The sequence below is a fragment of the Nycticebus coucang genome, chromosome 3 (genome assembly GCF_027406575.1).
Source record: "Nycticebus coucang isolate mNycCou1 chromosome 3, mNycCou1.pri, whole genome shotgun sequence".
In the NCBI taxonomy this organism is placed as follows: Eukaryota; Metazoa; Chordata; class Mammalia; order Primates; family Lorisidae; genus Nycticebus; species Nycticebus coucang.
In genome coordinates, this window is record NC_069782.1 from 71,104,565 (window position 1) to 71,220,687 (window position 116,123).

The window sequence follows — 116,123 nt, forward strand, 5'->3', positions numbered from 1 at the left end:
TGGAACTACAGGCTCCCACCACAATGCCCAGATATTTTTTGTTCAGTTGTCATTTGTTTTAGCTGGCCTGGGCCAGGTTCAAACCCGCCAGCCTTGGTGTATGTGGCTGCTGCCCTACCCAATGACCTATGTGTGCCACCCTCATTTCTGTGTTTCTTCGTCAAACATTCCTTAATTTATTTGTTTTCTCAATGACCTGGACTCCAAGTTCAGTATTCTTTCCCTTGATCCATTGCCTTCCAAGGTGGATGGCTTGGCTGAGAATTAAAGGTCCCCATACTGCCTTTTCAGGGCTGTTTTCAAAGGGCAAATGAGGCTCGGCACCTGTAGCTCAGCAGCTAGGGCCCTGGCCACATACACCAGGGCTGGTGGGTTCAAACCCTGTCCAGGCCTACCAAACAACAATGACAACAACAACAAAAAAAGCTGGGTATTGTGGCGGGCACCTGTAGTCCCAGCTACTTGGGAAGCTGAGGCAAGAGAATTGCTTAAGCCCAAGAGTTTGAGGTTGCTGTGAGCTATGATGCCACGGTACTCTACCAAGGGCGACATAGTAAGACTCTGTCTCAAAAAAAAAAAAAAAAAAGCCAATGAGTGGTGAGTGGCTGACATTAAAGTTAAAGCATCCCTCTTCACCCTTCTACTTCCTTGCAGATCATCTGCCTGGACCTGTCAGAGGAAATGTCATTAACAAAGCTTGAGTCATTCAACGGGTAAGAAAGACATTTTGGGTCATTTGGGTAAGGCCAGCCTCAAATATATGGGGCCTTCACTCTTAAGACTCACACCAGTGGCGGCGCCTGTGGCTCAGTGAGTAGGGCGCCGGCCCAATATGCCGAGGGTGGTGGGTTCAAACCCAGCCCCGGCCAAACTGCAACAAAAAAAAAAAAATAGCCGGGCATTGTGGCGGACGCCTGTAGTCCCAGCTTGCTCGGGAGGCTGAGGCAAGAGAATCACGTAAGCCCAAGAGTTAGAGGTTGCTGTGAGCCGTGTGACGCCACGGCACTCTACCCGAGGGCAGTACAGTGAGACTCTGTCTCTACAAAAAAAAAAAAACAAAACAAAAAGACTCACACCAGATTGGTATGGTAGTATCAGAGAATAGCAGGACAACTGGTAATGATATTGCTATGACCCATCACAGCTCTGTTCACTGCAGATGCTTGGATACTGTGAGAAGCAAAGTGACTCACGCATGGCCTTATAGCAATCAAGCAGAGCCAGCCTCAGGCCCATACCTGCAAGATCCTGAAACCCGTGCCTAGAATCATGTGCTCCCTTTCAAGAGAGGCTCTTGCTCTCTGGGTCTCTGTAGGGTCAAGTAACAGGACCTGGATGGGGCTTGAAGGGCTCTTGAGAGATGCTGAGGAGGAGACCTCTTTCCCCTCACTGATACCCATGACTGCACAAGGATGAGGGGAGTGCCTGCAGGGTCTCCAGAAGTACCCATTTGGAAAGGGCAAGAGCTCAGAGGTTTGTGGCTAGGCTCTGCCACTCTGCTGATGTGTGACCAGAGCCTCCAGAACCTTATTTTGGGGCTGGTAGAGCTCCTCAGGGTTGGATGGGTGAGGGGGCCTTAACTCCCCTTCTGTGCCTCCCCAGCTCTAAAACCAATGCTCTTAACGTATCCCAGAAGATGATCGAGATGTTCGTGCGGACAAAACATAAGATTGACAAGAGTCATGAGTTTGCACTGGTGGTGGTGAATGATGACACGGCCTGGGTGAGTCTGAGGCAATGTTGGCTGCAGTGGAGTCCCCTGGGGACTGTGGAGCCCTGCTGAGGCCTGTGCTTCTTTACAGCTCTCTGGCCTGACTTCTGACCCCCGTGAGCTCTGCAGCTGTCTCTATGATCTGGAGACGGCCTCCTGTTCTACCTTTAGTATCCTTCCTGGCAGGGGCACCCTGTGGTTTGGGGCTGGCCTGGAAAACCTAAGCCATGGAGAGGGTGGGCTTAGGTTTATGACAGATCTGAGCTCCACCATAATGGACAAGTCATTTCTCCAATCCTCAGTTTTTCCATCTATTCCATGGGAAGCATAAAACTGCCTTGCCTACCCCATAGAGTGTTATGAAAACAAAGTAATAATACAGAAGCAACAGCAGCTGAATTGGACTCAGCATGAGTAAAATGCACCTATGTGGGGAGCACATAACAGGGCCAGGTATATGGTCAGTGGTCAATAAATGGTAACGTGTGACTGAAGTCACAGTTGCTGCTGCAGCCCTTTGAACTTGGGCACACCTTGTTTTGTGCTAATTTGAATATTAAAGGCTCATGTGTAGCCCCAAACTTAATAGAATATGATTTCCTGTGAGTTAAAAAAAAAAATAAAGCAAACTCTGGTGAGTATCAGGGAAAGAGAGACAGGAACATTGTGGCCCCTTCATTGTGAAAAGAGTGGCCCCAGCTCTGAGGGAAAGGAGCTTTGAATCATTATCCAGTGCCAAGCTTGTTTTGTGATTTATGCTGAGAGAAAACAGGTTCGGAGAGGGCCAGCAACTTGGCCAGGGTCACACCATGTTTGCTGAGGTGCCTGGGCTCTCCTGGCATCTGGGTCCTGCTGCCTGTCCCACCTGTGCTGTGCCACTGGCCATCTCCTTAGCATCACCAACAGATCTGGAAGGTCTCTTCAGCCTCATGTAAGTCGCCTGTGGGGAAATTCTTGTTCACCTTTTAAGAGAAGGATCACTTCTGGGGAAGAGCTCCACACTGCTCAGAAATAATCCAGGGAGCCTGGCCAGGCACAATGGCTCTTGGCTCTTATCCTAGCACGTTCAGAGGCTGAGGAGGGAGGACTGCTTGAGTCCAGGAGCTTGGGATTGCAGTAAGCTATGATGATCATGCCAATGTATTCTAGGCTGAGCAACAGAGCAGAGACTCTGTCTCAAACAAAAACAATCTAGGGAGCTCTAAAGCTTCCTCGCTCCTACCCTATTCTTGAAACAATTGCTTATTTGTCTGTCTGGGAGCATTTTCTGCAAAAGACGTCCTTCCCAGAATCTCTCCCCAACATTATTCCTGTGACTATCCCATGGGCCTCTAGCCTCATTATTTTAACCCAGGGGTCAGTAAACAGTTTCTGTAAAGGGCCAGATAGTAAATATTTTTGGTTGTTTGGGCTACCAGGTCTCTGTTGCAGTGACTGAACTCAGCTGTTGAATGGGCATGGTTATGTGCCAATATAGTTTTGTTTATGGGCACTGAAATTTATATTTCTTAATTTCATGTGTCATGAAATATGATTCTTCTTTTGGTGTTTTTTAACCACTTCAAAATGTAAAAACTGGCTTGGCGCCCATAGCTCAGCGGTTAGGGTGCCAGCCATGTACACTGAGGCTGGCGGGTTCAACCCTGGCCCAGGCCTGCCAAACAACAGTGACAACTACGACAAAAAAATAGCTGGGCATTGTGGCGAGTGCCTGTAGTCCCAGCTACTTGGGAGGCTGAGGCAAGAGAATCACTTAAGCCAGTGGTTGTCAACGTTTCTAATGCTGTGGCCCTTTAATACAGTTCCTGTGGGTCACGACCTACAGGTTGAGAACCACTAGCTTAAGCTCAAGAGTTTGAGGTTGCTGTGAGCTGTGATGCTACGGCACTCTATTGAGGGCGACATAGTGAGACTCTTGTTTCAAAAAAAAGAAAAGAAAAGAAGGGTGGCGCTTGTGGCTCAACAGAGTAGGGCGCTGGCCCCATATGCCAGAGGTGGTGGGTTCAAACCCAGCCCTGGCCAAAAACTGCAAAAAAAAAAGAAAAGAAAAGTAAAAACTACTTTCTCACTTAATTGACCCTGTTTATTTCTCCTGGTACCAGGACTGATCATGCTACAGAAAGTTCCGCCCGTATAGGGGAAGAGGCCACACGTTCACTTGCTATGCTTTACTTTGAGCTCTTTTTTTTTTTTTTGTAGAGACAGAGTCTCACTGTACCACCCTCGGGTAGAGTGCTGTGGCATCACACGGCTCACAGCAATCTCTAACTCTTGGGCTTACACGATTCTCCTGCTTCAGCCTCCCGAGCAGCTGGGACTACAGCGCCCACCACAACGCCCGGCTATTTTTTTGTTGCAGTTTGGCCAGGGCTGGGTCAGAACCCGCCACCCTCGGCATATGGGGCCGGCGCCCTACTCACTGAGCCACAGGCGCCGCCCTACTTTGAGCTCTTTTTGTTTATTTTCAATCCATTTGACATTGTTCCAGTTATTTTTCTATTTGGGGCCTTTGGCTGTTTTTATGGGATATTGTTTTTTTTTTCTTTTTTTGAGACAAGTCTTATGGCAACCTCAAACTCCTGGGCTCAAGTGATCCTCCTTCCTCGGCTTCCCCATTGTGCCTGCCACAATGCCCAGATAATTTTTCTATTTTTTGTAGAGATAGGTTTATACTCTTTCTCAGGCTGGTCTCAAGGTCCTAGCCTCAAGCAATTCTCTTGTCTCATCCTCCCAGAGTGCTAGGACTACAGGTGTGAGCCACTGTAGCTGGCCGGGATATTGGCTTTTTTCTTGTTAATCAGATTTGAATTTTACTTATTAAAGGGCTGCCCAGTGCCCTTTGCCTGTGAGATCAGCTGTGGCCGATCAAGGAAGTGCATGCTAACATAGCACATAAGATTTGGAGCTCCCAGTCAGGTGGGGAGGGGTGTGCCTACTTGGCAGGTCCAACTCAGGTCTTGGAAGGTGGTCAGAGCAGGCTACAGCCCCAGGGTCAGTGAAGCCTCCTTGTTGGTGCGGAAGAGGCTGGTCAAAGGGGCGATGCTAGTGAGGTACTCAGGATAGAGGGAATAGCATATGAGAAGGCTCAGAGGCATTAGTGAATTCTGGAGGTGTTGGGTGGAGCCCACATATCAAGTGACAAGGTAGGCTTTTTCCAAGGATGACAAAAAGGGTGAGACTCCAAGAGCATGCTCTGACCCATCACCTCTCCCGGCTATGCAGCCAGCAGAAGACAGAGCTGCCTGTTACAGAGAATGTGCAGACAATTCCACCTCCATATGTGGTCCGCACCATCCTTGTCTACAGTCGTCCACCATGTCAGCCCCAGTTCTCCTTGACGGAGCCCATGAAGGTGGGTGAGGTCTGGGCAAGAGAGGGGTGCCTGCAGCCATCGGGATGGTCGTTAGATACCAGGAAGGACTTAACAACTACAAGGGCAGGAGTTTCTGAAGGCAGATTCTCAGGCTCTTAAGGCAAAACCTGGGGAATTGTGGAGCTTGGGGGTTACTCAAGCCCAAAGTTTGGTGTTCTTTTCTTCCTCTGTAGAAAATGTTCCAGTGCCCATATTTTTTCTTTGATGTTGTTTACATCCACAATGATGCTGATGAAAAGGAGGAGGAGATGAGTTGGAAGGTAAGAAGCTGTAGCAGGTGTGGGTAGCAGGTGGTTGTGGATGGGATGTCTTAGAACCAGTCTGTCCTGGGCTTTTGGATCTCTTCCTCCATTTGGGAGCCCTGGCCCAGCTGGGTCAGGGTCAAAGTCATTCATTTAACAACCATTTCCCACATGTCTGCTGTGAGCTAGTGACTTAAGAGGTGGGAGCCATTCGAGCAATGGCCCAGGGAGCATGTTGGGTCCTGCCTACCTCATCCTTAATATCCTCTGCTTCCCTTTCTTCCTGCCTTTACACTTGTTGTACCCTCTGCCTGAAGCACCATTCCTTCCCTGCCTCCTCAGGCTCTACTGGTCCTTCATATCCCAGCCCCAGACTTACTGTGAGGCCTGGTTTGGGCCCCAGACTTACTGTGAGGCCTTCTCTGAGCCTAAGTTTACCCAAGTGTGAACAGGGGAAGTTGAGACCAGCTTCTACTCATACTTCAGTGCCCAAATCAAACATCTCTCCTATGAGAAGCTTTCTCTGCTTCTCAGAAAAGATAAGTCATGTGGCAGGGGATGTATTTGTATTCGACTGTGTCTCTCCACATTGGAGGCTCTTAAAGGGAGGCTCTTAAAGGTCACCCAAAAAGAGACCTTTTGGGTGAATGGGTGGCAGGGAATGTGGGCTGAATGTGTGAATGTTTTCTGCCTAGCAAACTCTTCTTCACCATTTAGGACCCATTCCAAATAGTCACTCCCTCTGAGAAGCCCTCGAGGGCTAGGGAGGGTCTGTTGGGGATAAACCCCAGCCTGAACAGCTCCTCACTGGTCCCCCAGGACATGTTTGCCTTCATGGGCAGCCTGGATACCAAGGGTACCAGCTACAAGTATGAGGTTGCCCTGGCTGGGCCAGCACTGGAGTTGCACAATTGCATGGCGAAACTGTTGGCTCACCCACTGCAGCGGCCCTGCCAGAGCCATGCCTCCTATAGCCTGCTGGAGGAGGAGGATGAAACCACTGAGGTTGAGGCCACTGTCTGAACCATGAGAGTTCATCTCAACCTCTTGGTATCGTGAAACCCTTCGCCCAGAGTGCTGGTTCTCAGACTGGTCTCAGACTATGGGACCCCTGGGAGGAAACCCAGGATTCCAGGAGGCATCCCAGGAATTCTAGGCAGCAACCCCCACATCCCATGTTTTCCAGTCCACTCCCATTCCTCATTTGGAGCTGTAATTTTTGTTCGTTCTTGTTTGTTTTTTGTCATCAAAATAAACAGTATTGCTAACCCGTGTCCACAACAATCACTTTGTTAATTGGAATCATTTTAGTTCCAAGCAACTGCAGCCAAAAGTGCCTTTTCTTTTTTTTTTTTGTAGAGACAGAGTCTCACTTTATGGCTCTCAGTAGAGTGCGGTGGCCTCACACAGCTCACAGCAACCTCCAACTCCTGGGCTTAAGCGATTCTCTTGCCTCAGCCTCCCGAGCAGCTGGGACTACAGGCGCCCGCCACAACCTCCGGCTAAAATTTGGTTGCAGTTTGGCCGGGGCCGGGTTTGAACCCGCCACCCTCGGTATATGGGGCCAGCGCCCTACCGACTGAGCCACAGGCGCCACCGCAAAAGTGCTTTTTCTTGTGAAAACCTAAGGCTGCAGCTTCATGAGTGGCAGGATCTAGGTGCTATTCGACTAGCACCTAGTGAGGAAGGCTGTAATACCCTGCGTGGTTGGTGATTAGTGTGCCCTGCTTTCTTTCCAACGGATGGAAAGTGTTGAGATGGCTCTGACAACTCCCCAAGCCCCAATCCAGGTGAAGTGAAGGCTCTCTCACTGCAGTTATGTGATTGGACCTGTCTCAGTCATGTGACCTCTTGAGCCAATCACAGGCCAGGTTTCAGTGATCCCCACCCCCACCCCCCGCTCTTGGCCAGGCCTAGGTCATGTCTCCTTGCAGGGAAGACTAAAAGCTCCATCAGGAAATACTAGAAGGCCCCAATTCAGCCATCTTCCTGGATAATGAGCAATGGTGCAAAAAAGCTTACTAGCTAGGGCGGCTCCTGTGGCTCAAGGAGTAGGGTGCCGGCCCCATATACCGGGGGAGGCAGGTTCAAGCCTAGTCCCAGCCAAAACTGCAAAAAAAAAAAAAAAAAAAAGCTTACTAGCTAGACTTTTCTCAGTTTCATATAAAACGAAAATAGCTTTATTGAGCAACTCCTTTTCCTCCCTATGAGCATATTCTGGGAGCCTACTGGGTGTCAGGCCCCATGCTGAAACACCTGTTCAATCTTCACACATGCCTCCTTAGGAGCCTGCCATTTTGCAGGTGGGTAAACAATCTCTTAGAGGTCTGGCTCTCCAAAGTAATGGACTCCCAGTTCTGCTGGATTGAAAACGAGCGACGCAGAACAGGGGCCTCTCATGGTAACAGGGCTATGCACTCTACTGGATACTGCCTCAGCAGAGGGTTCTGGGGACTTAATGCCCTGTGGACACTCCCAGGTTCCCTAATCATAGTTACACCACCTCCATCTGTGTGCGTTCGCGTTTCCTCAGTTTTGAGATGAGATAATGGCACACCCGGAGGCCTCTCCTGGCCCTGGCACTTATCAGGTGTCCCAGGCCCTACCTGAAAACTCAGCGTAGGCCCAGACCGGGCACTGAAGCTACCGAACCTCGATGTGGAAGCTGACGCAACGCGGGTCATTCTGGCTGGGGACCCTATACAGCACACTGGAGCGGCTTCCCGTGCAAAGGGGCGGGGCGGCGCGTGCGCACAAAGTCGCCGCGGGAAATTGAAAATTGGCCGGGCTTAGAGCCCTTGGCACTGTCTGGACATGGGCGCGGCGGCGGGTCTGGCGCGACGGCTGCGGGCTGCTCTGCAGGAGGAGGAGCCGCGGTGAGGGCGGGGCCCCTGGGGCTAGGGGCGGGGCGGGGCGGTGGTCAGGGTCTACTCTGACCTTTGGTTCTCAGGGCGGTGGAAGAACTGCTGCGCCGCGGTGCGGACCCCAACATGGTGCTCGTGGACGGCGCGGCGGCCATACACTTGGCGGCCAGAGCCCGGTACCCTCGCGGCCTCTGCTGCCTCCGGGCCCTGCTGCACAGAGGCGGGGACCCCAATGCTCGGTGAGGCGGGTCCTGGGCCCGGGACTGGGGTCTCCCTGAGCCGATTTCCGGTAGTCCGGGAGCGGGCACCAGTGGTCCGGTGGCGGGGCTTCGGCCCGAGGCAGGGACTTGGGGAGGGAACCTGGAGGTGCAAGGGCAGGGTCTAAGGCTGTAGGGGTCGCTAGGGTTCCAGGCCAAGGGCGCAGTATGGGGTAGAGCCCGCTCCAAAGTGGGGATTAAGGATTCGAATCTTGAAGTTGGTGTGGAACCCAAACGTCAGAGGTTTGGGTCCCAGCCCGAGGACATAGGATCTATGTTCCCAGGGCAGTGTTCAGGCTTGAGGGCGGATATGGGCGTCTGGGGGGGGCGAGGGTCTATGCTCCGGGTTGGAGAGCGGCAATCGGGGTTCCTGGTCCGAAGCAGAGTCCTTAGTGACCCTTCCTACACTGCAGATCTGCAGAAGCGCTGACTCCGCTGCACGTGGCAGCTGCCTGGGGCTGTCTCGGTGGTCTCACACTGTTGCTGAGCCAAGGAGCAGACCCGGCGCTGCGTGATCAGGTAGGGGGCTCTGCACTGCGAAGACCTGGCGGACGCAGAGGGAAGGAGGGAAGGAGGCATAGAGGGCGAGGACCCCTGCCGACTGCGGTTCTGCAGGACGGATTCCGTCCGCTGGACCTGGCGGTGCAGCAGGGGCACATGGACTGCGCCCGTGTCCTTCGGCAACTAGACACGCAGACCAGATTCAGGACCTGGACAGAGGCAGAGACCCAAGAGCCGGAACCGGAGCCTGGCAGTGAGTAGGACCTGCGTAGCAGTGGGGGATTGACTTCTGGACCAGTCTCTGGCATCCACTGGTCTCTTGTTGGTTCTGTCTCTGGTTGTTGCTCTTGTTCCCAGGTGGGGCACCCACCATTGCCTGGCAGTTCTGACTGTCTCACGGCCACTGTCTGTGGCTGCCTGTCTGTGCCTCCAACACTCCCTTCTTGCAATTCCAATCTTCTCTTTCTGTCAGATTTGATTCCTGTCTCTGTGCTCTCTTTTTGCATCCTCTCTGACCACTTTGCTGATTTCCATACCCAGGACCCTCTGGACCTCCCCATGTGACACTGGATTCCACAGCACTCCAGACCCAGCTGGGCAGAGATGATGGCAATGACATGGGCCTGGAGGCTGGTTTGGGATCCCCCAACCTCCCTGCTGCTCTTGAGACTACAAACAAGGATAGGAGCTCAGTGTTCCCACTAGGAAGCCAGGACTGCAGCTCAGATGCCTCCTTCATCACTGCCATTGAAGTCTCTGGAGCCGAGGACCTAGCCCTGAATACTTCCCCCTGGACTGGGTCAGTGCCCCAGACCAGGCAGAGACTCCTGGTTGGTGTCTGTCCCACCCAGGGGGCACCAAAGTCTCCCGGTGCCCCACAGCTGGCACGTGGAGCCATAACTGCATGCAAGGAGGCAGAACTGAATGCCCATCTGCAGGCCCTGACTCTGATGTCATCAGATTCTGCTAGCTTCCCATCCTCTTCCACGTCCCTTCTTGATGGGAGCCTAGCTCATAGTCCCCAGCGGACACCACTCCCTAGACCCTGTGACCTCCACATCCAGACAGATGACCAAGCATCTCTTGATAGTGACGTGGCCACCCTCTGGCTGACAGAGGATGAGGCAAGCTTCACAGGCAACAGGGACCCTGTTCACTCCTACTGGCACCTGCCAGTCCCCACCCTATCTGACTTGGAGCTGCCGCAGGGAACTCGAGCTCTTCGTGAGAGTCCTGGCCTCATCATGCCCTTTGCCCTACGACAACTGGAAGACTCCCAGGAAGCTCCTGGTTAGTCTCTCCTGAGCATCTAGAGTCCAGGGAGCTCCAGAAGTCCCCACAGACCCCAGCTCTCAGTTCCACTTCTCATCTCTGAGTGTCATCTCATTCTTCATCTCCCTTGACTCAGTTTCTCTTCCCAGGCCCAGACTTCTCAGGGCACAGCCCAGAACTGGCTGAGGCCCTGAGGACGGGGAGGATCCCTCACGTCCAGGCAGACGAAGATGCACTTGTCCAGCAGTTTGAGCAGCTAGATCCCGCAAGGAAGTGGCGAGAGGGAGTCACAAAGTCTAGTTTTACATATCTGCTAATAGACCCTAGGTATGCAGGGCAGGAAAGACCCAGAAGTGTGAGCTAGAAAATTTGGGAGTTGATTCTTACTTGCTTTGTGTTCTTAGGAAAAGGGCTGGCCCTCTGTGATCATCAGCTTTATAAAAGGTGGTTGGACATAATTCAAGCTGCTAAGAGTCTCTAGGGAGCAGCCACCCACCTCCGGCCCCATAAAGTGGGTGTCACTGGACATGGATTCAAGTTCTGTGACTTTGAGACTGTCTCTGGGGCCACTCTTGTCACTTATCACTTTTTGATTTTTTTTAGACAGAGTCTCACTTGGTTGCTCTCGGTCGAATGCCATGGTGTCATACCTCATGGCAACCTCAGATTCCTGGGCTCAAGCTATTCTCTTGTTTCAAGCCTCCCAAGTAGCTCGGACTACAGGCACCCACCACAATACCTGGCTATTTTTTTTTTTTTTAATTGAGACAGTCTCACTTTGTCACCCTCCATAGAGTGTCATGGCATCACAGCCCACATCAACCACAAATTCTTGGGCTTAAGCACTTCTTTTGCTTCAGCCTCCCAAGTAGCTGGGACTACAGGTGCCCACCACAATGCCCCATTATTTTTTGGTTGCAATTGTCATTGTTTAGCAGGACCAGGCTGGGCTCTAACCTGCCAGCTTCGGGTGGCTGGCACCCTACTCACAGAGCTACAGGCATAGAGCTTGGCTATGTTTTTTTTTTTTTTTTTAGAGATCGGGTCTCGCTCTGGCTCAGGCTGGTCTTGAGCCTGTGACCTCAAACAAAATCCACCTGCCTCGGCCTCTCAGAGAGCTAGGATTACAGGTGTGAGCCACCATGCCCGGCCACTTATCCCTTTTTTTGTTGTTGTTGCAGTTTGGCTGGGGCTAGGTTTGAACCCGCCACCCTTGGTATATGGGGCTGGCGCCGCCTCACTTATCCCTTTTTGAATCACCCCCTTCATCCAGGGAGACTCAGGACCTGCCTGCCCGAGCCTTCTTGCTGACCCCAGCCCAGTGTCTTCAGACTTTTGTCCGTGCCATCTTCTATGTGGGCAAAGGGACACGGGCCCGGCCATATGTCCATTTCCGGGAGGCCCTTAGGCATCGTGGACGGTCAAGAAAACAGGTATGAGGACAAGGGTTGGAGTCCTGCAGGGGCAGTCAGGCCATGGACACGTACAAGAAGAAGAGGATTATGGGGCCAACTGCTGACTCTGCCCTGGGTCTCCCAGGACTGCCCCAAGGTATGCCGGATCTTGGACATCTGGGCCAGTGGTTGTGGTGTCATCTCCCTGCATTGCTTTCAGCATGTGGTTGCTGTGGAAGCTTATACACGGGAGGCGTGTCTTGTAGATGCCCTAGGTAGGTGCCTGGCGTGTGGGGTAGGGAAGGTCACATGAGGTGCATTTAATCTACCATTTCCCTTATCCCTTCCCTCTCAGGACTGTTCATATAGTCAGTGAGCAGTTATTGAGCACCAACTCCCTATCTGCATGTTCATATATTTTGCTCCATTAGTTTATCCCTGGGCAACACACAGTGGGTTCACTGTTGGATACTTCTGCTATGGGGAGGTAGCCCTAAGACTGTCCATTTGATACCACCTCCAATCTCTCCAGGAATCCAGATGCTGACCAACCAGAAACAAGGGCACTACTATGGAGTAGTGGCAAGCTGGCCACCCACTCGGCGTCGGCGTTTGGGGGTACATCTGTTGCACCGTGCCCTCCTTGTCTTCTTGGCTGAAGGCGAGCGAGAGCTGCGTCCTCAAGATATCCAGGGCCATGGCTGAGTTCTAGGGAATCAGCCATCTAGCCTGGGTAGAGATCAGGGTGTTTGAATGTGAAAATTATGAAAATTAATAACCCCCTTGCTGAGAGAAGCTTCCCATCTCTGGTTTCAGAAGGCATGGACATGTGTGTATATGTGTGTGTGTGTGTGTGTGTGTGTATAGGGAACACCAGGGTAGATCCCCCCGTTAGCTTGAAAGGGGACTTTATTACAGATGGTACTGCTGGAGAGGTGGGGAGCACCCCATTCTAAGAGTGAGCCAAGTGGGGAACCAGAAGGTTCTTTGAAATACTCCAGTGCTTTGGAGATTTTGTCCAGTCTTTGTGGACACAGACAAAGGTTGGACACTTCGGGTATCTGTCTAGTTCAAGAGCTGCTTGCCAACTGTAGGATCTCCAACCAGCAGTTTATCTTAGTGAGCATCAGTGTCCTCTGCTGTACAATGGGAGCAGGGAGAGATCCTATCTCAGGAGGTCATTGTAGGCATTAAATGAGGTCATGTGGGTAAAGTGTGTGGCTCAGAGACTACAACTGAGGCCCAGGTGGAAAATCTCCAGAGGGAAGGGGAGATGGGCAGGGATCTTCAGGGACCACAGTGTGGTGAGGCATAGGCAGGGCCAGGGAGGTTGAGGGAGTAAATGTAAGAGACCAGCTCTTTCTGGAATTGTGCAACTGTAGCCTTCTGGTGTTGCTTCTCTGAATCTGTTTCTTCCATTATAAAATGTGATTAACAGGCCAGGCATAGCTCACGCCTGTCACCCTAGTACTTTCAGAGGCCGAGGGAGGAGGATTGTTTGAGGCCAAAAGTTGGAGATCAGCTTGGGCAACATAGTAAGACCCTGTCTCTTCAAAAAATTAATAACCACATTTCCAAGTGATACTATGTGACTTCAGACTATTCCTATCATATGTTCAAAGAATGTCAGTAAAGGCCAAGCCACCATTCTGGTAAGATGTGGCTGCTGTGATTTATGGGCTAGTTTTGTGAGGGTGGTAGTAGTGGTGGTGGTGGGTGTCATTTAAGTTTCTTCTTTTTTTATTTTGGGACAGATTTTCTCATTGTTGCCCCCAGTAGAGTACTGTGGCATCACAGCTCACAGCAACCTCAAACTCCTGGGCTCAAGTGATCCTCTTGCCTCAGCTTCCCAAGTAGTTGGTACTACAGGCTTCCACCACAATGCCTGGCTATTTTTAGAGGCAGGGTCTCAGTCTTGCTCAGGCTGGTCTTGATCTCCTGAGCTCAGGTGATCCACCTGCCTCAGCCTCCCAGAGTGCTGGGATTACAGGGATGAGCCACTGCACCTGATTGCTTCAAAGGGCCCAGTGGGTTTAAACAATTGCAAACCAGTTGGGGAGGGGGCCATCAGAGACATGTCAAAACAAACTGTCCTTGACACTCCCCTACTTGTATGGGATTTTTTTTTTGTGTGTGTGTGTGTGAAATAACAGTATTGTGATTATGGTAAACACATTTTTAAGAGTCCTCATGGCTTAGAGCAGTTTATCTCCTGGGTTGTTTCTGGGGAGGGGTCATCCTGGGCCCTGTAGGGTATTTAGCAGTATCCCTAACCCTACTCACCCCATTCGAGGGGCACTCTCCTGGTGTGACAATCACAGATGTCCCTGGACATCACCCTGAGTCCCCTGGTGGTAGTGGTGGTGGGGCGTAGAACTGCCCTGTTTTTTTTGTTTTTATTTTTTTTGAGACAGTCTCACTTTGTCCCTCTTGGTACAGTGCCAGAGTGCTGTGGCGTCACAGCTCACAGCAACATCAAACTCTTGGGCTTAAGCAATTCTCTTGCCTGTCTCCCAAGTAGCTGGGACTTACAGGCACCCGCCACAATGCCTGGCTATTTTTTTGTTGCAGTTGTCATTGTTTAGCTGGCCTGGGGTGGGTTCGAACCTGTCAGCCTCAGTGTATGTGGTTGGTGCCATAACCACTGTACTACTGGTGCCCAGCCAGCTATGAGACTTTTTTTTCAGGTATGGGACTTTTTTTTTTTTTGTAGAGACAGAGTCTCACTTTATGGCCCTCAGTAGAGTGCCGTGGCCTCACACAGCTCACAGCAACCTCCAACTCCCGGGCTTAAGCGATTCTCTTGCCTCAGCCTCCCGAGTAGCTGGGACTACAGGCGCCCGCCACAACGCCCGGCTAGTTTTTGGTTGCAGTTTGGCCGGGGCCGGGCTTGAACCCACCACCCTCGGTATATGGGGCCGGCGCCTTACCAACTGAGCCACAGGCGCCACCCAGGTATGGGACTTTTTAAGGATTTAGGGAAATCCACTACTTCGTTGGCTTCATTATCTGCCTGTCTTTATGGCTCAGCCAACCAAGTCCCACAGAGGGCGGGCTGTGATTTCACATGCCTGGGGTTCCTCTGGGGAACTCCCAGGGGAAAGGCTAGTGTTGTAATTAGAGGCACCGTATCTGGAATGGGTTTAGGCTCTGCCACTTGTAAGAGCCGATAAAAAATCTCTCTGGGCTTCCGTTTCTTCTTTTTTTTTTTTTTAAGGGACAGAGTCTCGTTTTGTTGCCCTCAGTAGAGTGCTGTGTTGTCACAGCTCACAGCAACCTCCAGTTCTTGAGCTTAGGCAATTCTCTTGCCTCAGCCTCCCAAGTAGCTGGGACTATAGGTACCTGCCACAATACCTAGCTATTTTTTTTGTTGCAGTTTGGCTGGGACGGGGTTCGAACCCACCACCCTAGGTATATGGGGCCAGTGCCCTACTCACTAAGCCACAGGCACCACCGTGGACTTCCGTTTTTTGGTGTAAAACAAGAAGGCCGCCTAGCAGCCCATCTTTTTTTTTCTTTTCTTTTTGAGACAGAGTCACATGCTTTTGCCCTGGGTAAAGTGCTGTGGTGTCATCATACCTCACAGCAACCTCAAACTCTTGAGCGTAAGCAATTCTCTTGTCTCAGCCTCCTGAGTAGCTGGGACTACAGGTGCCTGCCACAATGCCCAGCTATTTTTTTTTAAAGGTCCAAAGTTTTATTGTTTTGAATACATTTTCCACACCCAGCTATTTTTTAGAGATGGGGTCTCACTCTTGCTCAGGCTGGTCTCGAACTTGTGAGCTCAGTCAATCCACCTGCCTTGGCCTCCCAGAGTGCTGGGATTACAGGCATGAGCCACCATGACTGGCCCCAATCTTTTGACAAAGTGACAGCAATTTACTTTATCAGAAGACTGGCCATATCATGCCATCACCCCTGAGATACATAGATAGGACATCGACAAAGAATCCAGAGTCCCCAAAAGATCCAAAGGAGATGAAATTTTAATCTTAGCACTCTGGGAGGCCGAGGCAGATGGATTGCTTGAGCTCAGGAATTTGATACAAGCCCGACCAAGGAGACACCCCCCAAGACTAGACAGGCATTGTGGTGGACGCTACTCCGGAGGCTGGGGCAAGAAGATTCCTTGAGCACAGGAGTTGGAGGTTGCGGGCGGTGCCTGTGGCTCAGTGAGCAGGGCGCCGGCCCCATATACCGAGGGTGCCATGTTCAAACCCGGCCGCGGCCAAACTGCAACAAAAAAATAGCCGGGCGTTGTGGTAGGCGCCTGTAGTTCCAGCTACTCAGGAGGCTGAGGCAAGGAGTTGGAGGTTGCTATAAGCCAGGCTGACGCCACTACATTTTACCCTGGGGCAACAGAGTGAGACTGTCTCTCCAAAAAAAAAAAAAAGAGGCTAGGTGCGCTGGCCACATACACCAAGGCTGGCAGGTTCAAACCCATCCCGGGCCAGGTAAACAATAATGACAACTGCAATAAAAATAGCCGGGCATTGCTACTTGGGAGACTGAGGCAAGAGAATTGCTTAAGCCCAAGAGTTTGATGTTGCTGTGAGCTGTGATGCTATTACACTCTATGGAGGGTGACAAAGTGAGACTCTGTCTCAAAATAAATAAATACATAAATAAAAGTCTGCAGAATTTGCCTATGGACACAATTGCCCCCAGTAAGAAACCCTGGTCTAAACTAACAGTGGGCTTGCAAACCAGTGGGGAAAGAATGGACGATTCAGAACTAAAGGAACAATTCCCTTTCTCGTATCATGCACACAAACCCAGATATGCAAGCATCAGAATAAAATTTAGAGGACAGGTTCACAACATCAGGTTCATTTTTTAAAAAAGGAATAAAAGTTAGAAGAGCAAATGCACAGCCTTGGGGCAGAAAAGTCCTTCAGCCAGACATAACAAGGAAAGACATTTTTTTTTTTTTGTAGAGACAGAGTCTCACTGTACCACCCTCTGGTAGAGTGCCATGATGTCACACAGCTCACAGCAACCTCTAACTCTTGGGCTTACGCGATTCTCTTGCCTCAGCCTCCCAAGCAGCTGGGACTACAGGCGCCTGCCACAACGCCCGGCTAAAAAGTAAAGACATTTGGTGGTTTCAAAAGAAAGACCATCTTCATGACAAAGATGACCCTAATGGGCCAGACACAGTGACTCCTATCTGTAATCCCAGCAATTTGGGATGCCAAGGTGGGAGGATGGCTTGAAAGTTCAAGACCAGCCTAGGCAGCATAGTAAGACATGGTCTCTACTAAATAAATAAATTAGGATAATAAGAGGCAGGAACTTGCTGGGTGGGGTTGGATGAGTGGGATTCAATGAACACATGGGCATCAGGCATTCAACAGTTTGCAATCAATAATGGCAGTTATAATCCATTGACCTTCACCTCAACCTCAGCTGCATTCCTCTTTCTCACCAGGGAAGGGCTCCTTAATAAGCTGCCTCCTTCCTGCCCTGGGAATACTGCCTCTATAGCCCCTGCATTCTGGGAGGGGGAATGAGGGACTCAGAAAGCAAGCCTGGACCCTGGACCCCAAACGTTCTTAAGGTCAGCTCTGAGGGGTAGGCACCAGTATTAACCCAGACTGCAGACAGGAAAACTGAAGCTCAGGGCAGTGTGCTCTGCAGTCACCAACCACAGGTCTGGACACTCCGATTGTCATTTTTTATTGAGTTACAAGTTGAGATGCGTAGATTCAGTGGCACCAGTCCCCCTTCCCTACCCTGGTAAGCAAGGATAGTTCCCAGAGCAGAGGAATGAGGGGACAGGGAGAGTCTTGGGCCCTGGGACAGGGCCCTGAGGGTTCCTAGGGGGCTTGGGAGTCCCAGGATAAAGCACGGCTGACACGGAAGACAGAGAGCAGGGTGGGGAGGGCCTGTCTTGGCCGTGTCTTTGGCCGGAGGGGTAAGAAAGAGGGACTTCTGTACAAGGTCATCTTCCGCGGGGGTCCTGGCTTTGGCCGGAAAACACGGGCCTTGCAGGACAGAAGCAGAGAACTGAGCGTCCAACTAGGCATCCCTCAGACGCCACACCACGCCCAACCAGCCTGGGGACGTCTTCCTGGTCTGACCCCGCCCATCAGAGCAAAAGGCCGACCCGGATGGTCCGCCCTGCGGACTTGGCGCCCGCTCCTGGCCTCATCTTCCTGCTGCTCTGCTCACCAAGCAATGCCGTGCTGGCTTGGCAGCTACTTCTTTTCCTCTGGAGGCGCCGGCAGGGGCGAGGGCAGAGCCTTGGACGAGGGCTCGGGTTCCCAGAGCAGGAACTCGTGGAGCAGTGTGTTGACCGTCTCAGGGCATTCTAGCATCACCATGTGGCTGCCTTCATCGATGAGCTTCAGGAAGGCCAGGAGCAAGATCTGCAGGGGATGTGGGACTCAGGATGGGTCAGGCTGAGATTCCCCTACCATTCATGCATGGTGGGCAGGGTGTGGTCTACCCTTCATCCTCCTAGTTCTATACAAGGGAGAGCTGGAGGATGGCCTATCATCCTGGTGGACCCCATCTAGGTATTCATTATTTATTAACTGCCTACAGGAGGATTTCCAAATGTTAGCACTATATTTAGAACTAGATCATTCTTTGGGGTTGGGGACTGTCCTGTGCACTGTAGGGTGTTCAGCAGCATCTCCTGCCTGGTCCCTTTGATGCCCAGTGGCAGTAACCCTCATGCACCCATAATATGACAACTTAAAACGTCTTCGGCTGGGTGTCCATAGCTCAGTGGTTAGGGCACTGGCCACATACAAGGGGGCTGCTAAACAACAATGACAACTGCAACAAAAAATAGCTGGGCATTGTGGCGGGCACCTGTAGTCCCAGCTACTTGAGAGGCTGAGGCAAGAGAATCGCTTAAGCCCAAGAGTTGGAGGTTGCTGTGAGCTGTGATGTCACAGTACTCTACTGAGGGCGACATAGTGAGACACTGTCTCAAAAAAAAAAAAAAGTCTTCAGATATTACCAAATGTCCCTGGGGGCAGAGTCACTCCTGGGTGAGAATCAACCAGATAGGTAATTAGAAAGATAGACAAACAAGGCCTTTCATGCCAAAGCAAGATTTCTCAACCTTGGCCCTAATGACATTGGGGCTTGATCATTCTTTGCCTAGGGAGCTGTCCTGTGCACTGTGGAATGTTCAGCAGCATCTCTGGCTTCCACCCGGCAGATACCCATAGATCTCTACACATCCTCAGTGTGACAACCTAAAATAACTCCAGACATTTCCAAATGTCCCTTGAGGGCAGAATTATCCCTGGTTAAGAACCACCACTTCAAAGGTCAGGCGCAATGATGCATGCCTGTAATCCTAGCACTCTAGGAGGGAGGCCACAGTGGGTGAATCATCTGAGCTGATGAGTTCGAGACCAGCCTGAGCCAGGGCGAGACCTCATCTCTAAACATAGCTGGGCGTTACAGCAGGCGCCTTTGTACTCCCAGCTACTTGGGAGGCTGAGGCAAGAAAATTAAGCCCAAGAGTTTGAGTTTGCTGTGAGCTATGATGCCACAGCCCTCCACCTAGGGTGACAAAGTAAGACTCTGTCTAAAAAAAAAAAAAACCCACCAGTTCAGAGCTATTCTAAGTACTGAGGATCCCATGACCTTTTCTAGGGAATTTTTATCTAAAGATCCTCTAGGGCGGCACCTGTGGCTCAATGGGTAGGGCGCCAGCCCCATATACTGAGGGTGGCGGGTTCACATCTAGCCCCGGCCAAACTGCAACAAAAAAATAGCTGGGTGTTGTGGGTGCCTGTAGTCCCAGCTACTCGGAGGCTGAGGCAAGAGAATCACTTAAGCCCAGGAGTTGGAGGTTGCTGTGAGCAGCTGTGTGATACCATGGCACTCTATGGAGGGCAGGGCGATAAAGTGAGACTCTGTCTCTACAAAAAAAAAAATCCTCTATTATCTTGGCTCGGTGCCTGTAGCTCAAGCAGCTAAGGCGCCAGCCACACACACCTGAGCTGGCGGCGTCAAATCTGATCCAGGCCTGCCAAACAAGGACAACTACAACCAAAAAATAGCCGGGCATTGTGGTGGGCACCTGTAGTCCCAGCTATTTGGGAGGCTGAGGCAAGAGAATCGCTTAAGCCCAGGAGTTGGAAGTTGCTGTGAGCTGTGATGCTACAGCCCTCTACCCAGGGTGACAGCTTGAGGCTCTGTCTCAAAAAAAAAAAAAAAAAAAGGATCCTCTTCATTTTTTTGTTTGTTTAATTTCAGATTAATGTGAGGGTACAAACAATTAGGTTACAATCTTTATGTTTATTAGGTAAGGTCCCTGTTGTAGTTGTGTCCTGCACCCAGAAGGTGTGCCATATACCCTTATATTGTGCCCATTAGGTAGGAGCACACCAATACCCCTTCCTTCTCCCTCCAACTTGAATTAAACTTGAGTTTTTCTCTCATGTGGGGATGTATTAGTTTGTCTACTGGCTTCATATTAGTATTGAGTACATTGGATACTTGCTTTTCCACTCTTGTGATAGTTTACAAAAGTGTTCTTCAACTCTATCCAAGTAAATTCAAAAGATGTAAACTCTCCATCTTTTTAATGGCTTAAGAGTATTCCATGGTATACATATATCACAGTTTATTAATCCATTCATGGATTGATGGGCACTTGGGTTTCCATAAATATGAAAAGCTTCATGAATTTGCATGTCATCCTTGTGCAGGAGCCATGCTCGTGCTACTCTTTTCTGTATCATTCCAATTTTAGTATATGTGCTTTAGTATGAGCACTGTTCATTTTGAGACAGTCTCAGTCTATTGCCCAGGTTAGACTGCAGTGGTGTCAGCCTAGATCACAGCAACCTTAAACTCCTGGATCCAAGCAATTATCCTGCCTCAGCCTCCCAGGTAGCTGGGACTACAGGTGCATGCCACCACCCCCAGCTAATTTTTCTATTTTTTGAAGAAACAGGGTCTCATTTTGCTCAGGCTGGTCTTGAACAGCTGAACTCAAGTGATCCTCCCACCTCAGCCTCCCAGAAAATTACAGGTGTGAGCCACTGTGCCTGGCCAGTCATTGGTTTCTTACCTACATTCCCAGCTGTGAAGAGGGACTTCTACCTGCGTTGAGGATGGTGCATACTTGTTAACACCTGTTCAGGGCAGCCCTGCTATATGAATTCTACCATTGATTCTAGATCTAATGCTCCCATTTGCCTGGGATAAAAACACAATGTAGTTCATATCTAAAGACCATGCCCATCTTAGAGGCCAACGTCCCTGGGCTCCAAGCAGGGAATTTGGGGGTGTGGCAGACCCTAGATGCCCATTCTTACCTCAGCCATGCGCTGGTCTTCCTCCACTGGCACAAACTTGTCATGCATGCCATGGACAAGCAGGACGGGCACGGTGAGCTCCGCGTGGTAGACTTCATCGCCTTCAGGCCAGTACTGGCCACTCATCATGGCCCGTAGCACGAAAGATGACACGTTGAAGGCATTGCCCTCCTTAAGCAGCTGCTTCTCCTTGGCCCCTTGGCGGGCAAAGCCAGCCCTGGTGGTTTGGAGGTATGTGCTTTAGTATAAGCACTGGAGCCACATGCTGGAGCCCCTCATGCCAACCCGGCTGCCAGGGGTACCCCCAATGTCAGTCCCGGCCCCAGCAGCACAGAATCCCCTCCCACCCAATTCAGGGGCACTCACTTGAGGAAGCTCCATGCCAGACAGGGTGACAAGCAGTGCAGGACACAGGTGGGCATATTGAAGATGGAGCAGAAGCTTGGCTCCAGCGCTGTGGGGCCCCCGCCATTGATCATGATCACCTTGTGCACCAAGTCTGGGTACTCATGTGCCAGGAATGTGCAGAAGGAGACACTGCCCAGAGTGGGAGGGTAGTGGGGCAGATCGAGGGGTGGCAGTCAGCATAATATAGGCAGTGAGGAAGTTAATGTTCTCCCTTCACTACAGAGGCAGGTTCTTAAAGATCAAGATTCTTCCCCTGTACTTTTACATCAGTATTAACAACAACAAAAAAAAGGTTCTTCCCCTGGGGTACATGGGTACCTGGTGGAGTGAGAGACGGGTGGGTATCTCAAATGGGCCAGAATCATGAGACTGAGTGTTGAGGATGAAATTTGCTTTAAAGAGAGGCTCTGGATTCAAAATTTTCATCAGATTCTTTTTTTTTTCTGAGACAGAGCCTCAAGCTGTCGTCCTGGGTAGAGTGCCGTGGCATCACAGCTCACAGCAACCTCCAACTCCTGGACTTAAGTGATTCTCTTGCCTCAGCCTCCCAAGTAGCTGGGACTACAGGTGCCCACCACAATGCCTGGCTATTTTTTGGTTGTAGTTGTCATTGTTGTTTGGCAGGCCCAGGCTGGACTCGAACCCACCAGCTCTGGTATATATGGCTGGCACCTTAACTGCTTGAGCCACAGGCACCGAGCCACTTTCATCAGATTCTTAAAGTCACCATTACCCCCAAAGGGGTAAAAATTACTTATCACCAAGTATTGAAAGCAATCTATCGCTCAGTGGTTAGGGCGTTGGCCACATACACTGGGGCTGGAAGGTTTGAACCCGGCCAGCCCTGCTAAACAATGACAACTACAACAAAAAAATAGATGGGCATTGTGGCAGGTGCCTGTAGTCCCAGCTACTGGGGAGACTGAGGCAAGAGAATCACTTAAGCCCAAGAGTTGGAGGTTGCTGTGAGCAGTGATGCTATGGCACTCTACCAAGGGTGATGTAGTGAGACTCTCTCTCTCAGAAAAAAAGCAATCTGATCAAACAAACCCTCTGACTGCCAAAGCAGGTCACTACTTCCTGTGTATTGTGTATCCCATCCCTTTAAGGATATTTTCCCACCTCCCTTTAGGTATGACATATCTGCTTGCCTTATGCAAGGTAGAAAGGCGGTGCAGCCTGAAGAGTTCCCCAGAGTCAAGTTCCTCATTCCCTCCAGGTCAGCAAAAATGATGGTCTGTGAATTAGTGCTTGTTTTATAAATAAAGTTTAGAAATTTGGAGATTTGAAACATGTTTTGTAAATACATGTCTGGCTGCTTTTGCACTACAACAGCAGAATTGTGAAATTTCAACAGAGATTGTATAGCCTGCAAACCTAAAATATTCACTATCTTACCCCTTAAGAAAAAGTTTGCAGGGCGGTGCCTGTGGCTCAAGGAGTAGGGCGCCGGTCCCATATGCCAGAGGTGGCGGTTCAAACCTAGCCCTGGCCAAAAATCCAAAAAAAAAAAAAAAAAAGAAAAAGTTTGCAGGCTGGGTGGCTGTGGTGGTTCATGCCTATAATCCTAGCACTCTGGGAGGCTGCCAAGAGCAAGACCCATCTCTACTAAAAATAGAAAAAATTAGCCAGGCATTGTGGTGGGTGCCTATCGTCCCAGCTATTCAGGAAGCCAAGGCATGAGGATAACTTGAGCCTAAGAGTTTGAGTTGCTGTAAACTAAGATGTTGGCACAGCACTCAACCCCAGAGTAAGAGTGAGATTCTATCTAAAAAAAAAAAAAAAAAAAGTTTGCAAACTTCTGCTTCAACCAGGGACAGAATCCAGGACTCTGACACACCCGTCTGTGCCAATGACTATATGCCCTTGGGCAGGTTGCTTAACCTCTCTAAGGTTCAGTTTTCAAATTTCCGAAGAGGTAAATATGTTGACCTCATGTCATTGTTATAGGGTCACGCAACTATGTAGATGGGTTTTCATCTAATTAAAGGAATCATTTATCATAAGCATCAACTTTTGGGGGTGTTATCATATAAATAAGAGCTATGTTACCTCTCAGCTTGGATTCCTTTCTTTCAGATACTTATGTAATTCCTTTTCTTGTGTTAATTGCATGGGCTACAATCTATAAAACAGTGGTTTGTAACCTGCCTGGCTGATCTAATCTTGCCTTTCTTCTTGAGTAAAAGTGCAAATGGGGCCAACTGGCAGTGGGGGCTTGTCCCCAAGGCCCAAAGCCTTCCACAGAGGAAGTTTTAGATGGTATTACTAGCTCTTTAAAGGCAAGTGAATTACAAAAATCTATGCTTTTGTAAATATGTAGAATTTACAGGAATACAAATAGTCCTTCCAGACTGTACAGGGATCTCTAGGGCAGCCAATTTTTGAATTTAGTCTAAGGCAGTGGTTCTCAGTAAGGGGTAATTCTGCCCACCAAGGGACATTTGAAAATGTCTGGAGATGTTTTTGATGATCATGATCAACACTAAATGATTGTGCTAGCGGCATTTAATACACAGTGGCCAAGGACACTGCTAAATATCCTACCATCCTTCACAGAAAAAAATTAGCTGGCCCCAAATGCCAGTAGTGCTGGCCAGGTGCAGTGGTTCATGCCTTTAATTCTAGCACTCTGGGAGGCCAAGACAGGTGGATTTTTGCTGGAGCTCAGGAGTTCCAGACCAGCCTGACCAAGAACGAGACCCCATCTCTACTAAAAATAGAGAAACTAGCCAGGTATTGTGGCGGGCACCTGTAGTCCAAGCTACATGGGAGGCTGAGGCAGGAGGATCGCTGGAGCCCAAGAGTGAGAGGTTGCTGTGAGCTATGATGCCAGGGCACTGTAGGTGGGGGCAGCAGAGTGAGCCTCTGTCTCAATAAATAAATAAAACAATGTGAAACAACAGCAGTGATGACAAGAATCCCTGTCTGGCTCCGTATGTTAATGGTACCTTTCTGGCCTCTCATCCTCCTTCACCATGTCAGGATTAACTTACCCATAGGAATGCCCAATGAGCACGTTTCGCTTTTTGGCGTAGCGCTTGAAGATGGCCCGCATGTCCTCAGCCAGTGCATAGAAGGTGTAGGCTGCAGCCACCTGGGGTGCAGAACTGGCCCCATGGCCTGCCAGGTCAGGTGCCACCACCTCATAGCCTAGGCGTACAAAGAAGTCCAGCTGCTCCTTCCAGATTGCCAGGGAGCCGCCAACACCGTGGATGAAAAACAGCACCACATCGGCCTGGGTGCCTTTGCAGCTAGTGATGCGCTTCTCACAGTCAATGTGGATGGTCCTCTTGGGGCGTCGGGCTCGCCGCCGCCGCCCACTACTACCATTGCCACTGCTGGCACTGCCCAAGCCTGAGCGGCCATCTCCGCCAGCTGGGTCAGTCAGCTCCACCTCCAGGGCAGCCGGCGGCTCTCCAGAACCGTTCTGCCCATGCAGAAGGTCAGCTCGAGGTGCCCGGCCCAAGTTTTCCACCAGTAACCGCCCATTGCGGTAGACAGTGATCCGGCGCTGGCAGTGGACCAAGCCAGATCTGTCCCCCTGGGCACAATTTTGTGGTGATGGTGGAGGTGGGGTGGGGGTTGGGGAGGGTCCAGCGTGCTTCACCCGCAGCACACGACCGGGTTTGACCTCCACAAAGGTGTACCCATCGCTGGACTCGACGCTCTCCAGCGGTGCTACGGAGTTGGGGGGTGCACCCAGCAGGCAGCAGAAGATACCGTCTGTCACCCCAGTCAACATGGTGTGTCCTGTGAGTGGGGGCAGCAGCCAGCTCAGGGGCTATCTAAATGGGACACCTCTACCCCTACAGAACCCACTCCCTGCACCTGGGTCTGGTGAGCCAGACTGGAAGGCCAGCCAAGGCACCAAGATGTTCTGTTAGGGCCCCATAGGTGTTCACAGAGAAAGTGGTGAAGTCCATGGGGGTTCCTGGAGGAGGGGACACATTGTAGCAAATGTGGCCCAGCCGTGAAGACACCTTCTCCCCACAAAGCTGAAGTTTTTTTTTTTTTTTTTTTTTTTGTAGAGACAGAGTCTCACTTTATGGCCCTCGGTAGAGTGCCGTGGCCTCACACAGCTCACAGCAACCTCCAACTCCTGGGCTTAAGCGATTCTCTTGCCTCAGCCTCCAGAGTAGCCGGGACTATGGGCGCCCGCCACAACGCCCAGCTATTTTTTGGTTGCAGTTTGGCCGGGGCAGGGTTTGAACCCGTCACCCTTGGTATATGGGGCCGGCGCCTTACCGACTGTGCCACAGGCGCCGCCCAAAGCTGAAGTTTTTATCAGTGTGCCCTTGTAAGCCCATTCATTCTAGCATATGCTTCCTCTTTCACTAACTCACATATCTTGAGGCATCTAGAATGCCTAAGGCATCTAGAATGTTGCAAATCTCAGTGAATCCCCATCCCAGGCTTCTGGCCTCCGAATCCAACCCACGAAAGATGAAGCCTTGTGGCAGGGGTTTTTGGGACAGAGCCTCAGAAGACTTTGCCCAGCTCCCCAAGACAGGGATGTGTTGGGCCTGTGTCACGGAGGAACAGGCTGAGGCCCAGACAGTTTGGGAGGAAGCTTCCCTGTATAGCCTGGGATCTGGTATCTGCAAAACAAGTTCCCAGCAATAGAAAGGAGGATGGATAAAACAAGGCCTTGGATGGGGGCCTCCGGGCCTCCATCCCACTCCCTGGCCCACCCTTGCCCCCGTGTCCATGGCAACCACAGGCTGTTACATAACTCAAGGGGGATACCCACTCAGTGCACCCCCATTGTCTAGGGCCCAGATATAGGATAAACCCCCGAGCCCCCCGCCTTGGCACAGCCAGGGTAAGGCACGCCAACGACTGGCCCCGCAGTGGCCTCAGACGTACTAGAGGGGAAGTAGGCCGTGCCTCCACCTTGAATGGGGCTCTAATCCCTGATTGCGAAGGGAAGCGCAAATGCACTGCGCCGGCCCCTCTTCCCAGAGCCTACTCCCCGCCTCCCAGGTGCCCGTCATCCTTGCGGCGGGGTCGGGGCCAGTGGGGCTCCGTGGCTTCCTAGGAGCCAGAAAGCGGGCTGTGCAGATAATCCCCTCACCCAGAAGAGGAGGCCCCGGAGGCCTCTATCTCCCCTCCTGGCGCCCGCTTCCCGCTCACCTCATCTAGGGCCACAGGCTTGGCTGGGTTGAGGCGGAGGGGTCTCGGGCGGAGAAACCAGCGTCCGCCTGCCAGCGCCGTTTACATGGTGGCGCGGGATCCGGAACGCAGCGTGTTAGCCGGCGGGCGCGGATCCCACACAGTGCAGGGGCATCCGACAGCCGCGAAGAGAGCCAGCCCTTTAAGTTCCTCCCCTTCGGGGGCGGGGACGCGCTCCGACAGGCGGGCACCTCGACCTACCGCAACTGCGGAATGATCTGGCCTAGTTAGATGCCCAGTCAGAGGCAGCAGTTCCAGAATGGAGGCGGGATCTTGGAGCAACAGCCCCTCCTCTTTTAGGGGCTCGCGGAGGTGGAGGGAGGGTTTGGGCCTAGCCCAAAGGAGATGGGGTTGCACCCTTAGGTCTGCGGGACTCCTGGGAGTGGACATCTGGGTTCCCTCGTTGCGAATGGGTTTTCCCAGCCAGTCCCTATCTCTGAACAATACGGTGGTCCTCTCCAAACGAAGCCCCCAGTCTTGTCTCTGTGTTGACCTTTCCACTCTAGAAGCAGAGATTGCCAGATCTTTTCAATTTCAGGTGGGGAAACAGGCTCATAAAGGGCCCAAGGGCTAAAAGCAGGCAAGGGGCAAAGCTGGGACTTGAACTCGCGGCATTGTGATTCCAAATCCTGGAAACTGTTATTTGCTAAACCTTTAGACAGAAGTCTTGGAGCTATGTATAATTAAGGAATTGGAATTTCACAATCAGCTACTTTAACTGTTGGCTCTGTGTTCCTGGCTGAGCTAAGGCAGGCCTCCGGGAAAGCCCAGAGTCAGAGGGCCCAGAGCTCAAATCCAGCCTCTGACCTTTGCTGTGTGACCTTGGGCAAGTCACTTCCCTGAGCCTCCGTTTATTTCTCTGTGAAATTAATTATCTCATAAATTTGCTCTACAGGTAAAGCACCCATCACGGTGTCTTGCATATAGTAAATGCTCAATACATTATTAGCATTGTTATTGTTGTGTTAGTGTTTCGCTAAATTAAGGCGCAGGTAAGAGGGGCTTCAGAGGATAAGGGGTTGCTTATTCTTGCTGCTCGCCTGCTCCCATCCTCTGGAATTTGCTGCCAGAGTTCCCTTAGGTCCAGCCAGCCACCCACTCTTGCCTACTCAAGGCACTCCAGGAAGACTACACAGTTTATTCATTCAGCAAACACTCCCCAACGACCCCCTCTGGGCCCGCTCCAAGCTGAGTAATATTCGGGCACTTGTACAGACTCAGTCCTAGGTCTAGCTCTAGAGAGAACCCTGCAACGTTGGGAGAGCCCCATCAAGTTAGCATTGTGCCAGAGGAAGGGACAAACAAGGATTGGAGAAGAGGATTTTAAAGGATGGATTGGGGAACATAGGCAGAGAGGAGAGTGTGGCTGAAATTTAGGATATCTGTGCGTAGAGGGTTTTGCATGTCTGCCGGCAGAGCTGGATATTTCCCCTGCAGCAATAAGGAGCAATGGAGAGTGTGTGAGCTGGGGGAGAGGGGAAGGCGCATGTTCTGTTTTGAGTATTAGAAAATTTTTCTAGGGCCCAGAAGGGGGTAAGATCGCTAAGGGCAAGCTTTCCATATTGACAAACTGAAGCCTGGGGAGGGGCAGGGACCATTCTAAGGACACCCAGCCAGCTTGAACTCAGGCCTCCTGGGCTTCCTGCCCAAGGGGCGGAGACTTGGTTTCGGCTGGGGAATAGCTGCCAGCCAGCTGTGTGCCATCTGCCCAGCTCCTGCTGGGGCTGGGAAGACTAACCAGTCGCTTCCTGCTGTTGCCACCAGCTGCGCCACGGCCACCCCACTCCGGTCCACAGAGGGAACTGTAACTCCAGCAGAGGACGGGACGTAATGTCCTGTACGCACGCGCATGATAAGGTGTCATTCGTCTGCTACCTACTGCTCAATGTGAAGAACTACACCACCTCGAGGGCACTGATGCTCATGTGCGCGCTTCTGTGGCGCGCAGGCGTAGAACTACAACTTTGGGCACTCCCGGTGGCTGGTTCTCCGAAGCAGGAGAAACTACATTTCCCAGTAGCCTTTGCTTCGCGGCTCGGGAACTGTAGGCTGTCGGAATCACGGGACCTGCGGCTGAACATGGCTTTCTTTGTCGGATCCTTGTTGGGTCCCGCGGGTAGGTCGGCGGCGCTGCTGGGTGGCAGGTGAGTCCTGAGTCTTTCAGGGGTACGCTTCCCTGAATTTGGGAAAAAGGGCGGCGTCAGAGGCTGAGGCCAGGTGTTTACCGCTCATAGGACCTGCCAATGCCTTGCCCATCTATGGAGCGCCTTTTGCTGCCAGACTGTACCGCACAGATGGGAGAAGCTGAGGCTGAGAAATGTTGAGTCCTGAGGTCAGGTCATACTGCACCCCCGTCTGGCTTATCTCGCCGTCTCTCTACCTCTGCAGGTGGCTCCAACCCTGCTCCTGGCTAGGGCTCCCGGACGTTTGGGGCCTTCCCACCCTGCAGCAGGCGCGGGGCAAGGCGCGCGGAAACGAGTATCAGCCCAGCAATATCAAACGCAAGCGCAAGCACGGCTGGATCCGGCGCTTGAGCACGCCGGCTGGCGTCCAGGTCATCCTTCGCCGCATGCTCAAGGGCCGCAAGTCGCTGAGCCATTGAGGAGCCCAACGCTGCCGGCGGGACCCCTATTAAAGCATTTCCCTTTCCTCTACCTTCCCTGATGCTGTTTTTGCAGGAAGCTAGAGCAGTAAAGACGCGGACATAAGTGTTCTCCAAATTGTGAGATTCCCCCAGGAGGAGAAGTTTGGATGGGAGTGGAAGTCAAACTTTGCCAAGTTCCTTTTTACGCTTTTTTCAGTTAGGAAGAATTCTGAATATGCACAACAGACCACAGAGTAGTACGACGAAACCCGTCTACCCAGTACGCACGCAGCTCTACTAACTACGTGCAACTTGTCATGCCCCATTCTGGTTATTTTGAAGCTGATCTCAGGCATTAGATTATTTATTCTGTAAATATTTCAGAATGTATCTCTCCAAGATAAGAGCTCTTTAAAACAGTCATAAAACTTAACACCCCAAAGAATTATCAATCATTTTGAAATATTAAATGTCTAATACATGTCAAATTCTCCATGTGTCTTATATATGCTTTGACTTTTATAGGTCTGGGAAGGCTGGTGTTAAGTTGGGGGGTTTCAAATTCTCCACTTGCCCCTTGGGGATGGGCTGTGTGACTTTGGGCAAGGCTTTAGCCCTCTGAGGCTCATTTGGCTCCTATAAAATGAAATGTTCATTTCTCATTTGCTTTGTTACTGTTGGGGTAATAATAATACATAATAGTTTCCACTTAGCAACTTATTGAACACTTGAAATGTACTGAGTGCCCAGTCCATAGCCGGGAGGGGCTGTCAGTCTAACAAGAGTATAATGTACCTGGGCAATTGGGACACGAGGGGTGGGTGTCAGGGCTGGGAGAGAAATTGTGGGAGCTGTAGAAGCCCAAAGGAGGTGCCTCACTTGGTTTTGGGAAGAAGCAATCAGGAAAAGCTTCCTGGAGAAACGGACAGGGTCTGGGAGAGCCCAGGAGGACGGAATGGGTATGAGTGAGGACACAGGGTGGGCGAGGGAGGCCAGCAGGGCCTGTAACTGGGGCTGAAGCAGTGGGACTGGATCCTTAGGGCATTAGGGAGCCACAGAAATGTTCAATCAAGTGGGTCTAAGTTGTCGGTTCAAAGTTAATTCAAGCGGCTAGTGCTGGACCTGTCTAGATATGCTAAATTCAATTTGGTACCTCAAGGAGGAGCAGTCCCGACTTCTGCAGCTTTTTTTTTTTTTTTTTTTTTTGTAGAGACAGAGTCTCACTGTACCACCCTCGGTAGAGTGCCGTGGCGTCACACGGCTCACAGCAACCTCTAACTCTTGGGCTTACGCGATTCTCTTGCCTCAGCCTCCCGAGCAGCTGGGACTACAGGCGCCCGCCACAACGCCCGGCTATTATTTTTGTTGCAGTTTGGCCGGGGCTGGGTTTGAACCCGCCACCCTCGGCATATGGGGCCGGCGCCCTACTCACTGAGCCACAGGCGCAGCCGGACTTCTGCAGCTTTTGTGACAACCTCAAGAGATAGGTTCTAAAAACTCAATAAACACTAGAAAGAAGAAAAGTCTGTGGAACCTCCCGGAGTCGTGAACTACAACTCCCAGGAGATTTCTCACGCGTGGCCTCCGCCCACTGCTGGATCTCACTTCCCAGCCCTTCCAAGCATCGGGCGGGGTTTTGCTCTCTCAACCGAACTTGACCACGAAGGGCGGAGGCGTGGCGACCAATGGACGTGTGAGTTAGTCAGATGTGCCCAATGGGAGTGTGCAGAGCACCCACATTATGGGGCGGGGCTAGGGTGCGGGCCAATGACGGAGAGGCAGAGGTGCCATCAGGGTGGGCTGTGCTGTGGCTGGAAGTTACTGTGCGGCGGCGACTAAGGAGGCTGTGGCGGCGGCGGCGGCGGCGGCGGCGGCTGAGGCGGTGGCTGAGGAGGCGACGGAGGAAACAGAAGATGGTGAGGGTGGCGCCAGGCCCGTACTCTCTCTCCGCTCGACAAAATGGCGCCGAGGGCCCACCCACCTCTAGTATACTCCGAGGCCCTTCAGCACCCTGCGCGGCCCCTCAGGCCCGGCCCCACCCTTCACTCTGACCTGTGACCTTCCACCCCCGGACCCTGCTGTGACCTTGCTGACCCCGCCCCAGCCCCTTCTCCCAGCCCCTGACCTCATCTAGGATTCCAGGCCTTGACAACTCATTCATTTCCGGGTCGTGGCTCCCCCCGGAAATCGCCTTGGGTGGGGATGGAGTCCTCCGAGACTTCCCAGCTATTGCTTCGTTTCAGTGCGCCGGACCTGGGCCTCTTCAGTTCTGGAGAGTTTGGGAGGCCAGCCTGGGGGTCGCGGGAGGAGAGGGGCTTGACATTTCGACATGCGGGGCTTTGTCGCCAAAGGAAGTGCGACATTGCCGACTGCCCTGGTCCCCCAGGGTTCTGACCTCACCCCCCTCCATTCTGGGGCCCCACCTGTCCCTAAGGGTGAACAGTTCCATCTCTCTGATCTTCAGGGCCTGTCCCTGGTAAATGAGGGTAGTGTTAGTTCGAACCTTACAGAGTTGTGACAGTTTTGGGAACTGATGTCGCAAAAGGCTTAGGACAGGGTTGGTTAAATCCTCTCCTAGCTGTCTCCTCATCTTGAGGTGGGAATAATCTGAAACTGGTTGTTGAGAGGTTAAAAATCCCCTCTGGGCCACTCACTCGTGCTGAGATTATGGGTCTTGTGCTTTGGGGGATCCATTCCCTACCTGTAAAGTGGGACAGTGACCCAGCCTAAGAGTTGAGCTAAAGCCTTTTCCCAGCCCCCCCATATTTGGGATCCTCAGGGCTGTCAGGGGTGATCGGAGATCTGGTTAAGATAAGTGAAGATGGCGGTGCCTGTGGCATAGTCGGTAAGGCGCCTGCCCCATATACCAAGGGTTCAAACGCGCCCCGGCCAAACTGCAACAAAAAAATAGCCGGGCGTTGTGACGGGCGCCTGTAGTCCCAGCTACTAGGGAGGCTGAGGCAAGAGAATCACTTAAGCCCGGGAGTTGGAGGTTGCTGTGAGCTGTGTGATGCCACAGCACTCTACCCAGGGCCTTAAAGTGAGACTGTGTCTACAAAAAAAAAGTGAAGAGCCCATTTCCTCTTGGCCCAGAAGCCCAGCCCACAATCCACAGTCCTTGGAATGTGGTGGGAATGGGCAAAGGAAGATCTGTCAGAAGAAAATGAGAAGGTGGGTTGCTAGTGTGCAAGTCACCAACCTTGGGTGTTAACCTTTGTTGCAGTTGTCATTGTTGTAGCAGGCCCTGGCCAGGTTTGAACCCGCCAGCCCCAGTATATGTAGCTGGCACCCTACCCACTGAGCTATGGGCACCGCCCTTTATCTTTGATTTATTGCTACAACTTCATCTTCCATACCCAGTCGTAAGAGGGTACTGTTGGCTCTGCAGAGCACACCTGAAGCCATCCATGGCTTCTCACTCTTGTCCTTGTACTGCCACTGCTCTCCCCTCCCCAGTGTCCTGCTTCAGTGCCTGCCCTAGCTTTTTCCTTGGTCTCCTTGCCTTGATCCCACCCATTTGGCAATCCATAATTCACCTAATTCTAGAATGAGTTTTTAAAGATATAGGTCAGATTGTACCACTTTTAACTTATGAAACATTCCAGGGCTTCCTGTTGTAACTGGGATGAAACTCCAGTTCCTCAGTCCCACTCCCAAGGCCCCTGCTCACCTCTGTGACCTCACCTGCACTCTCTTTACCTCTCCATCTGTGAACTCCAGCCACACTGGCCTTGTTTTAAGTCATTCTCATGTGACCTTCTCCCCCACCCCAGGGCCTTTGTACCTGCTGCTCCTTCTGCCTGGAGTGCTCTTCTTCCTATGAATGAGGCCTTTTCTAACCTTGGAAAACCCACACGTCTCTGTCTCCTCTCTTGGCACAATGTTTCTATTCCTCTCTCTTTGTTGAGTCACTGGTGCAGGTAGCAGTGGGACTGGCACACAGGTGTTCAGTGCATGTTTGCTGAGGCAGTAGATGGCTTCAGGACCCTGCTGTGGCTGATTTACCTGGCAGAGGTGAGGATTTCCTCCTGTGTCTTGAGGCCTTGATTTCCAGCTTAACTGACAGAAAGTGTGGCCTCTACTCTGTCTTCATTCATTTATTCAGCACAAAGGCATTGATGGTCACAGCTGCCCTCTGTGGGAAGCTTTCCCTGTGTTGTCTTGTTGAGACTTAGAAAAACTCTGGGAGGTGACCCTTTTGGAATGTGCCATTTCACAGGGGAGGCCAAGAGGCTGGGAGGTCACTAACCCCAGGTCACACAGGGAGGTATATACAGTTTTGAGTGCAGTAGGTCTGAAGTTTCTGTACCACTCACCACTCAGCTGTCCAGCCCCATGTGAGCTCTGCCAGAGGCCCAGGGTTGAGTCATTCTGCCCTCAGGAAGGTGCCAGTCCAGCCAGGGAGGTGGACATGTAAACAATTGACCTCATCTGGGTGTGAGCGAAGCTCTGGGAGAGTTTTTTGAGGTGTAGGGGAGTGAAGAGATGGGGAGGGGGTCTAGTAGGTGTTTCTCACATGGAGAAACACAGGGCATTCCTGGAGGGTGGCAGAGGGTGTGACGAGACCAGTGGGAGCCACACTAGGAGTGGAGGGGACAGGTCTTAGGTCTTAGCACCTGCATCACTGCCTCTGGGCAGGCCAGACCTCTGGCTGTCACTGTCCTGGACCTTACATGGTACCCTAGAGTTACCCCATTCCCATAGCTACTTCCCATTTGCTGTGTGGCTCCTTGATCCACACCTGTGGCTCCCTGAGGGTAGGAGCAGGTCTGTTGAGGGTCACCCAGAGCCCTGGTACCAGCTGGGGCCTGCCACATAGTAGGGGCCTAAGAAAACCTTGCTGAGTGATTGAAGCTAACCCCATAGTCCATGGTTGAGTTGGGGCTGGAGTCCTAGGATAGAGAGGTATGGAGGTTTGGGGGACTCCAAGGTTTGGCCCCAAGGCAGTGTGTCAGCCAGACATGAGGGCCACCTCCTAGATTGGAAGGGGAGGCCCCCCAGCAACGTTCCAGCTTCCCAGGCTGGCCCAGCAGAGGGACTGGACCTTGTGGAAGTGAGGACACTGTTGCTCCTGCCTGTCCCAAAGGGTGGTGGGAAATTGTCTGAAGAGCAATCTCTCTTAGGGTGGCTCTCTTTGACTTCAGGGATGAGGATGGGTCAACCTTCTTATCCTATAATCTATAGGGGCTCCAAGCCCTTGGATTTTTAGGCATGTTTGATAATGGAAGGATCTTGGCATTTGAGGTTGGCCACACCTGGGTTCAAATTGGCCCCCTTGTTTTCTTGCTGGGACTGGGTGACCTCTCTGCCTCAGTCTCCTTGTCTTTGATGGGGAGATACCTCCTCTTGCCTGGTTGGGTTATGAGATCATACATAGTGAGATGGAACTCGGGAAGCACCTGGTCCAGGATGGGGCTTGGAAAAACCCTACACCAGATATACCCCTTTCTGCTGTCCCACCCCAGGCCTGACTGACAGTGGCAGGTCAAAAGGGCTTGGTGGCCAGGTATGGTGGTTCGTGACTGTAATCCTAGCACTCTGGGAGGCTGAGGCAGGAGGATCACTTGAGCTCAAAAGTTCTAGACCAATCTGAGCAAGAGTGAGACCTCATCTCTACTTAAAATAGAAAAATTAGCCAGATGTGTTGATGGGTACCTGCAGTCCTAACTACTCAGGAAGCTGAGCTGGGAAGATCACTGAGCTGAGCCAGGAGTTTAAGGTCAATGTGAGCTATAATGCCAGTGCACTCTATCTAGGGAAACAAAATAAGACTCTGTCTCAAAAAATAAAAAAAATAAAATAAAAGGGATTTGGGAGAGTGGACAGATTCTGTTGTTGCTGGCTACCTGGTGCCACTTGGGCCCCAAAACATGGGCAGCTGAGCCCCCTTCTCCAAGAAGCCACTGGCTGAGAAGGGACAACCTGCTTCTCAGGCTCTGTCCCTCTTCCCATGAAGGGCCTATCCTCCATGGCATGGACATTGCATTCTCCCCTTACTGACAGGGCAGGCTCAGGCCTTGGGACTAACTTTGGGGCGAGGGGACCCCAGGAGCAGCTCCCAAGCTGATTGGTCACAGACATGGTTGCTTCAGACAACATTATCTAAAAAGCTGAGCTAGCTTTAAAAACCTGAAAAGAACATGTTCAAACTTGGATTTTTGAGTTTTTCTCTACATCAGAAGTTTGTTGAACCCTCAGTTGTTGTTTCTGTATAGCCAAGGTTCCCACAGACCAGGCTTCTCCTCCTTCTCTGATTGCATTTATTGTCAAGCTGGCTAGTGGAGTTTCTTAGGATAGATGAGTCTTTCTCCATCCTAGGTCTCTGTCAAAGATAGAAAGGCCTTGGAAAGGTAGAAAGGCCTTGGTAGAAAGGTCTCTGTGGAAAAGGAGGCCAGGAAGCCCTGTCCTAGGAGTTTAATGTTACCAAGCACAGCTGTGCCCAGAGAGACTGCAGCCACCCCTTCATTGTGGGCTCGTAGAAGGGCCATGTCCAGCTCTCTGCTCTGCTGTTGACTTGTTGCAGTGTGACTTTTTCTTTTTTTGAGACAGTCTCACTTTTGTCACCCTGGGTACAGTGCTGTGGCATCATAGCTCACAGCAACCTCAGTCTCTTGAGCTCAAGCCATCCTCTTACCTCATCCTCCCAAGTAGCTGGGACTATAGGCGTCCACCACTATGCCCAGCTGTTTTTTTTGCTATGTTTAGCAGAGATGGGGTCTCACTCATGCTCAGGCTGGTCTTGAATTCCTGAGCTCATGCAATCCACATGCCTCAGCCTCCCAGAGTGCTAGGATTACATGTGTGAGTCACTGCACCCAGCCTACAGTGTGACTCTTAACAAAGTGGTCCGTTCTGTCCAAGCCTCAGTTTCCCTACCTCCTGCCTACTTATGGGGCTGTTGTATGGACCCTTCCAGAGAATGTGCGCTTATCCCAGGTTGGTTACTTTTTTCTGGTTGTTGGAGTGCATGCATCAGGTAACTCAGTGTATGTTCTGGAACACTTGACCCATAAGAAAAGTAGGCAGAAAGAAACTAGAAGTGCCCCAGGAGCCCATCCCCACAAGTACTCAAAGGAGGACTCAGCAAGTTGCCCACTTTCTCACTTACCATCTTCTATATCATATCTTCTAGGCAGATTTCTTGAAAGGATTGCCTGTCTACAACAAAAGCAATTTTAGTCGATTTCATGCCGATTCCGTGTGCAAAGCCTCCGTGAGTGTGTGTTCTGGAACTGGGAGGGATGGGGAGCCACTGGGGGGCTGGAGGTGGCGGGCATCTCCCAGTTAGGGTCTTGGCTGGAACTGAGGCCAACCTTCAAGTCCAGCCCCACCCCACATCCTTGTGTATCTTCTGGTCTGCATTAAAGGCTGGGTGCTAAGTTGAGGGGTAGGGGGACCCTAGGCCCGCCTTCTCTTCTAACCCACCCCTTTCCAACTCCTCCACAGAACCGACGTCCCTCAGTCTACCTGCCCACTCGAGAGTACCCGTCTGAACAGAGTAAGTGGCCTCAGTCAATCTGTCCCATCTCGCTGCTGAGGGGTGGGGTCCAGGGACCACAGTGCGGGATGTAGAGGTGACTTCCAGCTTCAGCCTGGGCCAGAGATTTGGCTCAGATTCATTTATAGCTACTGAATGCAGGGTTGGGTGGAGGAGGTACTGGAGGTGACCTGTGGAAGGTTTGGGCTGGGAGTGCACACAAGGATGCCATCTGTTCCCTCCAGAGCTGCAGAAAACCTGGCTTTCTCTGGGCTCCTGGTTGCCACACATGCTGGTACCCACATCCAACCCAGATGGGGCCCGAGTTGGCCCTGTCCCTCCCACTTAGATCAAATCAGACAAAAACTTAGACCTTAACACAAGTGTTGGGCAGGGAGGAAGCAAAACAGAGGGCAACAGGAGCCTGGGGTGGATATCCAGCCAGGCCTGGGCCAGGCAGTGAGGGAAAGGGGATCCAGGCAGAGGGGCCCACAGAGCAGGAGGACATGGTCGTGGTGTTTTAACTGGTATGAAAGAGTTCAAGCTTGGGCGGCGGCTGTGGCTCAAGGAGTAGGGCGCCGGTCCCATATGCCGGAGGTGGCGGGTTCAAACCCAGCCCTGGCCAAAAATAAAAAATAAATAAAAAAAAAAAGAAAAAGAAAGAGTTCAAGCTGGGCAGCTACTCAGGTGGGAGGATCGCTTTAGCCCAGGCATATACCCTGAACAATATAGTGAGACTCTCAGGAAAAAAAAAAACAGAATCTATCCATTTGAACACTTGGAGACTCCTGGGATGGGGTTCATGATCATGGGGTGCCACTGTGTAGATTTGTGCTGCTTGTCTACACATACCTGTGTGTTGGGGTTCATCCCTGCTCAAGGATGGGATCCTGCACATAGGAAGCAGTGACCTGGAAGAACAGCTGGCTCAGGCCTCTTAGTGGCCATGTGTCTGGTGAGAAGTGAAATCACTGGGCTTTTGGAAGTCTCTCCAGTTGGGGCTGCTGATTTCTAGCCCTTGAAAGACCACTTAGGGCAGAGACAGGTCAGGAGGCCAGGGAGTGGGGAGCATAGCCCATCCACAAGGCTAGGCCACTGCAGCTAGCTCCTTTGCCACCTCTTCTGTGACTTTCTGTTTTTCCTCCTTTAGTCATCGTGACAGAAAAGACAAACATTCTCCTGCGCTACCTACATCAGCAGTGGGACAAAAAGGTAAAGTATGCGGTGTTCAGGTGCTGGGATTGAGGGTGCAGATAGACATGGTGCCCTGCAGAGGGTTCTGAGTGGGGGAGAGACTCAGGTGGCCTGAGTGGGGCCTTGAGGGCTGAGTAGGAGTTTGCCAGGCAACCCAGGAGAGGGAAGAGCATTCCCTCCTGAATGGCTGTGCAGAGGCCAAGGGTTCTGGTACTCAGGAAGGGGGAGACTGGGCCTCCTACAGCCCTGGCAGTACCTAAACTTAGGTGTTGTGACCTATCATCTTTTCGAATGGGGAAATATGTACACATGATTAAAAATCTAGGTAACATGGGAGTATAATGTAGTAAAGTCATCTCGGCCAACCTCTGGCACTCTGAACCCCTTCTCAGAGGTTGCCTGACAATGGGACTTTTCTTTTTCTTTGAGACAGAGTCTCAAGCTGTCACCCTGGGTAGAGTGCTGCGGAGTCACAGCTCATAGGAACCTCAAACTCTTAGGCTTAAGCAATTCTCTTGCCTCAGCCTCCCAAGTAGCTGGGACTACAGGCGCCTGCCACATGCCCGGCTATTTTTGTTATTGTTGTAGTTGTCATTGTTTTAGCTGGCCCGGGCTGGGTTCAAACCTGCCAGCCTCAGTGTATGTGGCCAACGCCCTACCCACTGAGCTATAGGCGCCACCTCTTTCTTTCTTTTTTGTCCGGGGCCTGGTTTGAACTCACCACCTCTGGTATATGGGGCCGGTGCCCTACTCCTTGAGCCACAGGCGCTGCCCCTCTTTCTTTCTTTTTAATGGAAATCTCTGAGTGTTGTTCTGCAACATGGTCAATCTGTTTTTTCTTTCTTTTTTGGAGACAGAGTCTCAGTTTGTCACCCTTGGTAGAGTGCTCTGGCATCGTAGCTCACAGCAACTTCAAACTCTTGGGCTAAAGCGATTCTCTTGCCTCAGCCTCTCAAGTATCTGGGACTACTGGTGCCTGCCACAATGCCTGGCTATTTTGAGAGATGGGGTCTCGCTCCAGCTCAGGGTGGTCTCAAACTCCTGAGCTCAGGCATTTCACCCACTTTGGCCTTCCAGAGTGCTAGGATTACAAGTGTGAGCCACCATGCCCAGTGGTAATCTGTTTTTTCAACTAACATTGAATGTTTGACAGTGACTAGGGCCCACCTTTCCTCCTCCCCAGGTTTTTTTTTTCTTTCTTTTTTTTTTTTTTGTACAGACAGAGTCTCACTTTATCGCCCTCGGTAGAGTGCTATGGCATCACAGCTCACAGCAACCTCCAACTCCTGGGCTTAAGCGATTCTCTTGCCTCAGCCTCCCGAGTAGCTGGGACTACAGGCGCCTGCCACAACACCCAGCTATTTTTTGGTTGCAGTTCAGCCGGGGCTGGGTTGAACCTGCCGCCCTCGGTATATGGGGCCGGCACCTTACCGACTGAGCCACAGGCGCCGCCCCTCCCCAGGTTTTGATTCCCCCCAGCTGGGAAAGGAGATTTTCCCAGACCTTAGTACTTTTTTCTTCCATAACAATGTCCGGAGGTGAGACAAGGCCGAGTCTCACAGGCCTGCACTGGTGGGGAGGAGAGGGGAGAAGGCTGCTTAGCTGTCCAGGGGGGCAAGGCCACCTGCCCCTGCTGCCTGTCCACAGCAGAATTCCCAGCGTGAAATCCTCACAGACAGTGGTTCTCTGAGAACAAAGAGTACTTAGGAGGCTCCTGAGTACTCTTTGCCCTCAGTGTGGTGGATCACTGTTCTGAGTGTTTGAGAAACCAGCTGTGTGGGGGTTGTTGCAAATGATGGTGGTGGGCCCTAGTGGTGTCCAGGAAACACCTTCCTGTCAGTGGCCATGGGTCCAGGGGTTGCTCTGGGTAGAGCTTAATGGCAGATCCTGGTGGTGAGGTTGGAGTGGGGGCTGCCTTACCAGGGCTCCTGGTGTCACATTGGCCTACTTCAGGCCCAGCTCTGTGATGCTGCTATAGGGATCTGGGCTGGCAGCAGATTGTCTTCCTCTGTCACAGCCTTGTCTTCCTCTATCCCCCAGAACGCCGCCAAGAAGAGAGACCAGGAGCAAGTGGAACTTGAAGGCGAGAGCTCGGCGCCCCCTCGCAAGGTGGCACGGACCGACAGTCCAGACATGCACGAGGACACTTAAGACTCACTCCCTACAGGTGCCTTGGCCCTGTCTGCTCCTCGATCGCCTGCCTGCCTGTCCACCGTGTGTAAGCACCCTGCCCGCCTCCCTGCTGACCCACCCACACCCCGCCGTCCACACCACTTCCAACCTCATAGGAGCTGATGTATTTATTTTCCTTGAGTTTTTATTTATGCTGTAACATGTATCAAGCGTTGGTTAAAGGGGATGTCAGACCCAGTAGTATGATGTTGGTAGATGCTTTTTAAAAAAAACAAACAAAACAGTAACATTGTTCCTCACCCTTCTTGCCACCCTCACCCCCACCACTTCCTTCTTCCTGCCCCGCTCCCCTCCAGAGAACCAGAGTGTCTGTGAGGGTTTCATGCTGGGGGTTCTGCTGTGGCCGGGCGGCAGGGGTGGGGGCAGGTGGCCTTGCCCCCCTGGACAGCTGAGCAGCCTTCTCCCCCCTCCCACCCACCGGTGCAGGCCTTTGAGACTCGGCCTTGTCTCACTTCCACCGGGAACTATTCCATGCCCAGACCTCACTCTGAGCGTCCGTGCAGGGGAGAAGTCGGCCCTTCCGGATCTTACTCTTAAGTCATTTTATCATGGACTAGTGTGTGCTCCGTGTCCACCCCAATAAAAGGATCTTTCCTACTCGACCTTGCGTCTTTGCTCCACATACCTCAGCCCCAGCGGACAGAGGCTCCTGTCATCACCAAGAGGAGTGAGAAGGGCCCCGGTGCTGGGGCCCCAGGGGCCACCGGCTGGATTCTCTGGTGGGCTTGCAGCAGTCACCATGTTCAAGGCCAAGATCTGCCTGGACCAGCCCCTCTGCCTCCCCTGTCAAGGTGCCCTGAAGACCACATCATCCCTGAGAGACAGTCTGTGGTGCCGAAGATGGAGCTGGGGTCAGTCCCACGTGCAGGATACTACTGAGCAGGGTGGCACACCCACCAACCACTGTGGGGATGGTCCAGCCTTGCCTAGGGGCCAGTGGTGACAGCAGAGACAGCATTTGGCCTGTGTGGCCAGCCCAGGGTCAGAGAGGAGGTATACTAAGTGCCATGGCCACTCACAGGAGCCCCTCACCCATCAGGGTGTGCTGGGTCTGGGTCTGAGCCTGGGGATGTAGGGGGCATGGAGGATCTTGGGTTTCGGCTTTGGGAGCTGAGTACTCCAGGTGAGTGTCTGAGCCATATTACAGAGTGGAGGGGCTTACCCAGCTTTCCCAGGGATGAATGATGCTAGGGTTGGTTCCTGTCACACATATGAGGAGTGGTGGAGCCAGCCCTGGCCCAGTGCAGCCACCCAGCTCTGTCATGGGGTCAAGTGGCTTTGCCTCCCAGCTGTTGGTGGTGTCTACACTGTGGATCCCTGCAGTCACAGGGCAGGTGCTTTGGAAATGCAAGCTTGACACTGGTCATGCTGGGTGGGACTGAGCTCCCTAGAGGCTCACAGACCACCTGGGAATGCCCGGTCCGAGGGGTTGGTCTGACCCTAGGCAAGCTTGTGGCATCACCATTTATTGGTGACTGAGATAGATAGTGGGACTTCAGCTTTGAAGGCCAGAGGGCAGAGTGGGAGCAGGCAGCACCCCACCCTTCCCCTTGACTTGCTCAGGCCTTTCTGGTCCCCACATCCCGTTTCTGAGGGGCTGGGTTCTGTCTGCTGTCATTGCTGTCAGCACCCAGCTCTGCTGTGACTGCCAGATGGCCCTTCCTTCCTCAGCTCCCTCGGGTGAGGGAGGGGGTCAATGGCTTTGTCCCACTTAAGTCTCCCTGTCACCTCCCCACACAACTCCTGGACCTGTCATGAGAGGCCTCTGGGCATATGCCCTCCCTGACTCCCCCCGCCTTTAGACGGAGCCCTGGCATCTCCCCACCCCTCCTGCCTTTGGGGCCACTTTGACCCCAGTACTCCCTCAGACCCCGTACTCGACCTTCCCACACCCATCTGCTGTTGCACAGGCTGTTCTCCTGCCTTCAGCGTACCCTGACTTCTCCACAGCCTCTTGCAGTGTCCCTTCCTCACACTGGCTCCTCCAGCCTGTCCTCTGGCCTCACCCTTTTACACAGCCACATCAGACTCTGAACCCTTAGTCTTTCCAGACAAACCTAAGGGTCTGAGAGTTTGCGTTCCCATTGCTGAGTCACATAGCAGAGTCCCAATGACTAGGGTCTGACATCTGTCCCATAGTGGGACATCATAACTGCTCCCTGACATTATCCTGTGTCTGTTTTGGGGACCCCCAGATGTGTCATTTCAGTATTGCAACTCTGGGACTGCGGGGGCCAGTGGTGCCAGGTGCCTTCTGATGTTCACATCTCAAGTTCTTCCTGCTGTGCCTAGCACCCCAGGTGGCGTTCCAAGAGACAGGTGTGCCAGAACATGCTGCTTCCTAACCAAACCCCTGTCCCTGTCTGAGGCTGAGGCCTATTTAGGACACAAGCCTTCTGCCCAAATTGCTGAATCTTTTCTGCAATTTGAGATTTCTTCCTTTGCCTTGATGGCTAAAGCCAGAGCAGCAGTCAGCCCCCAAATCTGGGCCGTCTTGTCTCAGAGGTGGTGCAATGTGTTTTCCATTTATGGCCCCAAGACCCAATTCTTAGAAGGAGGCCCCTAAGGGTCAAGATGGTGTATACCAGGACGTGAGGGGTGCCCACCCCAGATCCCAACTCCCATGAGCTCCCCACCACTGCTCTGACCTCTGGTACTGTTGAAATATATTTTTTATTGCATTTCTGCCGTTTTACAAAAATATGACAAAATAAATTAAAAACAAATAAATAATTGCCTATTCTGTATGTGTGTTTTCTGTTGGGTTTGTGGGTTTCCTTTCATTTACCCCATACTGGTAGCAAGGTTAACGGCAGATGGGGTGGCACCAGCCAATACTGGGGGCCATCAGGGGCCCAAGCGCATTTTGCATTTTCTGGGCCGACCACCCCTGTGAATGACTGATATTGCATATGAGAAAAGGCAGGGAGAGTGGAGCTAATGCCAGCTGCTGGGCCAACACACGGCCTGGGGGCTGGGGCTGGGGCTGGGGGTAGGTGCCTGGGGCTCAGGGAAATCAGAGGTGGCCACTGGGGGCTGGAGACTGTAGAAGCTGACGTCCCCTGGCAGGGGCTGAAGGACCGGTGGGGGCCCAGTCAGGGCACAGGGTGGACACTCGGTGGCCAGGGCCTGGCGAGGCGCAGTGCCCTCACCCCCACAGCCCCATGGCCCATCCCACTGCCAGCAGCTAGCAGGTGGTGTCGGGGGCCGAGGCAGCAGCATTGGCGGCGGTGGAGCAGGGCTCTGGCTGCAGCGGGTGTGGAGGGCAGGGGCGCCCATGGGGGCCAGCGAGGTCCCTGCGGAGGCGAGAGGGGCTGTTCCGGGGGGATGCCGCTCGTGCCGGACCCCGCCGGGCTGCGACGCTGCCCGCACTCCCTCCCAGATGTCCAGGCACATGAAGGGCCTTATTGCTTCTGATCACAGATGGGAGTGGGGGGGGCTAGGGAGGTGAGAATCTCTAGGTGCAAATAAAACCCCGCCTCTGGGCACAGGCTCCACCCAATCCCAATTGCCCTTTGGTGGGGCCCAGGCTATGGACCCAGGAAAAATGACATTTGAGGAAGTCCCTCTGGCTTCTGACCTACGTCTCTGCACTGCCACCAGTCTCTGCCACCTCTTAGGCTCCCTGGGGCTGGGGTTAGGATGGTTGAGGTGGTAGGGACAGTAGAGCCCTGGACCTCTGCTCAGCACACACATGGGTGCAGCCTTTGGCTGGGTGCCATGAGGTCCCTGGGTGGGTAAGTCCCAGCACCTCACCTCCAAGGAAGGCCTCCCTGAACAGCTGGGCTGCAGGATGGGGGTTTGCATAGAGGCCTGGGGGTCCAAGTCCCCCAGAGTGAGCTGGGTATGGGGGCCTGTGCGGGCAGGAGAGGGTGGGCCAGGTGGTGAAGGAGCCATCCTCATCTTTCCTGCCACTGCAGCATGATGGGGATGCCCTGGGAAGGGTACTGGGATAGTGGGCTTTGGTGTCCCTGCCTGGATACGATGGGTAGGCACAGGGCTCTAGGCTGTCAGAGGACCCAGAGATAAGGAGAAGGCTTTGACTCCATGTACTGTGAACTCAGGTTCCCACCCATACCAGAGAATGGGCCCTCTGTCCACTCTGACCCCTATCTCCCCAGGCCTGGCCACCCATACCTAACCCCAAAGCCAGCCAGGCGTCCCCACCCCCGAGTTAAAGCTTATGACCTGAGCCTTCCTCTTCCGGCCGGGCGGCTTCCAGCTCCTCAGCCATGGCCTCATCCACCGACCCACTCCTCTGGGCTCGGCTGCTGCCACCACTGGGGGTCCCGTCTGGCCGGGCCTGCCCACCTGCCCCGTTGGACCCGGCTTCAGCCCGGGCCCCACCAAAGGGGAAGAGCTTGCCGGCGTGGAAGGCCTTGGGTGGCGAGTGGCTGCGCTCAGAGTCCCGCCGTGTCTCTGGAGATTTGAGGAACTTGAAGCTGAGGAAGGCTGGCAGGCGGGTGTCGCTGCCTGTGGGTGACTGGGCAGGAGGCAGCCGGGCAGTGGTGCTGGACCCTGCGGCAGTCACTGAGGATGCAGCCCCTGAAGACAGAAACTTGCCCTGCAGTGGGATGATCTGCTTCAGCTTCATGACGTTGTTGGGTGCCAATAGGGACCCTGGGCGCTTGGGCCTCTCGGGCCCATGGCTGCCTGCCCCACCGCCCTTGGCCTTGGCAGAGGCCTTCTCAGAGGCAGTGGGGTCTAGCCCAGAGCCCTCGGCTCTCGCCTCATCCCGGTCACTGGCATCGCGTTCCCGTCGGGCATGGTGTTCTGCGTGGCGCTGGCGCTCCTCTTCCTCCCGCCGCCGCCGCTGCTGTTGCTGGTAGCGGTGCTGGGCCTGGCGCTCGTGTCTCTGTGGGCAGAGCTAGCCGTTAGGGGATTGGGAAGAAAGTGTGCATTAGCAGGCTCCAGCTGTGGCCACTCAGGAGCCAGGGCAGTCCACAGAATTGGGTGGATATCTGAACACTTATTGGATGCCAACTGTATCCCTGGGCCCATGCTGGGGCTCTTTGAGGAAGGGGGTAAGAGATCCAAATACTACTGGATGCCATGTGCATCCTTGGACCCATCCCAGTGCTTTCTGAGAATTGAGAAGAATCGAGAAGAAAACAAACATTCACTGGCCACCAACTCTGACCCTTGCCAGTCATATACCAGAAAGAGCTGTGACTAGAGCCAACTACAGTCTGTGTCATCCAACCTGCAATCCTTTGTTAATATAAATTTAAATTCCTTAAGATTTAGTTTTTCAGTTGCACCAGCACCATTTCAATGTGCTTACTCACTGCAGTTTTCTGAGGAGTGAGGAAGAGGCTAGACTTCCAGAAGCATCTGTTGTATCCCTGGCCCCCAGTGGGGGTTCTGTCAGGAGAGCAGGAAGATGATGAATGTTCTTAAGGCCAGCCTGGTGTTGGATGCCACCATGATACTAGAACTGACCAGGCTGTTGTGAACACTAATGATCATCCCTGTCTCTGTCATTTGTGCAACTGCCCTTATGCTAAGGAACTGGTTGCCAAGATCCAAGATCTGAGATCCAAAGCCCCACTGAGCAAATTTGTAAAGTGAACCTTGTCTGGCCCACATACCTTGAAGGCCTCACGGCGCTGGTACTCCAGCTTGGCCATCTCCTCAGCCACCCAGCCCGGGATATCAGGGATGGCCACATGGATGAGGTACTTAAGGAGCAGAGCAAAGTGCTGTGGGGATAGCAGAGAGGAGGCTGCAGGCTCTGAGATTGCCCTCCTGGCACCCAGATCCCTCTTGGCCCCAGACACCAGCCCCACCTCGAGCACCACCACGGACACGATGGCTGCCTCTGGGCTCAGCCAGGGGAACAGGCGCTGTAGCTGTCCACACTGGCCGATTAAGTAGCAGTTGACCACGATTGCCAGGATGCCCATGGCCTCCATCACCTTCTGCTGGGTGGCAAGGGAGGGGCTCAGGTGGGGACTGGTGAGTCTCCCTGCGTCCCCAGATCCTCCCTGCTGCCCCCTGGCTCCCTTCAGGGCACGGCTTAGAGATTGCAGCCTCCCTCCCACCTGCCACTGGCCAATGCTCTCCACACGCTGGCCGAAGGGCCGTTGTAGCCCTGTGCACAGCTTGAAGGCGTCACTGCGAATCTCAATGAGGTTGTTGACCAGAGCACACAGTGCAGCCAGAGGGAAGGCAGAGGAGAAAAGCACAACGTAGCCAAACTGCACAAACATCTCCTGATAGTCCTGGAACGTGTCCTGTGGGCAGGTGAATGTCAGACCTATATGCTTCCTCCCCTGGACCACCTTCCACTGTTAACGCCTGCCTCCCTCAGACAATCCATGGTGATCCAGGGCCTCTCCTCATCCTTGGCCAGCCTATTCCATCTGGCTGGCCCTCCCTTCCGGGAGCATCCCAGCCCTCCTGTTATCAACTCCGCCACCGCCTCTACCATTGGACTGTCTGCCCTGCCCCCACCCTCACCTCGTATTTCTTCATACAGCTCTCCAGCTCTGCCTGTGTGAGCTGGGGTGAGTGTTCCTCCTCAGGAGGGTCAATCCAAGAGGACCGGTTCTGCCGCCTCTGCTTCCACGTGGAGTTGTTGCTGGAACTGGGCTCTGGGTCTGGGCCACCATCAGGCCCCTGGTCTCGGCCCTCACCTCCTGCCCGACGGAGTAGGATGGCTGGGGGGTCCTGCTCACGGATGCTGGGATCACCCTCCACCTCATCATCTTCCTCAGCCAGCGTGAACACACCAGGCTCCAGCCCTTTCTCTACCATGGTGGGGCTCCCCTCCTCCAAGAGGGCCTCTGGGCTTGGACCAGGCCGGCGCTGCCTAGCACCCCGCTCAGCAAAGCTGACCTTCTTTAGCCGGAGACCACAGTCCAGAAGGCTGCCTTCTTCAACTTCCTCTTCATCCTCCTCTTCCTCTTCATCATCTTCTTCCTCATCTTCTTCCTCTGTGCACCCCCTAGGCCCATCCCCCCCCTCCCCACCTTCTCCTGTAGGCCTCCTTTCCACCATTGCCGCCTCCTCTTCCTCCTCTTCTGGCGCCCCGCAGCCCCCGCTGAGACACCTGCGGCCCCCTCCACAGCTGCTACCATCACCTTCCTCAGCCTGGGGTTCGAGGTGGCGGGGGGCAGGGCGCCGGAGGCTCAGCAGGCCAAGCAGGGCACAGGCTAGCTCCCAGATGGCACGTAGGCCAAGCTCGCCACGGCCCAGCCGCCTGTATAGGTGGGGCTGCATGACCTCACGCACATTCTGGAGGAACTGGCGGGTGATCAGCAGTGTAGCCAGCATCTAGGGGCAGGAAGGGGGCAGAGAGAGGCGTGTTGGGGGTGGGGTAGGCGGGGCTCTGATCACTGGGACAGGGCACCCACCCTCCTAGGATGCTCTCCAGGAGCACGGCGCCCAGACACACATACTGGACTTGATTCATAACTCTGCATGTGTGAACATGTCTGGACACCCAGGCCCCAGCACTCAGCCACTGTTTACACTAGCCCCAAACTACAGCTTGGCATGCCACAACACTCCTACCCTCCTGGGCAGGCATGGCAAGTTTCCACCCCATAGTAGGCTCAGCCCATGCCAGGGTCGCAGGGACCACCAGACGTCTGTACTGAGTTGGTTGAGCTCGGATCCCCTTTGTGCATGCGACCTCAGCTAAGCTTGCCTGGCTCCCAGCATAGCCACACTGCCCACCCTGGCGAGGTCCCAGTGGCTCGCCACCTGCCCATACTTTGGCCTGGGCCGAGAGCAGGAGGCCCCGGAGGGAGAGGAGGAGCAGGTGAAACCGCAGGGCTGCGAGCGGGACCAGCACTGCCCGCAGCTGCCGCTCAAGGCTCTGGGACAGGGACAGGACGAGCAGGAGCTGTGGAGGGACCGACGGACAGGTGGACAGACGGATTGGGGGTGACAGGCAGAGAGAGGATGCACAGATGATGACAGATGGACAGAGAGGAGAGAAGGATGGAGGGGGGAGGGGCTGGAGAGCCCTTGGACCCCTTGCGGCAACTCTGGCCCCCCACTGGCTGCCATGGGGAGGGGCCACTGCCACTTGGGTGGGAGTCTCACCTCTTTCAGGCGCTCCATATCCTTGAGGTAGAAGCCGATGTAGAAGAGGCTCAGGTAAGAGTTGACAAATTGGAACTGAAGGAAATAGGCAGTTGTCATCCTGCTACCCCCTACTTTCTAGGAATTTTCTTTGTGTTCCCTCCCACAGACCCACAGCCTCCCTGCTGTCCCCCTGCCTGCTCGCTATGACTCACCAGGACAACCTTGATGATGAGGTGCTTCTCATAGGCGCTTTCAAGACGGTAATTCTCTAGGGGCCAAGGTGGAGAGTGAATGGGCAGTCCTGGCCCCACAAGGGCAGCAGGGATCCCAAAAGGTGATGAGGCCCTTCCTCCCTGGGGTGAAGAGGAGGACCCTCCTGGAGGGAGGGCATACCCATGTCGTTGAGCCACACAGCGAGCTTCTTGTAGCCCTCGGCACTCACACTGACGAGCAGGGCTAGCACCACCTTGGGCAGGAAGCGGGCCAGGCGGGGCAGCCCCTTCACACTCAGCACCAGCTCCTGTAGGAGCAGGGGGTTTATGGCTCACCCCAGTGGAACGGGGCAGGTGGTTGCCCAGTGGGCTCAAGGGCAGGGTGGGAGAGTCAGGGGTCACCTGCAGCTGGAAGCAGCCGAGCATGAGCAAGAAGACACAGACGAGGCTTGCCAGACACAGGGGGAGGCTGACTAGCAGCTGGAAGAGTAGCCGCTTCCAAGGTGGATAGTAGAATTCCTCAGCTCGTGTCACAGGGCTGATGCGTCGCACTCCCTGACAATGGGCAGGGATTGGGCCCATCATGAGACCAGAGGGGCCACCTCTGCCTCACACAGTGCTTCCTGATCTTAAGAACTCAGCTTCCTCCAGCCACGCCTTTGCTCTCTCCAGGCCCCTGCCTAGTACACCCTTCCAAGTCCCTCAGATGCAGCTTCTATTCCTCCTCCCCAGAACACACCCTCCCTGCCTTTGCTCCTGAAGTGCCTCCTACTCAGTGCATCCTATCTCCTTTACCCCATTTCCCATGACCTTACATTCAGCCCTTGACTGACCCTGAATTGGGGGCGTGGCTCCTCCATGGCTTCCCCGGGTGAGTCCAGTGTCCCCCACTTATAGGCTAGCTCAGCACCTCTCCGCTTCCATTCCTCTAAGAACAGCGTTGACCAGATCACATTGAAGAGTGCAAAGACCACACAGGACACATCCCGGCTTGTCTGTGGGTGGTAGAGGATAGTTGAGCTCTTGGCCAGGCTAAGTCCATGACAGAGGGTGCCTTTGGGTCCCCAGTCCCTGTCTGGACTCTGTCTAGTACCTGATCAGCCTCCGTGAATGTGTATAGGACGGAGCCAAAGACAGCTGGGTACACCATTGCCGATGTGTAGAAGCCCAGCCAGGCAAAGTACATAGCAATCTTCACACCAAAGTAGTCACAGATATCATCTGCCAGGGAACAAGGGTATGTCCCATTCACCTCCTGCCTACCTGCTGGAATTCCCCCACCCCCACCCCCAAGCCTCACCTAGAGGCTGGTTTTCACACACGGCCTGCACCCATGACTTCATGAGGCGGTTCAGGATGCGCTGCTCATGTACTGGGAACACTTGCTGGATGATCCCACGGGCCACCAGCTCGGGGACTGTGGGGGATGAGCACAGGTGACCCCAGCTCCTCCACCCTGAGCCCAGCCTATCCAGCCCCTTTTGTCTGAAACCCAAGTCACCAGCTTTTTGCTTGCTCTTAAATACATAGAAGTTCTTTCCAGGGAAGGAGCTCTGCGCGGCTAGAACATTCAATTCTCCTTTAGAATTCGGGACGTGCAGGGGCAGGCAGATGAGGGTACAGGGAACCCAGAGGGTGTGATCCTAATGGGGTATACCATGTTTTTATTTTATTTACTTATTTATTTATTTTTGGTACCATGTTTTTAAATAAAACTGTTTGGCATCAGTTTGTGGCTCCAAATATCTGAGGAATGGTACAAAGTTGGTGCTGTTAGAACTTGGCTGTGGCTCTGTATCCTAGATGGGAAACAAAGGCCCAGGGCTTTACCACATAGTATGTGGAGCCACTGACCGTGGTCCCTGCCTCTCTGCGTTCTCAGATGAAGTAAAGAACCTCGCCTGGACACCCGAGAGATAAACTCTACCCTCTTGCTAAGACCACGCCCCTTCAAATCCTCCCAGATTCTAGCCCTAAATCTAGGGCCACGCCCCTTCATCTCATTGGTTGCCCAACTCTTTGTCAACCCTTGACTGGTTGGCTATAGGCCCCACCCTCTTTCCCCGATAGGTTGTTCTCTAACAGCTTTGTGCCTGCGATTGGAGCGCTGGCCCCGCCTTGCTCACTTATTGGCTGATCCTCCAAAAAGCGCACGTTGTGGAGCGCCTCGCCCTGCTTGGCTCGCAGGTTCTGCAGCCAGAAGCGGATGATGCTTTGTCGTTCCTGTAGGGTGACAGGGCATGAGCTCCGGGAGCCCACCACACACCCCGGATGCACGTGGGGGACTGGACCTCACCTGGGAGGTGAAGAAGCGCAGCTCACTCTCCACATTCTCATAGATGAAGTCTTCCTCACAGGAGAAGCCGCGGGTGCCCCCGCCGAACTCGGCCTTCACTGCCTTGCGTAGACTCAGCTCATCGGCCCCTCGGAGTAGGCTGTGGAGAGGGTAGGGGAGGTGGGCTCAAAGGGAGGCCCTGGCTCACCATCCTCAAGCTGAGGACGGTGCACTTGGTGGCTTCAGGGCAAATGCAGGACAGCTGGATAGTATGGTTGGCACTTGGAAGAGCGGGAACCCGAGTGGCAGGCTCAGCGAGAGGCTAGAGACAGGGCACTCGCCTCTCATACGTGGCGGTGACGAAGAAGGCGTAGGCACGCGTGTGGCGGTGGTGGCGCACTTGCACGATGAGCTCGGGGATGCCCACGCGGATGTGGTTCAGCAGCCATAGCAGCGTGTGGTCATCGGTCGTGTCTGCCAAGGGGCACAGGGACCGATGGCTCTGGCCACGCGGAGGCCCAAGGCCTCCTACATATTCCCGTTCTGGGAGCCGAGCTCAGGAGAGCTGCATCTGGGCACCGGGCGGGCGGGCTTGGGTACCTGGGAAGGTCATCAGCACGTCGCAGTTCTCTGTAGGCACCGTCTTCATCCATGCCTTGTGGGACACCAGGTAGCGACCCGCTTGCAGGAGCCGCTTCCCGAAAAGCTTATCTGGGGGCGGCGTGGCAGGCCTGGGTCAGGCCACTCTGGGACCTGACCCCTGCCTCCAGTTTTGGTTTTCCCAGGCCCAGCCAGGGTTCCTCAGCATTCTGCCTGGTATTCAAGGCCCTTAGAAATCTGGCCTTCGGTTGTTTTCCTCCCTGCACATCCTAGCACTAGTTGAACCCTCCTCCAGGAATGCCCTCCCCCAGGTCCCCTCTTACAAATCTTACTCATTCTTGAGGCCCAGCTCCGCCTCCAAAACCACAATAGATGGGGCGCTCACTAGCAGCCTTGAGCACCTCACCACATTATGACAGCAAGTCCCTACAGCAGCCCCATGAACTGGGTGCGGTTCTTACCCCCATTGCACAGGTGAAGAAACAGGCCCAGAGCGGTTTGAAGTCACGCACCCAAGGTCACACAGTCGAGCTGGGATTTGAACCCAGGACCATGTAATTCTGTATCCTCCGAGGAGAGGCTCTCTCAAACGCATCCCTGCCCCGCCACTATCCTGCAGCCTCAGGGTGAGGGGGCGCAACCCCAAGCTGAGGCTCTCTGAGGGGCGTGTCCTCATCTCAGCACTGGGACCCCCACCCGCTGCACTGTCCCGGCCCCGCCCGCCCCGCCGCAGCCGCATTGCCAGTTGGAGCCGGCCCCTCAGCGGGACACCAAGCCAGGGACATTTGACCCCAACCTTCCTCCCCGTCCTGTCGACGTGGGTACCCCAGGCACCTGCAACCCTGTCAGGTCCAGCCGCCGCACACATACCCAGAACTCCGGATGCCGGGGCTGCAGGCTCGCCTTCCGGCGGGGGCCTATTGCCACGCTCGCCCTCCAGGGATGTACCCCCAGAGCCAGAGGTGGTCTCGGTCATGGCGAGGACAGGTCAGGTCAGGGGCTGCGAGCGGCCCGGAGGGCTCATGAGCAGGGTGCCGCCGCTGAGCGCGCGGGAGGAGGAGACAAAGGCCGCGCCCGCCCGCGCCGGCCGCCGTCCTCGTGTGCCCGAAAGCTGCTTCTCGTCCCCGCCCGAGTCGAACCTCAATTTTCCTTCCCAGCGCGGCAAGCGTCACTCTCCGGTTCTGGTCTCACCCCGCCCGCCTCGCTTTCTGGTTCCTATCTCCGTCCGTGTTGTTTTCTGGGTATCGTCGTCGCCCGCCCACCTCGCTCTCTGGTGCTCGTTCCCGCCCGCACCAATGGTACATTCTTTGACTCGTCTCCATCTGAGCCTGCTCGTCCCCGCCCCAGAGCCTCAGTTTTCCCATCTGCAAAACTCAGACTCTGGATCTGGAGGCGCGGTTTGGAATGTGAGATATGAATGATTTGACTACAGCAGGACGTGGGTGGTGGGCCTGGTCGAAGGAGATTCCTGGTAACAATAACTTCAACCGGCGGAGCAGGACTGCAAATAAATAATAACCGCAGGTCCTTTGTACATACCATTCCGCTGCCTAGGAGACTTTTCACGCACTCGTCACTCAGTTAACCCCTACTCCCTTCAGGATGCAAACTAATCAGAAGAGATCTGATAAAATTGTCCAATTTGGCAAATAAAAAAGCAGTCCAGCCAGTTAAATGTAAATTTCAGATAAACGCATATATGGTTAGTATGTCCCAACTATTACATAGGGGCACAGTTACCCTACACTTAACATTCATTAAGGCCGAGGCAAGAGGATCAATTGAGCTCAGGAGTTTGAGGTTGCTGTGAGCTATGTATGACTCCATGGCACTCCACCCAGGGCGACAGAGTGAGACTCTGTCTCAAAAAATAATAAATAAATAAATAAATACAATAAAATGTTATTCATTGTTTATTTGAAATTCACATTTAACAGGGCGTCCGGTATTTCGTCTGCCACTCCTACCTCTAATCACCCTTAGTAGCCCATTCTGTTAGTCTGAGAGCCCAGCAAGACACACAGTAGGCGCATACTTGTTACAGATGGAACTACCAGAAATGGAGAATGTCATTGCTCGTTCATATTTTACAGATGAAAAAATTGAATTATAGCCGGAAAGATCTTTTCGCCAGCTCAAGCGTGCGCCCGCCCGCTCCAGTCAAGAACCAGAGAATTGGCTGTGCGAAGGCGCTCCGAGAGACCCCGCCCATTCCAGTCTGGAATTCTACCGTCAGCGCTTTATTATGCGGGTCAGTGCCCTGAAAGAGGTCTCTAAGACTCCCCTTTCTGGCTTTCAGGGAGCTAGAGACTAAACAAAAACTTGGCGCAGACCTGGGCCAGAGAGAGGGCCAGGGAATCCCAGAGGGAAGAGAAGGCTGTGCTGGGGGTTCTAGGAAGGCTTCCTGGTGGAGAAGATCTTCGAGCTAAATTTGAGGATAAATTTGTTAAACAAGGAAGGCATCCGATGCAGAGGGAACGGCAAGGGAAAGCCGGGGAGGAAAGAGAATCAGCAGAGTTCCATTAAAAGCTGTTAGGGATCTTCCTAGAAGTTTGGGTAAGATTTTCCCTGGGCCAAGGTTTGGGTTTCCCGGAACTCATCCCTCCGAGTTACTGAGATGTTCTGAACTTCCGGTCTCAACTTGGGCGCAGAGGGGTGTAGCTCCCCCTTTCTCGGATCGGGACATTAAGCGCACAGAGATCTCTGACTCCTCTAAGACTACCGAGTGGGCAGTTGGACTTGAAATCTCATTTCGCTGTAATTTCTACTGCCCTGTGCTAAGCTCTGTACTTTCATCTCTCATTTCCATTGTCTTGGATCCCCGCGGGTCTAGGACCCTAAATACGCTGTCTACTGTTGCCTGGGGAACAGCATTTTGCTACACCCACCTCGTGGAGCCCCCGCCCTCTTTCCCCTGCACCAGCCAATGGAGACGAAGATCTTCAGTCGGTGAGCGGGACTCCTCATAAAATGACCAGTGGTAGTCGAGAATTATTAAGCCCTTTATCAGTCACTCTGCTGAGTAGGCGGGGCCTTCTGCCTGGACTTGAAGCCGTGCAAGAGGTTGCGCTGTTGGGTCGCCGGTTGTAAATCCATGTGGCATGAGCTGTGGACCCTGGCTGCCCGGGCGGCACGTGTGCCTCGCAGGTGGGACGACCGGGGAAGGGGTGTGACAGTATGGGGTGCAGCTTGGACCCCAAGTCCCCTCTCTGGGTTATAGGTCCTGGCTGCAGAGCTACTATTCTCATTGTCCTGAGCCCAAATCTGTCCATCCCCCTGCCGCAGAGCCCATCTGGATCACTTTGTGGCCACAGAGCTCCCAATCCGGTCAGCTTTAGTCCTCAGAACCTCCATCTGTGCATCCCCTAGCCGCAGAGTTCCTACCTGGAGCGTCTCCTGACTATCTAGCTCTCGATCAACCTCTAGAGGCAGAGATGACTCGGCTCCGCTTGTGTTCCAGACTGTGCACGTTCCAGAGAAGCCGCGCTCCTGCCCCTAACTCCGGGACCACCATTTTTGCGTTAAGCTCGGGCCAAGGCCGCTGCGGGATCGCGGTAATCCGGACCAGCGGCCCTGCCAGTGGCTACGCCCTGGGGATCCTCACGGCGCCCCGGGACCTGCCCCCGGCCCGCAAAGCCAGCTTGCGCCTGCTCAGCGACCCCCGCTCTGGGGAGCCTCTGGACCGCGCGCTGGTGCTCTGGTTTCCAGGTGAGGGATCCCAGGTCCTAAGTCTCCTGTAGATCTCAGGAGCCAGTCTTCCCTTTCTGAGAGTTTGCCCAGGCTGTGGCCTCCTCTTCTCAGCTGTCTGCCATTTTAGGTCCCCAAAGTTTCACTGGTGAGGACTGCGTGGAGTTCCATGTGCATGGAGGCCCAGCTGTAGTGAGCGGTGTCCTGCAGGCTCTGGGTGAGTTGCAGCCAAGGGTTCAGGGGCCTGGGTGGGGACTAGGGACCTCAGGACACCGGGCTTTCCTGCAGGAAGTGTGCCCGGGCTTCGGCCAGCAGAGGCAGGAGAGTTCACCAGGCGGGCATTCACCCACGGGAAGCTGAACCTGACCGAGGTGGAGGGGCTGGCGGATCTGATCCATGCAGAAACTGAGGCGCAACGGCGGCAGGCCTTGAGGCAGCTGGACGGGGAGCTGGGCCACCTCTACGGTGGCTGGGCTGAGACTCTCACAAAGGCATGTCTCCTATTTGCCCATTTCCTGCCTCAGAGACCCCATTTGTCCACCTGCCACATGAGAGCCCTCCACCTATTTTCAACCATTCCACAACCATTGTGAAAGCTTGTGGTCTACAACCCACCAGTCTGACCCCTTAGGTCAAATGGGGAAGGGGGTGGGGGGGGAGATGGTGGGTACCTGGGTTCTCACAGTACCTGTGGTCTCCCCTTCCTCTAGGCTCTGGCCCATGTGGAGGCCTATATCGATTTCGGGGAGGATGACAACCTAGAAGAAGGGGTCCTGGAGCAGGGTGAGTCTGCCTGTGGGTGAGGTATGGGGACACTTGGCATCTCAGCTCCCCTAAGGTCCCCCTCACTCTGTCCCTTCTGCCTACCTTCTTCCCTCGCAGTGGACTCTGAAGTCCAGGCACTGGAGGTGGCACTGCGTACACATTTAGGAGATGCCAGGCGTGGACAGAGGCTCCGGTCAGGGGCACATGTTGTGGTCACTGGACCCCCCAACGCGGGCAAGAGCAGCCTGGTGAACCTGCTCAGTGTGTGGGAGTTGGCCAAGGGTGGGGCCTGAGTGGGGCAGGGCCAGGAGCTAAGATATGTTCGGATATGGGGAAGGGGCCAGAGTAGAGGAAACCTCTGTCCAGACTGGGGGGAACTTGTGAGAGGAGCTCCTTTGTCTCCATTCTGTCCCCTTTCTGATATTCCCCCAGGTCGGAAGCCTGTATCCATTGTGTCCCCAGAGCCAGGGACCACCCGTGATGTGCTGGAGACCCCGGTGGACCTGGCGGGGTTCCCTGTGCTGCTGAGTGACACAGCTGGTTTGCGAGAGGGCGTTGGGCCAGTGGAGCAGGAAGGCGTGCGGCGTGCCCTAGAGAGGTGGACAGACAGGGTGGTGGTGGGAAGAGGACACAGGGCCCTTCTTTTTCCTTTTCTCCCTGTTGCATTTATTTTTCGTTCTTCCTGAATCAGAGAAAGTTATTAAACTTCCTCAAATGGGCACTTCAGTGATTTGGTTGTGATTAAGTTCGGATCCTGCCCCACCCTGCATGTTTGTCCTGCCCCTCATGCTCTGCTGGCCCAGTATCTTGCATTTTGCCTGGCTCAGTGCCAGTAATTTTTCCACATGGGGTTAGGACTCAGTTGGTTCTTTCTGCTTTCCCAGGCTAGAGCAGGCTGACCTCATTCTGGCCATGCTGGACGCCTGTGACCTGGCCTCTCCCTCCAGCCGCAACTTCCTAGACATGGTTGTAGCCTCCACTGGAGCCCAGAACCCCAGTAAGAGTAGCCAGCGCCTTCTGCTGGTACTGAACAAGTCGGACCTGCTGCCCCCTGGGAGCCCAAGTCTCATTCCTGACCTGCCTCCCCACCTGCTGCTGTCATGCTTGACTGGAGAGGGGCTGGACCGCCTTTTGGAGATGCTGAGAAAGGAGTTGGTTGCAGTGTGAGCCCCACTTGCCCAGCCCCAGCTTCCCAGATCCCGGTTCAAGTGGGGGCTCAGCCACTGGCTTTGGAATGCACTTGCCTCTCAACTTCAGTTTCTATATCTAGAGAATGAGTACAGCCATTTCCCCTTTAAAGGGTAGTTGCAAAAGATGAAGAGAGACCGGGTATGGTGGCTTGCTGCTGTAATCCTAGCACTTTAGGAGGTCAAGGCAGGGGGATCAGTTGAGGCCAGGAGTTCAAGACCAGCCTGAGCAACATAGTGAGACCCCCATCTCTACAAATAATTAAAAAACAAGCTGGGGATGGTGGAGTATGCCCGTAGTCCCAGCTACTTGGGAGGCTGAGCAGGAGGATCACTTGAGTCTACAACTTTGAGGTTGTAGTGAGCTATGATGACTATTGCACTCTAGTCTGGGCAACACAGTAAGAGCCTGACTCAAAAAAAAAAAAAAAAAGGTTGCGAGACCAAGTTTCTTATCTCTTTCAGGTGTGGGGACCCATCCACAGGCCCACCACTCCTGACACGTGCAAGGCACCAGCATCACCTCCAGGGCTGCCTGAATTCCCTCAGCCACTATAAGGAATCGAAAGACTTGGCCCTGGCCGCTGAGGCACTGCGTGTGGCCCGGGGGCACCTGACCCGCCTCACAGGTGGAGGGGGCACTGAGGAGATCCTAAACATCATCTTCCGGGACTTCTGTGTGGGCAAGTGAGGGGAAGGCACAAGCTCAGACCTAGGTTGTGTGGGTGCCCAGAGTCTTGGGGGATTTGAGAACAGCTTGGGCCAAATGAAATTCTTATCCACTCAAGGAAGAACCTGATTCCAAAACAGTGAAGCAGGCTGGGCATGGAGGCTCATGCCTGTAATCCCAGCACTTTGGGAGGCTGAGGTGGGAGGATCACTGTAGGCCAGGAGTTCAAAACCAAACTGGGCAACATAGTGAGACCTCTTCTCTACAAAAAATAGAAAAATAAGCCAGGCATGGGGGTGTGGGCTCATGCCTATAATCCCAGCTACCTGGGAGACTCGAGGCAGGAGTATCGGTAGAACCCAGATGTTTGAGGCTGTAGTGAGCTATGATGATGCCACCGTACTCCAGACTGGGTGACAGCAACACCTGTCTTAAAAAAAAGAAGGCAACAAAACAGTAAAGCAGAGCAGCTGCCTTCAGAGATTGTGACCTTCCTGCAGGAACTTGCTAGAGTCAGGCCCTTGAGTCCCCTTTAGGTATTGGATGCTAGGGGATCTGAGTGGAGGTTTGGGAAGATCTGAGGGATTTTTGTTTCCTAGTTTTTAATTTATTTTGTAAATACCAAAGCAATGTAATAAACTCAAGTAATCCAGAATTGTTTTAATATGGTAATCTCCCTTATTACCTCTCTTGGAGTTATGGTTTAATGTGTCTTTCCAGAATTTTCTCTGCATATTTGCATCCTTGTGGATGCATCTATCAAATATATGTTTGTCTTGTATTTTATGTGTAAGTTGTATTGTGTTTATTCATCTATAAGTTATCATTTTTTTTTAGTACTACTCTTGACCTTTTGTCTCTTTTTAAAATTCTATCTTGACTTGGCGCCCGTGGCTCAAGCAGCTAAGGTGCCAGCCACATACACCTGAGCTGGCGGGTTTGAATCCAGCCCCGGCCTACCAAACAACAATGACGACTGCAACCAAAAAACAGCCGGGTGTTGTGGCAGGCGCCTGTAGTCCCAGCTACTTGGGAGGCGGAGGCAGGAGAATCACTTGAACCCAGGAGTTGGAGGTTGCCATAAGCTGTGATGCGACGGCACTGTACCCAGGGTGACAGCTTGAGGCTCTGTCTCAAGAAAATAAATAAATACATAAAATAAAATAATGGCTCAAAGGAGTAGGACACTGGCCCCACATGCTGGAGGTGGTGGGTTCATACCCAGCCCCAGCCAAAAACTGCAAAAAAAAAAAAAAATTCTATCTTGGGCGGCGCCTGTGACTCAAAGGGGAAGGGCACCAGTCCCATATGACGGAGGTGGCAGGTTCATACCCAGCCCCGGCCAAAAATAAATCACACACACACAAAAATAAATAAATAAATAAAAACAATTCTATCAGGCGGCACCTGTGGCTCAAGGAGTAGGGCGCTGGTCCCATATGCCGGAGGTGGCGGGTTCAAACCCAGCCCTGGCCAAAAACCACAAAAAAACAAAAAAAAAACAATTCTATCTTCTCTCTCTGTTTTTTTTTTTTTTTTTTTTTTAAGAAATGGGTTCTTGGGCAGCGCCTGTGGCTCAAGGAGTAGGGCGCCGGTCCCATATGCCAGAGGTGGTGGGTTCAAACCCAGCCCCGGCCAAAAAAAAAAAAAAAAGAAATGGGTTCTTGGGGCTGGGCATGGAGGCTTATGCCTGTAATCTCAGCTTGGGAGTCCAAGGCGTGTGGATTGCCTGAGCTCACAGTTTAGAGACCAGCCTAAGGCAGAGTGAGACCTTGTCTCTTAAAAATAGCCAGGTGCAGGGTGGCGCCTGTGGCTCAGTGAGTAGGGCGCCGGCCCCATATGCTGAGGGTGGCGGGTTCAAACCCAGCCCCGGCCAAACTGCAACAAAAAAATGGCCGGGAATTGTGGCGGGCACCTGTAGTCCCAGCTACTTGGGAGGCTGAGGCAAGAGAATTGCTTAAGCCCAGGAGTTTGAGGTTGCCGTGAGCTATGATGCCAGAACACCACCAAGGGTGACAAAGGGAGACTGTCTCAAAAAGAAAAAAAAAGAAAGAAATGAGGTCATGCTATGTTGCCCAGGCTGGTCTTGAACTCGTGGGCTCAAGCAATCTTTCTGCCTCAGCTTCCTGTGTAGCTGGGACTACAGGCACATGCTACCACTCCTGGCTTATTTTTCTTCTTTTTTGGAGAAACAAGATCTTGCTATATGGCCCAGTAGGTCACTGCAGCCTCAACTCCTGGACTAAAGCCATACCCTGTCTCAGCATCCCAAATATCTAGGAGTGGGCACGCATTCCTGGGTCCAACGACATTTTGCCTCCTGTATCTTAAGTGACTTACAAAATCCAGGGGCCCTATTGCCTAGTCTTCATTCACTCACTCAGTGAATATTTATCAAGCCCCTGCGAAGAGCTGGCATTGTTCACATGATTTTTTCTTTTTCTTTTTTTTTGTAGAGACAGAGTCTCACTGTACCGCCCTCGGGTAGAGTGCCGTGGCGTCACACGGCTCACAGCAACCTCTAACTCTTGGGCTTACGCGATTCTTCTGCCTCAGCCTCCCGAGCAGCTGGGACTACAGGCGCCCGCCACAACGCCCGGCTATTTTTTTGTTGCAGTTTGGCCGGGGCTGGGCTTGAACCCACCACCCTTGGCATATGGGGCCGGCACCCTACTCACTGAGCCACAGGCGCCGCCCTCTTTTTTTTTTTTTGAGACAGAGTCTCACTATGTTGCCCTTGGTACAGTGCCGTGGCGTCACAGCTCACAGCAACCTCCAACCCTTGGGCGTAAGTGACTCGCTTGCCTCAGCCTCCTGAGTAGCTGGGACTACAGGAGCCCACCACAAAGCCTGGCTATTTTTTGTTGCAGTTATCATTGTTGTTTGGCAGGCCCTGGCTGGGTTCGAACCCTCCAGCTCCAGTGTATATGTCTAGCACCTTATCCACTGAGCTACAGGTGCCGAGCCTGCTATTGGTATTTTGTTCCAGTGATATAGATGAGGAAACTGGCTCAGAAAAGTTGTGCTCACTGGAATTCCCCCAATTTTGGGTTTTGAATACAGGTCTATCTAAATACAAATTTGAGGCAGGGTTTGGGGGACACCATGGGGAACAGCTGGTATGGTCATTGACCTTGTTAAAGAAGACACAGAGATCATTACATGGTTGATGTATGAGCTTAGTATGAGGAGACCTGAGGGTGGGCTGCCTGGTAGAGGTGACATTTGTGCTGAGATATAAATAGTATGAAGGAAGCCAAGTGCAAGAGGCTGGGGAGAGTGTCCTAGGCAGAGGACCCAGCATGTGCAGAGGCCCTGAGGTGGGAGCATCATAGTATGTTCACAGAACAGTGAGGCGGGTCAGCATGGCTGGAGCAGAGTGAGAGAAAAGAGAGGAGAGGTACCTAAAAGTAGTGGGATTGCAGGATGTAATGGTAGGTGTACTTTTTTTTTGACACAGAGTCTCACTATGTTGCCCTCGGTAGAGTGCTATAGTGTCACAGCTCACAGCAACCTCAAACTCTTGGGCTTAAGCGATTTTCTTGCCTCTGCCTCCCAAGTAGCTGGGTAGCTGGGACTACAGGCACCTGCCACAATGCCCGGCTATTTTTTTGTTGTAGTTGTCATTGTTTAGCAGTCCTGGGTAGGTTTGAACCCACCAGCCCCAGTGTATGTGGCCAGAGCCCTAACCACTGAGCTTTGTGCGTTGAGCCTAAACATTTGTTTGTAAGTACTGGACGTGTCTTTTCAAAACCTTGGAAATTATAATTTTTTTTGTTAATGTAATGAATTCAAAATATTATTGTTATGTAAATAGCAAGGGATCTTTGAGACTGACTCTCTTAGGGACAAAGTGGGTACGTTGCCTTTGGGCTACTGGGAGTAATTACCCCACCTGGGAAGAAGAGCAAGGTGGGCCTGTCTTGATGCTGCCCCAACTTAATCCTGCCCAAACAACTGCCACACCGGGGAGGAGGAACCCCTGCTAATCTGCAAAAGGATGCAGGATGTGGGGGGCAGCCCAGGCACAATGGGATTTGGAAGGTGACATAGAGTAACCTAAGGCTAATTATGTCATTAGCTGTCGATCAAAGTGGTTCCATGGTGACATCTGAACCACAAGAAGGCCCCAATCCAGACAGTATGAAACAGGACACAAGACCATTACCAGAGTATTTTGTCTCAAAAAGGGGTCCATTTGTCACCTGTGGCGAACGTGTTTTGCTCGATGAACCTATATCTTGTTCTTGCTCTGCAAACACATCTTTCTCTTCCTCAATTTCATTTCACGTTAAAAAGAGAGAGAGGATGGGGTTATGAATTGAGGTAGGAATAGAAGTATCTCTAGAGGTCTGAGAATTGGGGGGCGCCTGATGTGGCAGAAAACAACCAGTAGAGGGCGCCCTGCCCTAACAAAGAGGCTCCTGTCTGGTATTCTTCCTCGACGCCCACCTGGTGGCATGTGGCTAACTTTCCTGGACGGAGGCAGAAACTGAGTTATGAATAAGATCAAGACTTTCTCCAGAGTCAGAAAAAGATCTCCACTTCCAGTAATTGAGGATGCAAGCTTTCTGGTTTCGGGGAGGTACCCAGGGCAGACAAAAGGCATGAAATGGACCTAAGGGGACCCCAGAATTTCCTGGCTGCCCAATTAAAGAGGATCTCCATCCCTGTTTATTTACAGGCTTTATGGCAGTATGCCACTGATCACCGATTTGTTTGTTCATTCAAACAAATCAATGAATGAGGTCCTGAAGGAAAAGGGTAACACCATGAGCTTAGTTAGCCCTTGGGTATTATTACCATTAAGTCCATTTTTCAGAAAAACAAACTGATACCTAGAGAAGAAAAGCAATGATGTGGGCCCAATGAGGGCGGGCTTGAAGAAGGCAGGCTAGGGAGGCTCCCAGGAGAAGTGAGCAGGGCCTGGCCTGGGCGGGGATGGGGATGCTTTTTAGGCAGGATGCCTGGGCCCCGCCTGTCTCCCCCAGGGCCCTGGCACACAGCTGGGACTAGGTCCTTGGCTATAGTCCCTTTTTTCCAAGAAGGGTGAGGTGGTTTGTGGGAAGCAGTTATGCATGGGGATTATTTATAGAGGTTGCAGGAAATCCCCAAAGAGTCAGAGGCTCACTAGGCAATTAGACCTCAGGTTTAGCCTGAGGGGACCCTATTTACTAAATGCTCCCTGCCCAATTCATCCCCAGTGCACCTCCCAAGGAGTCATCATTTTGGGAGAGTCAGAGCTTCAGGCCTGGAAAGAGGGAAAGACAAGGCTGGGGGTCTCAGAGGGGTAGCAAGGGCTGTCTGTACCTGGAGCATCAAAGAAGGCTTCCTGGATGAGGGATCTCTGGAAGTTGGACCGTGGAGGAAGAAGGGTTTGCCAGGCAAGAAAAAGACATTCTAGTCTGAAGGGACAGCGCAAATAAAGGATTTGTGAGTCTTTAGTCAGAGAATTAAATGTCCAAGACAGCTGGAGATAAGGGCTGCTGTGTATGGGGGCGAAGGGAGGGGAATGCAAAGGGGCTGAGGAACTAGACTTTATTCTAAGGGTAATGGGGAGCCATGGAGGTTGTTTTCAAGCCATGGAGAGGGGCTTGGTCATATTCTATGATGGAAGTGTTCCTCTGGACCAACACAGAAGCCATATTAGAGGAAGAAGCTGACATGTGAGGGCTGAGCCTAGGTCAGGCCTTTGGGGATGGTACAGTATTTATAGACTAGGATGCTCTGGATGGTAGAAACTGACAAAGGGTCAGGGACCTGTGCTGGTGTATCTGAGGGGTTTAGGGTTTTTTTTTTTCTTTGTTTGTTTTTAAGACAGAGTCACTCTTGGTAGAGTGCATGGTATCATAGCTCACAGCAACCTCAAATTCTTGGGCTCAAGTGATTTTCTTGTTGAAGCCTCCCAAGTAGCTGGAACTACAGGCACACACCACAGTACTGAGATATTTTTTAGAGATGGGGGTCTTACTCTTGCTTGGGCTGGTCTGGAACTCCTAAGCTCAAGCAATCTACCTGCTGGCCTCCCAGAGTGCTAGTATTACTGTATTGTTTTTATTCCCATTTCTTAGGTGAGAAAATAGAGGCTGGGATTGACTGAGTCAAGATTCAAGTGCAAGGATGTTTAAGTCTGGAACCCCAAATCAGGCCTTCTATAGCTGCTGGGACTGGCCAGCATCAGGACTCTGGGCTGCCTGGACAGTAGGTTCAGGGTCAGGGACATCCCCATTTCCTTGGGGCCCCAACAGTCTGGCCAGGGTGACCCCCCCTGCCCAGGCTTGGCGGAGCCCCAGCCGAGTGTTTCCTGCAGTGACCGTCTCTCACCCGCATTTCCGTATCCCGGAAATATCGTTCCTTTGTCCCTCCAGACAAGCCTTCCCTAAGCGTGGCGCTGCCAACCCTGGCTCCTCGTGACTCATCCACTCCCTGCCCAGGGTCCCACGGGATGGCTGGGAAGGAATCAAGGGGGTGAGGGGGAGACAAACTGAGATTCTAGAAAAATTTTAGGCAGTTTTTCCCTCAATGGCCATTTGCTTCCCGTTCTAGAGTTTTTACTTTTTAGGGGTAAAGTCCCAGGAATGGGGCTGTTAAGTCAAGGCGTTTGTGTATCTTTAATTTTATTACGTCATACCAAATTAGTTTCTGGAAAGGCCAAATCTAAACTTCTGGAAAGTTTATATTTTCATTTCTAAAAGTCCCATAGGAAAACGCCTTTTTCTCTGTATCTTCACAAGCAAGTAGGTGTTAACAGTTTTTAAAAGTTTTGTTCCCCCAGTCCATTGGGTGCAATGTGTTTTCCCTGTATTCCTTCAATTTACCTTTCCCTGGCTACTGGTTAATTTAGAATCAATATCAGTGAGTCAAAGTGCTCCAAAAATGGATGCTGTTACCTTTTCTGGAATTTCATAGTACCATAAAAACAAAACAGGCTTGGTGCGGCGGCTCTGTAATCCTAGCACTCTGGGAGGCCGAGGGGGGGAGGATCCCTCAAACCTGAGCAAGAGTGAAAGGAAAATTAGTCAGGTGTGGTGGTGGGTGCCTGTGGTCCCAGCTACTCAGGAGGCTGAAGAAAGAGCATCACTTGAACCCAGGAGTTTGAGGTTGCTGTGGACTCCTGGAATCATTCTGATAAGGAGGAATTTCGGTGATTCACTGTAGGCTGTGGTTCCTCAGCAATTGTTGTCAATACCTGGGGAATTCTTTGCAAACCTAGGAAACCCAAAGGTATCATACAAATGGATATCTGCTTTTTAAAAGAAATACTGGCTGGATGTGGTGGCTCATGCTGTAATCCTAGCACTTTGGGAGGCTGAAGCAGGAGGATCACTTGAGGCTAGAAGTTTGAGACCAGCCTGGGAAAGATAGCGAGACCCCATCTCTCAAAAAATAAGAGAAATTTGCCCAGCATGGAAAAAAAAAAAACAAGAAAATGTAGCCAATGGGGTGGTGCATTCCTGGAGTCCCAGCTACTCAGGAGGCTAAGCTGGAGGATCACTTGAGTTAAGGTGTTTGAGGCTAAGTTCAGAGGTTAGAGTGATGATGATGCCACTGCACTCAAGTCTGGGTGACAGTGAGAACCTGTTTCTAAAAAAAGAAAATCAAATAAAAGAAATATTTTTTTTTCTTTTCTTTCTTTCTTTATTTATTTTTTGGTCAGGGCCAGGTTTGAACCCGCCACCTCCAGTATATGGGGCTGGCGCCCTACTCCTTGAGCCACAGGTGCCACCCAAATAAAAGAAATATTAATTTAACAGCTACTCTATCATCACGCAGGGCTTTGGAGCCATTTCATTAAATTCATTCTGGCTATGATTATGCCAGTTTCTCCTCACATGCCTGTGCCTTGGGCAGGTGCTGATGTCCCCCATTTGTTCCAGGTTGAAGGGTCTTCAGGCCTGGGGACACTGGGGAATTGTTCACCAGCTTTCATCTTCTTTCTAGTTTTTTCTACCTTATGGTCATGTGGTGCCTTCTCAAGGCAGAAATCATAATTCTGGAGTCTCTGAAGGGATTTGCTAGCGTTTATTAAGGCCACAGGCAGGGCTGGGTACGCAGGGAGAAGGAGCGAGTGGGTGGCTTCCCTTTTGGGCTATGTATGTGGGGCCAGTAGGTGCCCCTCACCCCTGGATACCTCAAAGGGTGACAGGAAACTCTCATGGGGCAGCGGAGGTGAATGGCTTTCTGTTCTCACCTCCTGAGCCAGACGCTGGGAGTGAGGAAGCAGCTGGAGATAAAGAGATGGAGGATGGGAGATTCCTGGGTCCCGGGCTGTGCTGAACAGGGTGTGAGGCTGTGGTGCTTTGGCCTGCGTTGGTGGGCGGAGGAGGCAGGGATGTGACATGGCGAGGTTTGGGCAGAAAATGTGTAAAGGGAAATGTGCCTATGTGATGTTGGTGCCCTACGTGTGACATTGTCAGTGTGTCTGTGAAGTTATCACTATATCTGTATATGACAGCATCACTGTGCCTATGGATGTCATCACTACATCTGGGCACAACGTGAACACGTGTGTCTGTGACATCAATACCTCACCTCCTTGCTATGTCTGTGACTAACGTGGTCTGTAAGTAACATGGCGGTGTCATGGATGTGGTTATGTGACATCATCCCTGTGTCCACTCAAGGCATGGCTACAGCTGTGGAATGTCATCACTGAGGCTGTGTGATGTCTTACCGTGTCTAGGGGTAAAGGGTTGTGAGGTGCAGGTGTAGGGCTGGGACAGAATATTAGGGGTGTGCTGGGTGAGGTTGTCTGGCAGCAGCGTGGGGGATGGCAGGAGAAGGCTGTGTCCGGCGCCGTGCACACCTTGCGGCACTGTGTTTGCAGAGAGGTTAGCTGGGGCCTTCTCTCACTCCTCGGGTGTGGAGCCTCAGCCACTAGGACGGGAAGGGGATGGGGACACAATAATCAGTCAGACAGATGGAAGGACAAGGAGACTGGCCCAGGAGACTCATCCTCAGCGGGGGCAAGATGTCCTGAGGACCCTAGCCCTGCCTCCTCCCACCTGGAGCCCTGGGATAATGACGCGAGTATGTTCCTCTCCATTAGGCAGACGAAGAGACTGAGGATCAGAGATGCCTCCTTATGAGCCCTAAGCATCCACTGCAGCTTAATTCTCCCCAGTGTTCCTCAAGGTTCTGAAGACCCTGAGAATTTGTCCCAAGACCCCTGCTCACACTGTCTCCCAATCCCCACCCCACTGGTTCCCAAGGCAGCATCTCAGACTCCCTCTTTTGTCTATATAGAATTGAGCCAGGAACTCTGGCTCTGCTCACATGCCTTCCATGGCTCCCCAGCTCTACCGGACAAAGCCTAAGCCTCATGACCTGGCATTCAAGGCTCCACCCCTCTGCCTCTGCCAGGCTTCCCAATCTGGGACTCAAACTGTGCCAAAGTCCTCACAATTATTCCAAGAGCCTTCACAATGCTTCCGCAGCCTCCTTCCCCCCAGTGTACCCCTCCCCCCTCTATATGTTTGCAGGAGCCTATCTTGCTGTCTGGAATGCCCTTCCCCCTCCTATGCCTGGCAAAGGTTCTTGTGAGGGGTCAGGGGTTGGCGCAGAGGCTGTTTCCTGATGGGGGAGGAGGGGGCTGCAGCCAAGTCTCACTTCCGCTGGGTCCTCTCCCTTCCTTCCCCTGCTCTTCCCTGGGGCCCAAGTGGCCTCACGTTCCTTGGCTGGCTCTAGTCCTGGTCCCTGGCCCCAAGTCTCCATCCTCAGCTACCATTCACCCAGTTCTGGTCTTGCCTTCAAGGCTTTCCTGCACCCCACTTTCCAGAGACTGAGGTCTCCATTATTGTTCCCTCAGTCTTCACAGAGTCCTCACAGTGGCCATAGGCACTTCCAGATATGCCCTGGTCACCTCCCTACCCTCACCTCCTCTTCCTTTCTTTGGCAGTCAGTCATGTTGGACCCCTGACCCCAACACACCAGGCACGGTCTGGCCTCAGGACCTTTGCATGGGCTGTGCCCTCTGCTTGGTGCTTCCTTCCTAGGATCTCTCCATAGTTTCTCCCCTTACCTCCTTTAGGTCTTTGCTCAAATATTATCAAGTCTAACCTGTCTCTCAAGGAAAATTCCAACCTTTTTTTTTAGAGACAAGGTCTTGCTCTGTCACCCAGGCTGCAGTACAGTGGCATCATCATAGCTCTCTGCAACCGCAAACTCCTAGACTCAAGCATTCTTCCTCCCTCAGCCTCCAGAGTAGCTGGGACTACAGATGTGCACCCACTGTGCCTGGCTACATTTTAAAATTTGTTTGTAGAGATAGGGTCTTGCTGTGTTGCCCAGGCTGGTCTCAAACTCCTGGCCTGAGATGATTCTCTCTCCTTGGCCTCCCAAAGTGCTGGTATTACAGGAATGAGCCACTCCACCTGGCCAAAATTCTAACCTTTTCACATTTCCTCATGCCTTTTTTTATCTTGTTTGTCACCAAAGGGCTCTTGAATAACAACATATTCATCTTGTTCGTCATCCATCTCCCTTCACTAGATTGTGAACCCCGGAAGGGTGGGGGTTTCTATGCTTTATTCCCCACTGTGTACCTGGCACCCTGAAGCTGCTCAGTAAATAAAGGTTGAATGAACAAAAAAATCGTAACAGTGATAATGATGAACTTGAGTGACACTCACTGTGTGCCTGGCTCAGAGCCAGGGAGCCAAGGCTGAACTCCCATCTGAAGCTCTTTACATCAAAATGTTTGCTATTTCCTTGGCTGGGCATGGTGGCTCATGCCTGTAATCCTAGAATTCTGGGAGGCTGAGCCCGGTGGATTGCTTGAGCTCCGGAGTTCCAGACCAGCTTGAGCAAGAGTGAGACCCCCATCTCTATTAAAAGTAGAAAAAACGAGCTGGGCGCCTATAGTCCTAGCTATGTGGAAGTCTGAGGAAAGAGGATTGCCTGAGCCTGAGTGTTTGATGTTGCTGTGAGCTATAATGATGCCATGGCACTCTTCCCAGGGTGACAGAGGGAGACTCTGTCTAAAAAAAAAAAAAATTTGTCATTTCCAACCATGTAGCCCCCAGGCCAAGATTTACTTAATTTTTCTCTTTACATCTATTTTTTTTTTTGAGACATAGTCTCACTATGTTGCCCTCAGTAGAGTGCTGTGACATCACAGCTCACAGCAACCTCAAACTCTTGGGCTCAAGCGATTCTCTTGCCTCAACCTCCCAAGTAGCTGGAACTACAGGTACCCACCATAATGCCTGGCTATTATTTTTGTTGTAGTTGTCATTGTTGTTTAGCAGGCCTAGGCAGGGTGTGAACTTGCCAGCCTTGGTGTACATGGCCAGCGCCCTATGAGCACTGAGCTATGGGTGCCGAGTCCTATTTTTTTAATCTTAAATTTATCTCCAAAAGACACTTAGTCCAATTAAGTAAAGGACCACACTTGTCACTGATTAAAAAAAAAAAAAATGTAAAAATGTTCTGTCAGAGCAAGACCTATGGTTGAGTTCAGCTGATGCAGGGCCCTGGGTCTTCCATTAATTTGTGAACTTGGGGACATGCAAGTGTCTGGGTGCTGTTAGGGTGAGTAGCACAATCTGATCCTTTACTTATTTTTTTATTTATACTAACCACTATACTAATGAGGATTTTTTTTACATTAAAATTTAATTTTAGCTGGGCACGGTGGCTCACGCCTGTAATCCTAGCACTCTGGGAGGCCAAGGCGGGTGGATTGCCTGAGTTCACAGGTTCGAGACCAGTGTGAGCCAGAGCGAGAACTTGTCTCTAAAAAACAGCTGGACATTGTGGTGGACACTGTAGTCCCAGCTATTCAGGAGGCTGAGGGAAGACGATCACTTGAGCCCAAGAGTTTGAAGTTGCTGTGAGCTATGATGCCATAGCACTCTACCAACGGTGACAAAGTGAGACTCTGTCTCAAAAATTAAATTAACTTTAATTTTTTAAGAAATAGGGTCTTGGTATGTTGCCCAGGCTGGTATCAAGTGACCTGGGCTTGAGAGATCCTCTCACTGTAGCCTCATGAGTAGCTGGGACCATAGGCACACACCACCACACCTGGCTAAGCTGAGACTTTCCTGAGGTTTGGAAGGAATAAGAGTGGTTAAGAAAGTACAACTTGGGCGGCACCTGTGGCTCAGTGAGTAGGGCGCTGGCCCCATATGCTGAGGGTGGCGGGTTCAGACCCAGCCCCGGCCAAACTGCAACAGAAAAATAGCGGGGCATTGTGGCGGGCGCCTGTAGTCCCAGCTGCTCGGGAGGCTGAGGCAAGAGAATCGCGTAAGCCCAAGAGTTAGAGGTTGCTGTGAGCCGTGTGACGCCACGGCACTCTACCCGAGGGCGGTACAGTGAGACTCTGTCTCTACAAAAAAAAAAAGAAAGTACAACTCTCCCAGTGCGTGGGGTGGGTGATTTGAAGTTGGGCTTGGGCTGTGGCACTTCATTAGGTGCATCTAATGTGGTTTCGTGGCTCACACCTGTAATCCCAGCATGTAGAGACTGCAGTGAGCTATGATTGCACCATTGAATTCCAGCCTCGGTGACAGAGCAAGAGGCTGTCTCTCTAAAAAAAGAAATAATAATTACAAAATAAAATTCCACTGACTTGGTTCAAGTGCCCAGTGAACCCAGAGCTGACAGCCCCAGCCCACTTGCACCTGGCCTCTCTCTCAGGGGAAGGCCAGCCCTTCCTGCAACCCTGAAGGGAGAAGCAAGAGAGGCCCAGGCATAAGTGCACATTGTTTTGTCGGCTGGGGGACGTCATTTAGGGTAAACAATGTCAAGAGCTTCCCCGGTTCTCAGCAGAAGCCCTGACGGTCCTGGGCTGGAAGCCCGGCTCTGGCCCTGGCCCTGGCCCTCGCCCTGACTTGTCGCTGCATGACCCCGGGCTGATCACTTCCCTGGAGCCTCAGTTTCCTCCTCAGAGAAATGGGGATAATAATAGAACCTCTTTCCTTGCTACAAAGGCTTTGTGCCAAGATGGAGAGAGGAAAATTGTGTTTGCTTGGTGGGGGGGGGGATCTATGTTTTCCTCCTTGCTGGGGGCTGCCTAGGGCTGAGAACTTTGTCCCAGGCAGGGTCAACTACAGCTAAGGGGGCTGAGAGGTAGCTCAGCAAGGGGTGAGCTCCCCATTAGAAGGGGTATGTTAGAGGCATCCTGGAGCTGGAGCTGGAGGTCGAGCACCCTGGGGAGTTGGTAGTAAAGTCTCTGAATGACTGCAATAGACCCAGACTGACAATAGCCTGGTGGCAAAGCAGTCATAGGCCCTGTCTTTGGAGTCAAAGGGATCTGAATTTAAAAATGCTGGTGCCTTCTTAAGCTTCAGATCTGCAAGTGGCAATACCCATCCCGATTCCTGTGGCACTGGTGTGGTCCTAAATGGGAGTAGGCAGGACCGTGAAGGGAGCACAGGGTGTTCTTGGGAAGGCTGCCTGAGTCACCATCCCTGTGACGCACAGGGTGTAGTCTGATGGATGACCAACCGGGGAGGAGATTGCGGGGGGAGAGGGGGCAAAGACAACAAGCCATGACCTCAGTGTGTGCTGGATGCCGTCGACGTGCCCCTCCTTCCTCTGGCCATTTGTGAACAGCACTTTACAATTAGCCAAGGGTTTTAGAGAGAGGGTCTCACTCTGTCACCCAGGCTGGAGTACAGTAGCACCATCATAGCTCACTGAAGCCTTGAACCCCTGGCTCAGATGATCTTCCTGCCTCAGCTTCCCAAGTAGCTGAGACAACAGGTGTGTACTACCATACTCAGCTAATTTTTAATCTTTTTTTTGGAGAAACAGTGTTGCCCAGGCTGGTCTTGAACTCCTGGCCTCCAGGTCTTTGCCTTGGCTAGTCCCACTGCCTACAATACCGTTCCTTCTACTTTATTTGAGACAGTTCCTCCTCATGCTTTGACTCAATGCCCCTGCTCCCCCACCAAACCCCTCCCTCGTCTGATCATCAGGGTTCATGTCACAGATCTGCTACTCTCTGGCTGTGTTAACTTGGGCAAAATGCATGCCCTCTCTGGGCACTTTTTATTTATTTAGAGCTGCAAGGATTAAATAAGTTAATGTAAAGTGCTTAGAACTAGGTAGAGTTCACAGTAGTGGCTAATAATTGTAGTCTCTTGGGTTGGCTTATCATGACTCACTGTCAGTCTCGCTCACTAGTCAGGAAGTTTCATGAGGACAGAATTAGTTGTGTCTTGGTTACTTCTGTGTCCCCTAGGCCAGCAAAGGGCCTAGTATACAGCAGGCACTCAATCAAGGAAGCAGCAAATGGGAGATCAGTTTCCCTCCACACCCAGTTTTGGCCCTAGTTTCCCGCACAGCCTGGAGATGGAACCGCCTCAGCCTGCCCAGTGCCTTACCTGGATGGGGCTGCAGGATTGCCTATAGGGGTCCTCTGGGACTCCAGGATCCTCTTCTTGAATTCCTCCAGGCTAGCTGGGTCTATAGAGAGAAGGAAGAGTCAGGTTTGACCTATGCCACAGCAAACCCTGCCCCTGGGCTAGGGATGGACCGGCAGCCCAGGACAGTAGAACAGGGGTTGGCCTGCAAGGTGGAAAGGACCCCTCCCCTGCTTCCTGTTCCTGTCCTCTGTCACTCACCAATGGGTGGAGGGTTGGGGGCAGGGCCCACCGGTCTCGGCAATGGGATCGGCTGCGACTGTTGGAAGAAAGGTAGAGGAAGGTTGGCAGGAACCAGGACCCTGACCTCCAGTCCCAGCAAGACTCCTGCTTTTCCATGCCTGGTCTCTGAGGCTCTTCTAGGGCAGGGCAATAGATCCCTCAACTAACAGAACACACGTGATCATAAACATACAATCACCGACACCCACCATGAGCCCGCAAATGATCTGGGGGCTCCAGGGACTGGCTTCCCTGGGGAGTCCTCAAAGACCCCATACTGCAGGGCTGGCCTGTCTCAGTTTCTACTATAGCTTCCGTGACAATCCAAGCCCAATCCATGACTTCAAGTGAACCCACCAATCCACTCCAGCCCTCCTTCAGCCTGAAGCCAACCTGCTCTGTAAACCAGCAGGACTTTGATGCTAAATGCCATCCTGCCATCCTTTGAATGACCCTGAGCCAATCCCCTGAAACTTGAAATCCAAAGCCAATTCTGAATTCAGTTACCTAAAATCTGATCCCAATGTGAAAACTCCACCTTCCTTAGAGTCAAGCCCCAATACCTTACTCCAACTCTAGTTACAAACCAGATATGACCTTATGTTTAGATCTGCCTCTGATTCCAACCATCCCCTAGACTTGACCTCTATGATATGTCCTTTTCCTCTGGCCCCAGCCCTGGGTCTCAGCATACTCATCTACAAATACCTGCCCAGCTCCACACCAATTCTAGCCTCTACTCAGTTCTCTCCTTAAACCTATCCTCAGTCTCAAACTTTACTCCAGTCTTAAGGCTGTATGGAACCCTGACCTTATCCTTTTATTTTATTTATTTATTTATTTATTTATTTTTTGAGGCAGAGTCTCATTATGTCACCCTCGGTAGAGTACTATGGTGTCACAGCTCACGGCAACCTCAAACTCTTGGGCTTACACAATTCTCTTGCCTCAGCCTCCCGAGTAGCTGGGACTATAGGCACCTGCCACAACACCTGGCTATTTTTTTTGTTGCAGTTGCCACTGTTGTTTAGCTGGCCCAGGCCAGGATCAAACCCGCCAGCCTTGGTGTATGTGGCCAGCACTGTAACCACTGTGCTATGAGTGCCAAGCCACTGACCTTATCCTTAAAACAGCCCTAAGCTCATCAGTTACCCTGAACCCACCTTAACCCACCTCCACCCCCAATATCAGCATTCACACTAACTTCTACTCTAGATCCAGCCCTGACCCTCACCCCAAACCATATACCTCCCCAACATAACATAGGCCAACCCAATCCTTCAGCTCAACTATATCTCACCTCCAACCCAACTCAACCCTCAACTAGTTACACTAGCCCAATCCAACCTCCACTCCTAACCCACCATCAATACCAATCTGAATGCTAATGGGATCTGAAATTCACCCTTGTTCCCAAATCTCTAACCATCTCTAGAGCCACCAACAACCTCAACTTACCTGAGCCTCAATTCCAAGTTCAATGCCTCAACTCAATGTAATCCCAAAGTGACTGAGATCTGAGGTTCATCCTTCACCCAATCCTACACCCAATGATCACCTTACACGTGGTGCCTGACTCAATTTGTGACCTTTTCTCACAATCCAAATTCAACCCCATTTCTGAGGTCAATGGGATCCTAAATGGAACCTTAACCCAAACCAACTCTGACATAGCGGTGACCAAAAACTCATCTCAGCTCAACTTAAACACAAATTCAGTGTCCACACCAACTTTTCCTCTAGAAAAGGAATCCTCATATTACTCCCCACTCTAACCCACCTCCCTTCCATTCTGTAACTCAACTCAAATACAGAGTCTTAACCCTGATCTGAACCCCAATCCTAATCCCAACCTTAAATGAGCCCCTGTATGCTAATGCTAAATCAGTTTGAGGCCCACTAGCATCTTCTAAACTCAATCTCAGCCTCAATTCTTAACCATTTCTCAAGCTGGGCGTGGTGACTCATGCCTCTAATCTTAGCACTCTGGGAGTTGAGGCAGGTGGATTGCTTGAACTCAGGATTTTGAGGCCAGCCTGAGCAAGAGTGAGACTCCGTCTCTACTAAAAATAGAAAAACTAGCCAGGCATTGTGGCAGGTGCCTGTAGTCCCAGCTACTTGGAAGGCTGAGGCAAGAGGAGTTCTTGAGCCCAAGAGTTTGAGGTTGCTGTGAGCTATGATGATGCCGCAGCACTCTACCCAGGGCAAAGGAGTGAGACTCTGTCTCTAAATAAATAAATAAATCCTACATTCATACATAACCACAATGCAAAGCCCAACTATAGACTCAATAGCCACCAGTGAGTCATCCTAGCCTCAGTTCTAAATTCACCTCTCAAAAGCACGTTCTGCGCCGTTTCTGGGCCCATGGGGGCCAGCACAGACCTTTGGGAGCACCGTTTGGGTGCAGACCTGGTATAGTCTCCTGTCTGGACAGTGAGAAGGGAACAATGCAGAAGGACACTGGCCCTCTACTGCCTTTGCATTGGTTTGGCTTTGGCCACGCAGCACTGGTTGCTTCTGGTAGGATCATTGGTTATGCAAAAGCAGGTAGTGTGCTGTCCCTGGCTGCAGGGCTTCCCTTCAGGGGTTAGCAGGCCTGGGTGCTTCTCAGCTGTCTCAGGATCCGAGGAACATTTAGGTTTTCCAAGCTACATCTGAGACCTGGCATTATGGGAATGAGATTCTACCACTCTGGAAAATTTATGCCTGCAGGTTTAATTGCAGGTGTCTGTTTGCTGATGGTTGCAAAGTTGGAATTAGTATGTTGAACAGACCTCATCAGTATTGATCATGTCCTAGCTTAGACTCATGAAGAATTGAAAATCTTTAAGCTTCTTCTATTTTCAGTGTATTAAGAGAGAAAAGTGCAACATTTCTATGTACTCTGACATTCTACTTAAAAAAAAAAAAGACGCTGAACTTGATGGGGATATCAGTCATTAGGGTTATAACCTTACAGAGGTGCCATATGTATAACACAAGATACACTCAGACAGTTTGATTCTTATATTGATGTTATATCTTCTTTCTGTACCTACGAGTAAAATTTCAAGGGGTAAAATTTTAGGTGTCAACCTTGGGGGCCTGAAACTTCATGCCCTTCTCAGGGGAACAGAATGGAAAAGATCTCTTATGAGATTTAGGCTCTCTGTTCGTTTGTTTATCTTAGAGCACAGATCTACTTTGAAATTCTATTAAATGAAATACGTAATATCCATGAAAATAAAGTTTACTATAAATATTAAAAAAATAAATAAATGCACCCCTCAATGCCTCAACGCAACCCAATCCCAAAGCAGCAGGAAATTCTAGATTCCCTCCTTCATGCAGTCTGTATGGACTGGACCCTGATTCTAAATGCCGTCCCTGGAACAACCCTGAACCAATCCCTTGAAACCTGAAATCCAAAGCCAATTCTGAACTCAAAAATCAGATAACATCTGACCCCAACAGTTTAACTGCAGTCTTAACACTACTTCCATCCCAATCTCTGTGCTCATGTCTTTCCAGATCCTAATGTTGCTGAATGTCTCAAGGGAGTCCTAGCTTACCCAATCTAGACCAGGGAGCCAAACTCAAACCTAACTCCAAACTCAAGTTTAATGTCACCACCACCACCAATTTGGTGTCTGGACCCACCTCCAATGTAATCTCCTTCTGGGACCTGCCAGCTTACCTTGGCTTTGATGCAGGTGTCCAGGGCTGTGTTGCTGACGGCCAGTTGCATCTTGAGGTGTTCTACCTCTCTCTTCTTCTCCTCCAGCTCCTTGGCCATGTTGTCCCGCTCCTTCCTCAGCGTGGCCTTCTCCTCCAGCGCCAGCTGTGTCTGCCGGGCACATTCAGCCTGGAGCTTGGCCTCCCGGGCCTGAGCCTCTTTCTCCACCTTCTCTTTTGCCTCCTGAGTAGCCCGCAGGCTCTGCTCAGCTTGCAGCTTCTGGCGTTGGAGGTCCGAGTTCTCACGGGCCACATTCTCAATGCCTGCCTTGAGGCTCCGGGCCAGATCCTCTACCTTGGTGCTCATGAGGCTGGGCAGCTGATTGCACATTCTCTGGATGGAGAGTATGTCAGAGCCCAGGGGATGGTAGACACCATAGCTCAGCGAGTCCAGGGTGCGGGGGATAATTGAGTCCCTCCACAGGTTGCGCAGATCATTCTCAAACTTGTCCTTGTCCAGCTGGTAGCAGAGCGATTGCACCTTTTGCAGCCGGTCCTCGGCCAGCTGTCGCTCTTGCTGGTGCTGTTCCCGGGCTTTCGTACACTGGGCCAGCTGTTCTTCCACCATGTTCTTGCTCAGCAACAAGCCTTCCTTATCCTTGGTGCATACCACCTTCTCCTTGACCAGCTCCACCTCCAGCGTCTTGGCCTTCTCGCCCAATCTGAGGAGCAATGCTAAGGAAGAGACCCAGAAAGATTAGCGGCTGAGAACACTGCGCAGAGTCCACCACACTTGCTTCTTGTAACCTTAGCACTCACCTTCGCAACTCTGGTTCATCTCCTTGAGTTGATCTTGGCATAGCTTCTCACTCACGATGATAGCAGCTACGTATCGCTCATTATTTGTGTGGATGACCTGCTCGGATTCGATGACAGGGAACACAACACAGGACAGAGCTCAGTATCTAGCCCTCCCTGGGGCTGCCTAGACCCAGATCAGGCACCCCGGTGGCCTGGGCAATTTGAGTTTACAAGGGCATGGCTCCTTTTTTTTTTTGTAGAGACAGTCTCACTTTATTGCCCTCGGTAGAGTGCCGTGGCGTCACAGCTCACTGCAACCTCCAGTTCCTGGACTTAGGCGATTCTCCTGCCTCAGCCTCCCGAGTAGCTGGGACTACAGGCTCCTGCCACAACGCCCAGCTATTTTTTTGTTGCAGTTTGGCCAGGGCCGGGTTTGAACCCGCCACCCTCGGTATATGGGGCCAGCGCCCTGCTCACTGAGCCACAGGCGCCGCCCAAGGGCATGGCTCCTTTTATAGGAGATGTTGGTCTGATCTTCAAAAGTTTTTTTTTTTTTGTAGAGACAGAGTCTCACTTTATGGCCCTTGGTAGAGTGCCGTGGCCTCACACAGCTCACAGCAACCTCCAACTCCTGGGTTTAAGCGATTCTCTTGCCTCAGCCTCCCGAGTAGCTGGGACTACAGGCGCCCACCACAACGCCCAGCTATTTTTTGGTTGCAGTTTGGCCGGGGCCGGGTTTGAACCCGCCACCCTTGGTATATGGGGCCGGCGCCTTACTGACTGAGCCACAGGCGCCTCCCTGATCTTCAAAAGTTTTTTTTATGATTCCTACTGTTCAGAAAAAAAAGGAACACAGTATAGATACATGCTACAGCATGGATGAACTCTGAAAATATTGCACTCCCGTGTATGGTCAACTGATTTTGACAAGGGTGTTGTTATGAGTTCAGTTGTGCTCAGCACCAATCCATACCTTAAGGTACCTCCAGTACCTCAGAATGTCACTGTATTTGGAGTTGGGATTTTTTTTTTTTTGCTTTGTTTTTGTTTTGAGACAGGGCTTCCTCTGTCGCTTGGTCTAGAGCGCAGTGGCATTATTGTAGCTCACTACAACCTCCTGGGCTCAAGTGATCCTCCTGCCTCAACTCCCGAATAGCTGGGACTATAGATGAGGCATGCCACAGCGCTCTGCTAATTTTCTATTTTTTGTAGGATGGAGTCTTGCTATGTTGCCTAGGCTGATCTTGAACTCTTGGCCTGAAGCAATCCTCTTAGCTCAGACTCCTGAAGTGCTAGGATTACAGCTTCGAACTACTCACTGCTCTGAGGTCAGGAGGTCGGGTCTTTATAGAGATAATTAAGTTGAGGTCCTTAGTGTAAGCCCTAATCCAATACTACTGATTTTATTATAAAAAAGGGGAATTTGGACACAGACGCACACAGAGGGAAGACTATATGAAGACACAGGGAGAATTTGGCAATTTACAAGCTAAGGAGAAAGGCCTTTCCTCACATAACCCAGCCAAAGCCTTGATCTCAGACTTCAGACTTCCAGATCTGTGAGAAAATAACTGCCTGCTTTTGAAGCCACCCAGTCTGTGGTACTTGGTTATGACAGTCCTAGAAAACTAATACAGATGCTAAGACCATCCCATGGGGAAAGAATAGTCTTTTTTTTTTTTTTTTTGTAGAGACAGAGTCTCACTTTATGGCCCTCGGTAGAGTGCCGTGGCATCACACAGCTCACAGCAACCTCCAACTCCTGGGCTTAAGCGATTCTCTTGCCTCAGCCTCCCGTGTAGCTGGGACTACAGGCGCCCGCCACAACGCCCGGCTATTTTTTGGTTGCAGTTCAGCTGGGGCCGGGTTTGAACCCACCACCCTCGGTATATGGGGCTGGCACCTTACCGACTAAGCCACAGGCATCGCCCAAGAATAGTCTTTTTAACAAATGGTGCTGGAACAACTGGACATCCATCATTCAAAGAGATGGTGTTAGACCCCTACCTCACACCATGTATACAAAGTAACTAAATATCAATCAAAGACATAAGTGTCAGAGCTAAAAATATAAAACTATTTAGAAGAAAACATAGGTGTTAAGGATTTGTGACCTTGGATTTGTTAATAGTTTCTTTGACATCAAAAGTATAAGCAACAGGCCAGGCATGGTGGCTAATGCCTGTACTCCTAGCACTCTGGGAGGCCAAAGTGGGTGGATTTCCTGAGCTCACAAGTTCAAGACCAGCCTAAGCAAGAGCAAGACCCTGTCTCTAAAAACAAAAAACAAACAAACAAAAAAAAAAACAAAAATAGCCTGCTCTTGTGGAGGGCAACTGTAGTCCCAGCTACTAGGGAGGCTGAGCTGAGAGAATAGCTTGAGTGCAAGAGTTTGAGGTTGCTGTGAGCTGTGAAAGAAAGAATAAGAAAAGAAAAAATAAATTGGACTTCATCAAAATTAAAAACTTCTGTGCTTTAAAAGACACTAGTAATAAAGTGAAAAGACAACACATAAATTGGAGACAATATTTGCAAATCAGATATCTGATAAGGAGGTAATATCCAGAATATATTTTAAACTCTTACAATTCAGGCTGGGTGCACTGTCTCACGCCTATACTCCTAGCACTCTGGGAGGCCGAGTCAGGTAGATTGCCTGAGCTCAGGAATTTGGGACCATCCTGAGCAAGAATGAGACCCCCATCTCTACTAAAAATAGAAAAACTAGCTGGGTATTGTGGCAGGTGCTGGTAGTCCCAGCTACTCATGAAGCTGAGGCAGGAGGATCACTTGAACCTAAGAGTTTGAGGTAGGTGTGAGCTATAACCCTTTGGCTCTCTACCCAGAGTGACTGTCTCATAAAAAATAAAAAAACAACAACAAAAGACTCTTACAAATCAATGACAAAAAACATAACCCTTAGCTGGGTGTGGTGGCACACACACTTCTAGTCCTAACTACTTGGAGGCTGAGGCAGAGGGATCACTTGAGCCCAGAAGTTCAAGGCTTCAGTGAGCTGTGAGTACACCACTGCATTCTACTCCAACCCCGGCAACAGCAAGATCCTGTCTCAAAAAAATAAAAAGAGCCCCACAAACCCTCAAAATGAACAATAACATGTGTTGATGAGGATGTGGAGAATCAGAATTCTCAGAAGGCACTGTTGGGAATGTACAATGTTGCAACTGCTTTAGGAAACAATCTAGTGGTTCCTCAAAACTTTAAACATAGAGTTATCATATGACCAGGCAAGTATTTACCCAAGAGAAATGAGAACATGTCCATGTATTAACTTGCACAGGAATGTCCATAGCAGCAGTATTCACAACAGCCCAAAGGTGGAAACAACCCTAATGTCTTTCATAGGATGAATGGATAGACAAAATGTGGGCCATCCACACAGTGGAATATCATGCAGCCATGAAAAGGAGTGAAGCACTGACCCTGGCTACGTTGTGGATGAATCTCGGAAATATGACACTGAGTGCAAGAAGCCAGACACCAAAGGCCACACAGTGTATGACTCCAATGATATCAAATGCCCAGAACAGGCAAATCCACAGAGACAGGAAGCAGATTAGTGGCGGCTGCCAGGGGGTATGGGGAGTGACTAATGGGGACGAGGTTTCCTTTGGGGATGATATCTCAACAAAGCATTTATTTATTTATTCATTTATTTATTTTAACACTTCTGGCAAGTGGAGATAAAGCAGTTTTTTAAAGAAAGTGTTTACAAGTCAACAAACTAAGGCGGTGCCTTCAGAACCCTCTGCAGAAAGGTGACAAGATAGGAAGAGGAAGAGTGCTTGTCTTTCTGCAAATAAGTGTCCTTCCTCCTTTCAAAGGGCTAATCCCCTGGGGAAAGAGTCAGGGGGAGAGGAGGGAGAAGTGGGAGGACTCTGGAAACTCTAGTAACTTGTTTTCCAAAGCCTTAGCCATGGAAGGGGAGATCCATAGGTATAGACAAAGGGAATTGGCCCCAAATGTGAAATGAGAAAGAGGCTTTTTTTGGGCGGCGCCTGTGGCTCAGTCGATAGGGCGCCAGCCCCATATACCGAGGGTGGCAGGTTCAAACCCAGCCCCAGCCAAACTGCAACAAAAAAATAGCCGGGTGTTGTGGCAGGCGCCTGTAGTCCCAGCTACTCGGGAGGCTGAGGCAGGAGAATCGCCTAAGCCCAGGAGTTGGAGGTTACTGTGAGCTGTGTGACGCCACAGCACTCTACCAAGGGCGATAAAGTGAAACTCTGTCTTTACAAAAAAAAAAAAGAGAAAGAGGCTTTTTTCTAGTTAGCACAAGTAACAAGAGGGGCAAGTTCCTGCTTCCCAGCTACTCCCCCCAAAAGAAATGGCAACTTTGGCTGGGCACAGTGGCTCATGCCTATAATCCTAGCACTCTGAGAAGCTGAGGCGGGTGGATTGCCTGAGCTCAGAGGTTTGAGACCAGCCTGAGCCAGAGTGAGACCTCGTCTTTAAAAATAGCCAGGCCTGGTGGGCACCTATAGTCCCAGCTACTTGGGAGGCTGAGGCAAGAGAGTCACTTAAGCCCAAGAGTTTGAGGTTGCTGTGAGGTATGACACCATGGCACTCTACTGAGGGTGACAAAGTGAGACTCTGTCTAAAAAAACCAAAGAAATGGCCACCTGGAATCTTGTTCCCTGGGTGGGTCTCAGCCCGTTCACATGGAAAAGGTGGGGTATACCCTGAAAATTCACTAAGTTACTCCCCACTTTTTTCTTTAGGGTCTTGGGGCCAGAAACGCAGATGCATTTGTAAAAATTAAAGAAAAATTACATTTCTGGCCGGTTGCAGTGGCTCATGCCAGTACTTTGGGAGACTGAAGTAGGAGGATTGCTTGAGTCCAAGGAATGCTTGGGCCCAGCCTGAGGTAGGAGGATTGCTTGAGCCCAGCTTGAGCAACATAGTCAGATGCCATGTATATGAAAACATTTTAAAAATTAGCTAGGCATGGTGGTGCATGCTTGTAGTCCCAGTTACCTGGGAGGCTGAGGCAGGAGGATTTCTTTTTGAGACGGAGTGTCACTATGTCACTCTCAGTAGAGTGCTGTGATGTCACAGCTCACAGCAACATCAAACTCTTGGGCTTAAGCGATTCTCTTGCCTCAGCCTTCCAAGCAGCTGGGACTACAGGTGCCTACCACAACACCAAGCTATTTTTGTTTTTGTTGTCGTTGTTGTTGCAGTTGTCATTGTTTAGCAGGCCCAGGACGTGTTTGAACCTGCCAACCCCAGTGTATGTGGCTGGTGCCCTAGCTGTTGAGCTACTGGTTCCAAGCTGATTTCTTGATCTTAGGAGTTTGGGGTTGCAGTGAGCTATGATGGCACCTCTGCACTCCAGCCTGGGCAACAGAGTGAGACCCTGTCTCTAAAACAAACAAACAAACAAACCCAAAAGAAACCTCTTCCAGAATCACATTTCTTGGCACCACCAAGGCCACCAGGAATACCGAGATTCACGCTTATGAGGATCATGCAATCAGACACCAATGGGGCTATCATGGCTGGGACAGGGTGTGGGTTTGTTTCCCACGGCCGCAGTCCCAGGGCTAGGTAATGGGGAGCAGCCTGCAAGCCAAGGTGCCTCAGGATCCCTGGAGAAAGAATCCTGAGGGATTCTAAGCAAGAGGAATTTGTCAACTTGAAGGAAAAAAGAAAAAAGCCATTATTTTCAAAATTTCAAGTTTTAAAGTCATTGTTGGGCATCTAATATTCTAGGATGAGGGAATCTACGATTCTGGGGTTTGTGGGAGTGTTTAAAATCGTATGATCCTGTATGGTGGCATGTGTCCTGGAAGACCCAAATCACCAAGTCTCCAGAACTAAGAAGTCTGAGAGGGCTGTCATGACCCGGGGGTGTGGTGGAGAAGCGGGAAGTCTGTACCTCTGTCCTGGGTCTTGCTCGGGGGAGGCAGGAGCCCTGTCTGAGGTCTGAGGAGGGAGGCAGAGCCTCATCCTGGGGCCTGAGAGGGGAGGCAGGGCCCTGTCCTGGAGTCTAAATGGGAACCCATCCATTCTGGGGCTCTGAGAGGGCATCCACCCTACTCTGGGGGTTGGAGGGAATAGTGTCCTGTCCTGTGGTTCTGGGAGGTGGAGACAGGGCCCTGACCCAGCCAGGTCTAATGGGACTGAGCATGTCTGCCTGCCTAGTAGGGAAGGTCAGGGGGTGGTCTTCCCTTTCCCCCTACCCCAGCCAGACATGACACCTCCTGCAGGGCACACTGAGGCTGCCTTCCCCCAGCCTTCCCTTAGCCTTCCTTCACCCCTGCCCTCCCAATGCCCATGGCTTTGGGTGCCTTGGGGCAAGCAGGACCCTTCTGGGGGAAGCAGAGGTGAGAGAACCCAGGTGATTGTTGAGCATATTTGACACAAACTGGGGCTGTCAGGGGACAAATGTCTCCATGAGACCCCACATATATGGCTGTGACTGTCCTGGAGCCCATTGTCCCTGCCCTGTCCTGGAAACCATCTCCGCTCTCAGTTCTCCATTACCATGTCTGCAAAAGTGTATCAAACTTCTCCCTAACTCCTAAGATTTGGTGATAAGATATTTCTAATGTGGGCTCAGTGCTCGTAGCCCAGTGGTTATGGCGCCAGCCACATACACCAAGGGTGGTGGGTTCAAACCTGGCCCAGGCCAGCTAAACAACAATGACAACTGCAACAAAAAATAGCCAGACATTGTAGCAGGTGCTTTAGTTTCAGCTACTCGGAGGCTGAGGTAAGAGAATCGGTTAAGCCCAAGAATTTGAGGTTGCTGTGAGCTGTGATGCCACGGCAACCTACCAAGGGCCACATAGTGAGACTCTGTCTCAAAAAAAAAAAGAAAAGAAAAGAAGTTTCTTTTTTTTTTTTTTTTGTAGAGACAGGGTCTCACTTTATGGCCCTCGGTAGAGTGCCGTGGCCTCACACAGCTCACAGCAACCTCCAACTCCTGGGCTTAAGCGATTCTTTTGCCTCAGCCTCCCGAGTAGCTGGGACTACAGGTGCCTGCCACAACACCCGGCTATGTTTTGGTTGCAGTTTGGCCGGGGCTGGGTTTGAACCCGTCACCCTCGGTATATGGGGCCGGCGCCTTACCGACTGAGCCACAGGCGCTGCCCAAGAAAAGAAGTTTCTAATGTGAGCACCCAGAGTAGGGTGAATTTGAGCTGTTTATACATATTATTCTTTTTTGTTGTTGTTGTTGTTGTTGTTGTTGCAGTTTGGCTGGGGCTGGGTTTGAACCCGCCACCTTCAGCATATGGGGCCATCGCCCTACTCACTGAGCCACAGGCGCCGCCCTATACATATTATTCTTGTATAAGAACAAAATGCTCTGAGCTTTTCATTCAGCCTGTTCTCATTTCCAGCTGGTGTGTGCTGCACATTCCAGACACACAGTCATGGGTTAGGGGCTGCATGTTAATATATACAATGCCCAGTTAAATTTGAATTCCAGAATGACAATGAATAATATTTTTAGTTAGAATTATATCTCAAATAGCCGGGTGTTGTGGCAGGCACCTGTAGTCCCAGCTACTTGGGAGGCTGAGGCAAGAGAATCACTTAAGCCCAAGAGCTGGAGGTTGCTGTGAGCTGTGACGCCACAGCACTCTACCGAGGGTGACAAAGTGATATATCTCAAATATTGCATAGAGCCAGGCCTGGTGGAAGTGAGGCCAAGGAGGGAGAATTGCTTGAGGCTAGGAATTTGAGGTCAGTCTGGCCAACAAAGAAAGACCCCTGTCTCTACAAAAAATAAGAAAACTTAGTGGAGGACAGTAGTATGGGCCTGTAGTCCCAACTACTTGGGAAGCTGAAGCAAGAGGATCATTTGAGCCTGAGCCCAGGAGTTGGAGGCTGCTACGATCTGTGATCACGCCATTCATTGCAAACCAGTGAATGGTGGACCATAAGGTGTGAGACCCTGTTTCCAAAAAATTAAAAGAAACAAACCCCACCAATTCTAGCATGGGATATGGTTATACTAAAAAGAAAAATGCATGGCTTATCTACATAGGCTCCTCACACAGAATGTCAGGTCTGTGACTGTCCTTCTAGATGAGAAAACCGAGGCTCTGAGAGTTGATGTGACTTGCCAGGGTCCCCAAGATGAGTGTCAGGCTGGCAGCCTTACCCGTTCACTCTGGCACTGGCGAAAGCTGGCATTGATGCGGTCTAGGTCTCGGCGGGCACTCAGCAGCATCTGCATGATGCTATCCTTGGCGCGGGAGGTGAGGTTGAGCTCCTTGGACAGGTTGGTCTGGGAGGCCATCAGCCCTACCACCTGGCTGTACAGGCCCCCAGCCCGACGCTCGGTGGCTTGCAGGTTGGACTCGGTGCTCACGTGCACGTTGCCGTAGACCATGAAGAGGACGAGACCCAGGATGATGAGGAATTGGATGAGTGACACGAAGAGGAAAAAGTAGCGCAGGTAGTACCAGCAGCCCCGAGGGCTGCCGCCTGCCCGAGAATAGGCCCCTCCGCGATCCATGGCTAGACCCGTCTGCTCCCAGGGCCGGCGGCCAGTGTGCTGGCCCCGCTTGCTCAGTGCCTGACCCGCTCTGGGCCCCGCCGCACAGGGGGCAGTGTTTATATTACTTCTCTTAATACTTCCTCTGCCTGGCTCCTTCCTGGCCAGGAGGAAACGGGGGCTGCGGGTTATCACAACACTCCCACCCTGGCTGTGAGGGACAAGGGAGTGTTGTGATAACAGGGTGGCCAAGGCATGGCTGGGCCTCTCTGATTGTCACCAGGCAGTGGGGCACCAGCTGATGGGCAGTTTCCCTCGGCCTTGCTGCCTCTGCTCTGTGACATTGCTGTTCTCAGCACCTGCTGCTTATTGGCTCCTTGAGTGGGCCTAGGCCTGCCCCTTATGTGAAGGGGGAAACTGAGACACAGGAAGGCAAAAGGACTATTCTGAGGTCTCATGCTGTTAGGTCCTGGAGTCAGACTTGACCTCAAGGCAGTCAAGGCTGGCTACAGACGTGTGCTCGCTTCACTGGGGCAGTTGCCGACTAAATGGAATAAAAAAGGGGAACCCTTAGCTTAGGGATGGACACACAGTAGGTGATCAGTAATTGCGCGAGGGCCTCATGTGAGTGGCGCTGGTGCTGATTCCCCAAGCTGTATCATCCCTGAAGTGCCCCGCTGAGAAATAGCAGCATAAACAGCAATGAACTTGGGCCCTGGAATAGCTAGCTGAACCCTGTGTGAACCCTGGGGAGGGGCCACTCCTGTCCAGGCCTCAGTTTCCCTCTCTGTCGATGGGGTATGCCTCGTGCCAGGGTCACACTGTGGCTGTTGTTATCATTACTGCCATTTCCTGCTGTTGGCACTATTTGCTGGCTCTGTGAGATGGTGAATGAAAAGTGTCAGATAGTTTGAGAGCCGAACTTTCTGTAGCCTGACACTCAAAACCATGGGGGTCTTGTGGAGTTACTGTGGAACACCCCCAGGCAGGCATGGAAGGGATTCAGATGGACGCCAAGGAACAAAGGATGCTCTGTCCCTGAATCAGGAGGTACAGAGAAACACTCCTTGGAGTCATGCCTTTGTTTGCTCTTTGCTGGGTGTCCCCCAGGAGGTGTCAGCCCTAGGCCTGGCCATAAGCAGTTCCCCATCTTGGAAGGGGACACAGACCCTCCTAGTCCCAAGGGGTTAGGGCTGGCTGAAGGGAGTGACAGTGTCAGGGCGTTAGCAAGGAGGCTGGATCCTGGACAAATGAGTGACAATAATACAATTGCTGCCCACTGCCCGTAGGGGCATAGTAGGGTGAGGGCTGGGGCTCCGGGACCTATCCTCTCATTAGGTAATGAGGTGGGGAGGTTGTTAGCAGCGGGGAAGGGTCCTCCAGGGTGGTGCTCAATGAGGCGGGTGTTGAGTTGGGAAGGAGGAAGTTCCCAGGGGTGGGCAGGAAACCCAAGTCTGACCTTTGGCCTTTGCAGTTACCCGGTGATTCCTGATTCCGGACCCTTCCCAGCTAGTTGGGGAAGGCGGGTTGGGGGGCTGCAGCTGGTGCCCGACCAGCTATTTCTTCAGGTTGGCCAGCCCCCCTGCCCCCACTTCTAGAATCCCCCAGAGCAGGGGAGGAGGAGGACGTGCTTGGTAATGAGGGCAGCACAGGCGGAATGGATACAGGGTTACAATTTGGGGCTCTGGAGTTAAGCTGTGGCTGTGTCTCCTACTAGCTTCATGCCTTTGGACAAGTGACTTCCTCTCTTTGAACCCCTGTTTTCTCCTGTCTAAAGTGGAGACAAAGCTGGTTGGGGTGGCTCATGCTGGCAGTCCTAGCCATTTGGGAGGCTGGGGCAGGAGGATTGCTTGTGGTGAGGAATTTGAGACTGGCCTGGACAGCAAACATAGTCAGACCCTGTATCTACAAAAAATTTTAAAAAATTAGCCAGTGTGGTAATGTGTCCTTGTTGTTCTAGCTGGTTAGCTGAGTCAGGAGGATCACTTGAACCCTGAAGTCAGAGTTTGCAATGAGCTAAAATGAGGCCACTCATGACTCTGTCTCAAACAAACAGAAAATCTCCACTAAAAATTAAAAGAATTTAAAATGGACACAACATAGCTAGTTATAAAATGCCTGGCATATGCTCAGTCTTAATAAATGGCGGTATTTTTTAAGGCATGAAGGCTGGGGTCATGACTGGTGTCTGATGCCAGGCTGAGGAACTGAGACACAGGGGAGGGGAACCGGCCCCAACAGCTGGTGCTCCAGGCCTGTAGGAAGGAGGGCATGATGTGGGTGGAAAGAGGGTACCAAGGGTCAATGTTAGGAGGGGTGATAGTCTTGGTATGTACTTAAGATCTTGGCTATTCTTTTTTTTTTTTTTTTTGAGACAGAGTCTCAAGCTGTTGCCCTGGGTAGAGTGCTGTGGTGTCACAGCTCACAGCAACCTCAAACTCTTGGGCTTAAGTGATTCTCTTGCCTCAGCCTCCCAAGTAGCTGAGACTACAGGCGCCCACCACAATGCCCAGCTATTTTTTGGTTGTAGTTGTTATTGTTGTTTGGCAGGCCCGGGCTAGCTCCAGTGTACGTGGCTGGTACCCTGGCCGCTTGAGCTAGACGCCGAGCCGATCTTGGCTATTCTTCATGATATATTGAAGGTGTTTCATATATGTTTGTACATGTATGTATAAACATGTTGTCTGTCAGTTGACAAGGAAAGAGAAAGACAACTTTAAACTCCCAGAAAACCAAACAGCCACCTTGGACTTGATGATACTGATATGCTACAGGTCTGAGCAATTGTCACAACGTTAAGACCCAGAGTTACATTTGTTTTTGTTTTTTTTTTTTTTTTTTTTTTTTTTAGAGACAGAGTCTCACTGTACCGCCCTTGGTAGAGTGCCGTGGCGACACACGGCTCACAGCAACCTCTAACTCTTGGGCTTACGCGATTCTCTTGCCTCAGCCTCCCGAGTAGCTGGGACTACAGGCGCCCGCCACAACGCCCGGCTATTTTTTTTGTTGTTGTTGTTGCAGTTTGCCCGGGGCTGGGTTTGAACCCGCCACCCTCGGCATATGGGGCCGGCGCCCTACTCACTGAGCCACAGGCGCCGCCCTGTTTTTGTTTTTTATAAATGTTTTGAGGAGACTGGGTCTCACTATGTTGCTCAGGCTGGTCTTGAACTCCAGGCTCCAAGTGATCCTCCTCACTTTAGCCTCCCCAAATGCTGGGATCATGGGTATGAGCCACTGCACTCAGAAAGAACCAAAGTTTTAAATATACATACTTTGTATCAAAAGCAAATTCTGTTATTTTTGGTGCTTTGAATTCACACTTCTGATTTTTAATATCTTTTTTTTTTTTTTTTTTTTTGCAGATTTTGGCTGGGGCTGGGCTTGAACCCACCACCTCCGGCATATGGGGCCAGCGCCCTACTCCTTTGAGCCACAGGCGCCGCCCAATATGTCTTTTTAAATAGTTTTATGAGCTGGCTTTTTTTTAACAGAAAAGGTAAAGATAACCTTTCCTCTTTTGGTTCAATATCATGTCTTTGAGGCTTGTTGACTCCTTTTGCCTATGAATGGTCATTTAGATTGTTTCTAAGATTTTTTTTTTTTTAATCACCCTCTGTAGAGTGAAGTAGTGTCACAGCTCACAGCAACCTCCAGCTCTTGGGCTTAAGCGATTCTCTTGCCTCAGCCTCCAGAGTAGCTGGGACTACAGGCACCCGCCACAACACCCGGCTATTTTTTTGTGTTGCAGTTTGGCTGGGGCCGGGTTCAAACCCACCACCCTCAGTGTATGGGGCCAGTGCCCTACCCACTGAGCCACAGGCGCCGCCTGACTTTTTTTTTTTTTTTTTTTGAGACAGAGTCTCAAGCTGTCGCCCTGGGTAGAGTACCCTGGTGTCATAACTCACAGCAACCTCCAATTGGGGTTCAAACAATCCTCTTGCCCCAGTTTTTCTATTTTTAGTAGAGACGGGGTCTTGCTTTTGCTCAGGCTGGTCTCGAACTCATGAGCTCAAGCAATCCACCTGCCTTAGCCTCCCAGAGTGCTAGGATTACAGGTGTGAGCCACCGCGCCTAGTCTGTTTCTAATTTTGTTTGAATGAATAAAAGAAGATTTGAAATCAAATTACCAGAAATGAAATCTCTGGTTCCCAAAGAGGGCACATTTTACATTTTGATAGTTGTCATCAATTTGTCCTCCCTTGACACCTTTGCCTTCAGTGTACCAAATCCCTGAAAATAGACTTTATGAAAATGGCCTATGTCTCTGGCCAGATAATTCCAGATGGAGAAGGTGAGTGACTGATCCAGGGATTCACATGAAGTCATATGCTTGGGCTCTGATATGAGGATTTGTTTTTTTCCTGAAAACAATTTGTCTTGTCCACAGGAAATTTTGCACATGAATACCTCTGAATTCCCTTGGAGGGCATCACAAACTTTGGTTTTAAACTCTTTTGTTTTTCTAAATTTAAAAAAACAATTGGTTTGGCTATATTTGTTTGAGTGGAGGAGGGAAAATTGTCATGAGGAAGTTGACTCTGTGTCACTCTCTGAAAATTGACACTGAAGTCTTCATGGGGACATGCAGTTTAAAAAGAATAAAACAAAAAACCTGCACAGACTTCAGGAAAATCTTTGAGGAAGTGATATTCTGGTGAAGAAAAACTTCAGTGAAATTTAGAAAACAGTCCACTTTTACATTCATATGTTTGGTTTTTGGGTAAGTGAAGTGAAATTAAGTTTTGTGCTATTAGAGGTGACTGAGAAAGTGAAGAAAGTCCCTTAGGAGGGGGAACCTAAACTCTTCTGAGACTTTGTGTCCCTGGCTGACAAATGGGGATACTCTTCCTTGTCTGGAACTGGAGTGCTGGCAAGGTCAGGGTGTAGTTGTCCTAGATGCCCCTTGCCCATGGCTACTGTGGGCTTCCCATTTCTGTCGCCTACCCCTGTCCCTGTGGCAACATGAGGCGAGTCCCACTGAGGAGTGTTGTTTGCCTCCCCTGGCAGCTAGGGAGCTTCAGGGAGGCCCAGGACATGGGCTTGTTCTCCCTAAGTCATCCTGAATCTTCACCCACTCTCTGCTCTCTGGCCTCCCTGGGGCTTAAAGTTTCCATCCTCTGTGCCCTTCCTACTTACATTACCTGCCATGGCTCCCCACTACCCTCCATTCCTAGAACTGATTTTTGGGAGTCCCAAGTGTGTGTCCAAGATGAAGCCGGCAGAATAACTAAATAAATGGATAATGATGCCTATGATTGATGCCCGTGTACTGCCTTGAGCTCAGCCTGTTACACAGATCAGCTCTTGAACCCCCACAGCCGCACAAGGTGGGGGTCTTAAGTCCTTGGGGCCCCAGCTGGGTGGGCCAGTGTCCAGATTTCCAGCTCTGGCTGACCCCAGAAGGAGGAACCATTTCCTGCTTGCTTCTGGATTTACGCAGAGGTTGCCGAGGTTGCCCGGGTAGGGGTGGGTGGGTGGGGTCTCAGACGTATCTTACCAAGCTCTCAAACCGAGTCCTTTGCAGGCGGCAACCGGGTCTGCAGGTTGGGGCGACCCCTGGTGGCCAGTGGCGGAACACAGCGGCCAGATCCTTCCTCTCCTTCCCAGAGCCTCATTTCCTTCTAGGTGGGGCCTTCAAGTAGGCCCCCTTTTAGGTGAAGACACTGATCAGGCACTTCAAAACCCTGGGTTGAGGGTTTTGAGTTGGGTGGGGGGATAATGAATAGGACTGGCTGAAGAGGGGTGTGTGTCAGAGTGTGAAGGACTTCTACTCCCCTCCTTACACAAGTCTCTTATGAATTTTTAAAAACAAATTTTAATCGTTAATTTTTTTTTTGGAGACAGAGTCTCACTAGGTCGCCCTTGGTAGAGTGCCCTGCCGTTACAGCTCACAGCAACCTCAGACTCTTGGGCTCAAGCGATTTTCTTGCTTCAGCCTCCCAATGTAGCTGAGACAACAGGCGCCCACCACAACACCCAGCTATGTTTTGGTTGTAGTTGTCATTGTTGTTTTAGCTGGCCTGGGCCGGATTCGAACCTACCAGCCTCAGTGTATGTGGCCAACACCCTACCCACTGAGCTACAGGCGCCGCCCTTAATCATTAAGGGGTAATACATGTGCATGATTTTTAAAATGCAAACTGTAAGGCTCAGCGCCTGTAGCTCAATGGCTAGGGTGCCAGCCACATACACTGGAGCTGGCGGGATGGAATCCAGCTGGGATCTGCCAAACAACAATGACAACTACAACGAAAAAATATCTGGGCACTGTGGCAGGCACCTGTAGTCCCAGCTACTTGGGAGGCTGAGGCAAGAGAATGGCTTAAGCCCAAGAGTTGAGGTTGCTGTGAGCTGTGACACCATGGCACTCTACCCAGAGCATCAGCTTGAGACTCTGTCTCAAAAAAATAAAAAAGAAAGAAAGAAAGAAAAGTAGAATAGAGGTTAACAGGGGTTGGGAGGAGGGGGATAATTGTTTAATTTGATGTTTAATGGGATGAGGAAAATGCTCTGAAAGTAGACAGTAGTGATCGTTACACATTATTGGGAATGTACTCAATGCCACTGAATTGTACAGTTAAAAATGATTACTATAGGGAGGCACCTGTGGCTCAGCCGGTAAGGCGCCGGCCCCATATACCGAGGGTGGCGGGTTCAAACCCGGCCCCGGCCAAACTGCAACCAAAAAATAGCTGGGCGTTGTGGCGGGCGCCTGTAGTCCCAGCTACACGGGAGGCTAAGGCAAGAGAATCGCTTAAGCCCAGGAGTTGGAGGTTGCTGTGAGCTGTGTGATGCCACGGCACTCTACCGAGGGCCATAAAGTGAGACTCTGTCTCTACAAAAAAAAAAAAAAAAAAAATATATATATATATATATATCATTTTAATTGTAAAATACCTGTATATAACATAAAATGTACTACAGTAATCTTTTTTTCTTCTTCTTCTTTTTTTTTTTTGTAGAGACAGAGTCTCACTTTATGGCCCTCGGTAGAGTGCCGTGGCATCACACAGCTCACAGCAACCTCCAACTCCTGGGCTTAAGCGATTCTCTTGCCTTAGCCTCCCGTGTAGCTGGGACTACAGGTGCCCGCCACAACGCCCAGCTATTTTTTGGTTGCAGTTTGGCCGGGGCCGGGTTTGAACTTGCCACCCTTGGTATATGGGGCCGGCGCCTTACCGACTGAGCCACAGGTGCCGCCCCTATATATATATATATATATATATTTTGAAACATAGTCTCACTCAGTCACCCTTGGTAGAGTGCCATGGCAAAAAAGAAGCAACCTCAAACTCTTGGGTTCTAGTGATCCTCTTGCCTCATCCTCCTGGGTAGCTTGGACTACAGGTGCCTGCCACAACACCTGGCTAGTTTTTTAGAGACAGGGGTCTCGATCTTGCCCAGGCTGGTCTCAAAATGCTAAGCTCAAGCAATCCACCCGAGCTTGGCTTCTCCAAGTGCTGGGATTACAGGCATGAGCCACCGTGCCTGGTTTAATTAAAAATATTTTCATTATGGACTATCTGAAATAGGACATTCTTTTCCTTCCAAAGCAGTTTATAGCTTGTTTACAAATAGGAAAGTTACAGCCAATTCTCTTGGGGTTTCTATATATGAAATTATGCCACAGCAAATGATACAAATAGGTTGAATCACTTCTTGGCTATTCCTATCTAAAATGCCAACCTGAATTAAATCATAAGAAAACATCAAACAAACTCAGAGGAACTCCACAAAATAACTGACCTGAGTGTTAAAGAACTACCAGTGTCAAAAAAGAAGCAAAGACAGACTGGGGAATGTTCCAGACTAAATGAGATAAGAGAGACTTCACAGATGCAACATATGAGCCATTGGGCCGGGTGTGGTGGCTCACGCCTGTAACCCTAGCACTCTGGGAGGCCGAGGCGAGTGGACTGCTTGAGCTCACATGGGTTTGACCCGGCCTTAGCAAAAAGTGAGATCCATCTCTACTAAAAATACAAAAAATGAAGCAAGAGTATGGCTTGAGCCCAAGAGTTGGAGGTTGCTGTGAGCTCTGATGCCACATCGCTCTATCCAGAGCAACAGCTTGAGACTCTGTCTCAAAAAAAAAAAAAAAAGGCATTTTTTTTTGTATAAAGACATGGTTTCGTTATAATTGCATCATTGGATAGTTGGTAAAGTCTGATTAGTCAGATATCAAAATCTGTGGGTCAGATAATAGTATTTTATCAATGTTCATTTCCTTCTTTTCTTTTCTTTTTTTTTTTTTTTTTGCAGTTTTTGCCTGAGGCCAGGCTTGAACCCACCATCCCCGGTATATGGGGCCAGCACCCTACTCCTTGAGCCACAGGCGCTGCCCAAGCAGTTTTTTTTTTTTTTGGCCGGGGCTGAATTTGAACCTGCCACCTCTGGCACATGGGACCAGCGCCCTACTCCTTTGAGCCACAGGTGCCACCCCTTTTTTTTTTTGGAGAGACAGAGTCTCACTTTATTGCCCTCGGTAGAGTGCCGTGGCATCACACAGCTCATAGCAATCTCCAAATCCTAGGCTTACGCGATTCTCTTGCCTCAGCCTCCCGAGTAGCTGTCATTTCCTAATTTTCTTTCTTTTTTTTTTTTGAGAGCCTCAAGCTGTCACCCTGGGTAGAGTGCCGTGGCATCACAGCTCACAACAACCTCCAACTCCTGGGCTCAAGCGATTCTCCTGCCTCCACCTCCCAAGTAACCAGGACTACAGGCGCCCACCATATCGCCCGGCTATTTTTTTGTTGCAGCCATCATTGGTGTTTGGCAGCCCGGGCTGGATTCAAACCTGCCAGCTCAGGGGTATGTGGCTGGCACCTTAGCCGCTTGAGCCACAGGCACCAAGCCATCATTTCCTAATTTTCATACTTATACCGTGATTATGTGAGAGAATTTTTTGTTTTTTCGTTTTGAGACAGTCTCACATGTTGCCCTTGGTAGAGTGCCATGGCATCACAGCTCACAGCAACCTCCAGCTCTTGGGCTTATGTGATTCTCTTGCCTCAGCCTCCCAATTAGCTAGGACTACAGGCACCCGCCACAATGCCTGGCTATTTTTTTGTTGTTGTTGCAGTTGTCATTATTGTTTAGCTGGCCCGGGTCGGATTTGAACCCACAGATTCGGTGCATGTGGCCAGCGTTGTAACCACTGTGCTACAGGCGCTGAGCCAGAATCTTCTTGTTTTTAGAGAATTATGCATTTATGGCTCAACGCCTGTGGCTTAGCAGCTATGGTGCCAGCCACGTACACCGGAGCTGGTGGGTTTGAATCCAGCTGGGGCCCGCCAAACAACAATGATAACTACAACCAAAAAAATAGCCGGGTGTTGTGGTGGGCTCCTGTATTCCCAGCTATTTGGGAGGCTAAGGCAGAAGAATTGCTTAAGCCCAAGAATTTGAGGCTGCTGTGAGCTGTGATGCCGCAGCGCTGTACTGAGGGCTACACAGTGAGACTCCATCTCGGGGTGGGGGTAAGAAAAGTATGCATTTAATTGATAGAGAAACATTATTTCTGCAAGTTTTAAAAAAAGATTTGGAATATATACAGTTGCCCATTAAATAACATGGATTTGAACTATGTAGTTCACTTATATTCTAATTTATTTTCCCAATAAAACTCACAATGAGTGTGTTTGCCTCTTCTTTTCTCTGTCACCCTGGAGATGGCAAGACCACCCCTCCTCCTTCTCAGACTACTCCAAGTGTGGATGGCAAGGATGAAGACCTTTGTGATGATCCACTTTCACTTAAAGACTAGTAAATATATTTTCTCTTCCTTAAGATTTTCTCCCTTCCCCCCCTCCTCTCTTCTCATCTCCCTCTTCCCCTCATCTCCCCTCCCCTCCTCTTCCTTTCCCGCCTTTTCTTTCCTTCTTTTGACAGGGTCTCACTCTGTCATCTGGGTTGGGGTGCCGTGGCATCATCATAGTTCGCTACGGCCTCTAACTCCTGGGCTTAAGCTATCCTCCTGCCTCAAGTAGCTGGGACTACAGGTGTGCACCACCACACCTAACTGTTTTATTTTTTGTGGAAACAGGGTCTTGCTATTGCCCAGGCTAGTGATTTTCTTAATAACATTATCTTTTCTTTAACTTAACTTACTGTAAGGATATAGTATATAATACATATAACATACAAAATATGTGTTAATTGGCTCTTTATATTATTGATAAGGCTTCTAGTCAACAGTATGCTATTGGTAGTTAAGTCTTGGAGGAGTGAAAAGTTATATGTGGATTTTCAATTGTCTGGGAGAGTAGGTGGCCCTAACTCTGGTGTCGTTTAAGGGTCTTTTTTTCTTTTTTTTTTTTTTTTAAGACAGAGCCTCAAGCTGTCGCCCTGGGTAGAGTGCCATGGCGTCATAGCTCACAGCAACCTCCAACTCCTGGGCTCAAGCGATCTCTTGCCTCCGCCTTCCAAATAGCTGGGACTACAGGCACCTGCCACAACGCCTGGCTATTTTTTGGTTGCAGCCATCATTGTTGTTTGGCGGGCCCGTGCTGGATTCGAACCGCCAGCTAGGTTGTATGTGGCTGGTGCCTTAGCCGCTTGAACCACAGGTGCCGAGCCTGTTTAAGGGTCTTGAGAGAGTGTGCACACATGATAGGTAAAGCAAAATGGATAAAAAGAGAATGTTAACATTTCAGGAATCCAGGTGAAATGTATCCAGAAATTCTTTGTACTAATCTTCCAATTTTTCTGTAAGTCTGAAGCTATGCCACATATAAAGGTTATTAAATTTAGATAAAAGGTAAACTTTTTATTTATTTATTTTTTTTGTAGAGACAGAGTCTCACTTTATGGCCCTTGGTAGAGTGCCATGGCATCACACAGCTCACAGCAACCTCCAACTCCTGGGCTTAAGTGATTCTCTTGCCTCAGCCTCCCGAGTAGCTGGGACTACAGGCGGCTGCCACAACACCTGGCTATTTTTTTTTTTTTTTTGGTGGCAGTTCAGCTGGTGCCGGGTTTGAATCCGCCACCCTCGGTATAAGGGGCCGGCACCTTACTGACTGAGCCACAGGCGCTGCCCCATTTTTTTTTTTTTTTTTGGTAGAGACAGAGTCTCACTTAATTGCCCTCGGCAGAGTGCCGTGGCATCACACAACTCACAGCAACCTCCAACTCCTGGGCTTAGGCGATTCTCTTGCCTCAACCTCCCAAGCAGCTAGGACTACAGGCGCCTGCCACAATGCCTGGCTATTTTTTTGTTGTAGTTTGGCCGGGGCCGGGTTTGAACCTGCCACCCTGGGTATATGGGGCTGGCACACTATCCACTGAGCCACAGGCACTGCCCAAGGTAAACATTTAAAAGGTTAAAAATTAAATATAAAAACACAAAACTTATGTGAAATTGAGCCATATGAAGATGTCGATATTTCAATATTTTAAACAGCACCCATATAAACAGCACTTTTGTATTGTTTAACCTATAGATTTTTTTCCTTTAATTCATACCTTTATTTCATTTTCTTGTCTAGTTGCATTGTCTAATACTTCTAGAACAATATTAAATACTTGACAGTGGACATGCTCACCTTGACCCTGATTTTGATGGCCTTTATGGAATTTATAAATTTTCTTGTTTGATCCATTAGTATAATGATTAATAGACTTCAGTGGAATACTGAACCATACCTCCCATCTATCTCATGCATAAGTCCCTTTTGTTGCAGTGTACTTCTAAAACATGTTACTTTGTTCTCTATGTTAAAATTTTCTTTTCTTTCTTTTTTTTTTTTTTGAGACAGAGCCTCAAACTGTCACCCTGGGTAGAGTGCCTTGGCATCATAGCTCACAGCAACCTCCAACTCCTGGGCTCAGCGACTCCCTTGCCTCAGCCTCCCAAGTAGCTGGGGCTACAGGCACTCACCACAACGCCTAGCTATTTTTTGGTTGCAGTCATCATTGTTGTTTGGCAGGCCCCGGGCTGGATTCGAATCCGCCAGCTCAGGTGTATATGGCTGATGCCTTAGCTGCTTGAGCCACAGGCGCGGAGCCATCTATGTTAAAAATTTCATCTGAGAATTTTGTACCGTCCTCACTGGGGGAGTGGTCTGTAGTTTTCCTATTGTGTCATCTTTGCCTGGTTTTGGTGTCAAGGATATGCCTGCTCCCTATCATGAGTCCAATCACCTATTTTACAGACAGGGTAAACTAAGACCCAGAGAAGGAAAGTTACCTCTCCAGGTCACTCACTCCTGAGCCAGGGATGGACCTCAAGTTCCCAAATGTGTGGGATGAGGGCAACACTGTTGTTAGAGGGAACTTCAAATCCTAGCTCAGGACTATCTCAGGGTGTAATCAAATGGGCCTCAGTTTCCCCATCTGCAGAATAAGCACTATTTGGTCAGGGCTGAGTCTCCTTTAAGTACTGTTTCCGTTCAGGGCGGCTCCTGGGTCTAAAGTTGAGCTTGAGCGTTGATAGGTGTCAACTGAGTATCTCACCCAGCGTGGGTACCCCTGCAGGGTCTCCACAGAGTCTGTCCTCTTGGACCCAGCTCTCACTCTGCTGGGGACCAACTCACCCTCGTGCACGCCTCGCTGGCCGCCGGCAGCCCCCAGAAGGTCCGGGACGAGAGCGGGAGCCGGGACTTGGCCGGGGTTTGGACCCCGAGCGGGGGCTGGGCCGGGGTCTCGACTCTGAGCGAGGCCGAGGCCGCGGCCCTCTGCGCTGGGTACCCATCTCGGCTTCCAGAGTGTTACTGCCGGGCAGGGGAGAGGGACCTGTCAGCATTTAGATCCCTGTGCCCAGAGATCCCCAGCCCTTATCCGCCTGATGGGATTCTATCCCCCGAGATCCCCATTCCCCGGAATCCTGCATCTCTTCTCCACCCGGACCATTCCCAGGACCCCACCACAGGGACTCCAGCCCCTTCCTCAGAATCTCAGGTCCTAGAACTGCCGACCCCTTCCTTAATACTCCTTTTTCTTTGCATCCTTCTTTTTCGTTCCTGGTCCCTCGCCGGGAACCCCATCTGCGCCCGACTCTAAGCACCCTAGCCTTCAGAGAGCCCTCAAGAAGCATCCCGCCCGCAAGAGACAACACTTCCCTCCCCATTCCTAAGTTCCAACTCCCGGGGCGGCGCCTGTGGCTCAGTGAGTAGGCCGCCGGCCCCATATGCTGAGGGTGGCGGGTTCAAACCCGCCCGGCCAAACTGCAACAACAAAAAAAAAAGTTCCAACTCCCGGATGCTTTTAATTTCTCCAAAGTTTTTCACTTTTTAGTTTCTCCAAAGCCCTGCCCGCTAGGACACGTCCGCCACGCCCCTAGTTGATGATTGGACAAAAGGACGAAGCCCTGCGTAGCCATTGGCCGTGCTTCCCGCCCACCCGCCTTCTTCCCTTCGGGCCCGCCCTTTACTTACACGCGCTCGCGCAGTGCCGCTTCGCGGGCCACGCAGGCCTCGCTTTCTGTCTCAGCCGCGCTTGCGCGTCGCTGTGCCTGGTCCAGCAGCCGCGCAGACTCCGTGGCCGCCGCCTCCCAGCGCGCCAGGGCTTCTGCAGGAGCAGGGGGCGGGGTCAGGCTAGAGACCCGGTGTCCCCGCGCCTCTCTTACCCCCACACACCCTCGCGTCTGAGTTTGCATGCGTGGTTATATGAATTTTATATGTATTAAATTTGTGTGCCATGTGCATGGTTTTCACGTCTCATTTACATAGCTTTTCATAGATTTGCATTGTTTTTGTGAGTCATTTACAATGTGTTTGTATGTTTTTAGTATTTGTATTGTTGTTGACATTTGCATGGACTCCGCAAGTTATTTGCATTCCTTTCATACGTAAGTTTTCCTTAAGTCGTTTTCAGCAATGCTTGTCATTTGCGTATCTGGAATCCTTCTAGGCTCCTCCCAACTCTGTCCCCGACCATCCCTTTGTTCTCCAACGCACCTGTCAGTGCCCCGTTCTCAGCTCCCATCTGGGTTCCCTGTGCCTTGGCTTCTTCCATCTCAATCTTCAGTGCCGTTATTTGGGTCTGAAGCCGATTCTGCGGAGAGAAGGGGAGAAGTGTATTGGCCAGTCATTTCGAGACCCTGTCCCTGGAGCTGTGTTTATAATGTCCTTTGGGGCCTTTAGTTGTAAAAAACAGAAGTGTCCTCTAAGTCTGGGGTACTGACTGGTAAAAGCTGCCTGCTTGGAAAGAGGTCTATGCCCAGGTCCACCGCCCCCACCCCCAAGCCACAAGAAAGTGGATAAGGCTTAACTCCAGGATCAGACACCAGTTTCAAGTCCACCTCAATGTAGGACTTGCTCAGTGGGGTTTCAAACCAACAGGCAAATTTGATGATTGACAATGATTGAGTTTCTGGGGTATGTGTCAGTCACTTCTGTCCGGTAGTCTGCAAAACAACTGGTTTGGCCTCCTCAGCGCATCTTCCAGCAAGAGACAGAACCAGAATGTGAATTCAGGTTAGGAATTTTTTTTTTTTTTTTGAGACAGTCTCACTCTGTTGCCCTGGTTTGAGTGCTGTGCTGTCAGCCTAGCTCATGACAACTTCAAACTCCTGGGTTCAAGCGATCCTCCTACCTCAGCCTCCTGAATAGCTGGGACTAAAGGCAATTGCCACAATGTCTGGTTAGTTTTTTCTATTTTTAGTAGAGATGGTATCTTAATCTTGCTCAGGCTCTTGAACTCTTAAGCTCATGTGATCCTCCTTCCTTAGCCTCCCAGAATGCTAGGATTATAGGTGTGAGACACTGTGCCTGGCCAGGATAGGATATTTTCTCTCTCTCTCTCTCTTTTTTGAGACAGAATCTCAAGTTGTCACACTGGGTAGAGTGCTGTGGTGTCACAGCTCACAGCAACCTCAAACTGCTGGCCTTAAGTGATTCTCTTGCCTCAGCCTCCCAAGCAGCTGGGACTACAGGTGCCCGCCACAACGCCTGGCCATTTTTTGGTTGTAGTTGTCATTGTTGTTTGGCAGGCCCAGGATGGATTCGAACCTGCCAGCTCTGGTATATGTGGCTGATGCCCTAGCCTCTTGAGGTACAGGCGCCGAGCCCAGGATAGGATGTTCTTAATTTCAACAGCCTCTGGCCCTTCTCTTAGGCAGACAGAAAAGGAGCAGAGGTCCATTTTTATTTTTAAAATCCATATGCTGCACAATAATCATTCAATAAATGTACATGGCTGAGATTTTGAGGATCATTCTTCTGAGAGGCTCAGACTGGGAAGGGTTAAGATAAATTCTGAGGGGAGGTGGCCAGAGGAAAAGGGAAGCCTTAGCAGATACCTCCTCCAAAACCCAACTTTAGCCTCCTAATTACAGGTGACATGAGTGTCCCTCTCTTAAAATAGGGCTGCTGGAAACCAGCTAGTGGGGGTGTGTGAGTGGACACATAAAGAAGGGTTAGCACAGGGCCTCCCTAGGTGGGCTCAGGGGTCTGGGGTTTCCCCAGCCACCATTTACCCTAGCAAACAGCAAAGTACAATGAAGCCTTCTGGATCAGAAGGTAGACTCAATGGTGAACTGTTATTGAAGGAGCTGAAAGGCATTATAGCACTATTCTCAATTGCCCCCCTCAATTTGAGGAATTAGGGAAACTGAGATACATGGAAGAAACCCTAGGATGTGTGTGCAGGCCCTCTCCTCCAACATTCTGGATTTCCCAACTGCCCACCTACCTGGCGGCCCTCACAGGCCTTTAGTGCCTTCTCCAACTCCAAACGGACACTATTGGCCTGGTCCAGCTGCCTGGCCAGGGCTTCCTCGCGCTGGGCAGCCTCTGCCAACTGGTGCCGCAGATCCTCAACCTCAGGCGAGTCCCCGGGTGGTGCTGTGACATTGGCCCCTGGCTCCAGGCAGCGAGGGCCCCGGGAAGCAGAGGCAGCCAGATTCCAGGCCACCAGGGCCCCGCCAGCAGCTGCTGCTGCCAGGAACACTGCAGCCCCACACAGGGCGAGCACCCGCCATGCACGCCCGGGCTCTGGACCCGGGTCCGTCTCCAGCTCCGCCATGCCGTGGTCCACAGCTCTGACCCCAGACGGCCACGAACATTTAATTGGCACCTTGGGGGCGCCAGGGACACCCACGATTCTGCCCCGCCCGGCCATGGCTTCCCGTGTCCGTTGGGAGGAGTTGGACCCCCTCCAGGGGCCAGCCCATCTTCCTCAGCCCAAGAAAGGACTGAGGGTCCCAGGTTCCAACCCTTCTTCTGCATGCCTCCCTCTGGGCCTCAGTTTCCCCCTCTGTGAAATGGGGAGAGTAGTAGCTCTTGCTGGGTAAGGCTTGAAAGGACTCAGGTGAGCACATCCAGCCAAAGTACCAAGGACCACATCTGCAAAAGGGGGCTCTGGCGACGAGTGTTTGGGGTTATGTTTGTTTGGTTTTTTAGAGACAGTCTCATTTTTTTGCCTTCGGTAGAGTGCCATGGCGTCACAGGTCTTGGGCTTAGGCGATTCTCCTGCCTCAGCGTCCGAGTAGCTGGGACTACAGGTGCCCACCACAACACCCAGCTATTTTTTTGTTGCAGTTTGGCTGGAGCCGGGTTCGAACCCGTTACCCTTGGTATATGGGGCCGGTGCCCTACTCACTGAGCCACAGGCGCCGCCCGGTTTGAGGTTATGTTGTCTCTATTCTGTTGAAGGGGAAACCGAGGCTGGGAGATGGAAGAGCACTCGACTGCCTAAGGTGGGCCTGGCTTAGGCTGCTACCTCTGCTGTGAGGAGGGCCAGAGGATAAACCTGAGGGTGGACCGCCCATTCTCCATTGGGCCGCCAGGGGGCGAACTTACAACGCGAATTGGACCCAGACTTGTTTACACTCTGTCCCAGGCTCAGGGATTCCCTCCCCATTCGGGATCCAATCTCCCATTCTCTCCCCTCTGCTCCCATCTCCTCCCCTCCCTTCTCTCTCTGCTTCTCTTCCCTCTCAGTATGGTACCCCATATTCCCTCTCTCTCCTCTTTTTCTCCCCCGCTCTCTGTCCTTCCCCCTTTCTCTCTTTCTCTGCTTCCCTTCCCTCTTAGAATCCAACCCCCCAAATTCTCTCTCTCCTCTCTTTCTCTCCCTTTCTCTCTCTCCCTGGGTAGAGTGCCAAGCTGTCCTACCTCACAGCAACCTCAAACTCCTAGGCTCAAGTGATCCTCTTGCCTCAGCCTTCCACAAGGCCTGGCTAGTTTTTCTATTTTTTTTTTGTAGAGACAGAGTTTCACTTTATGGCCCTCGGTAGAGTGCCGTGGCATCACACAGCTCACAGCAACATCCAACTCCTGGGCTTAAGCAATTCTCTTGCCTCAGCCTCCCGAGTAGCTGGGACCACAGGCGCCCGCCACAATGCCCGGCTATTTTTTGGTTGCAATTTGGCCGGGGCAGGGTTTGAACCCGCCACCCTCGGTATATGGGGCCGGCGCCTTATCGACTGAGCCACAGGCGCTGCCCCCAAACTTGTGATTTTAAGAGATCTTCCCACCTCCACCTCCCAGAGTGCTAGGATTGCAGGCATGAGCCACTTTGCCTGGCATAATTTAAAAAAATATCTTTTATAGAGAAGAGTCTGGCTATGTGGCCCAGGCTGGTCTCAAACTCCTGGCCTCTTATAAATATAAGTTGTCTATTTTGAGACTTTGGGGAAAATATAATAATAAAAAGTTAACTGATCACTCCATACTGAACCTCAGAGTCAAAGCATTCTATAATGGACATACTCTTATTTGACAACGTGAATGTTACTTTTTTGCATTATTATTATTATTATATATTTAATTGCAGCAATCGTCTGATTTCTTTTCTGAATGTATTTATCTTCGTTCATTCTTTATAAGGTTTTTGTTTCTAGTCCTTATCTTAAACATTGTTTATTGTTATTAAATTTTAAGCCTTTTTAACTTTGTGAAGGCAAAAAGTGGAAACCAAATAAACACATGTATATGTAAAAAAATAATAAAAAATAAAAACTTTTGATAGCAAAAACAAAGACAAAACAAAGCAAAACAAAACTCCTGGCCTCCAGGGATCCTCCTGTCTCAGCCTCCCAAAGCGCTGAGATTACAGACTTGAGCCACCTTGCCCTGCCTACTTTTACCTTTATATGTGTGACAGATTCCTGGCTGCCTTCCTCATCAGAGTAGATGAAGGGGCCAAAGGAAAACTTCCCCTTTGCCTTCTGAACTTTTGCTGAAAAGTCAGCTCACAAAAGGCAATTAAAAGGAGAAATGGTGAGCAGCACCTGTGGCTCAATGAGTAGGGTGTCAGCCCCATATACCGAGGGTGGTGGGTTCAAACCCGGCCCCGCCGAACTGCAACAACAATAAAAAAATAGCTGGGCATTGTGGCAGGCGCCTGTAGTCCCAGCTACTTGGGAGGCTGAGGCAAGAGAATCGCCTAAGCCCAAGAGCTGGAGATTGCTGTGAGCTGTGACGCCATTGCACTCTACTGAGGGTGACAAAGTGAGATTCTGTCTCTTGAAAAAAAAAAAGGGAGAAATGGTGTACATATGTATTAGCATGCATGGGACAGAATCACAGACTGATACCCAATAAGTCAGTGGAGTACAGACGCTTATACTCTCTTACATTCTTCTTCTTTTTTTTTTAATTGTTGGGGATTCATTGAGGGCACAATAAACCAGATTACACTGATTGCATTTGTTAGGCAAAGTCCCTCTCTCTTATATTCTTTTTTTTTTTTTTGCTGGGGCTGGGTTTGAACCCGCCACCTCCAGCATATGGGGCCGGCGCCCTACCCCTTTGAGCCACAGGTGCCGCCCTCTCACATTCTTCTTAAGGGAAGGGGAGGGCAAGTAGGGATGATTTTAGGGAAGTAGTAAGGGATTTGTAGAGGAATTCAAGGGGCTTGAAAAACACAGGGCCTGGAGCAAAATCTGTTAGGCACGCAGAGCAGGGAAGGTTTGTGAGAAAGTCTGTCCAGATATGTTGACAGACTTTAGTCTTTCTTCCTGCAATATGAGTTTAGTTAATGAAAACACAGGGTGAAGGGACCATAGGTAATCTTCTCGGATGTTCCAGACTTCAGGTATATAAAAAGAAAATATAATCCCAGCTATTTGGAAGGCTGAGGTAGAAGGATCACTTGAACCCAGGAGTTTGACGCCAGCCTGGGCAACCTACTGAGACCTCAGCTCTACAAAAAGAAAGAAAGTGTTAGGATCTTCCAAATTTATGATGCTAAGGGGAAAAATTAAGACCTGGAAACTGAGTCATGTAGTGTACTCTTCTCCGGTGCATGGCAGTTGATTTCTGACTTTTCTTTGTATCAAGACGTTATACAATAACCTAATTCCTTATTCTTTACCCAATTCTAGACTAAATGATGTTGGAAATCAGACCCTTCTGATTGTTACTTCTTTGCAACAGAATTTTAAGCAACTCCGTTAGAGTGTAATCAACAGTAGCCTTTGGATGGAAAATGTAATGTTGCTCAGCACATCCGTTTTTGCTTGTCTAAGCAACCCACGCTTCCCTATGCCAAGGGCACTGATCACCAATCTTCGGTGTTCGTGTGTCTTAGAAGACAGTCACCCTCACATTTTGCCCTGGAATAAACTCTTTTAACTGGGTCCTGAATTATTATTTTAGGCTGACAGATAAAGGAATTTCAGAGAACTTCATCTTGTGTTTTGGGAGAGGCAGAGAATTGAGAAATAGGAGGACAAGAGGTCACAGAGACCTTGAGGCTTCTTGACAAAGTGCTATATTTTGGGGTATTGGTTTCTGAGCCCCCAGGAAAGCAAAGTCTACATCTTTTGTGTTCTTGGTGACTGCACATATCTGTTACATAGCAGGTGTGCACTAATGTGAGCTGAGTGTGACTGACTGTGTCCCCCACTGAAGATGAAGAAACAGAGCCCAGAGAGCTCGAATTGCAGGCAAGGGTGACACAGCAGCTGGCCACTAGTCACCGCTATACTTCTGCTGGGGCTGAAACGTGCTGGGGCCTGCAAAATTCCCAAGCCTAGCCTTCAGCTGCTCAATCACTGAATGGGTCATAGCCTTGGAGTCATGTGTCACCAGAAAAGGAAAAAGCAGAAAGGAAGAAGGGGATTCTTAAGAAGTAGAGAAGTTTATATCTAGGCCATTGTCTAGGGCAGGTGTCCTCAAACTTTTTAAACAGGGGGCCAATTCACTGTCCCTCAGACTGTTGGAGAGGCAGACTATAGTTTAAACAAAAAAACTATGAACAAATTCCTATGCACACTGCACATATCTTATTTTGAAGTAAAAAACAAAACGGGAACAAATACAATTCACACGGCTTCATGTGGCCCATGGGCCGCAGTTTGGCCCACGGGCTGCCTGGTCTAGTGGGGTTTAGGGATCCAATCCATCATATTGGGCTAATCTGTCCCCTCTATCATCAAAACACAGTCCAAGATTGGTGGGGGAGTAGAGGAAGGAACAAGAGGGGACTGAGTTCACTCTGGAGGAGTTTTTGTTATCTGGGCAAAAGGAAACTTGCTGAACACGGAGCCTGACCAGCTTCCAAACCCTGAGTTGAGTTAACTTCCCTAGGCCTGTTTCCTCATCTAGATGGGTCTGTCGGTGGGATCAAAATACTTCATAATTGTGAAATGGCTAGCCCTCCAACAAGCCAGGGACACAGAAGTGAGAGCCATTTTTAATTGTCACAGCCTGGAGGTGGGGGTTCTACTGGCAGTGGGTAGAAGACAGGATGGTCCCCATTCCAGAGAATAATCCAAACTGACAACAGTACTGAGGCGTTGCCCTGCCCTAGACCTTGAGAGTGAGGAATGGGTGCTCGAGGCAGCAGGTAGAGCTCAGCCAAAGGCCATGAGGCAGGAAGGAGCTTGGCAAGGTCCATACACAGAAAAAAAAAATCAGGGAAGGCTGGGCCTGGTGGTTCAAACCTGTAATCCTAGCACTTTAGGAGGCTGAGGTGAGAGGATTACTTCAGGCTAGGAGTTCAAAACTATCCTGGACAACATAGTGAGACCCTGTCTCTAAAAAAAAAAAAACACCAGACACACACACACACACACAAAACTATATATAAAATAATTCCAAAAATAAGGGAAGGTGGGCTTGGCGCCCGTAGCTCAGTGGTTAGTGTGCCAGCCACATACACTGCGACTGGTGGGTTCGACAACTGCAACAAAAAAATAGCTGGGCATTGTGGCGGGCACCTATAGTCCCAGCTACGTGGGAGGCTGAGGCAAGAGAATTTAAGCCCAAGAGTTAGAGGTTGCTGGGAGCTGTGACGCCACTGTCTCAGAAAAAAAAAAAAAAATCAGGGAAGGTGGAGTGTGATGAGTAAGGAGAAATGAGGAGAGAAATGGGCTGGGAGTAGGTGTGTCAGGGATGATATCTGGGGTTATCCTTCCCCGTCCAGGAGAACAGCAGAAGCCATGGAAAGAGAGGCTTTTTACATTCCACTGACTATCTGGGACAGGGACTGTAGGACTTGAAGCTCAGTCACATGAATAGGAAGTTCCATAGACAATAGTTAGGATTTCAGGAGAATGTGGAGGAAGGAAGTTAACTGAAGAGGAAATGACAATGGGGCCTGAGAAGACCCAAAGGTGGGTCAAGAGTCTCTCTCTGGAGGAGGTGTTTCCAAACTGGGATACTGCAAGATGAATAAGCGTTTGGGGGATGGAGGAGAGGGGAACATTCTGACAAAGGTCTGGCTTCTGTGTGTGTGTGCACACGCGCGCCTATGTGCGCTGATCCTGGTTTAAATCCATGTGATTTAAACCCAGAACTTTCTGAAGGAAGCAGAGGAACAGGACAAGGTTACCCTCATTACAGTCCTGGTTACCAAGTGCAGTGAACTCAAGGAGGAGGTAAGAATACAACTCTCAGGAAACAGTGAGCACTGATGAGAGTGCAGTCTTGGCAGGGACTGTAGCAGAGAAGAGGGCCAGGGAGGCAACGGGGTGGTGCCTGCTCAACCCCCCTGGGCACCTCCTGAAAGCATTCTGGAGTGGGGAGGGCTAGGTGAAGGTGTCAACCTATGCCCCAGGCATCTGCAGGGGAGGTCCCATATGCCTGGGGGTGATACAATGACAGCCCTGGGACTTGAGAGTAAGATGTGTTCCCCAAGAGGGGCGTTTATTTTTTGGAGCTCAAAGACCCCAGTTCCCACAAGCAAGCAGCAGATACCACCCCACCCTCACCCCTCCATGCCCACACCCCCCGAGTGGAGAAGAAAGAGCTCTAGGAAGCAGCCACAACTCAGCTGCTTCCCCATCCTCAGGCCTGCTCCAGAGACACCCCACTCTCCACGCACTGCCACCCATACCTCCCCCCAACCATGCTGCCCCCAAGACCCGCCCAGAGCTGGCTGGATCCAAGGCGTCAAAGCAGAAAGCGTAGTCGAGCCGGATCATCCAGGATGCACCTACGTTAAGACAAGGTAGGGTAAGAAGAATGTCTCTCTCAAGCCCCTCTCCATTACAAGCTGCGTCTGCGTGTAAGCCCCACACCGTGCAAGCCTCACCTCACTGTGGTGCCTGCTTCCCTCCTCACTGGGCTCCCTCTCTTTCCTCCAGACCTCTCTTCCTTCTATGCCCAGCCACCTCAGAGTGCCTGACTCCCTGACTCCCTGCCACCCCTCCCCAGCATTTCTGTCCCAACCCCCAGGGCCTCACTGTCCTCACTGGCCAGTTTCCTGGGGACCTCAGAGCAGCAGAGCCCTGAGGACCAGCAGCAGGAGCAGGAGCAGGAGCTGGCCCGGTCCCATGGAGATGCCCGAGTCTAGCTCGTAGTTGTCCTTGGACTTGATTGATCTTAAGTGTTCATTTTCTTTTCTGGGGTAGAGATAGGGGCAAATGAGGCAGCCGCTGTGCATGGCTCATGCTGGTCTCACCATAAGTCCATCCCACTCCCACCCTCCACCCTAGTCACTAGGGAGGGGAATGGGCAGCTGCCACCCTTGGCTGTGTGTCCCTTTGTGGGAACTAAAGTTTTACCCCCTGGAACAATAGAGATTTTGCAGAGCAAAGGGGGTCCTGGGTCTTAAAGTAGAGACGTAGGGTTGGGGAGTGGGAAGGGTATGGTGTAGGAGAGTATCTCTGACTTCAGCTGGTCCACTTCTTCTTGAGTGTTCTGCAGCGTCAAGTTCAATCTATTGATCACTCCTGGGAGCAGGATGGAAACAGGGCATGTCAGCATGTGACCAAGGCCCTGCTTGGGCCTCACCCTGGTAAAGCCCCACCCCCACCCCCACAGCCCTGCATCCTTGCTTCCCTCCCCTTCCAATACCTGACCCATCACTCCACAGCCCCCTCCCTTCTTCCTTTCTTACCCTCAAGCTCCTTGCACTGAGTTTTCACCATCTTCAGGTTTTCCTGGGACATAGCAGAGGATCAGAAACTGAGATTCTGGCCCTGGGACCTGGACCACTCCCCAGGCTCTGGGGACCTCAAAGAGTGGCCACAACCAAGCACCCTCCCAGGTCCACCAATAATCATGTGGTCTTCAAAATGGGAATTTTGAGGACTCCCCATGGAAATGTGAAGGCCCTCCATACCCAAACTCTAGGAGAAACTTCCAGATCCTCCAGGCAATGGCCCAAGAAGATTTAGAGGGCTCCTGAAGTACAGAGCACAGGAAGACTTCCCTGCCCAAGTTAGATGTCCAGTGAGAGTTTCAAGGTTCCCCACATCAGGATGCAGGGAAATATTGCTATTTCTTTTTTTTTTTTTGTAGAGACAGAGTCTCACTGTACCGCCCTCGGGTAGAGAGCCGTGGCGTCACACAGCTCACAGCAACCTCTAACTCTTGGGCTTACGTGATTCTCTTGCCTCAGCCTCCCGAGCAGCTGGAACTACAGGCGCCCGCCACAACACCCGGCTATATTTCTTTTTTTTTTTTTTAAGACAGAGTTTCACCATGTTGCCCTCGGTAGAGTGCTATGGTGTCACAGCTCACAGCAAACTCAAACTCTTGGCCTTAAGTGATTGTCTTGCCTCAGTCTCCCAGGTAGCTGGGACTACAGGTACCCACCACAAAGCCTGGCTATTTTTAGAGAGGGGTGTCTGGCTTTGGCTCAGACTTGTCTCAAACCTGTGAGCTCAGGCAATCCACCAGCCTGAGCCTCCCAAGTGCTGGGATTACAGGCGTGAGCCACCGCGCCCAGCCTCCAGGTGAATATTTCAGTCTCTCTGGGATGCAGTGGAAATTTCAAGCACCTCTTCTTCAGGACCTGGAGAGGTCCCCATTCAACTCCTAGTAGGGATTTCCACTTCTCCAACACTGATGCCCATGAGAAGTTCAGGTTCCCCCACACCAGTGCCCTGGAAAGAGTCTAGAGGTTCCCCAAGCCCTAGTGGGGGTACAGACTTCCCGATTTGGGTGCTCCTGGGTTTTAAGGCCTCTCCTTCCAGCACCTTGGAGTAAGCTTAGAGATCCCCAAACTCTGGTGGGGAGACTCAGATTCCTGGATGTCGGGGCCCAGGAGCAGTTTTCAGGCTTCCCTCTGTCTCCCCCAGACCCTTCGGCAGATTTCTGGGGAAGTTTCTAGGCCTTCCCCCCCCCCCCCGCACTAGGTCATCTGAAGGAGTTATGGTGGCTTACCACAGTGCGGTTGCAGATCTTCAGGGACTCCTCATCGGCCATGGTCTGGGTGACATTGTTATACTTCCTCTCCACCTGGTCGCTATTACAGCAGGCCTTGTACTTGAACATGAAGGTGATCAGAAGCCCAAACAAACTCACTACGATTAAGAACAAAACTATTTTTGTCCACAAAGGGCAGCATTTCTGCCCCTGTCTTCCATCTCCCTTATAACTTTCATCCGTGGGCACTGGGAGATAGTGGTGGAAAGGTGGTGCCATATAGATTTACCCCTAGATAGAGTTTGGACTGGAGTTAAGGGAGATCACTGGAACCTTCTAGGGCCAACCTCTTATTAGTATATGAGCCATTCTGACCAATAGCAAGTTCCAGGAAGTCCCCCCTGCAGACAGGCAGAGGATTGTTAGAATTTCAGTTTCAGTTTCCCAGGGGAGAACTGAGTTTTGTTCACTCTCCCCAGTTTATGGCCTCAGGCCCTTCCTAGCAGGTCTTGGATCCAGTGAGAGGGAAGGTGGGACAGTCTGGGACAGAGCAACCCACATCCCTACCCCTCTCCTGTGTATAAATGCATGCCAGCTTTGTGTTCATCTGTACCATGACTTGAAGAGGCAGACACCATCCTTGTTGGTCCAGTGCTTAGCTAGGCAAACGGAAGTTGCAAGGTTGAGTCGTAGGCTGGAGGCAAGGCCTGAGTATGACTCAATAGGCTGGGTTTTGTGTTCAGTGTCTCTGTGGTGACCTAGTAGGGGACCATGGGAGCCAGGGAATGGTGAGCCAGGGGTTGGAGCCAGGTCAGAAGCTGGGAGAAAGGATAGGCCAATTTACCCCAGACTGCAGTACCCAATTTGGCCACCAGGGTGCTCTCCCAGCCAACATACAAGGTCTCGGAGGCCGCTGTTTCCGAGGCAGCAGGGAACCTACTTCCACTTCCAGAGTCTGTGCGCCTGCCACCCAAGTGAACTCTCTGACCTTGTTTCCTCATTTCTACAGTGGGACAATAACAGAATCAGCTTCTCCAGTAGGGACCAGCGAGGAGATGCAAGTAAAGTGCTTCGGTATCCAGTACAAGCTCAATGGATGGTGGACCACCTGGCAGCCTGTGGCTCAGGGCAGGTGGACGGGCAGATAACCTGGAAACATGGCCACAGAGTGAAGGGCCTGTTTTGAGGAAAGATAGTTGGCTTCATTTAAGTTGTGTTGAACCCAAAGGGTTTGAGGGACACCCAGGGTAGATACCCAGATGGAACACGGGGATGGATAGAGGGAAGCACACAGACTGCACTGACCATCTGTCCATGTGGCCAAGGTGGGAAATCAGCCCAATGATAGTTGACCAGCTGCCGGGTGTGACAGCTGACAGGGGGCTGTGTGCCTTTCTGGTGGCTTCTTCAGCCACAGCCTGACCACACCCCAGATTTTGTTGGGTCGGCCATTCCAAGGCCTCGTGTTCAGAAGCCCAAGGCCTCCCAGGAGGTCTGGCAAAGCACCCCCAGGCCCTTACTCCAATATACCTCTGCTTAGAAGCCCTGCATTAAAGTCATTCAGAAGCTAATAAACAAAAGGTTGGGGATGATCTTGCTGAAAAGGCCAAGGCAGAATTCGTGTGTCCCATCAAGTGGGCCCTACCACTCTGGCCAGGGCTCCAGGTGCCAAGACACTACTCTTGTCAAAGCTGACTTATTTAACCCTTACTGTTCCGGTCTTCAAGCGTTAGAGTCAATTTGGCAGATCAGAGGCCAGGATGGTGTGTTAGAACAGCCCTGCCTGCCTGTAGGACCCTAGGAAAGTGACTTTCCTCTCTTAGCATTGATTTCCCCAGCTGTAAAAAAAAGATAATAATAGCTCAGTGTCCCTCCCAAATTTTGTGCCCACAGTCTTGGCCCTGCAAAATAGAAAGTTTATAGCTTTTCCCTTTAAGATTCCAAATGGAAACTCTTACATCACCCCTCTTCTCATTTTACCTTTGTTCATTTTTTTTTTTTTTTTGTAGAGACAGAGTCTCACTTTTTATGGCCCTCGGTAGAGTGCCGTGGCCTCACACAGCTCACAGCAACCTCCAACTCCTGGGCTTAAGCGATTCTCTTGCCTCAGCCTCCCGAGCAGCTGGGACTACAGGCGCCCGCCACAACGCCCTGCTATTTTTTTGTTGCAGTTCAGCCGGGGCCGGGTTTGAACCTGCCACCCTCGGTATATGGGGCCGGCGCCTTACCGACTGAGCCACAGGCGCCGCCCCATTATTTATTTATTTATTTATTTATTTTTTGTGGTTTTGGGCCGGGGCTGGGTTTGAACCCACCACCTCCGGCATATGGGACCGGCGCCCTAATCCTTGAGCCACAGGCTCTGCCCTTGTTCATTTTTTAAAGAAATATTTTATTTTAGAATAGTTTATATTTATTTTTTTTAGAGACAGCATCTTGCTATGTTGCTCAGGCTGGTCTTAAACTCTGGGCCTCAAGCAATCCTTCTGCCTCAGCCTCTTAAGTCATTGGAATTACAGGCATTAGCAACGACACCAGACTTTATTTTAGAATAGTTTTAGGGCCGGGTGCAGTGGCTCGTGCCTATAATCCCAGCACTCTGAGAGGCTGTGGCAGGTGAATTGCTTGAGCTCAGGAGTGCAAGACTAGCGAGGGAGAGCTAGATCTTGTCTCTAACAAAAATAAAAAACTAGCCAGGCATTGTGGTGGGCACCTGTAGCCCCAGCTACTTGGGAGGCTGAGGCAAGAGGATCGCTTGTGCCCAAGAACTTGAGTTGCTGTGAGCTATGACGCCGTGGCACTCTACCCAGGGTGATCAAATGAGACTTTGTCTCAAAAAAAAAGGATCTTATCTCTAACCAACCAATATGGTAAACAGCCTGTCTTAGGTCCAAATGGCACAAAAGCCCAAATGGCAGAGAGAGAATTTTCAGTGTGTACACCCATACGCTTAGAGTTAGTGAGAATGTTAAGTCTTTTTTTAAGAGCCTGAGAAAGGAAGGCTGTAATGTCAAAGAAGTTGGGTGTCTAACTTAACCTTAAGATTTTTTCCAGTAGGGGTAGGGCAACTTGGACACGTTAAAAGGAATGAACAAAGACTTGTTCTCCCAGTGAGCAGCAGGAGATGTACACAGGGGGATTGTATTTTACAATCTACTCTGATGATGGAAAGGGGAAAAGGAAACAAAGGTCACAAACGTTCAGGAAGGGCAGAGCAAGTGGCTCTGGTGTTAACTAGAAAATTGACCTGCTCACCTGTGACAGAGAATTACCTAGGCTCAGCCATTTTCATGTTATGAAGTGGAGGAGGGTCCAAAGTCAGGATCTGTCGGTCACACTGAGGCAATCTCACTAGATCCATGGGTACGGAAGGTGCTGGCTAGGGGGTTCTGTGGAGTTAGAAACATCGGTGCAATTTCCCATTTTAGGAAGAGGTCAACCTTGCTTCCTGTGCCCCTCCTTTCTGCAGTGACGGTATGGTCCCAGAAGGGATCTCCTGGAATATTTCTTGCTCCAGTGACCCAGGTTTTGTTTCTGGAGTAGGGTGTGGTCCTGATGTCACTTGCCGGAGCCACTAGGGCATCTCTGTCTCTGAAAAACTTCTCTTAAGTGGTAGCCACCATTTGAAAAGTGTCCTGTTCCAGGACCCTTTGCCAGTCTCTCTCTCCTTCTCATCTTGATTATTGAAGCCCTTGAAAGCCAGATCTTAAAGCTCTGCTTGTGGACTCTGAGGCCTCTTTCAAGTTTTTGGAGTTTATGCTGGATAGCAGGGGCCAACTGGGAGATGAAATGCACTGCTAGGATAGTTTTCCCCTCCCTGGCATCAGGATCTAAGTTAGTATACAGCAGTGGTTCTCAACCTTCCTAATGCCTCCTAATGTTGCAACCCTTTAATACAATTCCTCATGTTGTGGTGACCCCCAATTGTAGAATTATTTTTGTTGCTACTTCATAACTATAATTTTGCTACTGTTATGAATCATAATGTAAATATCTGATACGCAGGATATATTTTCATTGTTACAAAGGGGTCTCAACCCACAGGTTGAGAATCGCTGGTATCGAGGCAAAAACCTCTGGTGTGAAAAGAAAAGGGCTGGATTCTCATCTTCATTCTGAGTAACCTCTTTAACTCTATCATAATAACAGTTTAGCAGTGGCCCTCTTTATCCTCTCTCTGAGGCAAGAAAGCATATGGTCTTGCCACCTCCTGTGAGGATACCCCTGTTGGTAATCCCAATTTGATTCCTGTTCTGCGACCACTATGAAGTCAACAGCATGGGCATACTGGCCTTAGACCAACAAACATGACTTCTGTCCTCAGTAGTAGTACAAGCAAAGAAAATTACATAGATATATATCCACGACAGATCATAGGAAAGGATGATATTTTCAAACCCTTTAAAGAACTTTGAAGGGTCAGCTAAGAAGCTGCCCAGTTTAGCTTCTATTTGAGAAAGATCCCACATAGAGAAAGGGACGCCGACTCCGAGAATGCCTTCCATGCCAGCAACTTCCTGGAGGGGGAGCTGATGCACAGGCGGAGGGGGATTTTGAAATGGGCTGTGGGAGCGAGAGCAGCTGGGAGAGAGAAGTGAAGCCAGAGAAGAAAGAGGGGGCTCTGGGGATAGTGAAGATGGTGTAGGGGGGGGATGTAGAAGTGAGAAGTAGCATGCTGCGACAGGTAGAATGGAGAATAGGATGTTTAGCAAGTTCAAAGAAAGCCTTTATAGGGAACTTCAGACCACTTGCTGAGTCTACAGAACGTAAAGTTCAAGTTGCAGGATGCTGTCATGATTTAGAGATTCATCTCCGGCACTACCTCCTGGTCTATCCTATATTGTGACCAGCCTGTATTACAGTAGAAGACTAAACATTTGGGATGGAGGTCAGCAAATTCCAAAGTTTTCAAATTCTTTTTTTTTTGTAGAGACAGAGTCTCACTTTATGGCCCTAGGTAGAGTGCCGTGGCCTCACACAGCTCACAGCAACCTCCAACTCCTGGGCTTAAGCAATTCTCTTGCCTCAGCCTCCTGAGTAGCTGGGACTACAGGCGCCAGCCACAAAGCCCGGCTATTTTTTTGGTTGCAGTTTGGCCGGGGCCGGGTTTGAACCCGCCACCCTCGGTATATGGGGCCGGCGCCTTACCGACTGAGCCACGGGCGCCGCCCCAGTTTTCAAATTCTTAAGGAGACAGCCCGATGGGGAGTGTTTAGGTGGGGCCAATTAAACATTGCCCATGATGATAATTAGGACTTTAGGGATGATCATATATTGACCTACTGGGAATCTGAGAGAGGCTGCACCCACTAGATGTTCGGGTGTTCAGACATTGGGTATCCCTGAGTTTGAGTCAGACTGATAGGAAACAGAAGGGAAGAGCTTCCCCAAAGCCAGGCATCCATGGGTCTGGGAGGAGGTCCGGAGGTGGTGATTAGGAAGCACTGCCCCATGCACCTCTCTCAGAGTGGCAAACCAGCACAGGGTTTTCCATAACCACAGAGCTGCTGACTCTTTATTGAGTATCCAACCATTTCCAAAGCCCAAGAGACTTACCAAATTCCCAGTGAGGGCACTAAGGTGAAGTCCCGGCAGCTGTACAGCAGAGGAGGGCGTAGTCATAAGACAGGGTCAGAAAAGTAAGCTCCTTATATGGAGGCAGAGACATGACTCCTCTCAAAAGACACAGAAAAGTGAAGTCCCCATGTAACTCAGTTTATCCCCCCTACATGGGCCACCAAAAGTTAGGGTGAAAATTTATTAGGTGCTCAGGGAAGTTGGAGAAAGAATTCTCAGACAAAATTTAGGATAGAAAGAAGTACTAAGTTTATTTATTTTTGAGAGAGAGAGAGAGAGAGAGAGAGAGAGAGAGAGAGAGAGAGAGAGAGAGAGAGAGAGAGAGAGAGATATGCCCTGGCAAGAAGAAAGAAAGTGCTTGACAGTTGTTGAGGAAAAGTGAAAAGTGGCTGGTGTTTTTTTTTTTTTTTTTGTTGAAACAGAGTCTCAGTCTGTTTGGGCTAGAGTACCATGGCTTCAGCCTAGCTCACAGTAACCTCAAACTCCTGAGCTCAAGCACTCTTCCTGCCTCAGCCTCCCAACTAGCTAGGACTACAGGTGCCCATCACCACGCAGGCTAATTTTTCTATTTTTAGTAGAAAAATTGTTGTTCAGGGTGGTCTCAAATTCCTGACCTCAAGCTATCCTCCTGCCTTAGCCCCCCAGAATGCTAACATTACAAGTGTGAGCCATTGTGTCGGGAGGCAGTTGGTGTTTTAAGGGGTAAAACCAGCTCTTTTTCCTCTCTGCTTCAGCAGACAGATAACATTTTCTGCTTATCTGAGTCCTTTGGATATGGTGCTGGAGAGAATTGAGGCAGAGAGTTGGACTGTCTATTCAGGAGTCTTCAAGGCTGAGAAAAGGGAGTTTTAGAGATAACTAGTTAGGCCACAGGATTTTTTTTTTTAATTTTTTTTTGTAGAGACAGAGTCTCACTTTATGGCCCTCGGTAGAGTGCCATGGCCTCACACAGCTCACAGCAACCTCCAACTCCTGGGCTTAGGCGATTCTCTTGCCTCAGCCTCCCAAGTAGCTGGGACTACAGGCGCCTGCCACAACGCCCAGCTATTTTTATTTTTTTTTTTTGTAGAGGCAGAGTCTCACTTTATGGCCCTCGGTAGAGTGCTGTGGCCTCACACAGCTCACAGCAACCTCCAACTCCTGGGCTTAAGCGGTTCTCTTGCCTCAG

General features: G+C 51.1%; 10 protein-coding genes, 1 non-coding gene and 1 pseudogene across 31 annotated transcripts in view; 6 read left to right on the top strand and 6 right to left on the bottom strand.

Moving 5' to 3' along the window:
• The window catches only part of BABAM1 (BRISC and BRCA1 A complex member 1), a 9,957-nt gene extending 3,077 nt beyond the window's left edge, over positions 1-6,880 (top strand). For 4 of the 8 annotated variants that reach the window (XM_053586439.1, XM_053586435.1, XM_053586436.1 and 1 more), the window contains 7 exons: positions 655-713; positions 1,603-1,723; positions 1,803-1,881; positions 2,618-2,642; positions 4,934-5,063; positions 5,258-5,344; positions 6,146-6,608. In XM_053586439.1, coding sequence (XP_053442414.1) covers positions 655-713; positions 1,603-1,723; positions 1,803-1,881; positions 2,618-2,642; positions 4,934-5,063; positions 5,258-5,344; positions 6,146-6,349 — 705 coding nt within the window. In that variant the 3' untranslated portion in view covers positions 6,350-6,608. Of the gene's footprint in view, positions 1-654; positions 714-1,602; positions 1,724-1,802; positions 1,882-2,617; positions 2,643-4,933; positions 5,064-5,257; positions 5,345-6,145; positions 6,610-6,685 lie in introns of those variants that run through there. The other 4 variants (XM_053586437.1, XM_053586441.1, XM_053586440.1 and 1 more) reach the window with 2 other exon arrangements.
• Positions 6,881-7,460: 580 nt separating this feature from the next.
• On the top strand, positions 7,461-14,214 carry ANKLE1 (ankyrin repeat and LEM domain containing 1). Its single transcript, XM_053586431.1, has 9 exons — positions 7,461-8,202; positions 8,277-8,429; positions 8,861-8,966; positions 9,063-9,201; positions 9,489-10,238; positions 10,370-10,547; positions 11,494-11,653; positions 11,760-11,889; positions 12,147-14,214. Exons 1-9 carry the CDS (start codon positions 8,141-8,143, stop codon positions 12,317-12,319), a joined length of 1,851 nt encoding a protein of 616 aa, XP_053442406.1. The 5' UTR covers positions 7,461-8,140; the 3' UTR covers positions 12,320-14,214.
• A 3,063-nt stretch (positions 14,215-17,277) lies between these two features.
• Positions 17,278-26,611, bottom strand: ABHD8 (abhydrolase domain containing 8). The gene is made up of 5 exons (XM_053586432.1): positions 26,452-26,611; positions 24,312-25,068; positions 21,274-21,444; positions 20,908-21,124; positions 17,278-17,985 (listed from the first exon to the last, which is right to left on the bottom strand). Exons 2-5 carry the CDS (start codon positions 25,058-25,060, stop codon positions 17,815-17,817), a joined length of 1,308 nt encoding a protein of 435 aa, XP_053442407.1. The 5' UTR covers positions 25,061-25,068; positions 26,452-26,611; the 3' UTR covers positions 17,278-17,814.
• Positions 20,251-20,362, bottom strand: LOC128582753 (U6 spliceosomal RNA). The gene has a single exon (XR_008379199.1). It is a non-coding gene; the product is annotated as a U6 spliceosomal RNA (small nuclear RNA).
• A 138-nt stretch (positions 26,612-26,749) lies between the features above and the next one.
• MRPL34 (mitochondrial ribosomal protein L34) lies at positions 26,750-29,503 on the top strand. Of its 2 annotated transcripts, XM_053586443.1 has the most exons (3): positions 26,750-27,028; positions 28,255-28,606; positions 28,879-29,018. In XM_053586443.1, the coding sequence occupies exons 1-3, from the start codon at positions 26,750-26,752 to the stop codon at positions 28,902-28,904; spliced, it is 657 nt and encodes a 218-aa protein (XP_053442418.1). In that variant the 3' UTR covers positions 28,905-29,018. The 2 variants fall into 2 exon arrangements, with proteins under 2 accessions (XP_053442418.1, XP_053442420.1); XM_053586445.1 differs by lacking the exon at positions 26,750-27,028 and having other exon boundaries at positions 28,296-28,634; positions 28,879-29,503.
• A 1,348-nt stretch (positions 29,504-30,851) lies between these two features.
• DDA1 (DET1 and DDB1 associated 1) lies at positions 30,852-40,540 on the top strand. 3 transcript variants are annotated; one of them, XR_008379056.1, is made up of 6 exons: positions 31,026-33,088; positions 36,207-36,287; positions 36,521-36,572; positions 37,702-37,763; positions 39,786-39,963; positions 40,365-40,540. XR_008379056.1 is itself a non-coding variant. In XM_053586449.1 (5 exons), the coding sequence occupies exons 1-5, from the start codon at positions 30,988-30,990 to the stop codon at positions 39,894-39,896; spliced, it is 309 nt and encodes a 102-aa protein (XP_053442424.1). In that variant the 5' UTR covers positions 30,852-30,987; the 3' UTR covers positions 39,897-40,540. The 3 variants fall into 3 exon arrangements, 2 of the variants coding, with proteins under 2 accessions (XP_053442424.1, XP_053442423.1); XM_053586449.1 differs by lacking the exon at positions 31,026-33,088 and adding an exon at positions 30,852-30,990 and having other exon boundaries at positions 39,786-40,540; XM_053586448.1 differs by having other exon boundaries at positions 31,031-33,088; positions 39,786-40,540.
• Positions 40,541-42,593: 2,053 nt separating this feature from the next.
• ANO8 (anoctamin 8) lies at positions 42,594-52,250 on the bottom strand. 2 transcript variants are annotated; one of them, XM_053586446.1, is made up of 18 exons: positions 51,933-52,250; positions 51,063-51,173; positions 50,804-50,936; positions 50,484-50,622; positions 50,314-50,410; positions 49,488-49,604; positions 49,281-49,408; positions 49,021-49,182; positions 48,590-48,742; positions 48,369-48,495; positions 48,188-48,243; positions 47,994-48,068; positions 46,401-47,216; positions 45,983-46,174; positions 45,728-45,859; positions 45,530-45,640; positions 44,127-44,793; positions 42,594-43,234 (listed from the first exon to the last, which is right to left on the bottom strand). In XM_053586446.1, the coding sequence occupies exons 1-18, from the start codon at positions 52,036-52,038 to the stop codon at positions 42,876-42,878; spliced, it is 3,681 nt and encodes a 1,226-aa protein (XP_053442421.1). In that variant the 5' UTR covers positions 52,039-52,250; the 3' UTR covers positions 42,594-42,875. The 2 variants fall into 2 exon arrangements, with proteins under 2 accessions (XP_053442421.1, XP_053442422.1); XM_053586447.1 differs by lacking the exon at positions 50,804-50,936 and having other exon boundaries at positions 51,063-52,250.
• A 1,024-nt stretch (positions 52,251-53,274) lies between these two features.
• GTPBP3 (GTP binding protein 3, mitochondrial) lies at positions 53,275-58,701 on the top strand. Of its 5 annotated transcripts, none has more exons than XM_053585596.1 (10): positions 53,275-54,209; positions 54,348-54,389; positions 54,523-54,770; positions 54,880-54,966; positions 55,038-55,240; positions 55,460-55,532; positions 55,632-55,748; positions 55,947-56,112; positions 56,399-56,677; positions 57,167-58,701. In XM_053585596.1, the coding sequence occupies exons 1-10, from the start codon at positions 54,157-54,159 to the stop codon at positions 57,390-57,392; spliced, it is 1,494 nt and encodes a 497-aa protein (XP_053441571.1). In that variant the 5' UTR covers positions 53,275-54,156; the 3' UTR covers positions 57,393-58,701. The 5 variants fall into 5 exon arrangements, with proteins under 5 accessions (XP_053441571.1, XP_053441570.1, XP_053441574.1 ...); XM_053585595.1 differs by having other exon boundaries at positions 55,632-55,775; positions 57,167-58,364; XM_053585599.1 differs by lacking the exon at positions 54,348-54,389 and having other exon boundaries at positions 53,275-53,618; positions 53,896-54,011; positions 55,632-55,775; positions 57,167-58,358.
• A 6,673-nt stretch (positions 58,702-65,374) lies between these two features.
• Positions 65,375-89,857, bottom strand: PLVAP (plasmalemma vesicle associated protein). Its single transcript, XM_053583476.1, has 7 exons — positions 89,838-89,857; positions 84,558-85,104; positions 76,442-76,538; positions 75,645-76,357; positions 71,945-72,002; positions 71,705-71,786; positions 65,375-66,248 (listed from the first exon to the last, which is right to left on the bottom strand). The coding sequence occupies exons 1-7, from the start codon at positions 89,855-89,857 to the stop codon at positions 66,242-66,244; spliced, it is 1,524 nt and encodes a 507-aa protein (XP_053439451.1). The 3' UTR covers positions 65,375-66,241.
• Positions 74,416-74,756, top strand: LOC128582475 (transmembrane protein 14C-like; annotated as a pseudogene).
• Positions 89,858-97,425: 7,568 nt separating the features above from the next.
• On the bottom strand, positions 97,426-100,859 carry CCDC194 (coiled-coil domain containing 194). The gene is made up of 4 exons (XM_053583477.1): positions 100,527-100,859; positions 98,792-98,888; positions 98,270-98,402; positions 97,426-97,606 (listed from the first exon to the last, which is right to left on the bottom strand). Exons 1-4 carry the CDS (start codon positions 100,857-100,859, stop codon positions 97,426-97,428), a joined length of 744 nt encoding a protein of 247 aa, XP_053439452.1.
• A 6,220-nt stretch (positions 100,860-107,079) lies between these two features.
• LOC128581905 (bone marrow stromal antigen 2-like) lies at positions 107,080-110,031 on the bottom strand. 6 transcript variants are annotated; one of them, XM_053585240.1, is made up of 6 exons: positions 109,992-110,031; positions 109,397-109,536; positions 108,126-108,168; positions 107,898-107,958; positions 107,479-107,628; positions 107,080-107,219 (listed from the first exon to the last, which is right to left on the bottom strand). In XM_053585240.1, the coding sequence occupies exons 1-5, from the start codon at positions 110,014-110,016 to the stop codon at positions 107,499-107,501; spliced, it is 399 nt and encodes a 132-aa protein (XP_053441215.1). In that variant the 5' UTR covers positions 110,017-110,031; the 3' UTR covers positions 107,080-107,219; positions 107,479-107,498. The 6 variants fall into 6 exon arrangements, 5 of the variants coding, with proteins under 5 accessions (XP_053441215.1, XP_053441217.1, XP_053441213.1 ...); XM_053585242.1 differs by lacking the exon at positions 109,992-110,031 and adding an exon at positions 109,668-109,739; XM_053585238.1 differs by lacking the exon at positions 109,992-110,031 and having other exon boundaries at positions 109,397-109,719.
• Between the last annotated feature and the right edge of the window lie 6,092 nt (positions 110,032-116,123).

Coding starts and splice junctions, on each gene's coding strand:
- ANKLE1 (XM_053586431.1), top strand. CDS start 8,141: ATGGGCGCGGCGGCGGGTCTGGCGCGACGGCTGCGGGCTGCTCTGCAG. Junction 10,239..10,369: donor AGACTCCCAGGAAGCTCCTG/GTTAGTCTCTCC, acceptor TTCTCTTCCCAG/GCCCAGACTTCTCAGGGCAC. Junction 11,890..12,146: donor GTGTCTTGTAGATGCCCTAG/GTAGGTGCCTGG, acceptor CAATCTCTCCAG/GAATCCAGATGCTGACCAAC.
- ABHD8 (XM_053586432.1), bottom strand. CDS start 25,060: ATGTTGACTGGGGTGACAGACGGTATCTTCTGCTGCCTGCTGGGTGCA. Junction 21,125..21,273: donor CTGGCATGGAGCTTCCTCAA/GTGAGTGCCCCT, acceptor CCAAACCACCAG/GGCTGGCTTTGCCCGCCAAG. Junction 17,986..20,907: donor AAGACCAGCGCATGGCTGAG/GTAAGAATGGGC, acceptor CATCCCCTGCAG/ATCTTGCTCCTGGCCTTCCT.
- MRPL34 (XM_053586443.1), top strand. CDS start 26,750: ATGGAGGCGGGATCTTGGAGCAACAGCCCCTCCTCTTTTAGGGGCTCG. Junction 27,029..28,254: donor CCAGATCTTTTCAATTTCAG/GTGGGGAAACAG, acceptor TGTTGCCACCAG/CTGCGCCACGGCCACCCCAC. Junction 28,607..28,878: donor ATCCTTGTTGGGTCCCGCGG/GTAGGTCGGCGG, acceptor CTACCTCTGCAG/GTGGCTCCAACCCTGCTCCT.
- DDA1 (XM_053586448.1), top strand. CDS start 33,029: ATGTTTGCTGAGGCAGTAGATGGCTTCAGGACCCTGCTGTGGCTGATT. Junction 36,288..36,520: donor ATTCCGTGTGCAAAGCCTCC/GTGAGTGTGTGT, acceptor ACTCCTCCACAG/AACCGACGTCCCTCAGTCTA. Junction 36,573..37,701: donor AGAGTACCCGTCTGAACAGA/GTAAGTGGCCTC, acceptor TTCCTCCTTTAG/TCATCGTGACAGAAAAGACA.
- ANO8 (XM_053586446.1), bottom strand. CDS start 52,038: ATGACCGAGACCACCTCTGGCTCTGGGGGTACATCCCTGGAGGGCGAG. Junction 48,743..49,020: donor AGCCACGCCCCCAATTCAGG/GTCAGTCAAGGG, acceptor GCCCATTGTCAG/GGAGTGCGACGCATCAGCCC. Junction 44,794..45,529: donor AGCGCCGTGAGGCCTTCAAG/GTATGTGGGCCA, acceptor CTCTGCCCACAG/AGACACGAGCGCCAGGCCCA.
- GTPBP3 (XM_053585595.1), top strand. CDS start 54,157: ATGTGGCATGAGCTGTGGACCCTGGCTGCCCGGGCGGCACGTGTGCCT. Junction 54,210..54,347: donor GCGGCACGTGTGCCTCGCAG/GTGGGACGACCG, acceptor CCCCTGCCGCAG/AGCCCATCTGGATCACTTTG. Junction 55,776..55,946: donor CAGCCTGGTGAACCTGCTCA/GTGTGTGGGAGT, acceptor ATATTCCCCCAG/GTCGGAAGCCTGTATCCATT.
- PLVAP (XM_053583476.1), bottom strand. CDS start 89,857: ATGTTGCCACAGGGACAGGG. Junction 76,539..84,557: donor GCCAGTGCCAGAGTGAACGG/GTAAGGCTGCCA, acceptor GAATCCGAGCAG/GTCATCCACACAAATAATGA. Junction 72,003..75,644: donor ACACCTGCATCAAAGCCAAG/GTAAGCTGGCAG, acceptor TTCTTCCAACAG/TCGCAGCCGATCCCATTGCC.
- CCDC194 (XM_053583477.1), bottom strand. CDS start 100,859: ATGGCGGAGCTGGAGACGGACCCGGGTCCAGAGCCCGGGCGTGCATGG. Junction 98,889..100,526: donor AGGCCTGTGAGGGCCGCCAG/GTAGGTGGGCAG, acceptor TTCTCTCCGCAG/AATCGGCTTCAGACCCAAAT. Junction 98,403..98,791: donor TGAGAACGGGGCACTGACAG/GTGCGTTGGAGA, acceptor CTGCTCCTGCAG/AAGCCCTGGCGCGCTGGGAG.
- LOC128581905 (XM_053585238.1), bottom strand. CDS start 109,657: ATGGCACCACCTTTCCACCACTATCTCCCAGTGCCCACGGATGAAAGT. Junction 107,959..108,125: donor TCAGTGCAAGGAGCTTGAGG/GTAAGAAAGGAA, acceptor TCCTGCTCCCAG/GAGTGATCAATAGATTGAAC. Junction 107,629..107,897: donor GAAGAAGTGGACCAGCTGAA/GTCAGAGATACT, acceptor TCTCTACCCCAG/AAAAGAAAATGAACACTTAA.